This window comes from Leuresthes tenuis, unplaced genomic scaffold (assembly GCF_036924035.1).
Source record: "Leuresthes tenuis unplaced genomic scaffold, fLeuTen1.0.hap1 SCAF_8, whole genome shotgun sequence".
Taxonomy (NCBI): Eukaryota; Metazoa; Chordata; class Actinopteri; order Atheriniformes; family Atherinopsidae; genus Leuresthes; species Leuresthes tenuis.
Window position 1 is genome coordinate 8,483,535 of NW_027325362.1, and position 144,179 is coordinate 8,627,713.

Consider the following 144,179-nt stretch of genomic DNA (forward strand, 5'->3'; position numbering starts at 1 on the left):
CAGGTTCAACCCACACAATCTGCACTGTTACACTACATGCATTACAAATCTTCTCTCTCTCATTGACTAAATCAGTGGGAAACAATTAATCAGGTCCACGAGGTAAAGCTTATAAAAAGGATGGATATGCTAATAATTCATACAATGGCTAATCTGCAGCAGTAAATAAATCTTGTTTCTGTTTGATATGAATAATGCTCTTCCTCATTGCATTGCTTCCTGCAGCATAATTAATCAAATAAATTAGATAAACCTCTTTGATTAGTTTGCATTCAGTCGAGAACTCCACAGGGTCCATTTTAGCTTGACCAATATGACAACTGACTTGAGCTATACATCAGCACTGCTGCCATGAAATTGAAAATGCTATCAGTGTGTGGGGCTGCTTTACTTCAAGCTGTCAATCCTTAAAATTCCTCTGGGAGAGTTTGACTGTCTTTGATGCAGAGTTAGCCTCCCAGTTTGGCTGTCAGCTGCTGATTCATCTTCTTTAAGACCATCAGAAGAGTATACTGATCACAGTAGGTCCAGTAGCTTCCCCAACAGAAATGGGAAATGTTAAGTGGTGCCATGTGCATCTGAAAATAAGCATGTGAAATATAAGTTCTAAAATATGATATATAAATTTCAAAATATATTATAATTCCCTTTTGGGATAAATAAAATATTCTTCATATTTCATTTCATAAGCTTCCATTAGTGATGCAAAGACAGAATGCTAGAATTACATAATTGAGCCATTAACAATTCAGCCATTAACCATGGCTTCTTAATGTACTAAGTCCAATAAATACACTCACATGGTTTTAGAAGAGCAACCACAGTAACTGCACTGTACATGAGCTGAAATGTAACAGTTAAGATTTGTCCAGCCAGAAACGAGGAGAGTAAAGCTGAATACAAAAGGGTGGTTCTGTCTGCCTACTGTCAAAATACAGCTGAGGTCTACAGGAGTTTCCTCATGTCAAGTATGGTTGCACAAGTCTGTGGTAAAAGTCACTAAAGTTTCATCCCTGCATCCATTTTATGTACTTGCTTTAGTCTGTTTGGGTGATGCAGGCTGGAGCCTCAAAGCTGACAGTAGATGAGAGGCAAGGCAAACTCTTAACAGGTCACCATCACAAAGCTAACTCACTGATTACCATAAATGCCTTCATAGCTATTTGAAGATTAACAATTAACTAAACTGGACAAAAGGGACCAAACCAACCAAACCAAGAATTAGTGGTGACAAAAGGCCTACTGTTGTGTTTCCTGACACTGCCATCACCTGGGGAAAGACAGCATTTGCACACACCACAAATGCATAATCCAACTTTCAGAGTGCAGAGTGCTTTCAAAGTACAATCTACATGTGCACAAGAGGATAAAACACATTAGCACAGAAGGGATCTATGTATGGTTGAATATGGGAAACCAGAAGACTGCAGGGATACACACATCAGTGAAGCTACTGTATGTTTGCATAATGTCAGGTCATTCATAGTTCACTTTCTATTATCCAACATGTAGATCTAACATGTTTAATCAGCTGTGAATCATGCACTGAAAAAACAAGCCAGATAGATGCTGACTTGGTGTACAAGAGCACAGATGTGTATAGTTCTGCAGATTGTCAGTCAGAGGTGTCTGATCCACCTCTTTCTTCTGATGTCCACAGAATCAAAACTAAACCTTTTTTTTACAGTGATCAAAAGACTTTCTTTTATATACAGACTATGGTTACACCTACTTTATTGAATTGTCTTTTTTTTATGAAAACATTTTTTAATTGATGCGTAAATAATGTACATCCATGTTATTCAGTTTTTATTCTCACTTTGAACAAAACAAAAGTTATTCTAATTATTGTTTAACTAAAGTAAAAGTTGACAAAAAGTTCAATTTAAGTAACTTTCCACTAGAATTAATTGGCTACTCACACCAAAGCCTCACGTCTCACTATTTTGTGAGATTAGTTTTCTTTAATGAACTATCATAAAAATCAACTGAATTATCTCAGGTGGCTTTCTTATAAAGAGAAACATAACAATTCCCTTTGAGTAAGTAGTTGTTGATAGTTGGAAGAAAAGTAACTCCATCTTTCAACAGAAACTGGCTCAATGAAGGCAGGATTTTTTTCTTCTTTTTTGGCGAAAAAGGAATTAGTCAGTACTATAATTCATCATTCATACCACGTAGCACAAGTTACTCTGTCAAATGTGTAAAATATCAATATATGAAGCTGGATGAAAGCAAGGAAATGACACAGGATCAGTTTTAAGACTCATGACTTGGATCAGTGTAAAAACTGACTTATAATTTGTCATGTTGTTGCTAAAGTGGCGACATGACTCACACTCTGTGTCAGTAGCATGCGATGTGCTTGAAGCACTCTGCATCCAACCTCTCAACTCCATCTCCTCCTACTTACACCTCATTTATCATCCCTGTCAGAAGATTAACTTTTGCTCTTTCCTTAGATATATCATTTGTTGAAGAAAATGAATGAAAGATCTAATTGGGGGAATGTTGCCAACATTAAAGATCAATGGATGGGACCACAATATAACAGTTTCAAAAAGAGACAGACCTAATGCCAACCATTTGAAAACACATTTGAGAAACATTAAGGCGTTCATTTGTCCAGTCTAATTCATGTTAAATAATGCATAAGGGGAATGGTGGCATGTGTGTTTTTCTTTGAAGAACTGCTGCAGGCTTGCCTAAGAAAATGTCTATATGTTTTTGTCTGGAATATGTAAAACTCAAACAAACAAACCAACACATTTAAACTTTGTAAACTACCACACGCGAGCATCTGTTTCTAAACATTGGTAAGAGGAAAGAGGACAGGGCATTTCACTGTCCCAGTTGGTTGTACAGACAGCAGCTCTCAGCTGTTTCGCTCCTGCATCAAATATTCAGCACTCACCATTTCCACTCCTTTTGCTTGATGCTAAATCTATCACCAAGAAGCCGCATGTGAGTGTTGATACTGTTTACCTCCAAGTAGGAGTCGCCTGAGAACCTGATAACTTCTAATAGAAAACAAAATGCTAAGTGTTGCTTTGTATAAAGGGAAAAACAGCTTGCTCCTCCACACATGAGATCATCCAGAGAATGAAAATCTAGACATAATATCCAGCACATATCCTAACAAAGGTTTGCGTTCATAACAGGGAATGAGCAGTGCAAGATAAATACGTTCCATGGCCAGCTGACTTTCATGCTAGCATAGAGCCTGCAACTCATTATAAATAATGTTATTAATGAATCGCATTATTTGAAACAGAATGATCTTGTTTTACCTTTAATGCTATATATATAATGAAGGATTGAAATGATGTATATGATGTAGGATGTGTATGGTTCATTAAATGAACTTGTTTTGCCCAACAAACACCTTCAAACTAAATACTCTTAATGCACAGTGATATGAAACAGCGGCTAGCAGCAAATCCTCACAACAGAGGTGCCGACAAATGTTTGACATTTTTGGCTCCAAAAAGGACTGAAAGCATTTATCAAAACAATTGATTAAATCTCTGTTAGTGAAAACATTGATTAAACTGCTCCAGTGAGGTTTAGCTCTGTATTAGGGCTGCATTACCGCCAACAAATAGTCTACAGCCTATACAAAGAATAGCATCTTAATATTCCAGTGGTTCTTGATAGTCCAGTGGTTCTAGATTTAATTTCCGCAGATGAAAATTGCATAAAAGCTTCACTTTGTTTTTGTGCCACTTTATGGTCACCAAACTGTGCAGCTTTATTTTCCTCTCACATATCGATTCAATATCAGAAACGCCAATAATTTTGTACTAAAACACTTCTCTTCCAATTTATCCAGGACTTAAACTTTAATGCTCTGAAAGTCATTATGAACCAGTAATCAGGGTGGATAATTGTCCCTGTGGATTAGCACAAGAAGTATGCCTACTCATGCTCCTAACCGTTACAGAATATTGTTGAATCGTGTTGACTTTTTTAAAGAATTCTTTAAGGATCTTGGCAGAATTGCCTTTCTTGAATATTCATATTTTGACACAGATATTTTAATTCAACACATGTCAGTATGCAGTAATAAGCTCCCTGTCTTGCATTTAAGCCCCCCACTTTTGTCTGAAATCACCTCCAGTAATCAGAACTTACATGCTCCAGTTTATCCCGCCTGCGAAGCCAAACACTGGCTGAATAGTCCTGCTGCTGAACTGCCGTAATAATGGAACTGGCAGGAACTCCGGTGGCTGGAAAGCCAAAACCTAAACCCTGACCCCTCAGGTCATGACCACTGATTAGGCCCCGGGTCCCTCGGAGCTCCATGGCTGAGTGGTTAAAAAAGTTGCGCAGTGGTCTCTCAGGCTTGGCAAACTAATCAATTAGCTTGTTGATCTCCTTTTTTGGATGCATCTGGTAGCTTTAGCTAAACTGATAGACAGATGCCGTTTTTCTTCCAAAGCAGTTTGCTGCATGCATTCAGCTCCAGTAGGCTGTCTTCTGACAGGAAGTTGGGAATAAAACTGAGGAAAAAAATATACATTCAATTGTTGAACACACAAGATTTGAGTTTGTAACTTGGCAGTCCACAACTGCGACAACAATTAGTTTTGATTGTCATCCTTCCACCCGAACAACGGATTAAGCAGGTATAGAAAATGGATGGATGGATGGATGTCATTCTTTCCATGTTCATAAAGGATCCTGTCTTCAATACTGCAAGCATAAGGTCCACAGGCTGTAGAAAACCCTCGTCCAGCAGTGCTTTCAGAAATCAGAGCTTTTTCTTTTCATAATATTGCAGAAATCCTCAGTATTTGCTGAGCTATAGGCAGAACTGGGCTGAGCCAAGTTCCGACCTGTTAGGCTCAGCTCTCACCAGACCGGGAACTCCGACAAACACTGATTAGGACTTCCACTGATACAGGCTTCCCCAGTATGGATGTGTTTGTGTGAGGCAAAGAAGGAGAGACGAGAAGGGAGGGGTGGAGAAGCCCAGAGAAAGAGGTAGAAAGAGAGAGGGGACAGACAGAGTGGTGGTATCGCTGATGCAGCATCACAGAGGAGGGAAACAACCAGTGGAACAACCAAAGAAGAGAAGCTATTCCTATATCTCTCACTAATCACTAATCTCACTCTCACCTTACACATTCTTACTCTTTTTCTTATTTAAATATCTCCTTATAGCCATCAGTTATTTTCCTTTTGACTTCTTTTGACACTTAACTCTCTATAATGCACTCTTTTCTACCTTTAACATGTGAACTCTTATCTTCTTTCAGTCTTTTGTTGTCACACGTACAGTTCTGCTCTGCTTTATATTCAGTTGCTTCCTATCACACTCATCTCAGTACTGACAGTGTTTTTCAGAAGTTTCTCTTTCCTTTGAGTCATTACATATGTGCACACCTGACTACATTTCCACACATACCCACACAGACATCCACACCTTGGCACATCACAGCAGAGTGGTGCAGTGGGGCTGCAGTACCTCTCTTCCCTTACCTCGCCTCATCATGCCAGAGAAGCAACAGAGCTTGAAACCTTTAATTGGCTCATAACTGGCATCTTAGCAAACTCATTCTGTTCACATACAGAAACACACATTGTCTTCTCCATTCCCATTCAAAGGATATTACTTTGATTTAAAAGCAATTCTATGATTCTTACCACAACTATAATTACAAACCTAACTCTTTAATGACTTTCATCAGGGGAATTTGTCCCAAAAAAGAAAGACAGGTCCCCAGTGTGACTGCTGACTGCTAGAAAAGATTTAAGTCCCTACAACATGAGTAATAGTACTTCACACACACAAACACAGTCTTAACAACTAAATCATTAGTGGGAAGCAGCCAGTGCATCACTCACTGAAATGGAAACAATCCATTTTAATTGCATGCCTTGACTACTAGCTACTGCTTTTTAAATTTCAACAGTGGATGGCAACATTACATTATCAACACAATAAAGATAAATGCAATTGGTGTGACAATTAACAAAATAAACACAAGAGGAAGTATGACAATCAGGCCTTGCGATTGCATAGATTTTAGCTTTAGATTTTTATTGGTGGTTCTGTTAGGGAGAACATCCTTTATGTAAATTATTCAACAGTAACATAAGTATATCCTGGTATGGTGAAAATATATTCATGCTTTTACGATTTTCCACAGAGAAGGATGATATCAGATTGCCTTGAACAGTACACATTTTCTTTAGAAACTTTAGTTAACATTTGGGGTAGATTGTAGATTGTGTAACTTATAAGGAAAGACAATAAGTCAACCAACTATCCTGCAACTTAATTAATTTTTTGTTTGGTCACTGAAAAGCCTAGTAACTAATAACTGAAAAGCCCAAAATGAGATGTCAACTGGATTGAGCATTGACTTCTAGTTAAAAACTGGAAGATATGTGGTCTAAAGCTCCAGAACCAATTTTTGCTCTGCTTCTTTCAATCAGTTAAAATGGGTCTACAACGTCAATGTAAAAAACAAAAACATGAGATTTCAAAATAACTTTTCTCAGGTGTCATTAAAAAATGGCACAATATTATAATCAAATAGAATATACTTTATTCATCAAAATTCAAATATCGATAGCTATGAAGGTATTTCACTGATGGGTAAACATTTAGACTTTATATGGATGCCTTTAATGTTTCAAATGACTTGCCACATACATGGAAAAGTTTAAACATTGTGCTGCCAACAAGGGGTTTCAAAGACTAGGAAATAAGAATGGTGACAAAACGTTTTTACTACCCCCAAAGCTGTGCATCCACTCACTAAAACATAATGCGGTGGTGCTCTATGTGCCAAAAAAATGACGACATGATGGAGAAAGATTCTGGGGGTGAGCCCAGGCTGCATTTTCCTTACTCTCAATCAAAATGAATTATGAGATAATGTGAACAATTAATCAATGTGTCCGTATAGTCAAGGAAAATCTTTTGAACGTTATTTGACAGGTTGTTTGTTTTTGTTTTTCCAACTTAAAAATACTCACTGATTTCAGACGATTGATCTTCAGTTAAGAGGTTGATACACTAAGGATGACTGCATTACTCATCTTGGAGGATGCAACAGCAGATAGCCTTAACTGTCCATTGAATTGATCCTGGCTGCACTCAATATGCAATCTGAAGTAGATGCTGTGGAGTAAATCATTTGTCCCAAGATTTGACCTTTAAATGTAAAGACTCAAAAGATTAAAAGACTTTTCAAATCTGTTTTCCTTAATCTTGGACTTTCAGTCTGCAATAGCATAAACAAGTATATACCTCAAACAGTCCATACTACATACTACAGCCCTGTTCCATCTAATCCACTTATCCTGCTTTCCAGTCACATTCCTCTCTGCTAGCAGCTGTGCCAGTAGTCATCAATGGAAACACAAGCTGAATACTGAACAGCGGTTAATGAGAGAACTTTACCGAAGAGAGGCCAACTCTGGCCACAAAACCAGTGCACCTCGCTGAAAGACTTTGCGCTTGAAGGTGGGGAGAAATGCATCACAGTAATTGTTCAAACACTTTCATTTCGTTACAACAGAAGAAAAGTGATCCCCAGGTGGAGACAAAAAAGGACAATAAAGCACATACAACTCACTCAGAAAGCTTTGCTTGCTGTTTGCATCATTGCTCTCAGAACATTACAGTGTAGCACAATATCAAGGACCACAATTTATACACAGTGATGATCTTATCTATACCAAAAGAACAAAATATCCAACATGGTGCATTGCATTCATTCACAGCAGAGTACAACACAGCACAGTTATTATCATTCTGTTTAAACCACAACACTCCTGACGTACTGCTTAGAATATGCAATAATTACTCAGAGGTTTCCATGCAAGGGGGCAACAGTCGGTAATTTATTTATGTCCTCATTAATACCTCCAATATCTATTTTGGAACAAGTGGAGCACAACCCATCACATTTTGGTGTAGCTTTCTTTAACACTTATAGAAGAGAAACTAGCCTTGGAATAGTTTGTGAAGCTATTTCATGAAACTCTCACAAAAAGAGTATTTATCAATCTCAATAGGTGAATCAGTCCATATTTGGAGGCTGGAGGATGTGGCAGTGGAGTTAGGTACATGAATGTCATACAGGACACTCCGACTGGTGTCACCTCTGATGCTGTAGTTTTTACACTTCATTTGTTTCAACTTTTGCCTTAAGATAGACACCCGATCTCTCCAATGAGATAAATCTGCTTTGCCGAGCTTACCAGCTTGATAAGTCCTGCTACATTTAAAGGCGACACATATGCAGTGTAAGCTCAAAAGAAACCTCCACCCGAACATTGACTCTCAACAATGTGCTGAGAGTCTTGGGGGAAAAAAAGCTAGGTTTGTGTCCCTTAACTCAAATACAATGATTTTTACTTTTGTGCCTACATTGCTTGCCTTGGGACAAGGGTGGAAAAGGGAAATAGCCTCTTTACTCCATGAAACACATGAGTTAATTTCAAGATTGATACCTTACTGCCAGAAGCTGACAGGTACAACATCATTAAGAATCAAAAGAGCAATTATGAAATAACATGACAAAAGATATGCTGATGACAACACCACTTAAAGAGTGCTGAAGTGAAGCAATCTGGAAGCATTTGACAACCTGATGATGACCAGAAAAGCTTGTAATATTACAGTTGAGTAACAAATGCACAGCTCAATCGTCTGACCTTTAGTTGAGTATTTGGTTGCAGTTGCAATGTATCTAACAGTCATAGATGGAATATATGTGCTTGTCACTGAAACTCATATTTTACTTGTGACTGCTTGTTAAGATAATTTGCTTAACCCATTTTAAGTAAATCATCGGCTATATATGTGTTATTTTCCTGTTTTTTCTTTTTTTATTAGAAGACAGGAATAATTAATTCAATAACTTTGAGACAAAAATTCAACCAGGCTTGTTGAATAGTAGATGAGGTTTTAGTCACAAAGCTCTAAAGATGTATGCTATTTTTTATTTTGCTGAATACAAACAAGTTAATTATTATTTGCACAGCTTATTTCAAGCCTCCTGCCTTTTACGATTAACAAAACATTGCCATCCTGCTCTCTCAGCTCTGACAATACAAACATAAATCCTTCTGGCTCTGATGTTTATGGTAAATTATTATACACATTTCCCCAGTGCACATCACTGTACTGACTGCACCATAAGCCGCCATGACCTTTCCTTTACAGAGGCATCCAATGATTAGTCAGCCAAATATGCCTCAGCCAAAATCAATAACCCTGCTAAATAATCCACAGCACTGAAGCTCAGAGACACCTTACCTCCATTGCTCCTTCTTGCTCTTAAACACCTGGAGTCCAGGGCTTGTGGTTGGGCAGTGTTTCATCTCAAGCAAAGGTATGTAGGCTGTGTCACTGCAGTTTGAATAGACCATTAAATTCAGCTGTCCACATGTGCTTTGTCCTGTGACATCCCTCAATATGAAAAGGTTAATGGACTCTGTACTGCAAATTCTTATGATTAAAACTGAGTTCCAGAAGAAACTGCCAAGTAGTGTCTAAAAACGAATAATTCATCTTGGTATTAGATTAAACATTCTGAATTTATTTAAAGCAAAGACATTCACAACATAAAGTGTTCCGTCCTGCAGTTTCAGTCTTCTGTCTCTTCTTATCTCTCTGTCATTTGGGAATAATGTTCTCTGTTAAGTCTCTAATACTTCCTCACTCCATCTCTCTCAATCTCTTTCTCGCCTTCAGAGACTCCAGGCGCCACTCACTCTCACTTTCCCAGTCCCTGCAAATCACACTTGTGACCATTCATCCAGGCTCCCAGAGCATGACGAGTGAAAAGTAGTCAATGCTGTGTTCTATGTAATCAGATAAACCAGGTTTGCCATGTTTTTGCGGGGAAATGTTTGTTCTGTCTTGTTTTTAATCCTACTTTTAGCCAGTGAGATGCAGTACAAGTTTAAAAGCTCAGATTGATGAAAATATCACTGCTTCTGTGATTAACTCTTTTTTTCCTTTTCTGAAGAAACTCAAGCAAGTTGATTAGACTGATTCTTGTCTGCTTATTTTCAGCTATAAACATGTGAGTTTTTAGTTTGCAATGTACATTGAAGATCTAACGTTTGAGAGGAAATGCTCTGAAAAAATATATGAAATTTATTATGTGCACACTAACAGACATATTAGGCTGCATGGTGAGAGAACATATCATGCTGTATATACCTTCATATCAAAACACCAGGGGTGGTGGTAATGTTGACAGTGATGTAGCTCTGGAAAGAGACTTCAACATAAGTGGAGGAAAAAAGGCAAATAAGCTTTTAGAGCTGTCTTATGTCTATAATAGATTTGAAGGTCGAAACATTATTCACGCCTGAAAGATTTCTGAAAAAAATTGTCTCGTGTTCATGCATTTCATTCATGTTTATTTTAGGTAAATGAAACTTGCATTACGATTTTGAATTAAATCTAAAACCTCTGAAGTATCCATGAGTGGCCGCTAGAGGGCAGTAGCTTCATTTTCATTTCATTTTGAGGCACCACAAAAGAAGAAGACAAGAAATTTCAGAATTCTGACTGTCGATGAAAGATAAGCTATGGCAGATGACAAGGTCAGTTTTAAGCCAGAATTTCTCTTAGTCGTTAAATTTTCCATTTAGCATCTTCCTTTCAGAATTGGCTTATATGTTGTTGGCCGTTGATATTAAGATGCTTAAAATGTAGTAGCTATTCCAACTTAGCATTCCAGTGCAAGTAGTTCAACTGTAAGCTTATTTAGCATAAACTTAAGTTTACGCTACACTGATATAATCATCTGTAAAGCACAACCCGAATGACCAAACTGGTTGTTAATAGCTGAATGTTGCTAATGGTCGAATAGCAAACTAACGGTGAAACTTTTATAAGTTTGACTGCTAATGAGAAGAACATTTGTTTAGCTATATGCTGAGAGAGGTAAGTTGTACAAGAGGAAAACGGAATCCGCAGGCATTACTTATCTGGATAGTCATTTTGGACTTAAAGGAAGACACTATTACCTTCGTCAGTGTTGGGAAGAATTAAACATTCAGGTCAAGTGAGATTTTACAATTGACAAAACAAGTGTGATCAGTCAGGTCCACGAGTTAGTTTGTAGCCAATCGTACGTTTGATAAATATAGTATAAGTGATCAGCCAGGCTCTTCTAATCCAGGAAAATGTTACTCATGATGCTCTCTTGTTTTATAATACTAATAATTAACACTGTCAATATTGCGCTAGTGTTAAAAGGTTTTGGGCCTCTTCAGTATTTGTTAGTGGTAACATCAGGTTTATGACCAACAAGGTACTAAAGAATAATAATGAATTTTATGTTTGCCACTAATAGATGGCTATTTAGAAGTAACATCAAATAAAGGCTAGTAATTTTCAGGTATTCTACCAGAGGAGACTCTGCTAACCTGTTTTATCTGTCTCTGTATGTTTATGCCTATTGAGTGTAGAATCCCCTGAACCAGCTAAAGGACCTGGTGGAGCTGAAGGACCAGCTGGAGGACATTCAGAGAAGGGTGGAAGATGAGATACAAGCTGGGATTCCTCCTGTAAGGCTCATGCAGATATTGATATTCAGGTTACCTTGCCAAAAAGTTGTATGAATGATGGGAATTTGCAGATGTAGATTTGAATCCACTGAACCAAATACCAGGTCTCATCTCTCCTTTCCTTTATAGGGGGGCAGTCTGCTGGCTTCTCCTTTCCTGAAGGGTTTTCTGGCCGGGTACATCGTTGCAAGGCTTCGTAATTCTGCATTACTGGGTGTTGCAGTGGGAACGTGTACAGGAATGTATGCTGCACAAAATTACGCTATTCCCAACATTGAAAACACCATCAAGGACTACATAAAGAGCCTGAAAGATGGACGGAAATGAGAAAAATGCAGTCAAATTTGAAAGAGGATGAAAGAAACAAAGGGAAGACAGTCATTTACCAAAGAGGGCAGCAGTACAGCTGCATATGAGAACATGTATTCATTTGAAAAGTTAAAAGAAAAACAGAAAAGATAGTATCTCCCTTTCAGAATAAATTTGATAAGTAAAAGTAGAAAGCCTTGGTTAGCATAAGTTGAGAAATTTTTTTTCCTTCTTTCATAATTTGATTTCACTTGAATCGCATTCAGACAAGTTTATGCCACTTGTGCTTATCTTACAATATGAGTTTCTTGAATTGAGCACATTCATATATGAACAGGCCTGTAGTTTACACCACCCACCAAAAAAAGGTGAATATTTCTGGCAGCTATTCTGGCAGGATAGCTACACACCGAGTCAGAGGTGACGTACGGCACATAGTTGCTATTAACGGTTGAAAAGATTTTTTAATTGAATTAATTATGTCTCTCCACAACACTCAGATAAAACTTCATGACATATGTGCACTTGTAATTTTCTCAATTGCACTGTATCCATCTACTCAGGCATTGACTGTAGTTTTAACTACCCATTGTTCTAGCGTGCACCCAAATATTTAAAAAGCAAACTTAACCTTTATCTGTTTACTGTTTAGACTGTACAACTTAATACATATATTACTAATCATCTCCTAAGTCATACTTTTTCAGCTGAAAAAGAGACGAAACATTTCATGGTTGACGTTTCTTGCTGAGTATTATATGGTCACCAGACATTCTTTGCGAGTCACAAAATGCAACACACAATAGTCAGTTTCTAGTAATGTAGTGTACAGCTAATTTATTTTGGTGAATCAGGTTGGCTTAGTAAGACTCATTGTTAGGTTATCTTATTTCCTCTGGGATCTAATTATCTACTCACACAATTATATATGTACACCGATCAGCCATAACATTAAAACCACTGGCAGGTAAAGTGAGCAAAGCTTCTCATCTTGTTCCAGTGCAATTTTCCTCTGGGAAAACCTGCATCGTGACTTTGACACCTACCTAAACATTTCTGCAAATCAGTCCCGTCCCGTCCCCCCCCCCCACACACACACACACACAGCCATACAGTATGGCAGCACCACTCCCCTAGCAAGCAGCTTTCCACAGAGGGACACCACTAAGCCTTGTAAAAGGACACCTTCAGATGTTCTTGGACCAGCTCTTTTAGCAGGATGAGGTGAGCACACTCTATATTAAGCAGGTGGTCATAATGTTATGGCTGATTGATGTGGGCACATGTTCAAAATTCAAAACATTCACAACCTATTGTGGTTCTTGGAAGTTTTTAGGTGCCAGAACAACATCTGAGATGTTGAGTGTCTCTGCAGGCACAAAATCCCTTAAATTTCCTTTGAGATGACATTTAAGGAAACCTGTCATCTATTAAATTGTGTTTTAAAGTTAATCTTTGTTCAAAAGTAAGTATTTATGTCAATGTCTTTAATTTTTCAATATAGTCCATATTGTTCTCAAGAACTAGGTCATCAAAACTTCAAAATCTTTGCCAAAGCAAAATATTTATTTAAAGATGTTGTTTTATCGTTCCTGGGAATTTAAAAATGGAAATTTGTGTTTTATGTTGCATATATATATAAAGTGTGCCTACTCTGGTTTTGACTTGATGTTATCATCTCATGCCATGTGTGCAATATGCCTTTGGCTGGCAACTTCACATGCTGGAAAATAGTTCATCTTTTGCACTTTCTTTTAGGGATGTAAAGTTGTTTGTTTATTTGTGGCAAACAAATATTTTATCTAATATTTTTTCTTTTTTTTTTGCACCAGATATAGCAGAAGTTGTGTGTGAGAGGATTTCACTCCCCTTTTTGCTGTAGGGGAATCTATGTACAAAACACAAATGTAGCCATGGTAACTTCCCCAATTAGTTTAAAGTGTCGAATTTGTCATTTGGTTGTCAACAGGTTGGGTTTTTGACTGAGACTGACTGATAATACACACCTGGCAGCACACCCTGTTGTATTGTCTCTTTTATTCAGTTTTATTAGTTTTTTGTATTTATTTCCTTTTGGAATAAATAAAGTATTTTTATTACTCAAAATGGGACCACCATTTAGAAAATGACAATAATGCAGTTTTAGATGTGTGAAACTACAAATTGAGACTAAAATCAATAAGAAAGTGTTTCCCAATGGAGAAGCATAAGTAAGAACTTCTATGTAATTTCTCTGATTTAAGGATTCGCCCCCTGGTGGCCATGTGACAGAATGTAGGTTGAAGCCACTTGGCAGCATATTGGCTGCTCTACACATATCGTGTCCATGCCTCCGCACCTCACACATTGCTTATGACAACCATTTGGCCTGATACAGGTATTAGATTAATAAGCCATAGAAGAGAAACATGTCTGAGATATTTAAGGTTACGTTCATGTTTAACTGACTAAAAGGTGCATCAGGAAAATGTACTGTACGACTGGTAACTGGAACTCCTCAAAAAGAGAAAAAGTTGTGCCTATTGACAATCTCTGTATTGTTGTCATTATAATGTATGCTCTCCTTTTCTTAAAGTCCTGTCTGTTAAAGGCATGTTTTCCAAAAGCAATAACCTTACTGGAACTGGAGTTTTGTTGTGGTTTAATCATGAAAAAACCACCAAAACTGTCAGGAAAAAGGTTTATTTGGATTGTTCAAATAAATGTTGAAAATACAGTTTTTGTGTCAAGTGTCCACGTGTCATTATTTTGTCCCAATGTAGGTCAATACATTTGTGAAGGTATTTTTACTTTAAATTTAGATATTCAGAGATTTAATAAAGCAATAGTTATGTTTAAACAACACATGCACACGCACAAAAACACATCCTTAATCTTTAAAAAGCCATTTAAATACTGCTAATCAAAGTCAAATGGCTCTGCTATCTGTGTAATAGTAGTACATAAGTTGCAAAAAGTGGTAATATGATTGAGAGCCAACAAATGTTTCACATTAGATAGATAATCAGCAATGTAATAGATGCAACAAGCTTATTAATACTACTAATGATGGTGATTATAAGTTGGCAAAGTTGTTGTATGTTCTTAGAAGCTGAACTGATGTTGGTTTCAACCATCATCAGTTACCTAAAAAAGGATAAAAATGAATGGTGAATTACAATAGTAGATCAACACCTTTAAAAAAGCATTAAATAATCTGATGCAAACCTCTCAACTGAACTCGGTTATGAATTAAACTAAGTTAAAACTAGCAGAAAGAGGAGTATAATGCAAGAAAACATTGATATACAAGCAGGGGAGCGTGATGAAATGTGTTCACTCACAACAGTTTTAGGCATCATCAGCAACAGTCATTAGCAGGGCACCTACAAAGATGTTCAAAAGTCAGTGACATAACATCCTCAATTGGTACTGTAAAATAATCATTATTTCAATAACATAAATGTCTGAGTTGTTTGGTTATGCATTTAAATCCAAAAACAGTAATGGCTTCACATTATATCACATTATTCACATTATTTTCAGTTGAAAACATTTATAAGCAATTGAAATTAGGACAATAACTTTTTAACAGTAAACCTCACTGTAACTACTCACTTAAACTCTCTATTTCCTCTAAATCTGACCTCACAACCAGTTATGTTCACTCACCACTGACGGCAGATTTGCTGCAGCCGGCAGGTCCCTCGCGCAGGGATCCAGGGATCTGCTCTCCATTAGCTGTGTTCACACACCAGCACTGCCTCATGAAGCACTGCTGGGCATTGTAGAGGCCTTGTTTGTCACAGGTGGGCTGGAAACCTGGTACCTGCACAGCCTTCAGACCGACAGCCTCCTGCTGGCAGGGGGTGAGTGGGGCAGCTGGAAGAGGAGTTAAATGATCAAGTTGCAGAGAAAATGCAAGTAGACCAATGTATGGGGGGGCGGCACACAATGTAAACATAAAACTGCTGATCTCTGAGGGAAAATACAAGTGCTGTATAGGAGATATATATAGTCATAAACTCTGTTTTCCACTATGTAAATAAATAAAGAGGAATAATGCCACAGCAATATACAAACACAGCTAATACATATGCAGAACATACACTTCTTTCCTTGGGTTCCAGTTGAAGGCTCCTGCAATACAATCAGATAAAATAGACAACTGAGAAAACAAATACAGACCACTTGAATTTACAAGAATTTGACAGAACTCATTAAGACTACGTTATCATTTATTGTTTTTTGAATTTTACATATCAACAAATTCAAACGTAAGTCGATAATATTGGTTTCTATGAATCGGCTCATTAAATGGCTGGCAAGTAAGATAAAATAAAATGACAAGGTTCTGCACTAGAAAAGGATCCTTCATCCTTGTTTGGAATATGTTATGTAAATAATAAAGCTTTGATTTGAGACTCCGATAATGATAATGATATTACTATCAGCCTAAAAAAGTCCTATGTTGGACTTCTTTTACCTCCAACGATGTGAAATCAGTCATCTCAGGCAAGGCGTTCATGGGAACGTGCATCCGTGCAGGGACAGACGCAACACCTCGGGAAAAGAGAAAAAGAAACAATGAATAGTTCGGAAGTGATTTTTTTTTAAGATTCTATAAATACTGAAGAGAAAACAACATATTCAAAGCTGGTCTCACTCCTGACTCTTCACATACCTCGGACACGTCTGGACCCCTTGCTTTCACACTGCACGGGTACCCTTTGTGTCAGTTTTAAATGACTGGAGTTAATGTCTTAAAGGCACGTTTTAAACCAATCATTATCTGTCCCTCAGTTTAACCAAACAGAAACAAACATACATATTGGTTAAACATAACCAATATCAAACGGTAATTGAGAACGAAACTGGAAAAAAAAAACATCCTCATATTGCTCGCAGGAGATCTAAAGTGTCACCTCCCCCCAAACCGATTGTGGCAGATTGCGTCACACCCTGAATCAGTTTCCTCCTGTTACAAAAGGAAGTTTTCCTCCTACTCTCACCGCACGCTTGGATGGAATTGTTGGGATTCCTTTTGTAGAGTGCCCTAAAATGTTTTATTTTATTTTATTTTGAATTTGTACTATGCTAACTACTACTATACTGTACTACTGTAGCAATATTAATATTTTAATAATGATTGATGATACATTTTGATAGCCAGAACTGTCTACTGTAGACCAGAACATATCCATCCTAATGAGAACTGAATGTGGCCTCACCACCAGATCTTCCCTTTGTATACTCCATGTTCATCTCCTTGTTCTGCTCCTCCAGAGATTGGATGTCACTCCTCTGGCTCAAGAGGAAGTAGGCAGTCAACGCCTGGCCTACAATCAGCACGCTGGCCAAAAGGGTCAAACCTGCCACCTTATAGGCTCGAGAAGGGCGGGGACTAGATCACAAAAAAACGAAAGAGGTGAGAGGGATAATTATTCATGGGTGTCAGAAGAAAAACATCAGCATCCTACATCTTAACAAAACCTAAATGTATAAGATACATTATAAGCTTGACTAAGATTTGGGGAACTTCAGTGAAACCGGAACTATGTCCATGGCATGTACCGTGTACGTCACCTCTAAGTGAGTAATGACATCAGGTGTTGCCAACCAGACACCTTGGAGAAACTTACTTGTGCAACAGTTTTAAAACATCTCCACCACTGTCAGTACTCACTACTCCAGTACACCAATCTACTAGTCTGTCAATTAACTTCAACAGAAATCAAGTGTTGCTTGGCAGAGAGTGTAGACCAGTGTATAGGGTTAAGTACAGAATTGAAAAGAAAAATCAAACAGTGATTTCCAACTTGGTTTCTTGTCATTTGTACTGAACTCAATTTGTTATACAGTGACAACATGATCAATCACTGAACTGTTCACTGCAAGAAAAGTCACAGGGAACATTTGTGTTTTTATCACATAACTTGGGCTTGAATTAATTTACTTACCAAAAACAACACTTGCCCATAACCCTAACCCTCACACTGACTTCACACCATATATTAATTCTGATTTCCTACACAAGAATGTCTTGCATTTTTTACCAAAAAGGAGCAATAATCAAACTGTCTAACTGCGTAACCATACTTAAATCATAGCAAGAATAACAATATAAATTAGCACGCACTCTCACCCATACACATATACACACCAGAGTTTTTAAAATACACTCTCCGCTTACCCCTGTGCTGGTACTCCAACATTGATGGCTGTTTGCTGGCCGGGGGCTCCAATGAGAGGCTGGGTTGAGGTCTCGCTGTCTGCCATTCTCACACAAGAACAAATCCTGGAAACAAACAAAAATGGCTCTGAAATAGTTTGAACAAGGTGAATACTATCATGACAGGAGACATACAACAATAGACACAATACCTCCTATCAGAACAGGCTGCAAACTGTTTCACAGTATTAATGACTGATTTCAGTGAGGTTTAACCTTTTTCACTGATGTGAGTCAGAGGGAAGTGAAAGCACCTTACAGGGAAAACCCTCATTCACTCTTTGATCAACCAAATGACGCTCTGCTGGACTTTTAGCCAACCTGAATTTATGATTGGTTGCTCGTGATGACTCATCATCAGTTACCAGGGGCAGAGTACGGCAACATTTAGCCGTTCTTACAGATGTTATGAGACGCTCTTAATGCCTGTTCAAATATTTTCTTTTTTCTAAACTATCTCTGATTAAAGGAATATCTCAACAAACAATAACATTACAAAGAGAATAACTGGAAAACACATTGCATTTATGGAAAAAAACAGCGTTAGAAAAGAATCAATACTTTACTGATTCTGCATTTACTATGATTGGGCATCCGTTCTCAGGATGAGGTTATCCTGTTGTTACTTTTAAATCGTGTATAACTCGTCAAATTAACAGAATTTGTAAGTATTTCACCTTTGACTTGAAAGCTTCATTGTCAGTGAGCTGAAGTCTCAATACCTGCATCATGAGTTTACCAATGAACTCTCAAATCACACACTCCATTTGTACAGTATTTCTGGTCCAGTTTCTGAGGCTCACTATTTGTATCTTTTTAACATTTATTAATTCAATATAGTATTTCATGTTGATCAATTTTGGAGTGTTCAAAAAAATTAAATGATAAGCATTTTAGACAAATGTTATCTATATATTAACACATGTTATCCTGCTTTTGTGCCTACTTAATGTTTTTCTTTTTTTAGATTTGACCCATCTGAAAGCTTGGAACCCTTCTTATAAACTGGGACAAACATAACTATTAAAAACATTGTGTTAATGTTTGGTTAGGATTCTTTCGATTGGGTGCTGAGAAACAAAGCAACACGGAACTGGCTGAAGGATGTGAGAGCACAGTTGACATTCAGGGGACTTTGTAAAGAAAGTTTAGCTGTTACAGTAATTTGTATGGTATGCAAGCCTCAGTGTAAAATCTATGTTCAGGTCTGGCTGAAGTTACAGAGTTTCCTTGCTCTGATGGATAACTTGGATCATTTACAAAGGGAACAGACTGAGATTGGTTTTAAATGTTTTTTAATGATTTTTAAAACAACTACTGGGAAAGTCTCAAAGTTTTTGGAATTATCATTGTGATGCCAAAATGAAGTTGGAATTATTTTAATGCACTGTTAAATGCAAGGGGTTAAGTATCTTTTCGGTACATGCCTTCGAAGAAAGAAGCCTCAAAAGCTTTTCTTTTAGTGGTTAACTCATAAAATCTGTGTTGCTACTGTAACTTCGAAAGTTGTTGAGTATTGCATTATGTGAATATAACATAGAGAGGGATAGACTCACAAATAGACTTCAAGACGCAGCACGTGAACATAGTTTAAATGCCTATGATATGACTGAAGAGCAATTTGTGTGTTTCTGTGCTTTTTACCACATATTGTTTTCACTAAAATAATGATTTAGACTAGCTACCCTTTGATAAACATTGCTCTATTACCAGATCTAAATTTATTTTAATTTCAGTTTATATAAGTGAATAAGTGAAAAAATCAGTCCACAGCCCAAATGATACATTTTCAATTAATTTCAGTTTGATTGGTAGTTGGGAGAAAAAAAGATCTGTAAATGTTTCTACCCTCAAAGAGCACTGATAGTTTCATATAGTAGATTAAATTAAATTAGATAGAACTTTATTGATCCCTTTGGCAGTGGTCAAAGTGTTGGTCAAAAACACTCACAAGGCCTATGGAGCACAAAATTTAGCAGCCCTTCTCTTTTTATCTCAAAAATATAATATATCCCAAAGAGAGACACAAACCAATCAAACTAAAACACAATTGAGTTGTAAATGAAAAGACGTAAAAACTATTCTAATAAATGGGCAATGAAATTGAGACTACATGATCAAAAGAGAACAGAAAAAAACATTGAGAGTTACAAAGTGACCACAAAGAGGACAAATTCAATAAATGTAAAAGGACATAAAAGAGACAAAGAATGGTTACAGAGATTTAATATGACTAAAGTGAGACTCAAATGAATCGAATTGAGACCTAAAATGGCCACAGAGAGATAACTTGATCAATATGAACAACAAAATTACAGAAATGAGACACAAAATAGCTAAAAATGATTAGAAAATAAAATTTAGATAAGACACAAAATGCACAATAAAATACAAAACTTTAACATAGGAGACAAAGTTGACTGCACAAAACCACCATCAATGGCACCTTCAAGAGTGTGGGGTACTTTTATACCTTTTAGAGTGTTGGAGTCATGGACTTTTAATGAGACTATTCTGGGCGACATAGTCAGAATATTTCATAATCACTTTCATGGCTTCATTGAAATCAATTGATCTACTGTGGCTGTCTGTAATCTAGATACAGTAGGTGGCGTTGTGCACTTTGCGATGTGCCCAAAGGCGCAAGGTGGAAGAGGTTCTGGCCCTTTAAGAGTTTTGGACGCTGTGATTGGTTGAACTCGTTCTGTTGCAGGAAGCAGATATTCAGCTTCACTAATTCCATAAATTACCAGAACATATTCGGCTGTGTAAAGGTATAACTTTCTGGTTACGCTTCATGCCATGTAGGAAGGTAGCGTTTTGAATCAAAATGTCACGCTGGGGTTTTGCTAACCTTGTTAACGTCACCATGAGGCGCCAAATTTAAACTAACCCAATTTAGCTAGCTAACCCAAGCTTGGTTGTGGTAGCTAACTAAGTGTCGCAAGTTCATATGTGCTTCGTTAAGTGTGAGATTAAGTTAGTAGATATTAAATGTTCCTGCTCTTCTTTTAACTCTACTGTGAAATGACACCCAGTTACCCTAACATTGGCTAACTGGCATTTCTACAAATGAATGCTAACGCAGAATCTCAGGCAATTACAGTTATTAAGACGGTGTTAAATGAAGGGGGGTTTATCTTTACAACTTTGAGGTGACCTCAGCTAACCGAGTGGCTTTTCTAACAGATGCGAAGACTCAGAGCAACGACAGCTAAAGTAGTGAAATACAATGAAAATGATGACTCCGACCTGTAAGTATTCGTTTTACAGGAGTTGTTTTCTGCTTGATAATCACTTAATTGGTGTTCAGGGTCACATGATTAAATGGTAGTCTTTGCTCCATTTATTTTGGGAATGTCATTAACTGTTAGCCCGTAAGCTAGACCATGTAGACTAGACACTTTTATACATGAGAAAAAACCCTTGATTTAGTAGAAATGGCCCACTAGTATAGCCATTTGCTGATTTCCCACTTTATCTTTACTCTACCAACAGGTCTTTTTCTCAGACAGTGAGTAGCGATGAGGACATTGCAGAATGGAGACCGCCAGAAAAAAAGGCAAAAGTTCCCAGTAAGACTGCCAGAGTCCCAGCAGCTGGGGAGAAGAAGGCAAGTGCCAAGAGGCCTGCTAAACCAAAAGTGCCCAAAGAACCTAAAGCTCCTAAAGTGCCTAGAAATCCTAAACCAAGGGCACCACGCAAACCTACGGCAGGACGAAAGACTCAGGCTTCTGGAAGTGTAAAGGATCCTGCTGTGTCTGGGTTAACTGCAACAAAAAGGAAAATGACACATGATTATTTTGAAGAAGACAAAGGAAAAACACAGACTGATGGTCCAGATGAAAGGAACGCTGATGAAAGTGGCTCAAGTACCAGAATGAAGGCAGAGGTAAGTCTGAATACACTTTGTTATGAATGCATATACCATACACAAAAGAGACTGACAAAATACTTGATTACGATTGAATTTCAAGTTCTTGTGTTTTGTTGACATATGGCTTGCTTGATATTCTGATAAGGTACAAATCGTATCTTTAATCTCTACTTTTTTCTCTCCATTCTTTTAATCTTATTTCTTTCTGGTATAATTTCTATAGAGAGTGTCATTTATTGTGTCAGCGGCCCATCAGACAAACAGTGGGGCAGGTGAAGGGCCATCACATGCTGGATTTGGGGTAAAGAAAAAGGAAATGGCAGAGGATGATTTCACTTTTGATGAGCCTTGTCTAAAAATGCAGAAGACCACTGGTACCTGCCAGAGACAGCCTACTGCTTTACCATCAAATGAAGCACAGGCTCTGAGGAAGGAATTCAATATGAACTGGGATTTGATTGAGGTATGCTAAGGTGGTGCCATACTCTTTTCATTTCCTAGTAATAGATCTATTGGTGCTCAGGGGTCTTTCTCAACAAGTGTATATATACTGAGACCACAAGACCCTTAAGGCCTTTTCTTTTACACATGAACATCAGAGATTTTCAGGAGAAAGTGAACAATTTGGTCCAGACTTTTTCCCCAGTTGCTGTTCATATATATGTTTCACAGCAGGAATCTTTCTGCTGTAGATGCGCTCTCATGCTTGGAAATGGTAGGGAGAGGTAATCACTTTATAGAGCACAGGAAACGGGATATAATTTTGAAATTAGGCTGTGGAAATCCCTGTTTTCTTTACAATAGTTAATAATAGCAGATAAGGCTCCTTGCCGTGATAATATCAATTCCGTATGTGTTTGATCTGATTTTAACAGTAAACAAACATATTCTGTTTAAATTTTTATTGTGTTTCTAACATTGTCTTACTACCTGCTTTCATATTTCTGTTTATAGATATGCAGTTTATTTCTGTTTCTGTTCTTCCCCTCAGCTGCTTTCCACCCTGACATGTGTGGAGAAATGGGTGTGTTTGAATATAGTTGTGCTGCTTCGTGAAGAGAATACGGTGCCTTTCATAGTGCGCTATCGTAAAGACATGATTAAGGACATGGATGCCGATGCTGTCCGAGACGTCCAAATGATATATGAGGAATTATGGTAAGCAAATGTAACAGTAAATGAAAATAAATTCAATAAAAGACACAGCAACAACCACAAAAACATAAAATCTATTACACCGCTTTACCCATACTTGCTCTCATTAGCACTCATCAGAGACACATGTAAATACAGAGATTCCTGTAGTGTTCAATACTACTCACTCTTGTGAGTTAAGCAGGTTAATTTCTAGATGATATACACACTATTGTCCATTAGGTGGTGCTATTGGGCAAGCTTTGAAACCGAATACTGTTGCATGTGTTTGTGTTGCTCTGTTTATAATCCATGTTCCTTTTTGTGTCTGTTTTATGTTTTTGCCTGTGTTGCCTCAGTTCACTAGCTAAGAAGACTCAGTCTGTGATTCAAACCCTAACGAAGGATGGGGTTTTGACCACTGAGCTGGAGCAAAACCTGCGGAGCTGCCGATCAGCTGACGAACTGGATCATGTGGTCAGAATCACATTTCTTGCTCTAAAATAATATCTAACATTCATCTTTATATCAGGATGCCATTCTTGCTTGCAGCATTATTTAAAGACATCTGAGGAGCTCCTTTCTTGGGTTTTACTGGCTTCTTATTGCAGTATATTAAAAAAAAAACAAAAGCAGAATTCCATTAAAATAAATCCCAAAAGCAGTGTTTTTATATAGCAACCACCTTCGAGAGAGAGAGATGGCACCTGGAGCTACAATAATTTGGCAAATATTTGGCAACATAATGATGTACATTTCTAGAATGAAACATACATGCTGACAGCTTTTTAAAAAATTTCCAAAATGGATCTTGCTATGAAGGAAATTTGAGCCTGGAAAAGTATGGAGTTCTGAACAGTCTTGTCCTTTTGTTTTTCCTGCAGTATTCTCCCTATAAGAAAGGCAGTAAGCTGTCAAAAGCTCGCAGGGCCAAAGCACTTGGCCTTGAAGGGGCTGCGTCTGCGTTGATGAACACCCCAAACACTCTGAATTTAAGAGCATGGGTAAAACCTGGTGCTGAAGGTAAATGGTTGCACTTACAAGTAGTGGGATAAAATTAGACATTCCTCTGAAAAATGATGTTATTTTTCGACTTTTTGATAGTCACACTCACTTACAGATACTTTACATAGATGCCTGGAGAAATCACTGATGACAGTTATTAGTTGTAGAAAGATTTCAAATTGGATTGAATTATAATTTGAATAATTTGATTTGACTGCATTTAGATGGACTTGAATGTATAATTTTTACTTTCACTGCAAAGTGTCCTGAAATGATTGTGATGGAAATTGGCACTACATAAACAAGTTTAAATGAATGATAAAACACTGTATATTGAATGAATCCATTTAGTATATTTTTTAAAAATTGGAAATAAGCTTATGATTTTGATGCCAATTGAATTGAATTGAATAAAACTTTATTAATCCCCGAAGAGGAAGTTTTGTTGTTGCACTTTACGTTGTGGAAAAATAGATGAATGAATAAATGAACAATAAATGATGATGTAGAAAGTGAGACATGCATGTATTTATACACATGTACAGTCATAATCACTTTAACAATGAATTTTACTGTATTTATGGCAGAACGTCTTCATAGTACAGTATGGATCTGTGTTTACGTGTCCCAGGTCTTTCATCAGTGGAAGAAGTAGCCACAGGTGTGGAGCATATCTTGGCTGATATGATTGCTAAAGACCCTGAGACACTCACCTATGTGAAGACATTGTAAGAATCTGTCCTCATGCACATGAAATATTGGTCATTTTTTGCACATTTTCTATTGTTTCTGTTCATGAATTAATAGTGTTATGTTATTTTTGCTGCACGTGTGCTTTTGAGTTTCATTATTACTGGAATCCAAGAACCTCTTGCTCAACTCTTTTCTTCTGTGTCTTTGACAGATGTGAGAACAGCTATGTGGCCCTCCAGTCCTCTGTGTCTAAGTCGGCTCTAAAGGAAAAAGAACAAGACAAGTCTGTCCAAGGCCAGAAAAAAACAGGGGCAGAGCAAAAGAAGAACAGAGATCTAGACAAGTTCCAGCTCTACTTTGACTTTACCTGCAATATCCACCGTATCCAGCCTCATCAGGTAACAAGACGAGCTAATTCATCATTCTCAAAGATGTTAATATGTTAAAGTTAGTCAATATGCTTATGTTACCTTCATTTAACATAAAAATGTGCAAATCATTTGTGAAATACCACTGTATTCTGCTTCTTCCAAGCATGCTTCACTTTATGTTTTGGATCGCAAAACATTTTTTATAGCTGTACATTTATTCTTTTTTAGCAAGCCTAAAAGATTATTTTGTAATAATTACTGATATCTAGTTGTAAAATTGAACATGACAATCATTCCAAAAGCTGTCAACAAGCTATCCAGTGTTGCCAGATCTTTTGACGGGAAACAACCAGATCTTTGAAAACAAGCTGGGGTTCGAAATAAACCCATAAGACAAACAGTAATGATGAATCATGTGTTATGAATCACTGATTAAATAAAAATGTCCCTTACCAGTTGTTTGAACACACATGGAGCAGTCAGTGGTGGAAGAAGCATTTAGATCCTTAAAAGTATCAATTATGTAGTGTAAAAAAAAAAATAAAATTGTGCATTTCTGTTACACTTATTAGATCTCCATTGAATCTACTGATTCATTGATTCCTTGAAATTTTTAAATACATCTGCTTGTGGCTAAATCCTGTCTTTTAACCCGGTATTTGCTGTTTTTCATTCATATTTAATTTTCCCCCATGAAAAGCAGTCATGTTTTGGTGGAAGGAGAGGGCGAAGGGAACAGGACTGAAACAGATTCTGCTACAGGAGGACACAATATGCTATTTATGCCAGTTTAGACAGGGAAAATACAGATTTTTTTAATTTATTTTTTTTTTTTTTAATGAGCCCAAACAAGCTAGCCCAGTCTCCTGTGTAAAATGACCTGTGACACCAATAGACATAAATAGTTAACTTTAAAGTAATAAAAACATAACTGATTTAAGAAAGCAATAAGATGGACTGGTAACCTGTTCAGGGTGTACCCCGCCTCTCGCCCGATGAAATCCCCCCCCCCCAACCCGACCAACGGATTAAGCGTGTATAGAAAATGGATGGATGGATGGAAAGCAATAAGATACTAATGAAAACTCAGTTTTTCTGTTTTTATAACACTCTAATTTAATTTAACTTAAGTTCTTCAAACTGCATTACATTTGAAAAGCTGTCTTCATAGTCAAGCCTAAACAAAAATGTAAAACATTACATCGATTTTTCTATAATAAACAGGCGATGCCTCAGAAAACCTGATCCTTTCCCTTGTTGGGAAGACACTTCCACTGTGCTCACACTCCTGCTGCTCTCATGTAACTCATTTTAACCTCCCACTGGCAAAACTTCCTCAAACAAATTACCAGGCTCTATAATATGATTAAAGGGACACAAAGAAAATGGATATGGATGAATATACCTGAAAACAAATGCATAGGGTCTGCTGGACTATGATAAGTTATTTACACCTGTATCATGTCTTCTTAGTTGTCTAATACGCACATGTAAGCACACACACTGACAAACAAATGCACTCCATCTGTTTGTGTTTGTGTCATTTTTGTGTGCCGGCTCTGAATGCTACCCATGTCAGTCGAAGTTAGCCTTGTCTGTGCCTTCATATTTACCCCCCTGTGCCCTGCTCTGCCTCCTCTGCTCCCCCTCTGTCCCTCTAGTGACTGGTGGGTTACTCAGAGTTGGTCCCGGGCCTCATGTGTCACCACAGCTTCCATCACTCGCCGTCTCTGCCACACCACACTCTGCCCTTAAGTCATTTAATCACATACACATACATACACACACTTGGTCACACACAAGCACATCCTGCAAGTCCCCTCATTCTCTCTTTTTAACATATGTGACATGTCCCCTGCCGACATGCCATTGGATTAGGAAGGCTTGATTGACAGGCGCTCTCCTGTAGTGACAGCTACTGCTGCTGGGCCCACAGGCAGACAAATAGAGGGGGAGCGAGTGGGGGAAGTAAAGGAAGGAGAGCATGGACAGATGAGTGATGTTGAGGTGTGTCCGTCACTTATCTCCTTTGCTCTGTTCTGATCTGCCCCTTATTCCTCTTTTTCTGACTAAACACGTCGCTTTAATTCCCTCCTCACCTCCCCTTTTCCCCTCTCCTCTTCTGTGTATGCAAGGCATTTAATTTGATGACTCGCTTTTGTCATGGGGTGTTAATCCACAGGCTGCTGTGACCCTGCTAGCTGTCAGATTCCGGCTAAAATGAACCTTTTCTAGCCATGAAGTTGGCAGGGGGAGGGAGCAGGTGGGAGATGTGTTTTGACAGGAGGCATGTGTGTTAGCACACACTTACCCGTATGCTTTAGCACATTTTATCAAGCCTCAGCTCTGTTGTTTGTTAAAGGAAGAGGACAGGACAAGGAAATGATGTGTTGTCCCAAAGAACTGTTGATAAGAAACAAGGAAATGACATCCTTCAAATTAAGATTTTAGGGAAACACAGAATGGGCTGGATTAAGTTTCTAATTTACCATTTCGATACAAATGCAGTTTTAAAAAAAATCTTTATGTTGATTTGGGAGTGCTTTTTTTGATTGTGTGGTTTATAATCATGTTTGGCTTGCAGTCATTAAGGTGCTGTAGTTCTGCAAATTTTTGCCTTGATTTTACATTTGTTTTCCAATCATTAAAGATGAAAAGCTGTTAATTCTCACAATTTAAACTGAGCAGTCTCACAGTGATTGACATTACATTTTGTGAAATTTACTGCAGAGATGAAGCGCTCAAAAAAAAAAAAATCAGTTTAATGTCTAAAAGATGTTTGAACAATGCACTTATAATGTATATCCTGAAAGTATTTCAGGTTTTGGAGAACTGCAAACCCTCAATGTATGCTTTTTGTAACACAATGTCACAGGTTTATAGATTGTTTAAAGTTTGTGTACAGAAAGCTTTGCCATGTCTGAAAGCATAATGCTTAGCAAAGATTTAATTCCATCTGATTTGATTTAAGGCCGCCTTTGAAGGGTACACATTTACCTTATAGCTATTAGCAGCTGGTGCGCTCTTGAATATGACAGCATAGATTTGCTGAATATGGCAGTGGGCTATTTTTTGAGATTTGCATTGTGATCAAATGGGAGTTTAGTGCTCCAGTCTGGGGCAAGCCTGCAGAGGAGCTTGAGTAAATGGAACTGTTTAATCAATTAAACTGTTCAGTTTGATGGACAGGTGGAGGAAAACAAGTTTAACTTTAATGTCACCCACATATGACATATTTTCTGTGTGTATTTGTTTTGGTCAGAAATCCTCAAAGTTTAAAACTTTATACCATCCGTTTCCTAATATGTAGGTGCAAACAATAATTTACAATTTCTAAAGAGTTTACAGCAAAATACCTTGGACATCATAACAGCAATAAGGCCTTTTTCATCTCAAGAGTAACAATGAATACATCTGTTATGTGTTGTTGAGGTGTTTTGATCTATGTTGTTTAATCTGTTTAGTTCCCCTCTATCTTTTCTAATTAGATATTTGTAACAGAGATAATTGAGTAAATATAAAGAGATAGATCGAGACAAAATTAAAAGTATGATGTGGAAAAGATGTAAACAAAATTGCCTTTAGTTTCTACTCTTCCTTCCTTTAATCTGCAGTTGAGCAAAACATATCCATATATATTTTTTTATCTGTGATCTGAGATGTGCAGTATTGGCAGCGTTGGACCAAGCATTAAAGTAGACATTTTCTGCATCGCCATAGGAATATGTATACACTGCTTCCGAGGGAATGCAATGCATAGATAGTATCCTAATGGAATAGATATTTTCAATTGCATTATTTACATAGAGGTTAAGAAGTTTGCATAGATTATGTATTCCCTCAACGAGTGACCATAATGCTTGAATACGATCAGGAAATGAATAATTTCCAGTAAAAGACAAACATCTGAATGCAACCTCCAACCTGATTACGTTAAGTTCCTGTGTGTGTGTGTGTGTGATAATCTAGATTAATAAAGAGAACCACCTTTGTGACATTAAGAACTCTATCCTTAAGCTCAATATAACTTTCTACCCGATTTAACCTCGCTTTATAGTTCACTCCCAAGTGCATCAATGCTGCAAGTATAAACGTTGGAATGTGAGGGAATCTGCACGCAGTTTGGTTCAACTCATGAACAACCACATTTACTTCTGTAATACTTTGTGTCAACAAGGTCAAGAAGTGTGCTGTGAATACGACTGTCAGCCTGCGTGTATCTATTTGTTTATCCTTGATATGTCGGATGGATAGATGTGTTGATGACAGTATATTTCGAAAGACTGGGTGAGAGAGAGAAGGAGACAGATAGAGGATAGTCGTTGGCTGACTGCCCTCCCTTTGGGGCTGGTGAAAGGATTAAGAAGCATCGAAGAAAGACTGTCTGTTTGGTCCTGTCAGGGATTGGCTAGTACTTGGCTACCTGTCACTACTTGCTTGTCTAGCACACAAACACACTTCTCACTCTGTTATACATCACCCTTCCTCTGAGATCACACCGTCTCCCACTAGTGACCCAGCCCACAAAGAAACTGAGAGATCACTTGGATATGAGGACAGTTGCCTGCTGCCTGCTGAGAGAAAGTGAGAATAGACAGAACCATAGCACACTGTGGTTGGAGTTTTTGGGGGAATTAAACTAAAAGAAGCTGAAATAACCTATATAAGGGTATTTTAATTGTTAGAGTGCTCCATTATTTATCACGGAGGCAATAAATGGTCAAAAATTGGATCATTATTTTCAAGAAAAAAAAGATAATCCAGATATAATTTATCCAACCATCACATCACATGTTTGTGTGATTTAAGGAGATAAGCATTGGTTATTTCATTTTATTGACATCATTGTGAGGATGCTGAATGATTGTTTTATTCCGTACGTTTTTTGTCCGTTAGCTACTCCTGCATACTTTCACAGATTTCTACAATTTTGGTATCAAAACGTTCAGCTCATTCAGGAGATGTGTGCTATGACCTTTGGTGTTTCTAACTTTTATACTTTTATAAATATTTAACATTTTATGCAAATTTAAACTCTTTCTCCTCTTTTCAGCCTAACTACTTCTTCATACTTTCACCAATTTCAAATATTTTGGTCTCAAAACTCTTTCAGAAGATTCCTTTTATTCAAATAACTTTTATTCAAATTTTATGCAAATTTCAACTCTTTCTTCTCTTTTCAACGTAACTACTTCTACATACTTTAAGCTAGAGACACCATTCAAATTTTAATTGAGTCACAAGACATTCAGCTATTACCAAATGGCTCAGCTTTTTAATTTTTTGGCCCTTTCATCAAATCTTATGCTTTTCCAATAGTTTTAAATCATTCCACTATTGTTATTTCAGCTTCAAATCCCTTCAACCAAGACTGTAGCAACTGGTTTTTCAGCAATTGACAGTTTTTCTGCTTTTTTAGCATTGTCGGCTATCCCCATTCAGCTAATCAGCATTCTTTTTTTATTTTGATGATGATGCACATATTGAGTTTAAAACATATTTTCATTCCCATTTTCAGCCTATAATGCATGACAGCCATGTTAAGATAATATGTCATCACTGATTATGAAAATCACTTAAGAAAGCTTAAACACTGAACCCTGACAACATAGATTTAGTGAGGCAGCTTTGTATTTACCATTTTAATTTCACTCTTGGGCTTTCACAGATGGTCAGATAATTCAGAAAGAAGTGTTTTGCTTGCTTTCTTTGACAACAAGTTAAACTTCAGTGCTTTGATGAAGATCGGTTCAGAAATCTCATCACAGTTAGTGAGGAAGCCTCGGGTGGAAACATGCCAACAGAGGAGAAATCCAACTTTCATCTTTATTCAAGCAAACTTGCTGCATTAATCCTGGCCTCTTCCATGCCATTAGCTGTGTTTTAAAATTTTTATTTTTGTGTGTGTGTGTTGCATGTGGGTGCAGCGCATCCATGGGTGCTGCTGAGTTGTAATGGTTGTGGCACCATGTGTGGGAGTGGGTGGGGGTAGGCCTTGCGGTCTCAGTGCTGATGGTGGCATAGTGGTGGCATTTGTCAGCTTGCTTCTTCCGCTTGGGCTCCAGATTGACGTCTTGCTTCTTGGCCCTGTTCTGTGGCAGGCTAAAGGTTCCCCACTGAAAAGGTCAGACACTTACTACTGTTTGCTTAACAGCATGTAACAGTTCCTCTGAGGGAGAACCAGCACACAACACAACAGGCCTGGCCGCAGGATGTACTCCTAGGCTCATCGTTTTTTGTTGCATGTGTGTAGAGCTACAGGATTTTATTTCTGTTACTGAGTTGAGACGTTTGGAGATGAATATTCTCATAAAAATCACAACCTTTAGTTGTGACCTAAAGGTTTTTAACCTGTGATTAAAAACGTCTGCAATAAAACGGATACAAAGACAAATATTTCCTTAAAGAGTATCAAACTCACATCCCTGATAGATACCAACCATCATCACAGGTCACTGCTTTGTGTATTTAAAGTGTTGTTTCTAATATATTCTTGCTTTCAGTGCTTTTAGGGATTACAATGACTCTTGTGTACCTGTCAGTGTTTTTCACCAGCGTGGAAACGTGTGCATTTCATTCATGCATGTGCTCGTGTACAGACACTGGCTATAAACCGAGGGGAGAGTCTGAAGATTTTGACAGTGAAGGTGAACATTCTCGACAGAGTGAAGAGTGACTTCACCTCGTGGTGCATCAACAATAGGTCAGAAACATAATTATACACAAGAGCCTTCACACACTGACAAGCACCTTCTGCCATATTCATAGCATGCATCAGAAAAGTTGTCATCGGCTGAGATGTTTAATTTGGAAGGAAAAGGAAAAATGAGTATCTGTATCTGATGATAACAGATGTTTACTTTACAGTCCAATCTGTGATCAATGTTTTTTATAGATGATGTTTTATAGATGACTAAATTTAGTAGAGAGGGAAGCAGAAGCTGGAAGAATTTATAATTGATTAATTCATATTTGTGCTGTTGAAAGGCGCCCAGATCAAACAACCCAAAAAAGAAAGGATTTTTGGTGCAGAGCAATTTGTACTGCTTTGTTTTAATTGAATTTGAATGGAAATTTGTAGAATAAGAATGAATAATTATCCATTTTCTACATAAATCACCAGTAATCTTTTCTTGCATAAATGAAGAAGCTTTTTTTGTTTGTTTGTTTATTAATAAAACAACAAATGTTCAGGAAAGCACACCAAATGGCTTCAAATTTAATGGAGACAATTTCTTTTTGTTTTTTAATGTGCAGCATATTGTCTTCGGAGTGTAAAGGAGGCAGCTTGTAGAGTACTTTTGATTAATTGCATTTATCAGTAGAAATGGGGGAAAAAAACACTTTCATCCGATTGTTTTAATGCAGGTGGAAGACGAAGACAAATGCAAGAGAAGAACATAATGCAATCATCAAAAATGCAGTAGAGGACTCGTATAAAAGGCTTATTTTGCCTTTTCTCACTCGGAGCTACAGGTATTTGTTTGGTTTTAAGGTGTCGTTTAAAATGTAATATCCATGTAATCATTTACACTCACTATCTGTCCCTGTCTTTTTTTTTTTTTTTTTTTTTTTTTAAATGTTTTTATCTGTATGTAAATGTATATTTTACCAGTTCTTTTTTTTTTTCACCCTCACCATGTAACTAATATCTATGTATATCTCACCATCATCTGCTCCTCTCCTTTTTTTAGGCTTGTTTATTGACTCTTTATTGACTCCCACCTTATTGTCTCTCTTCCATCACTCTTGGCAGGACTAAGCTGACGACTGCAGCAGAGAAGGAGTCGATCGCCATGTTTGTGCGGAACCTCCGCCAGCGCTTGTTAGTGTGTCCACTCAGGGGCTGTGTCATCATGGGGGTGGACCCTGGCTTCAGACATGGCTGTAAGCTAGCAATCCTCTCTCCCACAAGTAAGTAAACTTTGTAATTATTGTAGACAATAAATATCACTCATATTTACTTTTGCATCAATGGTAGTTTGAGCTATATTGCTCAAGTTTTCACAATTGCATTTTTTTGTTGCTTCAGTATTTAATAATTAAATCAATCTTACAAGGCTGACAAGTTTGTTTCAACAGGAAAATTACATCAAGGTGTTGAATTGAAATACAAACGGGGACATTTCAAAGCACAAGATGTGATACACATGAATTGCATGTCTGTTGACAGGGGCCAGAGCTATAAACAAACCTCTGTGTAAAGATTCGGTCTGAGAGGCCACAACAAACGCATTTCACATAGAGATGCAATCATATCAAGAACCTTACTGCAACCAAAATATAAACCATCTTTTGCATGATCTCCACAAATATAAAATACTTATAAACACTGAACTGATGCAGATGTTTGTGGTCTAAAAAGTTCCCTGTGAAAAAATAAATTGATTACAGACCGGAGTATTTTACCACTGTCCCCAAAACTGGTTCAACACTGACTCCTAACTGAATCCCGTTGGTGTCATCAATAGTAAAGGCTTTCTCTCATTAAAACCACGAGACGGCCCTTGAATGTTTTTAAGTCATTCTGACCCCTGATTTGACCCCTGATGCATACACATAAAGTGTAAGTGTATGTATTTATGCATGTGTGGGTAATTAAATAAGATGAAAAAAAATAAAGTAAAACTTTTCCTTATAAAGCGAAAGACACATTTTCCCCTTTTCGATCATCATAGCAGCATGAAATCTCAAGTTAAATCGTCCATGCTCCTGTATCATGTATTTTTAGAAATAAATTGATCATTCTTCACCGCTACATTTTCTCACACTAGTTTAAAGTGTCATAAATTATTGGTGAGTGACTTTTATTCACCTGTGTTTCCTTTTCTCTGTTTTAAATCTTTTTCTGACATACACAGGGATTTATTTATAAACCTGTGGGTAATTCAAACAAAACTGAAAAATCAGATGTCTGCTGATCATATTACTTGAATAATTTAAAAACCTACTATTCTCTCTGAGAGCACACTTTGTAAGGCACCGCTAGACCTATTATTGCCACCGAGCTGTGTCTTCATGTCAAATATTGGATGCTAGTTGGCTTGATCGTGGTGAGGCGATGATGTTTGTGCACGCATATGTGTGGGCGCTTTAAATGTCTACTTTACTGTATGTCTCTGCATGTATCTCTGTGGGTGAGGCTTCACACTGTGCAGAGGGATGTCCCCCCCCTCCGGGTGGCTTGTTGTGTGGCCACAAGTCATGCTGACACAGTTACAACAGATAGATGGAAGCATATATCAGGTGTCAGGCCCAGCGTGGCGTGGTCACAGGTTTGGTCGTCCATTCCAATTTATGTTTCTCCTCTGAGGAAACAGCAAGGTGGCAGGACTTGGGTTTCTTTTGGTGGCAAAGACGGTGCAGATGGACACTTCTTTAATTATTTTTTTACTTCAGGGTATTGCTGTCTTATCAGTTTACATTGAAAAAAATAGGACCTTATTACGTATCTGTTCTGTTATCATCACAATACTTTATCCTCAACATTGTCTTTATTTTATTTCTGCTTATCTCTGCTTTCAGATCAGATTCTCCATACTGATGTTGTATACTTGCATAATTCAGGACAGCAAAAGGAAGCAGATAAACTGCGCCACCTTATGATTGAATACAGGTACTGCTGCTAAATGATTACAGTTTCAAGTATACTGTTGAGCATATACAGTATGTGTTCAGTGTCCTTCCTCTGTGGTACAAAATTCAGTAGATCAAATGTTTTTAACAAGGAAAGAGTATTATTACCATATAACATGTTTAGAGATGTATGGTTTCTCTCTTACTGTTCTTCCCTGTAACGTGTTTATACTAGCTGTACCAAGGTGGTCATCGGCAACGGGACCGCATGCCGTGAAACTGAATCCTTCTTTGCTGACCTCATCTCCAGATGCTATTTTCACCCCCTGGATGTGTCTTACTGGTAAGGTCTTAATCTATGGGGTGCAAGAATTAGACCCCAATTATTCATGAATCTGAACATGCTTACATTAAGTACCTATGGATCGCTGTCCAGAGGGTTTACTTCTATGGTATAGTTTGATATTTATGGGGTCTATGTAACTCGCTGTACAGCGTCTTAAACGGTAAATACAATAATGTAAAATCTGACAGTATAGTTTATACACTTTTTGTTAGACTAAAACACAAAATTGGGCTTTTACACTAAAAAGAAACTTGGAATGTTGGCAATGACAATAAGAACAGATAAGCCTGTGATATTTTTTCCCCGTGCACAGCATGTTGCACCACAAGCAGACACGGATCTGAAATGTTTCAGCTCAACATGTGAGACAAATTTTCAAACAAGTAACAACTCACATTGGACTGCCTCATTATGTATCAGCTTCCCACATTTGTGTGTTTGGCATTAAAATACCAGAAAACTGGGCAATTTTCAAGACCAAGAAATGATCAAACTGTTGCTGTGATGTCTCAGCTTTTCATTGGACAGCTACCAAAGTGGGACTCATTATGCACTATGTGTTAAGATTATTGAATTTTCCTGCATTTCTTTCAGTAAAAGTGTATTCCTACTGCTTGTGTACCCCCTCAATCAGGTTTCAGAAATTCTAATGTTTAAAACCTCTTCAATAAGAGCTGGAAGACTGGAATAGTCTGGAGTTTCATATGCCAAGATGTAATACCAAGACAATGTCGGAGGGTGCGACAAAGTAGACACGGAGATGAAGATGGTATCGGTTGATAAGGCGGGATGATGAATGAGACATTTTGATACAAGTACATAACGTTTAGGGAGGGAAGGATGGGAAAACAGAGGGTTAAGGAATGTGAAAGAGTAGACAACTGGCAAGAAATGTGTCAGGAGTGAGAAAACGGTACAAGATGTAGAGAGACAAATTGGAATGTGTCCCCAAGTGAATATCTATTAAAGCCATCTGGACTTTGTTTCACTTTCGTCCAATTAAAGAGACGTTTTGTGGTCCAAGTCGTTTCTGTAACCGGACTCAGTCCAAACTTCAGAATGCAACAACATAGAACCTCTGTCCAAGTATAATAACCACTGGCCTCTCTTCTCACCATCTCTTTCATTCTCTGCTGAGTTCCATGTGCGTTTGTTGACATGAGGTTAGTAGTGGGACCACAGACCTAAGTGATTCCGAGCTCTACGTTTGCGTTTTCTCTGTATCTTTAAGTTCATACACGTTAGTATGTTTCAGAGGTCAGACTTTTAGTGTGATGGCCTATATTTTTTTTCTCTAAAGTTGCGTTTTCCTTTTCAAGAACAGACCAGCCAAAGTGAGGCGTTTATTAAGTTAACGTCCACTTGATTATTTTTTTCTACAGTCCACGTCCAAACATTTTTTTCTTTTGAGTCGTCTTGAGTACCTCCAGAGCAGCTAAATTTCACATCTTGATATGTTTTTTTTCTTCTGCTGCTGTTATTGACGTCCATGCTTTTCACGAGACTTAAGAATGTTCGACTTTTGTTAGATGTGGTGCAAGCTGAATGACTTACAGCAATCATCTACATTTTTGAGAAATTAACACATATGTAAACAGTCTGATTTTGCACAGCATGGTTCATGAAAATAGAACTTTAAAAGTGCACGAACTTTGGAAAGAGCAGAAAGATGTTATTTTGACATTGGCTGTCGAAATAGGGTTGTTATCCAGATCATATCGGTCAGGAGTCATCGAGCCTCGCTTTGGTTTCTTTGGACTGTGACTGATGAAGGTTTAGAAAGAAAAGAAAGTGTAGATGTTAAAACTGAATCTGTATGTCTTTGCTTTACTTCTCTTTGACCTCCACTGTCAATCTTTTTTCTTTCTTTTTTTTGTCCCCTTTCCTTCTTCTCTTTCTTACACTGTTTTTAATTCCAAAAGCTTCTTAGAATGAAGGAACTGTGATAGTATGCGTCTGAAAACAAATCAAATGCTTCTATCAAGGGTTATTTGATTATCTTTTGTAGAACAAGCTCCATGTGTCAAATGTATTAATATGGATTTTACAGCCCCAATTCCAAATATGTTCATTTAAATTAAATGCATTGATTTGGAAATCTCCTTAATCCACATTTTATTCACAACATAGTACAAAAAAACTGAAAGTGAAGCACTTTACTACTCTTGAATTGGTACCAATACAACAAAAAAAATAAAAATCAAGGTGGAAGACCAGAAAGGGGTTCTAAAAAGAAAGAGCTGGCGAAACATGTTGCAACCAATTAGATTAATTTGCAACAAGTCAATAACATGATTGTCAAGTCGAGTCACTTTTATTTATACAGCACATTTAAAAACAACTGCAGTTGTCCAAAATGCTTCACATAAAAAATAAACCAAAAATAAACCAATAACTGAAAAATACAGTCGATACATAGAAATAATAAAAATGAAATTAAGATGAAAAACTTTAAGGGGAAGATGGAGAGGAAGAGATGCGTTTTTAGTGGGGATTTGAACTGGAGAGCGGTGGAAGCAGATCTAATATGGAGAGGTAGGTTATTCCACAGTTTAGGGGATTGAATGTTATATCGACCCCTATAATATCAACATAAGAGCACCTTAGAGAGGCAGAGGCTCAGCAATCTGCTGAAAAAATATTCTCAAGTTGTGGCGCAATCTCAGAATCATGTTCCTCAGTGTGAAATTGCAAATAGATTTCACATTTAATAATCTGCAGAACATGAATTGATCAAAAGATTCAAAGAATCAGCAGACACCTCTGTGCACAAGGAACATGGGCAGAAATCCACACTGGTTGCCCCAGATGTTCAGGATTTCAGGCAGTACTCATTAAAAACAGGGATGATTTTGCTGTGGAGATCACTGCATGGTTTAGGAATACTTCCAGAGTTTACTGTCTGTAGTGCAGTTCACCATGCTATCCACAAATGAGAGACTCCAAAAATTCAGACATGTTCTCTGGACTTATTTTAAGGAGGCCAAGTTTCATGGAGGGCTGATAAACTGTTGATGGCCATGCTTTTCACTGTCAGTCGAAGAACTCTGACCGGGTCGAGTGGGTTGACACCTGACCCACTGGAACAGCTCCCTTTCCTCATTTACACATTAATCACAGTGTGAAACATTGGTATTAACCATAGGAACACAGCGGTGTGTGTGAGGAAGTGTGGATGGCAGTGAGACATCCAAAAAGGTGAAATTTGTGTCTTTTTAAGAGCTTTATTCAGTGAGCATAATGGAGTGAGAGTGACAGCTTTGCTGTGCCGAATCTTTTTTTTTTTTTTTTTTTTTTCTTGTGCACAGAATAACTTTGAAGTGTAAAGGAATTCTACATTGTTTGCTCATTGTTGCAAAACATATTTTTATCTGATGGTTGTCTCTCGGGCTCTGTGGTCTCTCTTTATTTGTTTCTTATGAAGTGATTTCACTTTGAGCTGTTCAAAGAGAAAATCAAAATCAGATCAGAGTTTCATTTATCCTCTTCTAAACATGAAAAAGAAAAAAGCCTTGTATTTTCATTTGATTAGTGGTTTTGAAACCAAAATCAAATAACCACTAATTTTTTGTTTTCCCATTCCTGAAAAAAAAAAAATCCTATGACCAAAAATACGTAGACCTAGCTTGTTCTTTATTGTATTGTTATCAGTCAGTGTTTAACAATTATTCATTTTGGAGGTTTAATCATTAACATCCATAATTGCAGCTTAATTAAGACACAAATGCTCCCTTTTGCTGTGCTCCTGCATGTTGTTATGAAGTAAATATGAGGAGGATGAAACAACATCGTTTCTGTCATTTAAACTGTCGGACTGGCACACGTCTGCTCCGCTGCCAGTTTTGTTATGTTGACATTTAATGTGTCCTTTTATAGGGGCAGTGATGGTTTGAGGGCAGGGAAGGATAAATGATCTCAAAGACTGAAAGATGTTAATAACAATGAGGGTATATCTCCCCTGCTAACTGACCCACTGCTGACCCTGACTTACCATTACGGAAACCTCATTATCATGACAAGAATGATTTCAGTGACGGAGACGAGCAAAGCGACGTTCGACACAGCATGGGGTCTTGGTGCTTGCTGTGAATCTCCACAGTATGATTAAATGACCCACATTCTTGTGCACTTTTTCCTTTTTTTGTGTTTCAATGAGTATGAGCATTTGTCGTTATTACTCAACTAGATCTTAGTAGTTACTCATCAACAGGTGTTTAAAGTCTTTCTGGCAGCCACTGTGAGGTGGTGATGACACGCCACCACCAAACAGAGCTGCTTAAACTGAACTGAAACGGCGTTGTCTGTTTCAGTGTTTTCACAACGTAATAGACCTTTTCATCTCTACGTTACCATCCACTCTCCTTTGTTTTCCTTTCCTCCTCTATGTTGCTCTTCTGCTGCTGCTAAAAGCTTTCTTGGAAAGCTTTATGTGGCCTCAGATCTCCTCAGTATTGTATGTGTGTGAAACAGAGAGTTAGAGCTAAAGAGATTATATTTCCTATTAATTGTGTTATCTGTCCACACTTGAGAAGGGTTTATTTTGTGCAGATGTACTCTTTCAGGTGAGTAAAAGAGACATTAACACTATAAAACATGCCTTTTATTTTTATTTTAGGCAACACTGTGAGGTTTATGTGCCTGTATCTCTGTGTGTGTGGATATGCAAACACATGGGCTTGTTTAGTTAATTAAGCCTCCCTTCTGCTCCTCATTCCTCCTCCTCTGTCAGCCTTGACTGTGTAGTAGTTCATTAAAGTCCTCAGCCTCATTTACGCCGTCTGCTTCCTGTCTCCCTATGAGCCTTCATTGTGTATCCACCCCCACCCTTCGCCATCCTTTCTCCTCCACCCGTCTGTCATCTCTCTCTGTCCTTTTGCCTCAGTGCTCAGCTGGAATGACAGCCAGAAATAGCAGCCTGCAGGGCATCCTTACTTGTAGTCTGTGTGTGTGGCGGTGGGGAGGTGATATGCATGTACATACTCTTGTGGGATTATTTTGAAGAAGTTCTGCATGTTTGTATATGAGTGTGTCTGGATGTGATTAGTACAACTCAGGCCAGAAGACACGTGGCTCTTAACACTCAAGTGTGTGAAGACCACAGCTTAAAAAGACACACAGTTTAGAGTATAAATATTAGAGTTTAATTTGAGTATAAAATGTAACAAACGTTAAAATCTAGATGATGCCATGCAAATTGAATATGCTTAGTTAGCAAGAGTGTTGAAGTATCACCATGCTTTTTAACCACACATGGGGATAAGTGTTCTTTGTTGCAGCAGAGTTAAAGAAGCCTTTTCACCCTCCGTTGTGTCATCGCTGTGTGGTGTAGAGGGTGTGAACTGTTATGCAGCCTTCTCCTTTGCACAGTCGGTTACCAGGGCTCCAGAGCAGTGTCCTGCCTTCTTTATCAGTTTTATTCAGTTTCTTTGAGTCACTGACTCTGATGCTGTTGCCCCAACATATGGCCTCGAAGCAGATTGCACTCTCCACCACAGACTTTTAGAAGATATTCAACAACCTGCTGCAAACATTGAAGGGCCTTAGCTACCTCAAGAAGAAGAGTCTACTCTGTCACTTCTTGTAGACTCAGTGTTGCATTTCCAGCCCAGCACGTTGATTCTGCTTGAACGGTCTGAGGTGAAGAAAAATTCAGTGCCAGATGCTGCACTAACCTGACAGATCCTATTCTGTGTCATTGGTAATCTATGGTTTTGAATAATAGCAGTAATGCATAAATAGCATTTTGATTCTGCAGGTGAACTCGGAGGAAAAAATCATCAGTATATTGTTGGTTGATCAAAACTATATGTATGTATTTCTTTGTGTGTTGAGTACATATGTTCAGTAAATATGCATTAGTTATAATTGCTAAGGTAATGTCATCAACACATCCTCAAGACTAAGTTACAGCCTATTGGTGAGTGTGATTCTTACTTTTTGGTTCCTTGACAGGCTAGTGCAGTGTGACCTTGGCTGTCATTGTGCTTTAGTCCTGATGGAGCATGCAGACTTTGTCATAGCTCACAAAATTCAGCATTGGTCAGACAGATGCCTGGGAATATGTGCCTGTCTGTATGTGCACAGTGGAATATTTTCTTGGTAACACACAGTAGTCTTTGTCACCCTTGTTAGGTGGTAGCTCTGGATTTTTTTGTGGGGATATTATTGATGGGGAATACAAACACAAATAATGAGTCCTGATCTGTTGATGCACAAGATGGAACTGTTGTACCTTTTAGAAGATATGTCAATCTCAGGCAGATCACAGACTGTCTTTAATTCAACTTTATTATTGCCATTTCACAGCTAACATTCTTAGAGTCGGTTGGTTAACATTAATCTGAGGTTAACAAGTCTTTTTCCAGTGTAAACGTAATATCGTCTGCTGTGGGCAGCTTCTATCCATGTTTGTATTTTAGTTACAACATAAGTGATTAAGAAAAATGTGAACAGATCCACTGAGCACAGTGTATATTTTTATCATTACTTTTAGAAATGTGTCAAAGACAAAAAAAGCTGCTTATCTGCCTTGTTCTTAAGCATAACATGTCACACTCTTTTAATCATGAAGCTATCTCATACAACAGTTGGCCTTGTCGGATCCAGGGTAATTGTAGTTTTCCTCTAGCCCAAAGGGAGCCCGATCAAGCCCCAAAGTCCCTAAAGTGACAGTGTAGACGCTGATGGCGCTGGTACACACTCGCCCACTTTTGGCCAGATAATGCAGATACTCTGAGTGCTGTGCTTTGGGATACAAGAGGGGCACAGCTTACCTTTGCCTTACAGAAACATGTTTACCAAGCATGAATGTGCACGGCAGATGTTCATGGTACAAACAAAATAAACTAATTATCTCAGAAAGTCATACGTTCTAAATTGATGTCCAACGCATCTTATAAGATGCAATGTAATTGCAGGTACATGTTGTCATGGTTACAGGCTTGTCCCCTGGGACAAGTTTTGAATACACTGTACCAGAGCACTGAGGGTAACCACTCAGTGGGAAAAGATTCAATTGAAAAATAAATTAAAAACAACATAATTTACTTTCATAGTGTTGTGAGTGACTTGCGTGTTACAGGCTGCGTGTGATGGACGACAAGTTGACAGTGGCTGGCTGTAACATGCTGATGGAAGTGATATCAGAGGGCAAGAATATGTGGGGTAAGGTTAGGGAGATCTTTCGGCACTGGTGATGATACACACTTACTATGACCAGAGCTTGAGGCAAACAGAAATGACATCCATTTTTGTGACTCCCACTCCTGAAGGCAATCAGATGACCGACCCTCTTATTCTTTTTCTTTACAAACACACAATCGGATCCTTGAGGGTCACAAAGTTACCAATCAAACTACCAGCCTTTATTAAATTTCTTGAATTGAAATATCTGAAATCTTTTCTATGATTTCCTTTAGATTTTTGTCACTTGTTGTAAACTTGTTTGCAACATAAAACTGTCTTTTTCTGAGGCTGTATTTATGTGGCAAATTTAGTACGTTTTCACTCTCTCTAGTACCAGCCATTGTTCATTTTTTTCTTTTCTTTTCTTGATGGGTTCATTCTTATGAGGTGTTCAAGAGCAATCTAAGCAGCTGGGACAGAAAGGTTACTCAAATAGCCAACAGTGTCTGCCTTTACTGACATGCAGACATTTTTACAATAAGTCCTTGACTGTCTTGCCCTGTAGCTCACTCCTGTTGGGATGAGATCATTATTACTGGCTAGCTGATGGACCTGGAGGACAGTGGCGGAGACTGTATTTATGACTATATATGGGTGCGGGTATGTGTATCCCCTGTCATGCCCTGTGTCCGGGCTTTCTCCCAGGGCCAAGCTGAGACAGTGATGAACATACAGTGGCAGGACCAGTTATGACTGAGTGAGATCCAGGCACTCAGCCCTGTCTCAAGATTTGAAGGTTGGACTGAGGGAGGGACAGATTGATTTAGAGGCATGGAAAGACCTAAACCTGGCTGTGGGGTGCATCTTCATATCAAAAGGAAAATTAACCCATGGGTAAATTAAAAGGTTATGATGTTGACTTAATTCAGAATGAGTGCTTTGTGTTTAACCATATTGTAAATAAATGATTGATATTAGAAAAAAAAAATCCATACAAAAGTAGAAATGTACAATTTTCAGTACCCAGAATTCATTTAACACAGATGCCCAGTTAGGGTGTCAAAAGGTTTTGGGCAAGACTCAAAACCAAAATCTGCTAGATATGTCAGGTTTTGGAACTAAAATACAAGTACTAAAAGATGGCAAACAGAAAATAATACCTAGATGGATATATTGATTTATTCTTTCTGAACATTTTTCACATTACAAAATGTTTAGCAGAGAGAGAGAGGTGAGAGACAGAGAGAGGTGCTGCTGGGTGTGAGGTTAGGCTTGCAGAGAGAAGACTGGTCACAGAGCTTTCAGTCAGATCTAGAGGGTCTTCATCTCAGAAGAACAACTCAAGATAAAAATGTTATGTGAAAAATAACAGCTGGATGGGAACTTGAACATTTTCCAAGATTAGTTTCCAGCGGAGATGGCTTCATGGCTACGGCCCATCCAACACACATTAGAACTTGACACTCGAAATTTAGATCTGGGGACGAGGAACTGCAGACCTGCTTTTGACGGGAAAATAATAAATAAAAGGAAAAAGAAAAGGAAAAAGATTCAGTTTAAAATAATTTGATTCATATAACATGACTAGCTTGTGAACTGCTTGAAATAGGTAGCAAAACGGGTTATGGGACTTGTCACTACTTTTGTATTTCTAGTATACTCCTCCCTAGTGTTTATCTATTAAAATGGGAATGTTCACTGAAAGAAATGAAGCAGTTATGACACTTGTACCTTCCTCCTGTACTTCCTTGATTGCTTTTACTTTTTGTCTTGTTTGATGCAGAGCAAGAAACTTTTTATATATTGCTGATTCTTACTCGTACAATCATCTTGTTAAATAAAAAATAATAATAACAAATGGAAAACTATATTATAGCTTTACACAGATAAAGATGTACAACCGCTTAACAATGTTTGTAGCTTGGCATGGTTAAGTATAGGGTGTTTGGTTTGGTACTTGGCATTTGCACGTGACGGACAGTGAATATCTGCCAGTCTTAGACCTATCACCTGCATTTCTCTCCTGGGTCCCTTCGTCTTCCCCTTCCTTCACCCAAAAATTTCCTCAGGGTTACAGTGTTCCCTGACTTGCATGTGACAAACATGTGTGATGAGTCTGTGTGGCACGCAGTGTGTGTATTTGTCATTTTAGGGTGTGTATTTGTATGTCGCAGTGTATGATTTTGTGTGTGGCACAAGTGCAGGCCTTTCAAGCTACCAGATTGACATGAGTGTCTGTGAGGCTTTGCTCTTTTCAGATGTGCCTCTCGCTGGCAGTTGGATTGAATGTGTGTGTGTGTGAGCCTGCCTGCCTCCTAGCGCCTCAACAGAGACTGACGGCCCCTGACACCTGCCATTTGGACGCTTTTCTCTGTGAAAAATGTCATCGTCTTTAGACCAGACGTGTGTGTTTGTGTGTGTGTGAGCGAAAGAGAGAGTGAGTGAGAGATATGTCACAGCCCTCAATTTTTCTCCCTGAGGTCAAGCTTTGCAGCTGACTGAACAATGGACCCAAGCGCTTTGAGCAGCCAGGACAGAGAAACTTGGCTTTCTTTAAAAAAAAAAAAAAAAAAAAAATTATTTATTAATTTTTTTCCTTTTTCCTTAATTCCTTAATATAGTTGATATTTTGGGTCATTATAGCTTACATTTAGGCAGTGAAACTAGGACAGTCAAAGCATCTAGAACAAAAACAGAATTGTGGGAGAGATCATGGTGCTATGAAATAAACAAGCATTAGGTTTTTGAACAGATACAATCTCACTTTTTTTTATTCTAAACTCCAACAGATGGTGCTGTCACTTCCATGGTGATGTTTTCAGTCACTTTCACTGCAGCTTCAGCTCTTGTTGCAGAGTCTTTCTGTTATTTATCTGGTAATTAGCAAGCAGAATGCATCATCCTAAAAATGCCTCCTAAAAAAAGAAATTTTTATGACTATTTAAAGTCACAATTTTCGCATACACTAACTTTACTATTCCTTTAAACAATTTGGGAAAGCCCATATGATGATGTCATGGCCTTTGAAGCTTTTGATAGGTTAGTTGAAAAATGTTTGAGGCACACCTCAAACACATTGCTTCCGAGTGTGACATCATGGGAAAATCTAATTGTCGACCTCCACAACTCTGGTTCACGCTTGGGTACAACTCAAGATGCCACGTTCATCTGTTCAAACAATTATATGTAAGTATAAACACAATGGGAACATCCAGCCATCATACTCGTCAGGAAGGAGATGGGTTCTGTGTCCCATAGATGAACATGTTTTGGGCAGCCCCAGAACAAAAGCAAAAGACCTTGAGAAAATGCTGGCTAAAGCTGGTAACAGAGTTTCATTATCCACAGTGAAACAAGTCCTGCACCGACACGGGCTGAAAGGCCACTTGGCAAGGAAGAAGCCATTACAGTTTGCAATGCATACAGTGACAAATACCTTAATTTTTGGAGAGATGACCTGTGATCTGATGAAACTAAAATTGAACTGTTTGGCCATAATGGCCACTGTACAAATGTGTCTTCCAAACGCACGGTGATCCTAAGCATACTGCCAAATTAGTTAAGGAGGGGCTGAAGGACCACAGAGTCGGTGTTCACAAATCACAAATCCCTGATCTCAGTCCTGTAGAAAATGTTTTATCTGAACTGAAAAGGCGTGTGCGAGCAAGACAGACTACAAACCTGACTCAGTTACACCAGTTCTGTTAGAAGAAATGGGACAAAATTCCTGCAAACTATTGTGAGAAGCTTGTGGAAGGATACCCAAATCATGTAGTTTGAAGGAAATGCTTCCAAATACTTGGGAAATGTATGTAAACTTGTGACCTTGAAGAAAGTAAAAATTCTCTTAAAAATGATCTCTGTCATTATTTAGCAGAAAGAAATAAGATACAAATAATTTTGGTAATCCTAACTGACCTCAAACAAGAAAAGTTTAGTCCGGTTTAATGTCAGACAGAGAGGAAAAAAAGGTTATGCGTCTTTTTATACAGTGTATGTACACTTCTGATTTCAACGGTGTGTTTACTTTGTTGCATCTGTCTGTCAGTGTTCATGTTCCAATGGCTCTGTTCCAAACTGGAACCAAAACAGAAGGGATCCATTGTCCAAGAGGTGAGGTGGTATACACCCAAATGTTGAGTTTGACAAACCAACTACCTTTGTGTCAAGCCCTTTTCACATATATCGGTTGAAGAACAAACAAGTCATACCAGGACAGAGGTGGATCAGTTTGACATTGGTGTGTGCTTACACACATTGAGTCAGAATTTTGAAATTAGCTGAGCTATGACAGCATATTTGGTTAGTGTGATGAGTCCTATGATGCCTGCTTGCCTTCACACACTATTAGGTTTCAGTTAGCACTTCTCTTGCTTACTCCGAGGTATAACAACAAGCTCCCCTCCACACACACACACACACACACACACACACACACACACACACACACACACACACACACACACACACACACACACACACACACACACACACACACACACACACACACACACACACACACACACACACACACACACACACACACACACACACACACACACACACACACACACACACACACACACACACACACACACACACACACACACACACACACACACACACACACACACACACACACACACACGTATACGACACCAATGTGGAACAAAGGCATGTATGAAAAGGCCTTCAGATTGATTCTCTTCTTGTAGCTTCATTGTTTTCTTCTTCAGCTATATGGTCCCTTCTCTGCTTTGTATAGTGACAGGCAGCTCCCATCCATTCTACTCTCAACTCTGAGAATGAACACAGATGTACAGTAAACTAAAAAGTAAACTGTACAAATAATGGTTAAATAAAGAAACTTTATGGACCTTTGACAAGTTTCGCATTTTTACCAATTCATAAACTTTTAACAGGTGCTGAGTCTGTCATTTTTAATGAAGCTTCTTCAGATCCATATGACAAGTTTGAAGCATTCTGTTCCTTTTCCCAAGTTTACACAATTTCCAAAGTCCTAATGAAATGTCTTTTACATGTTTGAGTTGAAAAAGAAACTAAAATGGCTACAAGAAGTCTGCTTTTGTAGTCAGGGACTTGGGTAAGGTTCATCAACCCTGAGTTCTGCATTTTCTATCCCATTCTTTATTTAATGAAACATTGGAAAAAATACCAGTAGAGCTTGTTTCTTTCTTAAGTGAACTTTGTATATAGCAAAGCAAAAAAGACGGGACAAAAGAATCTTCTCTCCCACTTCCATGAAGCTGTGGTTGTGATTAAAATGGAGAGGCTGTATAATTCCACTGAGCTTGGCCTGTGACATGATTACCCTCAAAATCTGAACGGCTCACTGAATTAGATGTTTTCAGACCTGGGAAGCTTGGTTACAGAGCTCTTTAAAACTCTATAGAAATATGTTAAACAGTCTTTTAGAATTTCGATAAAGTCACATGTAAAAAATGAGCAATTGCTGGTTGACATTAGTCAATTAAGCTCTCAGTTGTACTCCACTCTTATTGTCATAGTTATTGACAATGCTTTTATGTCTTTGTATCCTCACTCTGTCTCCCTGTTTCCCCCACTTTCCACCTTTCCAACTTTTTGTGTTAGTTAGTAATATAATTGCCATTATTTTTTTCCAGCTGATCTGGTGATTTTAGTTTAATGTAGACTGAAGCTGTGTGAGCCTGGAGGCTGTAATGAGGTATCAAAGTGTGTATCCATCTCCTTCAATGTTAGGTTTCTTAAGGGGCAGCAGGGGCCAGTCACTGTGTGTGTGAGAGTGAGAGCGAAGCCCAAGGGTGTGTCTTAAACACAACCAGTAGACGAACGGGTTGGAGAGTCAGTTGATGACTTTGCCCTGGGAAGGGACAGACCTGAAGGCAGGCCTCTCTTTGTGTGTGTACATACAATTAAGAGAGCAAACAAAAGTGCAAATAAATGATAACCCTACAGGGCCAGAAGTCATTGCTTTACACTGAGGCACTGACTTTGTATCTCATAATGTGTGTGTGTGTGTGTTTGCATATCTGTCCACGCATCGGCCATCCAACCACAGACGACCTTCTGCTGTCTGCCAAGGCGATGCCCTCACTGCGTCGACAGTCATGGACGCTGTGGCGATGAGGGCTCAGAGCTGTATCCATGACAGTGCTGTTACTGAGATTCCCCAGCAGCAGGCTTGATTAAGTTAGACGTTATAGGGACTGGTGGTCAACCTTCATTTAGTCTCCCTCTTCTCCTTTGTGATTCCTCTAATTATTTATCTATCTACTCCCATCTGTCCTATCTCTTCTTGTTTCTTTCTTTTTGAAATTCCCTGGTTTATATAGATTTTTTTATTTTTTTTTAAAGCCTAACTTACATATGTATTTGCATTGGGAACGTCGGGACATTTTCTGATATGAGATTGATATGCCTTCTGCCATTTGCCTCTGTGTGTGTGTTCCTCTCTTTTTGTGCCTACATGTTTGTGTGCATTGTGTAAGAAACGGTGTGTCAGGTTATTGACCAGCTTTGCTTTGACCTCCATCAAGGTCATGTGCCAGTGCTCGTTAGCAGTGTCACTGTGGCGATATGTCAGATGTCTGCACGATGGATAGGGAGCTGACAAAAAGAACAGTGGGGGCGGAGGAATAGATAAACAGAGAAGATGGGAAGGAGAAAGGCGAAGAGGGAGGGGAGGCAAGTTAATTTAAATGTGAGTCTCATCAGAAGGCCTCTGCCACTCCTCATTAACATGATACTTATAATTGGCAAGGTTGTTGTGGCATGCTTCAGGCCTCTGGGATAGAATATACATGTGTGTGTCTGTCTACCCAACGCAGAAGGCCTTGCTTTTAGACATGGCAGAGGTGTTGTTGACCCCCTTGTCATATTGGTTAGCCCTCAGGGAACTCCCCCTTTATTCCTCCATCCTCCCTGTTTCTTCATCCACCCATGAGAACAGGAGGACTAAACAATATGACAGGTTCAGTTGTGTTATGCAAAATACTAGCAGAAATTTAAACATTATTCTGATATCGTAGATAAAATAGACAAACGCTTCATGTGCATCTGAAAGTAAGCAATGCAAAATTGAATGATTACTGTTCTTAGAAACAGAGTAAACACGAGGAGTTCCAACCAGAATTATGACACTAACAACAACAATGCTGTGATGCAGTTACATTCAATGGTTTTTAGTGAAGAAAATTCATGCACACACTGCCAAATAGCAGTACACACCAGTGACCTCTAGATGGCAGTAGTATCTCATAAATTGCAAGACAGAGGTCTGCAGACAGATGCCATGTAAACAATCACACAAACAAGTAAATCATATTGCTGTTTATTTAAGTGTTTGTCATTTAAGTTTGAAAAGATGGCTGTTCTCTAAACTATAAATCTTGAGATTTGACTAAGGATCTATATTTACCAAAGGTTTGAACCATGCTGTGTGGGTAATGATCTCTATCAGCTCTATGACTCACCAAATTACCTGTTCGGAACAAATGTAGTATTGAGTTTTGGTTTATTTTTTTGGGCACACGTGGTGTTTTACACCTGTTGTCAAGTGTCTGAAGGCACTGAAAGATTCTAATTGTGATGATAACTTTGAGTTTACTTGTCATGTTTCATGTAGGGTGGTGCGGCGTGCGTGGCGTGGTGAAAGTTAGGACCCGGATGCAGATGTTTCAAAAGTAAAACTTGATTTATTTAAACGCAGAACAACAAAAAGTCGCGGCTGAGCCGGAATACAAATAAACCTAAACTATGGCAAAACAAAAAAACTGACTATGACGAAACGAAACCTGACAGTGACTATGAAAAACATGGGAACAAACATGATCATGACATGACCAAACCCAACGTGACATGAGTAGCTGTAACTTCAGTGACGGTGCCTGGGCAAGAATGACTGTGAGAATCTCTTTTGCCACCTGTGCAGCCTGTTTTTCATCAGCTCCTCCTGCAACGGCCAACTTGTGTTTTATTTCCTTCTTCTAAACATCTCGCAGCCATCAAGTCATCTTCATCTTTGTCCTTGGTCTCTTTTTCTTTGTTTCCCAGTATAACCAATGAAGCAGGAGCATCCATCTACAGTGTGAGCCCAGAGGCAGTCAAAGAGATGCCAGACTTGGACCCCAACCTTAGGAGTGCAGGTACGTAAAACAGCCTCACCATTGGACGTTTTATCCATGAGCTGCGTGATTTTTAAAAGTATTTATTTTTGTCATGCTGTTTATTTATAAGGTCGCTGGTATAGGGGAAAACATTATATGATAGGGCCACAATTCATGATTATTTGATCAAATAAGCGGTTTCGTAGAACATTTTTTGGGATTAAAACATCTATCCAAAGCCACAAAACTTAAAAGCTTGTTGCATTTTTCTTTAGTTGACTATCACATCAGTTCCTAAATCAATGGAGGGATTAATGGGTTAATTATTTCAGCTGTCCTTGTGTATTTCTCCTCCACCTTAGAATGCATGCCTAGTTATTTCTAATGATTTTAGACTTTAAGACTATGGATCTTGTTTTCACATTTAGATTGCATTGAGACACGAAAAAAAGAGTTTCATCATGTACTTTTATCATGAGACATGATTCGTTTTTCCTCACTCACTCACTAATTGCTGTGTAAACAGACAGAAATAAATGCCTCAGATGTAATATTTATTTTATATCTAACAACCTATTATGCTGTCACATTATGATGTCACATCAATCATTTTCTGGCACTGTGATAGGCTTCTCTTATGTCTCTCCTTTGCCACTCTCTCTAATTGAGCAAAATAATAATAACAAAAAACAAATAGATAATATTGAATTTTGGAGAGGAAATGTTTCCAACAGACTTCCTGTATAAAAACCATAAATCAAGTAAGCTGGGATTGTTCCTCACTGGGTTCCTGTGGTCAGCAGCACTGAGAGCCATATTTATACCTTTAACTAAAGCCATACAAAATCCACAGCATTCGATGGGTCAAGAAGAAGGAGGTGGTGTTTACCCATGTCTGTCTGTTTTTGTCTTTTGAAGGCATATCTTCTTCTCTCTGTCCGTTTGAGTGGCATTGCAGTATTGTATGTAAGAAATTTTGAGTTGCAGGCACCTTATATTGACAGATCAGGGACACCTAGTGGGGATCAGGAATATTCAAGCTATCCATGGGTACTGTTTTTCATATTTTTATGTGCTCTTTATCTATTCTATCAAAGACGGTTATCTCTAACTGGTTTCAGGTGTAACACCTGAGCCATGCTGAATCTCCTAAAAAAGGTTTTTTGTTGGTTTGTTTTGTTTTAGATTAAACAAAAAGTTCACCAACACATTTGCTGTCTCACCAGAAGTCACATTCTTCCAGTTTTCCTGAGCACTGGACCTTCATCTCTCATATCATACCCCTTTAATTCCCATTTGTTTAGTACTGTATTTGGCTCATAAACTTTTAATGAATGCTGGAGAGTTATATTGGACTCTATTTACAAATCAACTTTTCATAGAGAGAATCGGGCAGAAATTCAGAGCCGCATGATAGACGGAAAGAGCATTTGAGAGTTCTGGTGGTGTCTTGAGCAAGGCTAGGGTTGAAACTTCATCCCTGTCTAAATATTATCTCAGGCAGCAGCCTCCTGCCGCAGTCAGAGGAGAGAGAAGAGCCATTGATTCCAGACATACTCCCCCTTTTACATCCCATCCTTCTCTTTCTCTTTGTCTTTTTCACCTCAGAGATATAAATCTGACACATCTCCCGAAGAATTCAGCATTCACTGCAGCCTTTGAAATTCAAACGTCCGTGCATCCAAAACAGCGACAAGCAGTAGAATATGAGGGACAAACTATATCCAGTATTTATTTTTTTTTATTGATCATGTTGGGTTTTTGTAAGTGTTCAGCATTTTGTTCAACTTTTGATCCCAAATAAAAATACAAACTGTCAAGTAATGCCTCAGAATGGACAACTGGGCTTTACAGTTTCCAAACTACAGTTTCCTTACTTTGAAGAAAACATTAGATGTCTCCGTTATTCTCACCTTTGGTAGAGTTGGTTGGTGATGCCGTGTATGTGTGTATTGTGGTGTTTGAAATGTGTCTTTTTGCCTCTAGGCTTTACTAATATAATCATAGAAAAGACATGTTTTATCTTCCCTGGCAAGCCGATGCCTTAAAACTACCCTACTATGGTTGATACAGACTGTGTGTGTTATTTGTGTTTTACATTTCCAGTAGGCAGAAGTCTGGATAGTAAAGGGATTTTAAGGTTCATGGCTCCAGTATTGAGAGCTAAATGACAGGTGCAGAGACGAAGAGAAGTTGAATGCTAACCCTAATTATTATTGGGGGTGGAGGAATGACAATTAGGTTTGCCCTGCCCTCAGGCCAGTGAGGTAATTTTGAGACAATTTGCATATTCAGTAATTATAAATAACAGAGATTTGCATATTCAATAACTGAGACAAACTGCAAGTTTATGACGGACACAAATCATAGGATCCCATGAGACCGCGGATCTCACATATGTTTCCTCTGTTTGTTTGTGTGCATGCTGACAGTGTCCATCGGCAGACGTGTCCAAGATCCACTGGCTGAGCTTGTGAAGATTGACCCAAAACACCTTGGTATTGGCACATATCAGGTAAGGGTAACATTTACTCATATAACACATTTTTCTGTTTCTTATTGCCTTCAGTTAGTCAGAAGAGTCTCTTAAGGAGGATCTTTGGAAAGTTTTGTCAAGATAAGACCACAATGCCACATCATAGCTTTATAAAAAGCCTCTTCTTTGTTTAGATAATTATGCCTTTTACATATTCTTTTTAATTATATTCAGTAAACATGCTCTGCAATGAATTTAGTCATTGCAGAGTTTAGATTTAACTTTTTATTTTGGCAAAACCAAAAAAGAGAACAAATGGGACTGGATTAATAAGGGAAGTATGAGCAAAGGATGGAAGGTATGACAAGATGTATAAAAAAACATAAAACACGTTAAAGAAAGAGGCAAGCAGAGAAGAAGATAAACTTGGTTGAGGGCTGTGTCAACAGATGAGGTTAAGGATGACTAATTCAGTTAATGGAGATCAGGCATGACGTATGCTGGGTCATTTGTTTTTGCTTGTGTGATCGCTGTCCTTTTCTGTTCAGTATGTGTTGCAGTGTGTGTGTAGATAAAAGCAGTTAAGTCAGTCTTGTCCATTGTGTATATGTCATTATATGTTATAGTCCAGATAAACAGCATGTCAGTGTGTCTACGGTTTGCATCAACTTTGAATTTTGAGTCGACAAAAGAAGGATTTAGAGTGACAAGTGAATATGGATAAATGATCAGGCTATGCATGATATAAGCAGTTCTGAGTAATGATGGCAGTGAAAGCATATATGTGATACTGCTTTTAAAGAGTTGTATTTATAAGGTATTTTCCAGATTTGACTGTAGGAGGTTACGGAGAGGTTTTAAAGTGCAGGACATGTGTTGTGTTCTCACAAGTGTAATTCTCAGATGCAGTGTTAAATTGGTAGAATTCCTGTTCCTGAGGATGTGAAGCTCATTTGATAATTGAGCGATGACGCAGGAGAAGGCAGAGTAATGGTGACTGAGGAGTTGATTCATATATGAAAAGCAGCAAATTATCCAATTTCCATTAGTAGAAACTTTATGCTTGAACTTTGGCTTAATAAACGGTGATTAACCACAATTTTGACATTAATCTAATTAATAACTTATCAGACTGACAAATAGTTTTAGCTGTAGCAAAATCATACATCTTGTGGAACGAAAGGAAAGCTTTTCTCAGCAATACTGAGTAAGCAAGCAAAGAGCCTCGGTTTATAACCACTTTCAATGAGAGGCAGAGGAGAAGAAAAAAGGCGTTAAAAAGGACAGCAGATGGTGACTAACTTCAAAGGAAAAAGAATGGGGGGGGAAGATTTAATTGTAAGGGGAAAATGAATATTTGAGAGTGAAAGGACCTGGTCAAATAGTTTTTTGTGTGTGCGAGATACTGGGTGTGTTAGGTAACAGGCTCTTGTCTCTCATCACACTCTGCCTGGCTCTCTGGGGTGCCCAAGGTTCTGCACCTCTCACTCTCAGATCATGTGACTAGGTCAACAAATGATAATATAACAGAGTAAATAAACTCTTGGTGCTGACAGATATGAGATGGGACATCATTTTGACCTGCGTGTGAGCTCACACAAACACACTCTCATGCACGCTTTCCTCCCTGTCCTCTCTCAGAGGTAATGGCCAAATGCGTATGTGCTTGAATGCGTGTGTATACATTTGAATTAGTGTTAGCATGAATGTGTATGTGTGAGAAAAGGGCACTCATGCATATGTGTTCTTTTGTGTAATTCATGGCATTTTGAGCTTTCTGAAAGTTTATTGCCATTAGACCCAAAAAGCACAAGGCAGATGTAACTCTAGACAGCTGGCACAGCATGCTCCCTCTTTCGCTTTCCCTCTGCTGACCCAGTGAGTGACAGCTCTGAGAGAAAGGCGGAAATGAGCTGAGGGCTAAAAAAGTGAGGCCCATTAAAATCAGATTGGACCTAAGTATTGGTGTGGGAACAATGTTTTCACTACAGCACCGCTGGCTGACAAGTTTTGCTGCATTTTGCGAAATACATCTTAAAATATGGAGCCAACGGTTCTCTTTTCTTTAATGTGAGTTTGTAAAGTGCAATGCATTTAAAATACTCACTTTACATTGTTCCAGTTCAGGACACCTAAATAGACAAGAATTACAGGAGTCGTGTGTATTATAATAATTAGTGACTCAATAGGAGTGGCCTTTTCAGCAAGTTCATGTCAGTCAGCTCTTTATATTACTTCGGTCTGTTAACAGCTGGGTAATCCCCAGGGCCATGAAACTAACTGCTACTGGAAAATACACACACAGACATACACTGCTGTGTAAGAAAATAATGCCTGCCAGCCGGATATTAAAGAAACTGTCACTCTTCCCCTCACCGCTTTGAGCCGTTCTCCTTCCCTTAGTCCAGTCTTTTGCAGGGATTTTCCTGACCCTGTCCCAATGACAGCACTTCATCTCCCATACGCTCAGGTCAGGTTTTCTACGTTCAAGTAGGAGAACATGTGCATATATACTAACTGTAGGGATACACAGATCATTCAGCTGGTGGCCTGAATCAGAGACCAGAAGATGAGGAGAGAAATAAGGATTTTAAGGAAAATTAAATATGTGTGAAACTTTGTGAGGACTTTTCAAACTGAGCAAGCCCAAAAAGCTAAAATGAAAGCTAATGGGAGCACACAGCCAGCCACAAGTCAGCAGAGGCTGCTGAAGTCTGCGATTTTTGTTGTTGAGTATAGTTGTTTGTGAAATTTGATACGTAACCTGAGCCAAAAATAAACAATTCAGAGTAGAATATAGTTATTGGATGTTTTTGCTAAGCACACAATCTGCTGAAAACTAGTCCCAAAGCAGCAATCAAGTTTATTGATATTTGACATTTGTAGCTAATGTAGATGTTCTGAATACTCTGAACTGAATTTTCAGTTCATGCAAATATTTCAAAAATGAATTTGTTCACTATAAAGAAAATCAAAATAATGTCAGTGCTTTAAAATAATTAGAATCAGACCAAAAATGATAATGGGTACATTTCTATCTGTACATCTTATTGTACAACACAGCATTAAAATTTTAATTAGGAAATCTTAAGTTTGGTTCAGTTGACTGAAAATTTGTCCAAAAGCCATAAAGCGAAAGTAATGACAGACCTGAGGTTTGCCAAGGAACCTGGGCTTTCTGACTGACCATCACGAGTTTATTTCAGTCTAATATGGTCAGAAGAAAAACACAATCTTTCAGCAGATTTGGACTTACTTAAAAGTGACTGAATATGAGGTTTCGCCTCCAGCTAGTGCAAGTGACGTCACTCATCCTCAGTGAGTCAACTGATGTTATTCTGTATATGAGTGCCCTATCTTTCACTCTTGAATGGTAGTGCCTAGAGGGGAGACAGGAGCAGACAGAGCAGAGGGAAAGAAGAAGAGTGAGAAATGGATGCTTAACAGTGACTGATAGTTCCTGCTTTGACTTTTTGAAGCGTGGGAAAAAAACAGGCTCTTTCAGACCTTATCGGTGGTAGAAGCTGCCAAACTACACTTGGAATGATTTTGATTATTTCCTTGAGATTTGTCACAGCATGTTTTCAAGTGGTTTTGAATTTAGTGATGTTGTGAGAATAATTAAACTTGTATATTTGCTTTTGTAATGGATTTACGAAGCCATATGCTTACCCTTGAAAAAAAAGCTAAATGTTGGCAGTAAGGAATAAACAAGCGTTTTTGGGTGTTTGGAATGATGATTTGAAAATGGATCATACATTAGGAAACGATGACAAGGAAAGGTATTATCTGGCTTTTAAACCACAAAAGAATTACAACATACTGACACAAATTTTTATCCAGATATTCAAAGCCCATTTTATTTTAAGTAAATATACAGTTTTAGTCCATTGTGACTTTTGCTGTTGGCTGTTCTTTTTTGCAGACTTCCTTGTAGGATGTGTGTGCTGATATGCACATTGTTAAATAGTTAATTACTAGTCATAAGTCAACAGCTGAAATATGATATGACAGCAAGGAGATGGTTTTATGATTTCAAACACCTGTCATAAATGGCAGTATTTCAACTTCCTGCATTGCAGTCACTCACGCAGATTTACATGCATACAGAAGCACACTCAGCTTGAGATGCATGCTGGGAATAGTATACTGTGTTTTCAGGAGGAAGTATTCAGAGTACCTTCAAGGGGTTTTCATACAAGGTGAACATGACCGTCTGATAACCTTAGAGACCTGGCTCACCCAATCACAGATTACCTGAGAATGAAAGACGTGAGGTAATACTTTCATGGCATTGTCACTCAAACACACACACACACACTTGTGTAGTAAGTGATTGTGATTGGGTATAAAAAAATCACACCACAGAGAGGCAGAGTTTCTCTGAAGTAAAGATGGGTAGAAGTTCTGCAGTCTCCAAAAATGCTATGACAACAAATTGTATAGAAATGTCAGAAGACTGAAAACGACTGAATATTCCATTATATTCACCATTTAATATCTTCAAAAGATTTGAAGAATCTGGAACTATCTTTGTGCACAAGAGGTAGGGCTGAAAAACAATATTGGATGCCTGCTGTCTGTGGGGCCTTAGGCACACTGCATAAAAAAACAGGCCTGATTCTGTTATGGAAATCACTGCCTGGGCTCAGGAGCACTTTCAGAAATCACTGTGTGAACACAATTCACTGTGCCGTCTGCAGCTGCAGATAAAAGCTCTATCACTAAAAGGAGAAGCCATCCAGATATACCGCTTTTACTGTGTGTGTTCTCCAGTTTAAAGTAGTTTTTGATAAATGACTTACTTTTAATTTTGTGTAGATTTAAAAATTTTAAGAAGTAAGTATTCAAATACTAGAATTGGAAATGTGATACCTACCAACCAAATAAACATTGTGATATTCATTGCTGAATATCCAGATTCAGGTGCAATCTAACTGTTTATTCCTCAACATTTGTACTTTTATGTGAACTTGTCATTATCTTTAAATCTCCAACACAGGTTTATATTTTTCAGTATCCTGGCAAACAACTTGATCTCTGCTTTAGACAGTGACAAAGTACACAGTTTTGCGTCACTTAAAGTCTGATCTAAGCCACAGCCTAAAGCTGTTATTTATTTGTATTAACTGATCCCTGGTGTTACAGTTGAATGATAGTACGGTTATTAGTTTCTAAACCCACATCTAATCATCTACATTCACATCACCCAGCCAAAACAAGTTCCTTGTGTCCCCAGGTAAGAGGCAGTGAAGAGAGCATGAAAGACATTTGATTCTACACTTTGAAATCATCTTACGGCTAACCTTCTATCTTTTACTTACCTCAGGCTCTTTGCACACGCAGCCATTATGGCTCCAGCTTGGTTCCATTTGCTGAGCTCTTATTGACAAGATTAATATTTTTTTAGGCTGCTGTCAGACTTGAGACTTATCTCATCATCGTCAGTCACCACCTCAACTTTTGCCAGTTGCTTCTTCCCCCTTTTTTAATCTTTTTTAAATCGCTTTTTGACTCTTGCTCTTTGCTCCCTTGTAATTGGTCGTTTTAGGTCATGTACATGCTTTATGTTAGGTTCACAAAAAAGGTTTTTTTTTCAAATTTTCAGTGAATAACTAAGAATGTGCAAAGCTTGTTTTATTTTCTGTCTTTCTCTTTGTATTTTTCACCACTCTCTTTTTACCTCTCATTTTGATTGACATGTGGTAACTCAGCAGTGTTTAAGTACTGCTGGTGCAGACAGAAGCACTGTTCATGGGTATTGGTTGGCTGACTTTAGCTGGTTTACGGCCAGTCCAAACATGACCTTCACACATAGGGATCCAGTCCATTGGATCTGGATGAGTTTGAGGTTTGGGGTCTGACAGTTGGGACTAAGGAATGAGGGAGTGGAAGTGATTTCTAAAATGGTAGAAACAGGTCCATTTTAACTTATCTATTTCAATATCTCTGCCCTCAAACCACCTTGTAATTCTAATACAAACACTAAAATAATGTAAAAACAATAATCTAAAGGCAAAGGCAGTAGGGAACTATAAAGAATGTGTAGTAGAGCTTCACTTTATAGGCGACCATCATGTTGGGTAAAAAAGCCAAAAAGGAGTGCTCAGTCATGGTGACAAATGAAAAGTTTTGAAAAGAATTCTGGACCTTTTGGGTTTTTCTGTTGAAACTGATAATTTCTTCTCTGTGTGTTCTTTTTTGTTTCCTTATTAGTATTATTTCTGGTGTAATCACTGACCTTGTTGGGGCCAACAAGGTCAGTGATTGGATAGGGTTAGGGCTGGATAGGGTTCTGCTGGATTGGGTTCTGCTGGATAGGGTTAGGGCTGGATAGGGTTCTGCTGGATAGGGTTAGGGCTAAGGAATGCATTATGGTTTGTTTGATAAGTCATGATATGGTAATAGTGAAGGTTAGGGACTTCTGTCTAGCTGTACAACGCCCTAATAAGGATAGCTGTACAAAATGATGTGTGTGTACTTGTTTTTTGTACAAAAACTCAAACAAAACTCAAACACTAAGTCATGGGGACTTCCTCTGAATGTTGGGACAGAAATTTTGTCTGCATGGTTTCAAAGTAATTTTTGTTGGTCAAGACTTTGCTTTAAGGCCAATATATATTTGAATGATATATGTTTTAGACATAGTATAACCTACAGATTTAGTAAATTTAAGGGTTGTTCAAGTTTGCATTTTAAACTTTTGTAACTTAAAATAAGATCTATGTATTGAGTAGAATGCATTAAAAAAAAAACAAGCTTTGAAATTTGTGTTGATTCTATTGTGGAAAGAGGTTTATCACCTATAGGCACACATTCACATTTTCTCCTCTTTTACTGTTACCTGTTTCAGAATGACTACAGTTTTAGTTGAGTTTTCCCACGCTAATTAAACAGTTATGTACAGAAGTGCATATCCACCTCTGTATGCGCACTTACAATACCTAAGATGCTCTCTTGCAGCTCCCACCTCTCTAAGGTTTCAATAAGAATGTGAGAACACATTCATTGGGATTTTACTGCAGGTTACAACTCACACTGCTGCACACACTTCCACCTTTCTCATGTGAAAACATTCTTTTCTGGTGTGACATTTCAGGTGATTTCCTCTTCATCCTCTCTAACTCTCTTCTCTTTCTATATTGACTCACCAGAAGTCTTAAATCTTTCACTCCTAGCTATATTGGAACGTGCTCTTGTTTGGAAAGTTATTTTTACTATCTTCAAAATGCCTCTGGCTGTTGCACAGCAGCATTTTCACAAAGAACCAGACACTTGAGTATCAGACACCAGTCACTGAAGGTCTCGCTGGAGATGCTGCACTGTTCCTAAAATGCTATTTAACTCTTTTTTGTCTTTCTTAGCACCTTTGCGGAAAGAAAATATGAATTGGTTCAAATTAAAGACAGTAAGTAATTACAGCTATGCCTTTTCAAAAGGAAATTAAACCAGTGCAGCAATTGTAAACACTTTCTGGATCAGTATCCACATCAATTTGAACAAAATAGGAATTTTAAAGAGAATCTTTTAAAATCAGAAGCAGTTCTTTCTCATTAAAAAAGAATTTAAATGTTATTCATTAATTTCATTATTCATTCATTCATTCATTCATTATATACAGTTCAGCCTGCATCACTGCACCAAAAGTGCTACTGTAGACCAATCACTCATATGTCAGTTATTTACTCTTCACTATAGACTGGCTTATGTTAAAGGTAATTCATAGTAGTAGTATGTAGGTTACAATATAGATATGACTAGTTCAGTGGATGGCTGTAGTCTCCACTGGCTGGACAATAATGGTACAGTCCAACAGTGAGCACTAAACACACCAGTTGAGTGTTAGAGTTAGAGTTAGAGAGTACAACTTGTGTACAGCACTGCAAAGCATGAAATGAACCCTAGGTCTTTTATTAACAAAACTGACTGTAACTACCATTGTGGGTCCTGGGTCACAATACCATTTATGTTTAATCTGTTCAGTATATCAGCATTGTGTACATTATTGTTTTACCATTACCATTGGTACAGGATGAATAGATATGTTTTGATCAAAACCATTTAGGCTTTGCTTTCTTTTATTTAGTTTTATCAATTGTCTTAAATTCTATAATTAATTTACTGAAAAAAGGACTCTTTGCAGACTGTTACATAATGAAATGAAAGGCCACATGGATGCTCAGTTTGACAGAGTAAAGAGGAAAATGTGTTCAGAATCTATCAAAAAGATATTTAATGCAACTGTAATAACAAAGTCAGTACCTTTTTGTTATATTGGTTTCCCTTAACTAAAAGATCAATGCATTTAAAAGAAGGAATTTTTAAAGTTCCTGCAAGTTTACCACAGAAAAATATACACAATATCTTCAATCCATTAATATATACCCCATCCCAACATTTTAGATATTGATGAAAAAATATAAACATGTGACAATCATGTCCTTCAGATTGTAATAAAGAACTACTAACCACTATTAAAATGATAGATAAACACATAATTTATAATAAAGGATTGTATAAAAGTACATTGGTACTGAAGCAGTGACTGTTTAAACAAAATATAAGGAGTCGCGTCTTCTCTCTCTCTGATGCCTCTGTCTTCCCTCTCTGTTCTCGTCTGTCTTGCTGTCCTGTTGCTGCTGACAGAGAGAGGTGTGTGTGCTGGCTGGTGTTGTTGTTATCTGTTTACAAGCCTGTGTTTGTTCAGAGCTTGATCGTGTTACAGGACTACTCATGCTAGTCTTGGTCACATTCATGCACATGACACACAAACCCTTGCACGTACACTCACAGATACAACAGTAGTCCAGTTTAGAGTGTCAGCTAATCCTTAAGGCAGTTGCTGAGGCATCAGTCTCCAGCTGGACTTCTTGAAATCTGGCAACGTCCCACAACCAAGGGCTTCATTTTGTTTCGGCACAACTGCAAGACCTCATAGAATTTCTTAAATCTATTTGGGTGTTCTGTTTTGATCAGTTTGATTTTGGTATCCTTTTATGTCCCTTTCCTATCCTTTCCTTTCCTCTTTCCTTTTATTTCCCTTTTCTTTGGCCGCCTTGCGTCTTGTTAAAAAAAAAAAGACTCCAGTCTTTTTGGAAAATATGTCCCGATTAAAAGATGATTGGCTGCTGTTTGAGAGGTGTGAATGTTAATTTGGAGGATCCAAACTTACAGAGAGCCAACTTAAACATTCTCAGCTCTCTTTTTTCCTTTGTGCTCCCTCTGTCTGTCAGCCCTCATTCTCAGATTCTTTCGCTAACTCTCATTTGCTGCCCTACTCATCAATCAAAGCAGTCTTTGCTTACTGTGTTTTATTGTTGACGTGTTCATTTCTTTCAGAATTACATTTTCACAATCCCCTTTGGGTGCCTGTACCTACACAGACCAATTGTTAGTATATATAAAAAATAGAAAAAAGATAAATGTGCAGCATGGAACATATTTAAACCCTGCTATGAAATTTATTTGGTAGAAATGTTGCAGCATTGTGGCAGCAAAAAAATCAGCACCACTGTATTTAGACATTTTCTTTTTTAATATTATCCTAAACCATTCAAATGCTCTAATAGCACTTAGTCATCATTTTCTTTTGAGTGTATGTGTGTATGCAAAAACATTTGTGTGTTTGTTAATTGTTTTATCTTATTTATTTTTCTAAGCATGATGTGTCAGCCGGGGCTCTGAAGGCAGCGCTGGACGGAGTGGTGCAGGAATGTGTGAGCTTTGTGGGGGTGGACATTAACATCTGCTCTGAGATGCTGATGAGGTAGCTGACACAGAAAGATGAATGCTGCACTGTACTGTGTGAGACTTAAAGTGCTAAAAACACTGTTGCCACGAATAGTATCATAGTTTTTATCAATGACTTCATAACAGCACTGCTTCCTCTCAGCATACTTAGAGCTTTTTAAGGTGCTTTTTAAGGAGTTTTGTTATAAGCACTTTGGAGAATGTGCCACAGTTTTTCTGTAGATTTAAGTCATCTCACTTACTTCAGACTCTGAATAGCAGAAGTGCACAAAACTTTAGCACAGCAGTGTTCAAGCAGGTGTATCTTTGCACACCCGTTCTCCTGTCCTGCACCCTTACAGACACACATAACAATTCTGAAAAAGAGATGAAGCAGGGCTCAGACCTCTGACATACTTTCCCTTTGCAGTCACAACATGGCAAAGCTTCATTCACACTCATGCACAGACGTGTGATTGATGCACGCACACACACAATACTGTCTGCCAGCTTTCTGTTTAGACTAATGCTTCACACCCTGGCTCCACTGGCCAGGCTGAGTGGAATCAACAGAGAGGATTAGGCAAGGTTACACACACTCACACACACACACACACAATTACACAAGCAGACAGAGAAACATTTCTGTACATGACCGAATCACAGGTTGAATGTTGTATTACACAAACATTTGTTCCAACTTTAAAAGTATGTATACAGGCCTCAAAAGCACAGGAAGTGCACAAATTTGATACAAAAGACACTTTTGCTGTTGACACAAAAGTTATGAAATGAACTGGCATGGACTGTAAGGCAAGCATCAGGTCATCTGTTTACCTGTCTGCTCTGCAAAAGAGCTTTTTCCATCCCTGCCACCATTTATGCTACACTCACAGACACATTAAGCACACACAGACGTGTTGATGACTGAGGTATTATATGGAGTGTTGACACAGCAGTGTGTTTTAGAATGAGTCACTCACTGTGGGCATTAACATGGTCGACCTAATTGAGTTTCAAATCACCTCTCTTCTTTGCTTGGCCAAAACTGGCCAAATATACACAGTGAATATTGGCTCATGCCTGTTTCTTGTGTTTCCAATTCTGGTATAAAAGATCACAGTCATATAATCTGATGTGTTTGTTTGTATGTTATCAAACACTTAGTTATTATTAAAGGTACTGCATTAATTCATTTTGAAACTGAATTTGAGTTTTCCCAAAGTTGTCCTGTTTCATTGTGTTTGCAACGAGTGCAGAAGAAAGACCTCAAAATTAAACACTGATTAGTCCATTAGTTTTCAGAAATGATCTAAATAAGTCGATGTTGTGAGGTATTCTCTTCATTTCGGTGTTGTGTTATCTCCAAGGCATGTAGCGGGCCTGAATGCGGGCCAGGCTCGGAATATTGCAGAGTGGAGAGAGCAGAATGGTCCCTTCAACAACAGGGAGCAACTCAAACTGGTCAAAGGCATGGGGCCCAAGACCTACCAACAGTGTGCTGGCTTCATCAGAATCAACCCTCAAACCTTACTCAGGTACACATGTGCATGCATGTTGGATGCTAATATGTAAACGTGCACGGGCAAAAACATTTCAGTCAGACATACGGTAGTTTCAGGGTGTTTTTGTACTAATTTCTCACTTACTAAGAAACTTGATCTTTAGAAATTTGCTTGTAGGGTTCAAACCATTAAGAATGACATTTTATGTTTGGTGGGCTGTTATGCAATGGTGTTAAAATGTGTATATAGGGCAAAGACAGGCCAATTTTGCATATAGTGTAAACAAAACTGATTAATCACGTTTACATATGGCTGAAATAACGTTTGCTTACATGGCAGATTTAGATACAAGTATTTGAGAAATATCAACCCTTGGATGATAAAGTTCTTTATTTTTTTTTTTTGTCAAACAGTGTCAAACCCACATCTCAGCCTGTACCGACTGTGCCAGAGAGACCAGCAGCTAAGAGGGGCAAGGGAAAGACGAGTGTGAACATACCAACAGCATTAAATCCTCTGGACCAAACCTGTATACACCCAGAGTCCTACCATGTAGCACAGAGGTACAGTACACACAAACATGCAAACACACACTCTCACACTTGTACATCAGCCTATCCCACTGGCTAAATCATGTTCAGGCTAAGATGGAGTTGATTTTGACACCATCTCATATGGGGTTGGTTATAGTGGTGGAGGACTCTGATTTGATTTACGCAGACATGGGATACAAGAGAGGAGGCATTCGCTTTGTATGTGTGTGCGGTGGTATGTGTGTGTGTGTGTGTCCGTCCTTGTGTGAGAAATGATTGTTAACACTGCTGATGCTGATATCAAAAGCACATTGAACATCTGCCCCAGAATTCTGTGTGTGTGTAGTTGTGTGTAGATCCTCTGTCCTACAGCTGTAGTCACTCAACTGTGTTTAGTCTACATAAGTTCTGACACTCGTGGCTTTAAGCATTGCTCCACTCATGTTGATGTGCCTTTAATAGCCTGAGTACATGTGTGTGGGATAATGTGTCTCTGTGCACACACATGCAGATAGATTGATGTTGCTTTATGGAACTGGTTTTCCTCGTCTTTCCCATTTCAGCTCAGTGGCTAAGTGTAATTGTGGATTTATGCTTTTGTGTGTTCAATATGGTAGACTGCATTGACCAGAAATAATAGAGCACAAAAGTACCAATCCCATCCTCTTTCATACAATTTATTTGCCATTCTTTATTTTAATTGATTTATTTTGCTTTATACACCTTTTTTCCTCACCACACAGCATAAGGAAGATATTTTAAACCTAGAATGATCATAGGGAGGCTTAATTTAAGTTTGTGTTGAATTAGTCTATAGAAATCTGAATGCAATTAAGATACAGATATGGGATACAAGAGTATGAAATTTAACTAGGGGAAGAGAAAATTAAAGTTGAATGTTTGCCTCATTTTACTCGTGTAAGTAGGACCACTGTAGTGCTTTTTCCGCATTTCACAACCAGATACCACACACATTAGCAAAGTTTATTTCCGCTATCAACATTTTGTCCACTAACTGTTGCTGTCTCATACCTGCTGTAAAAATCCCAGAACACCAAACATGCTGTCATGTCCAGTTAGTTTTAGGTTCCTGCTTTGAATCTTGGCTCAGCAAGTGTAGAGTTTGCATATTTTCTGGATGCTCCGGCTTCCTCCCACAGTCCAAAAACATGAATCAGGTTAATTGATGATTCTAAATTGACCATTGGAGTGTGTGTGTGTGTGTGTGTGTGTGTGTGTGTGTGTGTGCATGGTTGTTTGTCTTGTCCTGTGTGGCTTTGTGATGGACAAACTAACCCCCGACGATTGGATTAGGTGGGTATAGAAAATGGGTGTATGTTACATCTCACCTTCCTGAAGATGTGGGGTTCAGTGATTATTAAGTGCAAGAAAAAGGTGTAGCTTTGATGGAAAGGAAAATGGATAATCTTCAACTGAGCTTTAGATGAGTACCTGATGTGTCTGCAGAATAGATAATTGTATTTCCTGAATATGTATTTGGCCAATTTGGCTGTCTCCTCTGAAAAACCTGTACTGTGATAACTGTGATAGAAGTATTTTCTTAATTTGCTTTAAAATCTCAATGAATGTTATTTATAAAACATGTTTTTGATTTAGAAGAATAGGCTTGATGTGGAGGATTGTTCCTTAGTGCTGCATTAGTTTGAGATTTTAGTGTGTTTTTTTTAAATTTTTTGTTCATGTTCAGCTTTTACTTAATTTTGACAAATAATCTGATTTGATATTGCATTGAAATTCTTTATAAAACACTCCAGTTACCTTAAAACCTTATATAAAAACACTCAGATTGGAGGGATTGTTCAAAGTGAATGCAATTCCGAGATGTCTCACGGATCTTTATGCATCCTCACCTACAACTGATTGAAATAGCAGGTTTGGAGGGAGGATTGTGAGGGAACGCTGTGTGCATGTGTTTAAGCGTGCATGTGTGTTGTGTCTTTATGGTGTATAAGGAATATCATGTTCATCACATTGATGGAACTGGATCCTCCATTACTGCTCACAGCCCACACATCAACCCTCTTTTTGAAACCATATACGCACACATTCAAAAAGCAGAAACACAAACGTACAGACATGATTGCTTCTTCTTGTTTCAGAAAATGTGGGAGCTCTTTGTGAAAAGGGGAACTTTTCTGTGTCGGATGGTAGTTTTTAACTGTAGAAGATCAACTCTTTAGGAATGTTTCACATAAAAACATCAGTAAAGCATGCTTTTTTAAAACAGATGAGTCAATTCCAATGTTCCAGTAGTATGAGTAGTAATCTGGTCTGAGTCAAAGGGGTTCGACTCTGAAGGATATTTCTCTGATAAGTTACAGTCCGGGCCCAATATTTCTATAACACAAGACAGAGTGGGTCCTTTCTGTGGGCCTGGATAAAATCTATATTACAGCCCACCCAATCCCACATTCACACATAGACACACTGCATACACATGCACAGTGGTGGCAGTAATTATATAAGTATGAGCTGAGAGTGTTGGAGGCCTCTGGACCCCTGGTACCCCTTAAATACTTCTCTGAAACACACATCTCTGAAAAATGAGATGGGGAGCACAAATATACTTGGGCCCACCATCTCTCTTCTACGTTCCTCTTCTCTCAAGCCTTGAATATTTGTTGCCACTCAAGTTTAGGAGATTACCCCAAATTTTATTTGCAAACTGATGATGTGCTCATAAGTTTACAGTTTGATTGGTTTTGAATAACAATTGTCAAAAGCTTGTTTTTTCCATTTACCACTAAGATATGTATTACAGTAACTGTCTGTAAATTGTTAAGATATATTGGACTAAAGTTGCATTCCTAAGATGAACAAAATGTGCGCTGCCATCTTGAAAAATATTTTTCAGTTTTCTTTCCCTGACTGGATTCCGACCAGGAGAGAAATACGGTATGTCTTAGACGGCTAAGCCATTAGACACAACCATTTCTTTCCCTGGAAAGAGATACAAGGTTGGAAAGAGAAGAAGCTTAGGGAGGCACAGGAGAGAAGACCTCAGTGTTAGACAGACATCCATTTTGTTCCAAAGGTGTCGTTTCCTCACCACTGAGCCATTTTTGGCACATAAAAGGCTACTATTTTGTACCGATCTAGCTTACTGGCTTTGAGGGATTGATTCCGCTCGTCTCCTTTTTCTGGAAAGTGATTTTGATGGTGAAGCCTGTAAAGGAACAGTTGTCTCATACAGAAGTTTGTACACAAGCTGTTTCGGGTTACATCAGCACGGCCCCTACTCCTGCCAAATGAGCATTTCTGGGCAGCATTGTACATGAATCAACTTTGTGCGTGTGTGTCCACCTGTTGTGTCCATCATGGGATGGACAGCTGCGAAGTCTGTTTGGCGTCAGGCTACAAGTGAGCGACATCCATTATGGCCGCTACCCAACTGGTCCACATATGAACATATGCATAGAGGAAAATGCATTCACATCTATCGCCAGCTGGGAACAGTGTCTGCTGTAAATTATATGTACAGTGTGCACAGCACACAGACGGACACACACATCTCATTTTTCCATTTCCCCTTTGGCTTCTAGGCAAGTTTGTTACTCTGTCTGTTTAAATTTTAGACCAGTTAATTAGTCTGGATTTATATTTCAAGCCCACTAAGTTTGTAACAGTGCAATCTGACTGCCTGTCTGGACATTATAGGGTGAGACATCAGGCTAGAAAAAACGTAGCCATGTGTGGTTGGCAGACGTGCCGTCCAATCGTAGCACACAGGGAGTGTCATGAGACAAGGTGTCAGGGCGTTTACAGCCCGTTGTGGATGGACCTGATTTACTACGGTGTAAATTAGATATGTGTTATAAAACGGAAAACTCCGCCTTGGCAGCTGATGACTGCTGCCAACCTCCTTTCCCCTAACTTTACCTCCATTAGTTTATAGTGTGCTGCTGTTTCTTGTCAGTTCAAACATCATTCTTTATAATTTCCCCACGTCCAGTTTTTCAAGTTGGGAAATATTTTGCCACAAGGCAGTTATTTAATAAGTTAAAGCCACTTTACGGTGAGTCACTTAGGTTTAAAAGTATTGTTCAGAGGTTCAAAGATGATACTAAAACATATTCAGCATTTTGTTTATGAGGACTGATAAAGGCAGTTTTGTGCAACAGTTTATCTTATTTCTTTGTTTATTGCCTTGGAAATTGATGCAGTGATTTATTTAAAGTTGTGCAAACATAAGGGGAAATGTTTTCACAATTTGATTTTGAAAGACTATATTTGGTTTTTAACTTCTTCAACAGTCTTTTAGTGGAAATGTAATGTAATGTCATGTAATTTCTTGAAGTACTCTCCATTAATAGCTCTCCAGGCTTCTTTAAGGACATTGAAAGCTTTCTACACTGTGCAGCATTTCACATATATTTTGTTCATGTACCTCCTGTCCAGATTTCTGTCCATTGTGGGTGGGAGTGTGGAACAAATAGGAAGCTGGGGCCTGAAACAATGTGTGGAGAGCAAGGTTAAAACAAGCAGTATCGAGGAACTCGCCCGTTCTGTGGACACCACACCCGAGACCCTCAGCCTCATCGTTGATGGCCTCACGCAGCCCCCAGGGTTTGACATACGACAAAGTAAGATTCTCGCTATTCATAGTTGCACAAACAATTCAGCTTTCTTAACAGTGATTATAAAATATCATGATAGACTGCAAACACAAGGAGCAAAAATACAGTAAATACTGACAAAAATCACAAAGGGAAACAAATTCAGCATATTTTAACATGTAAAGTCAGATTGTATGCATTTTTCTTTAAAACACTTCATAATTGATTCATTTAGATTAAAGTTAACAACATCCAGCAAATGAAAATGTACAAATTTAGTTAATCTAAATGCAAACATGAGTTTTCATGAGTTCTAACCTTATTTTTTCATATTTTCTTTTTTAAAAATCTCATAATTGAAAAAAAACCAGTCAGTTCTTTGAATCGCACAAAAGCTCACAGACTGCAGCTATCTGCAATCTAACAGTCACAGTAACCTCTGCTCGTCTCTCATCTTTCCCTCATAATGTTCTTTATAGGTCCCTACTGACTAACAGAAAATCAAACTTGTATTTGCCCCGCTCTTTGACTGGTTTGCTTGTTACGACACACTGACTTTTCTTGCCTTGACTATAATCAGCATGTCTTGGCAGTGTAACTTGATAGGATCTGACAGTGCTGTGGCTTCCTCCCTGTAGCCCAACAATACAGGCAGTATGTTTCTGACATGCTGTGATGGGTCCAGCAGACTGTGTTGTTGGACAGCAAACACAAATGCACCAAGAACTGTTTTTCTCCTTAATCTTAAGCTTCGGAGTTTGAGCACATATAAACAACCCGAGTTTTAGTTTTGCTGGAACTCATATTTATTTCTTTAAGAAAAATCAGTCACATTTGTCTCTTTTTTTTCTTTCTTTTATCTTGTCTTTAACACATCTCATATCTAATTTACCCAGATTATAGATTTCAGTTTGCCAACAATAGACACATGATGTTATATGGGAGAGCCTGAATTCACAGGATTGTACTGGTTTAACTTCAGACTTAACCAAAGTAAGAAACATTTTTCGCCCAAGATATAATTGCTATTAATTTGAGCTCAGTGCTATGTTCACTTAGTCTGGTAACATAATATTAACATTTAGGATAAGTGAAATCACTTTGCCTTGCAGTGGCAAAACAAACACAGAAGTGGAGATCTCAGCTGATGAACTTGGCTTTAGGGAGTATTTTTACAGTCAATGCCTGATATATATATATATATTTTTCTGCTGTCAGACTGGTCAGTTAAAGGCAGAATCATTCCATTGCCTTATTATCAGACTCTCCTCTTTCATACAGTTTCATCTAACCCAGAAGGAAAAAGTCAAGCCTGTGTAGCCAGTTAGCGCTGGCCAACTCTTCTTAAAATTAAGGAACGCAGCTTCAAAGTTCATTCTCAGGTTGGCCCTATTCGGTTGCACTAAACTTCACTTGGCCTTCTAGCCAGTGCTCAGCTGAGTAAACAGATGGGCTGAAGCTACCGCATGAAATCAGTGCTGTGGGGAGGATAATTGGACCAGACTATTTCCTGGAGCACAAGCCTTCCTTGTTTGTGTTAATGGTACAGAAAGGGGAAAAAAAAAGATCTTATGCACAGGCGGCGTGGAAACTCAGGGTGAATAGAATACTGAGAAATGTGGAAGTGCTGCACGTAGACAAAAGTGTTAAATTACTGCTTGTAATGTAATATCTGTTTTGTCATTTTCTGCCCCACCCCCTTATTTTTCTACATCCCCTATTCCCTTCCCACCTCCAAAACATTTTCACCGGCTGCCATCTCATCTGATGTCATTTCTCCCACAAAACTTCCATCTTGCCACCTTAAATTTTAAACTTTGTCTCTCTTGATCCCCAGATTTTGGGCAGGCGGACTTTAAGCGGGGCATTGTTTCGATGAGTGATCTGCGGGTGGGTGCAGTGCTGACTGGCCGGGTGGACAACACAACTCTCTTTGGAGCTTTTGTAGATGTCGGTGTTGGCCGGTCAGGCCTTATCCATAAGAGCAACATCACTCTTGACAAGCTGCCTGTCAGCCAGCGCCATCGCAACCTGGCTCTGGGACCTGGGGAGCGGGTGGAGGTCCGAGTCCTTAATGTTGACATTCAGAGAGGACGAATTGGGCTGGATCTGATCAGGGTCTTGCAATAAATTCAGTCCATTGCTACGAATGATATTATATAATACTATGTTCTATAGCCGGGTTTGACTTGGTAAATTACACACAAAGCAATTTGAGGGACAAATTGCTTCCTGATGTTTAAAGTGAGTTTGAGCACAAACTGATCTGTTTCTTACTGTACAAGCAGAGCAAAGACAGTCGATCTAACAGGAAAACTTTTTTTTATTTCAATTGTCCTTTATTTTGCAGTCACAATAACACACAGCAAATGTTACGATTATTTGTGTGCTGCTGCAGTTTTTAAATTGCATCCAAAAATTGGTCAAATCCAACTGAAATATAATTTAAACAATATTATTGAGTTGTATTTAACATGGAACTGAACACCTGATTTAAGGAAAAACCTCTTATTATTGACACTTTACCTGCATTACTGATGTCTTCATACCTGTGCTTATATCATTTATCTTTATAAATCTGAACAGCATTCACAGAGTTTGTATTCACACAGGTTTTGTTCTGTGCTGCTCTGAACTTCTTGTGTCACGATTTTGCATCTTCTATCTTCCGTTTTTTTTCTGTTGTTTACTGACTCACCATGTACCATAAACAGGTTTGAAATGAAATTTCATGTTCAGGTGAGGTCCTAAAAATGAAAGTTTTCACATAAACTTTGCTCTTTTTCAAAGCTCTTTGTGCACTTTCCCCCCAGAGTTGCAGGGGCATGAATCAGTATGGTAAAGAAGGAAGCTGTTACGAGACAAAGACGGTGATAGTGTAGTAGAAGAAGGTGGAAGGTTTTCTGTTTCCCAGACAGCAAAGCCTGAAGGCTTTTTAGGCACAGTTCCAGACACAATTATCCCATGACACACACACACACTAATCAGCTGCTTCAAAATTAATCCCAGACTCCCCGTCCACATTATCTAATTTGTTTGTTTTTATGAAACCGGAATAAATAAAAAATACACAAAATATGGTTCTGGGACAGCCTGAGGTCCCTTGTGCTAAACATTATACTGAATACAGATTACCTAATCACTGTTAGTGCTGCTGCCTGACTTTCTCCCTTTGGGCCAACAAATGGAATATATTCTATACACACAAACACAAAGACCCGTTCAATCAAGATTAATCAGAAAGGGCAGTTTGCTTACTGATGATCTGAGAACGCTCAAGACATATACAGTTTAGGTTCTTCTCCATTGTCTTTTTACATGCAGTCGTCTTTCAGATCAGAGAGTCTTACATCATCTGATTTTAACTGCTCTCGTCAGTTTGTTATCTTTTGTTTGCTTTGATAAGCTTGGCAGACTCTCTTGTTTTAATGTTTCCAGTGTTTTTGTTTTGAGGAATGTGTGCACTTGTCCAAGAAGACACAGCTTCCCTCAGCACCATTCCTGCTTCACCCGCCTTTAATTTTCCTCCCTCCAGTAAACGTGAGCCCACAGATGGGACAGGCAATCTGGCAGCCTGCTACCGCTGCCCCTCTGAGTTTTTGTCAAACACGGTCCAGTGATGAGCTTGTGATAAGAAACAGAGTATCTGCGGGAGAAGTTGTGTAGTTCTCTGTTGTATTCGGCTACATTTGGCTCACAGCTGTTGTGTTACAACGTGAATTCAAGAGTGCCTTGAGGTCTTGGTTAAGTGTTTAGAAAAATTGATGGTAAGCAAGCTATTAGATTGACACCACTATTTAATTTGTGATATGTGTTGGCTGTTTAATCTTTCTAAAGACCAGGGCTGTTAAAACCATATTGCAAAGATAATCCTCTGAAGCAAGACTTTGTGTCGTTGTCTTTTGTTCAAGATCCAACAAAAGAGACAAAGGTAGGAACAAAATCATTTTACCTTTTTTTTTTTTTTTTTTTTTTTATCACACATGAGCAGAGAGAATAGTTCTCACAGCAAGTGAATGCATCCTGAAAAAGCACAAATTGAGTCTAGAATATAGGTTTTATATTCTCCTCTAAGGTGGAGAATATTAAACAGATTTATATCTGTTATACCTGAGAAATAACAGATTTCTCAGACCACCTGTCAATAAATATTTGAGGTATGAAGGGCTGTGTTCAACCAATAAAGGCTGCAGTGCTGACTGGTGTAAAAGTTAAAGAAAAGTTTGGTTCGTTAGAAAAAAAACGGGAAAAAATTAAAATATTTAGTTGTCATTACTGATCACGACATGGCTTTTAATAATCATGGGAACACACAAAATGACATCAAATAAGTTGCATGAATGTCCAGTAGTAATGTGTCAGAGGGAAGGATGGCTGAGTGTGTATTCTGGTATGATTAACATATTTATACCTTAAAGGTAAACTTCACTAAATGATTTGGTGACCAAAATGACCACCAAAATATTTATTTTTCATTGAAGGTACAATATTTGAATATTTGACCAGATGTAACAAAGGCAAAAAGTTGAGGCTGTGGATATTGACTATTTTGGCAAAATCACGTCTCTGCTTAAGCAGGCGAGTACATGCCACAAAAAATACAGTATATTTCTTTACTGATCTACTGATCTTTACTGATTTTCCTTTATTTTGTAAAACTTCCAAAGCTGTGCTAGTTATGATAAATGCCTTCAATACTGTAGTTTTTTGCATTTAGAGAAGCTGCTGGCTAGGTTTGAAGTGGGGTAGTGTTATATATGCAGTCACATTCTCTATTGCTTTGGTGCTTTCTCATCTACTTTATTTTCTGTAACACCATGCCACGCTGTGACAGCAAAGGTTAGTGCCTGTTCGCTGTGTCTCAGCTGACCTCAGAACTAAGTGAGTATTAGTATCTCTGTGGAGACGCATTTCTTTATAGGTAAGTCCTTTGTTTCTGTTTAAAATCTAAACCTAGCTCTTCTCTCCCCTCGCAAATACTTAATGATAATACTTGCATCTCAAATAAATCAGACAATAACGTGGTCCCAGTTGTTTCTGCTTCAGATCCAGTAGTCAAAAATACATCCAATTCCCCAGCAGTCTTTACATTGAGACCTGTAAACCAGTCTGAGGTTTCTGAAAGCACTTTGTCACCTTGACCCTATGAAGCCCAAAGACGAAGATGACCTTGACCCATATCTCCTGCACCTGAGTGCTCGCTCAATTGCTGCTCCCTTACATTAATTTTTAATCTGACATTCTCATCGGGTATAATCCCACCTGTGTGGAAAGCTGCTCAGGTTGTTCCTTTATTTAAAGGTGGTGATACCAATACCTTCGATAATTATCGACCAATATCAAAGCTGTTGTTTGGCCAAAATTTTAGGACACTTTGTAAATCTTCAACTGCGGGCCTTCTTGGAATCAAACAGTATCCTTCAACCAGAACAGTCAGGTTTCAGACCGGGTCATAGTACTACGACAGCTACTCCACATGTTGTTAATAACGTCGTAAATGGATTGGACTCTCACCAGCATTGGGCAGCTCTTTTCATTGACCTGTCAAAAGCCTTCAACACTGTGGACCACAATATCCTAGTAAACAACCTCTCGTCCATTGGCCTCAACAGCCCTCTCTCAACTGGTTCTCCAACTATCTCACTGGGAGAACGCAAGTAGTTCTGCAGATGGAGTTAGATCCAACTCTCTTGTATTGCACAAGGGTGTTCCACAAGGGTCCATTCTCGGCCCTCTCTTATTTTCTCTCTACGTTAATAACATTGTCCCCTCCTTCCCAACCTGCAACATTCATTATTATGCAGATGATACTATTTTATAAAGCATTGCTCCTACTCTTAATTCAGCTGTTGATAACTTACAATCTGCCTTCAACCATTTCCAATTGTCTCTTATTGCACATAAACTTGTATTGAACTCTGGAAAAACTAAATGTATGTTGTTCACAAGGTTCAACGAAAATAACTCCTGTCTTAGCAATCACACCTTACGTGGACAACTCATTGAAACTGTCAATACTTACAAATACTTTGCATTTGGCTGGACTCCAAGCTCTCTTTTCGTACTCATGTTGATCATCTCATCAAGAAACTCAGGCCTAGAATTGTTTTTTTTTTTTTTTATAGAAACAAGTCTTGCCTTTCAACTCTTAATAAGAAAACTATTGCACATCCCTCTGTCTGTTCTTGATTTCATTGATGTAATTTATATGCACGCTTCAGCCTCAATACTGAAGATGCCATTTTCCATAGTGTCTTGCGTTTTATCACGGGGATCCATATTCAACACATCACTGCACTTTATACAGCAAAGTAGGTTGGCCATCCCTCACCGCCCGCAGAGAACAGAACTATCTAATATTCATGTATAAAGCACTACTTGGAACACTCCCTCCATATCTGACTTCACTTTTAAACTTCCGCTCTACAGGTCTCCTCACCCGCTCTCAGTCCCATATCAGACTCCACCTTCCTTACACAAATACAGAATTAGGTAAAACAGCCTTCTCCTTTTATGCCCCATACCGATGGAATAAATTACAGGATTCACTGAATATTGACAGACTCATCTCACTTGGTGCTTTTAAAAGTAAACTTCATACCACAGTATTGGGTGTTCAGACCTGTTCTTGTTTCAATTAGTCTGTTTCCCATCATGTGTCTATATTTTTATTTTATTGTTTTTACCTTGTCGTATTCACTGTATTGTATTACTGTATAATTTTAGTTTTTGTTTGTTACAGGGCATCCTTGAAAAAGAGAGCCCGCTCTCAATGGACCCTCTCTGTCAAAATAAAGGACATTTATGTGTTGTAACCTTTGTGCAGATGGTATTTATACACCTTTTCCTTATTTTCACTGTTTATTGCTTTGATCTGTGATGCATAATGTTTTCCACTTCCCGATTACACTCTGCTGCCATGCTGGATTTGTTGGCTCCTGCTGTCTCAGTGTTTGAGCTTCAACATGGAAAATGAAAAGATTAATATTAAAATGCCAAGAGAAGTTGGAATTAGTCAGCAAGTCCGGTAAGGTTTCCCTCAGAAGATTTTCTTTTAGAAATAATTTATCAAATATGAATATGTGTATATCTGTTCATAATACCCTTCACAACAATCCTGGATCATATGTGAGCATTACCCAATTATTAAAACAAAAATTATTAATTAAATCAACTTCTAAGTTGAATATACCAAACATAAATCTGATTTAAGTTGTTTATGGGATCTTTAAGCTTTTCTGTTTTATACAGTTTAAACAGTTTTATAAAAAGTGCATCAGTACAACATTCACACCTTTGATAATTCATATTCTAAAATGAAATATATGAACACAAAAGTGGTAAAAGGTTGAGGGCATCTGAGAGGAGTTAGTATTACTTGTTCTGATCTCATTTGTTAAAGCTAAAAGCAAACCACTGTCAAATTTAAAAAACAACACTCCCCCAAATTCTTATTTTCCAGTGTTCTGTGACACATACTGTAAAATTCCAGCTAGCCAGAGAGGTGAGAAGTTTGGCTTTTGACATCCCCGGTGAAAAACAGGAGTAAAGTATAGACAGGACTGCAGAGGAGAGATGGATGAATAGAGGTAGGAGAAAGAGGGATGGAATGAGACAGGAAATGAAAGGCTTTCTCCGGTTTCACTCCCTGTGACCTCATCAGTGTGATCATGGGTTTTATGAGCTTTCCCTCTCGACGCCCACACACCACCTCACACGTGCCAGGACACACACATACAGTCACACACACTTCAGGCCCTATATTTCATTCTCTGGCATAGAGAAACACACAGTACATGTGTTTTTGTCTCTATGTCTGTTCCTTTTCTCACACTCTTTCTGTCAACCTTTCACATAGTTTATCACACTAGGATGTTCCAAAAAGACTGACATTTGCTCGGGATCCCTAATGCAAATACTGACAGATGGAAGAAAATATGTCCTTATTATTGATTGCATTAGCCTTTGCAAAGAAAAGGGGCTTATTTTGATAATAAAAAACGTGGTAATATCCTACATCATAAGCTTTCTAAGCGCACAAACCAGATGAAACACAACAGGAGTTCCTGTAGGAAGTTGATGTGGCTTTTTGCATTACATCCCACCAACAGAGCTTATAAAGGCTTCCCGAGGGGGCTTGAAGATAAATTGCAGTGAATGAGCAAGCATCTGTTTAGTAGCTTGTAGCTTTCTTCTTTGGGGACAATCAAAGCTCCTCTCTTTTAAAACATCTCTCATGTGATTGTATGTGTTCTCTTCTTCTTTTAGCTTCCTTTTGGCCATGTAGCTTAAAATTCCCAACTTCACCACCACCATTTGTTTTAATCTGTATTAAGTTGTCTTGGAGTTGAAATGTCAGGGACGTAAACCAGTTAATTGATTGTGTAGAGAGCAGTGATTTTTAACCTGGTTAAGTGTTCAGATTCCACAGTCTTACTCACAGAATATTGGAAGTTATACGCTTTGCTTGTCTTGAATCACTACAGCGTGTAGAAACTTTTCTATAAAGAGTTGACAGACATGCAAAGTTTCAGAAGGATTTTTAGTTAAATAACATGGAAAAAGGTTTTCAGTTGCCTGATGTCAAATTGCCAGCATAACAGCGTAAAGGACTGGGACAGTTGGGGAGAGGCAGTTCATATTAGAACTTTGCTGCAAGCTTCATGAATTCACGAATAAAATTAAGAACCAAACTGTTTACAGCAGAGAATAACCAAAGTTCAACTAATGCAGACTTAAATGAAAACCAGCGCAGAAGTGTCTGGTAGCGATTAGCCACAATGTTGAAATAATTTTGCTAAAATTATATAGGTATTTTTCCTTTGTCAGGTTTGCTGTTCATTAGCCTGTTTTACTCAATTTTGTTGAATTGATTTACCAACAGACCCTTAATTTCTAGTGTAGTTTGTTTTTATATTTCCAGTGAAAGGGAAGATTTGCTCTCTAAATAATTTCCGATTTGAATGCATTTTATTTACAACTTTAGCATCAAGTAGAGGTTGTACCACACAGCTTGTTTGTTTGGTATTATATTGATGATGTTTTGTACATTAACCATAAACTCCAATCTCCATCCTCGTTCCCATATTAGTTAGCTTGTGGCTACAATCAGCAAAAGGTAACATCATTCGTCTGGTTTTCATTAAGCTCCAGTGCAAATTAGTAGAGTATGTTTTTGCCTATACAGCCTGTGGGAGTAACACATTTTGATATTCTTTTAGAGTTAGAGCTTTTTGTACAGCTATAAAAATAAATGTATTTTTTGAATGCTTGTGGAAATTAGATGAAACATTAGTTAATCAGAACCAGTCTAACTTTCTGATTCTATAACCACAAGGATTCTGCGTGGAACTTTCTTGAATATTAAAATCTGTATACCTTGGTGCGTTGAAACCAGTGACACACTTTTTACGTGCGATAACATTAAACCACGGATTCTGGTGGCACCATATATACGAAGGACAGCATGGATCGGTGTATGGAAAATCCTGATTAAAGAAGAAACTCTTTAATGTGGACTGGTTAAACAAACAACAAAAGGTTGTGAAATGCATTGTAATTTTGTGTTATAAACAGGTTGATTTCAGGCTGACTAATTATAATGCTGTTTAGGCATACCAAATCCTCTGAGAAGTTGTGTAAACTTAACTCAAATAAATATGCTTACTTTGACTGAAGCTGACCTTTGAAGTCAGAATCAAAAAGTACACAACTTTAGTTGAAATCCTGTCACTCACAAACATACACTAAGATGAATAGTAAGTTAAACACAGATACATCGCTATATACACAGCTCCCTCCTGAGTAGCACAGTAGGATCCTTTCACGGACAACAAGGCCTCTTCCTGTTCCCGGGTCATAACCACAGTTGGTGCTTATAATGATTGACAGCCAAATGTTTAGGTTAGCCTGTTGCCTTTTGGGATTTGCAATAGGCAAAGCCTTTATAATAGATGTATATATGGCACTGGCAAGCTCTATCGCATGCTGAGACTTACACTTTTAAAACATTCAGAAAAACACAAATGAGCATAGTGTCCAGGCCTCACCCCTCCATCTTTACCATTGTCACACAGATATGCTGACAGTCTCATTGATGTATCTCATGTCCCTCACACGGGAAACACAGTCCATAGCAATCTTGTGTCAGGAGAGGAAGGACGTGGGACCATAGGAGGACTTTATTTGCTGTTTAGGTATTAAATATCCTGGAAAACTCAGTCCCACTCAAAACCCACTCCCTTTGATATTCATCCAGTTGCATAAAAAAAAGCATGGTTGGTGTAAAATTTTCTCCTGGATGGTGTCCCCATAATTGGACAACCAGGAGCAAGTCGGCCAAGGGGGTATGCGGATAGAGGTGGAAGAAGGCTTTTGGGGGTTGGAAAGTCAGTCAGAGCTGTTAAAAAAGATTAGCCATCAGAAGAGATGATGAATGGGAGATTTTTGCTGTGAATACATAGGGTCACAGAAGTACATAGGAGACCAACAATGAAGGGGAAGACCCACCTTAATGACAGCAGCATGGTTTTAGAGGGATAAACAGATTGCTGGTTGTGCAGACTGAACCTTGGAGGTTGGTAAACTAAATTAAAAAGTTCAGGGACAGGAAGGATACTAGCCCAGATACCTATGCAGTCTGAAACCAACCTGTCAGCATACAGATGTTTCTTAGGCTGAAGGTCTACAATTATGAGTGACAGGAAGTCAGCTAGGAGGCCTGAGTGGAGCTGCATGGAAGCTTGATGGAGATGTCAGCAGACTCTGGGACACGAGAGCCATTTTCAAGTTCAGCAGCAGACGAGGAGCTCTCCAAATAGATTGGACAAAAATCCCATTAACTGAGAGAAAGTCTCTTCATTGATCAGTTCAGACTTAAGAGTAGTGAAGCCATTGCTTGTCTCTGAATCTGGAGTTGGATAGATGTAAAGCTACAAAAAAGACTTACTACTGTGTTATAAACACAGGAATGAGGTTTGTGTTTGCCTACTGTTGAACTGCCCAGGGTGTGGAGTGGATGTATGTACAAGCTAGATAGCGTTAACTCACTTATGGAACCCAGAGTGACCTTAGTTGACTGGCATTTTCTTGCCCTGAAATAAACTCTAAATCAAGAGGGAATTCAGCCTAACTAGAAGCAGATTTGACTGGCACAACAACTACAAGGGTCACAGATTGGGTGCTTTTGGAGCCAGCCAAAAGTGGTCATGTGAGGAACTAGAGGTTTTTGCACTTTCAAATAGTAATTTTGTGGTTAGTACATGCTATTACCTTCCGGTTCAACGTGAAGACCTGAATGCTGGTACAGTGCAAAGAAAAGTTAACTTTAAGAAAAAAATCAAAGGCCATATCACCTTCATACTACATGTCTACAAAACAACAATGCACTGCTCATACAAGTACATGTATATCTGTGACATTTGAATTGTGGTCATTTGTAATCAGTAGGGCTTCAGGCTATTAAGTTGCCATGTCCCACCTGCTAATGTATGAAAGATCTACTAGCATCTTCAGCCTGTGTAAACTCCTCAGGGCAAACACAGGGTTAGCTAGATGTGGCACTTGTTTGTTTAGCTGTGTGTTTCAGCATGCTACTAATACCAGGACTTATTAGTGCTGTCAGTAGCAGTAACACACATGGGAGCTATTTCCTTGACAGAGATTACACATGGATTTAGGCTACCAAAGTAGTGCTTCCTGGTCATGGATTTAACCTAGAATTAAAATCTTAAGGATGCGGTGCACATTTTAGAAAACATACATAATTAATCCTGTGAAAGTGATTTACACTAACTGTCTAAGATGCCCCTGAATTATTTTCTGAAAATCCTGAGGGATAATTTATGCTAAATTGAACTGCTCTTCACATCTCTTAAAGTTAATGTTTTTGCAGTTTTGTCACATGCATGTTCCTGCCATAGGTTCATGGAGAGAAGAGCAATTTTGATTTGATTTTGAAAAGGGAGTTGTTGCTGTTATGACCCGATCCAACAATACAGCAGGATCAAGTTTACCTTGAAGGGTTAAGCACAAGATTCTCAAATGTGTTCATAGATTTTTATTAGATTGATAATTAGAGCCTATGCATATACTGCGAACAGTTGCAGTGCCACTGATATGAACATTCACTTGTGATATAAACCTAAATTACCCCTGGATATTAGGTTCATATGGTCTCGTACTCTAAAGCAACTGTAAGAATTCATCAGGGTTTCCAAAACATTGTTTGAAACCTTCACATTTCAGAGATCGAGTGCAGTAGAGCACAATTACCTGTTAGCACAATTAATTTTTTTACAGTTTGATACCTGCAAAATCACTCCCCTCAAACTATAGCACATAGCACATAACTCATAACAGACCACAAAAAACTTAGCCAGCAGTCCAGACATGTATTACATGGTGAATGATTACTTTGCACACAATTGCTGGATTTCGTAGTATTTTTTATTTTATTATTTTTCATAAACCCCACAGATCTATGTAGATAAGCATAACTTAACACTCTGCATGAGTTGTTCACAACAAATACCTTTTCACCCCAAAAAGCACAATTTGCAGATATGGCTGATTAGGTAAATGATGAGCTCTGTGAGGTTAGTTATACTTACTTTTATCATCCAAAGTAGTCTTTTTTTTTTTGGTAAAATTTGAACCAAAGTAAAGTAAATTGTCTTGGTTATGATTCATAGTGTACCACATTCTACAAATATGGAGCAAAAACTGTGGTGGGTCTTTTTTCTAAAGCTTGGAATGATGACTGTATTTGAATCCTGAATGAGCTGAATACATCTGGCAATATCTTTAACTTGTACATAGCAGCCGAATCATAAGTTTTTCTAAGAGGTACAAAGCAGTTGTGTATTTTCAGAGAGCATAAGGCTCCTTCAAGACAAACAACTGAAGAGTCATTTGCAAAAACAATAAACCACAAAGAGCTCCTCTAGCTGTTTTTCCCTGAGGCTATTTCCAGTTGTTTTTGTTTATTTCTTCCAATTCTGGTTTCTGTGTAATGGTGGAGAAATATTGAACAATCTAGTTTCCCTCAGAGGAAAAATGGCGTTGTTGGATGAATCCAGAGAGTAGAGATTTACAGAAAGTCTTCTCTCTAATAAATAGTTTGAATAGTTCAGCAAAGAAAATGTAAGACTATTTTCAGAATTTCAGCTGAGACTGCTCTTGGTGAATAAAATCACTTATCTGCCATCTTATTGAGCAAATCCCACAGTGTTTCCCAACCAAGTGTGCACTAGAGTATGATGCACATCATATCAGACGCCAGGTGTGATCAAAAAGGGATTTTAAAAAAGAAACAAAAATACTGAATGCTAACAATTAGTTTTTTTTCTCATGTTAGTAGAAAAATCTTTTCTTTCCATTAAAAATGTTCCTAATCAATTATTGGAGTTTCCTAAAGAATTTTTGAGGCTTATAATTTGCTCTTCAACCACTTTTAATGTCTACATACTAATCTGATACAGTGCTTATGTCCTTTTTTCTTGTCATTTCTCATGATGGCTAAGTCACTGAGGTTGACCAGCTCAGGACAATATTACAAGCACATAGAAAGATATAAAAAAAAATTAATAACAATATTACATTTCGTTCAGTACAGTCGATGTAGCGTCTTGTTGTCTCCTACTTTGCCATGACCAGACAGGGAGGAGCCCAGAAAGTTGCTGCCACTTGCTAAAACTTTAAAAAAAAATAAAAATGATCACAAACAATGACGATCGTGTCAGGTGTTGAGTGAAAATAGATAAAAGTATACCTCCTCATACATGTTGGTTATATTTGGTCACTTGCTTGCTGCTTACTTCCTGAACAAATTCTTATTTTTTTAGAAATTCTATTTGTCTTTAATGTTTTCTATTGTCAACCAGAAACAACATAAATCTGGTCCACGTAAAGCCGTGTTGCAGATTGATTTTTTTTTTTTTTTAATTTAAAGTTTAACTCAGATATAAATCTTGTTGTCGAAGACTATGTAAATTTTGACTTTTGTTGGTTCATTGTGCTCCGTAGATAAGAAAAAATAAGTGGTTTTAAAATTTGAAAAAAGAAAAGAGCGCCTTCCAACTCACTCACATGTGGAATTATTCCAGTGAAACCTGAGAAGGTAATTAAACATAATGAAGATCTATGCAGAACCGAATAGTCTGTGAGGGCTGGAGAGAGAGACAGGAAGAGCCTGAACCAGTCAGCGAAAGAGAGGTGTAGATTCAGAAATTGTCTTGTTGGAGTGTGTATTTGTATGTGTGTGTCTACCTCTGCTGCCTGTGGAAAAACCCGATGGTTTGGTGTGGTTTCCTGGGAATACACTTCCTCTCTGTTCCATCTGTTCCACCACACATCACCCAATCAATCGCTAACCTGATACTCATGCCGTTCCTCCAGCCAGCCAATTGTAGGAGGCATAGGTGGTCATGTGATACTCCAGAGACAGTTGGCAGCCCATTTGTAATGTACAGTTAACTGTATAATGGTATTTCTGCTCCACTGGAAACCACTAGAGTTTCTGTGTGTGAGTGTGCGCTTGTCTGTAATGATCAATCCACTCTTGCATTCTTCAGGGGTGCTCTGATATTCTTTGACAATTCACAGTATATGTGTGTGTTTGTGTTTGCACACTGGCTCGATCACATTACATTTCTGTACACTGAAGGTGCACCATAAATTAGAGCTGCCTATCTTATTTGCAGATCAAGTATGGTTGCAACTTGCAACTGTCTTTGGGAGACAGTATTTGCATATTTTAGTTAGGAGGTTTCAGGTTTTCCATATAGTTGTCACTAGAAATTGAAAAAGACCCTCACATCTGAGTTGATATGAATAGTAATTTTTATATTCCTAGCAGGGTAAATTAGCTTGTGGTTGTTTTTACTGTTTATAATTTCAGACTAACTCCAACTACTTTTGTCATTTTATCTCATGTGCATATAGATCCAGTTTTATTTGTATAAATGATGCACAGATCTTGCATCTGAGTGTTTTCAATCAAGAGTTTGGCCACACTTACTGTTGGAATTGCTGTTTCACCAACTGTTTTCAAAGAAAACAATCTTTGGTAAGGGTGTAATAGTGTGATCCATTCTTAACGGTTTTCTAACGGTCTCAGTGACAGTTGCCACTCAGGCTGCCACTCTGGATGGTTGTTATGTTCTTTGAAAAGCAGGACTGTGTCATAGGGAAAATATTGTGGTGAAGAGGTTGTTTGACGCAGAGGAGGAAATGGAGACATAAGAGGAAGGTAAATTAGGTAAAATGGAGTGGAAGGTATTCAGGGGGAGAAATGAGGAATAAATGGTGTAATAAGAGAATATAGTCTTTCACTTGATTCAGCTCAAATGTAAGAAATCTTACTGACAAGGTATTGCACTGTTTTCAAGATTTTGTACAGTGGACATTGCAAGAATTTAAATGAAAAACACCGTCTTTACTGCTGACACAACCCTAGATTTTAACGTCACTTTTTTCAGTCCATCAGAAGCTTCTCAGCTCAGCCGTGAACTGTGTCTAAAATGATCCCCTTTTACTATTTTCTCCATGCTCCATGCTTCTCGATGCTCCATTTCATGCTCTGTATGTGGAGTCCTCAAAACCTCTACAACATAATGTAGAAAGCCTCCATAGCACCTACGATTTTCTGGGAAAGAAAAAAAAACAAAGCTGCAAAAATGACAGGCATGTGACACTTGATGTCTGTGCAAAATAATGATATATCTACTGCTTCAGGTTTCTGTTGAATACAGAGTGAAATATTAAGCATATTTCTGAGAAAAATGATAAGAGTACATGGTTAGTGGACATCAGTCTATACTATAAAGTTATATTCTGTGATTCATATCTAATCATGGCCACGATGTGACAAATATGCAAAGGTTTCTTTTAACTGGGTTTTTTTTTTATTATCATAAGTTTTTGCTCTGTAAGGGAATTTATGGTAAGAGATGAAGGGCTGGGAATCAGGTGTGGTCAGAACCTCGTCAGCAAGCACAATTTTACACTTGTCTCAGCTGTGGTTTCAACAGCCTTAAAAATCTGTTGCTTGTGGAAGTATATTGTCATTGTACCTCAAACCATCCAGTCGCTGCCAAAAATATACCTCTTTTTGTGTGCATTTTAAGTACTGGCACTTAAGCCCAGATGCCACTGGAATTCACAGGGCATATTGAGTTCATTTCAGTCGAGCATCAACCAATGTTCTCTTAGAAATGAAAATGATTGTTTACACAGGTATTGTGTGTTTGTGTGTGTGAGGACGCGGGGTAATAGATTTTCTCACTAGTGGTATTTCTGATGGTTGGTGAAGAGGGAAGAGAGATGGCTGAAAAGAGAGTGATGAAGGAGAAGCAGTTTTAGCCATCATACTCTTTCTCCTGAGCCTCTTTGTGTATTGTGGTCAGTTCATCATGAGCCAAGTGGGGAAGAGGAGGTAGAGCGTGTGTGTATGTGTGTGTCAGTGTGCATGCATACAAATGTCTTGGTCTTTGCAAGGGTTTTTGGTAATGTTTCTCTCTGTGTGTCTGCATGTGTGGTACTGCTGACGGAGAACAGATTAGAGGGGGCAAGCCAGACACGTTAAGGTTGCCAGAATCCTTCGCACACAATCCAACAGCATCATTATTAATACTTTTGTGAGAGGACAATCTGATGTGGGGCCAGTTCAGACCCACCACTACATATAAATCTACCCCAGAAGTCTCTGCTTCTGTCCAGCCAGTTGGAATGTAGTGTTGGATGAACTGAAACAAGCAGAGAAATCCAACCAGTGTCATCTCCTTGTCGCTCATTTGTTCTGGCCTACAGTTTGTTCCCAATTTTGGCATCAGTGTAATTTTTTTTGTCCAGTCCATCTGTCAGTTATTTATGTCAGAATTTGAGTTCATGTATGAATACTGATGCATTTCAACAGATTACATTTGGGTAATAATAGTTAGATGCTCAGGTGGAGGTGAAGCTGTAGCATCAACAGATTTATCTTTAAGCAACCTCAGTGAGGGCTTTGTTTTAATGATCAATGTAAATGATGGTCAGAAACTGTAAAGTGGAAATGATAATGAAATTTAGGTTTATGTCAATTGCAATACATAAGCCTGAAGCAGTCTTCCATTTGTACCCAGAAGGCAGAGTATAATAATGAAAAGAATGAACAAAAGAAAGACACATGTGGCAAAGCAAAATGTTCCAAACTGGTTGACTTCTTCTTAAAAACATGATCACAGTCTATGCCTTCATAAGATAATATTAACAAAATTGTCTGGAACAGTCAATGGGTTTGTGTCAAAACAGATGAAAATGATATCGCATGTCACGTCTCAGCATTGCACAACACTGAGTTAAAATTAGTTGATTGGGATTTGTAAGCCATTGTATTTGTAAGTGGGGAAAAAAAGTTATTTGTTGTGAAAGAGTTAGTAAATCAGGGGCCATATTCAAGAAAATTCTAAAAATCCTCTCAGAGAGCTAGATTTGAGTCCAAGCTTCAAGGTGATTCAGGAACGAACAATCTAAGAGCAACTCTGAGCTTTGAAAAGACAAAAACTCTTCTCTTAGTGAGGAGGCGGGGCTGACCTTTTGCATATACAATACTTTGAAGCACAGGAATGGAAATTTTAAGCCTAGATTTTGACATAACAGGCTTATTTTTCATTATTTTACCCTAATCACTAACACAATACACAAATATTTGTTGCTATATTTTATTAACATGCTTTGCCTCGTTAATTTTGTAGGTAATGTCTTTGATACTAACGGACTTTAGTGTTTTGTACTCTGTTGATCATGCTGCTTACAGAAGGTTGTCACAGAACAAAATCATCACTACTGCATATAATAATTTTTCCAGTTGCGTAATATCTTAACATTACTTGGATAGCTTAGTGGTAAGAATGCCGCCTTTCATGTGGGTGACTATGTCTTAACATCATGATGGTGATGTGGGTGTTGAATCCTGATCCCCCCGCATGCAAGGTACTACCTCCAGTAGGGGTCCTTAGGCAAGACCCCCTTACGCTACCTGCCTACTTGGGATATAAAAGCGTCTGCTAAATGCATAAAACATAAAACATAAAATCAATCACAAATCAATGCTGGCAGCCATTGTTTTTAAGACTAAGCTCAAAACTTATGAATAAACTTATATTTAACTCCCTGAACCTTTTGTGCACTACCATTTTTGTTACTATGCTAATTTTTTTTTTTTTTTTAATTTTTTTATCACATTTTGATTAGTCTGTTTTGTTTTGTAGCTGATTATGTAAAAATGTTCCTGTTATCTGCAAATTGCTTTTACAAGTGTGAATATGCAGCTCTGGCACTACCACCCTTTTGCACTTCCAGGAATCTTGGAATCCTGGAATGAGGTAATATGTTGCTCTGTCTTAGAAGCTGGCAATTGTACAGCATGATCACACAGCCACACTTCAGCTTATTAGGTTGGTAGTGCAGTAACAGTGAGCTCAAACTTGGCCGGTGTTAGTTGTGATTGATAGTATGCACAGTATCTGGAGTAGGGGTTCATAATATTTACCCGGATACCGTAGGAAATGAATGGTTTGAAGTCGGCCGTTTCATTTTACACATTTTTCAGAGCTCGTTTTTTGGCACTTTCATTTAAATGGCTTAGAACATTATCCCTGTCGCTCTTTGTTTCATTTGCTCGTAGTTCATTCTATGTGCATTTACCAGAGTTAACCAGAGTTATAGAGACTAACTGACTGGCTAAAACAAAGTGACAAACACACTGTCACGCTCTCAGCCCAGGCTTCTCTACCCAAAAAAAACAGCTCTTCTTACCTTCTTGTTCATATTCAATCCAAGTGTACTAAATCCAACCACTCCCGTCTCCTCTTTCTCGCCTTCTCACATACACACTGCACAAGTTAAATAATAATACAAATAATAATAAAAAATAATAAAAGTACAGTCTATTTATAGGTAAGCAAATAATTTATCAGATCTAATTGCTCAGTTTAAGGAGTCTGATTAAGAAGTTTGCATGGCAATATCCCAAAGCTAGTTCTGTCAAACTTGCTTTTCTGCTATTTCCTTGAGAAAGCTATTTTTACTCATTAAACATGTAGTTGCAGTAGTGTTGATGCATCGCAGAGCTAAACTGAATCATGGTGGCACAAGGTCTGTTAGCATTTTCATTTTTCTCAAAAAATATCTTTCAAATGATAAAATCTGAATCAAAGACCAGATATTGGTGTTCTGGTCCTTAAAGGCTGTACCGTCAACATTAAGATTATCTTTGTCCAGTGGGTTGTGTGGATGTTAAAAAGGAAGGAAACTCATGTTCTTATGAGACCTGCAAAGGAGCCTATGGCAATAAGAAATAATATGTGGTCATGTGTTAAACACAGTGTTTTTGTGTTGTATCTGTATGAACATCCTGGTGCTTTTCAGTAGCATTTGTGACTGCAGTCTTAGTAACTCACACCTTGTCATATATACGTATCACTTTAAAGACGGAACAAGTCCGTACTACTGTAGTCACGTTCACAGACAGACAGGATTCACAGAGTTTTATGTGGTAGTAAGGCTGCGGATATGTCCTCAGGCAAAGTGAAAGATCGCTTTTTGTCATTTTGAATGTATTTTTTACTGATTTCTTTTTTTCTTTTTTTTTTCCACTTTCTGAATAAAGTTGACTCATCCTGCTTTTGAGGGAGAACACTAACTTTAAGTCCAATGAAACCAATGGGTCCAATGGGTAAATTCTAATGAGGCCATTTTATAAGGCCATTCTGGGTTTTTTTTTTTTTTTTTACAGGAAATTCCAGGTTTGATAAGCTGTTTTTTGTGTACAGATGTTAGTTTGGTTAACTGCTGCTCTTCCATGCTGTCAGAGGGTGTATAAATTATTGTACTGAGCTAGAGGAGATGTGGCTGTGGACTGATGATCTGCAGCCACCTGAGGCTGTGAGATTTTATACTGCCTCATGCTGATTTGCCTTTTCACCTGGGAAAGGAAGCTTCGCTGTAATAGAAAACCCACTACCTTAGGCTCCACATTCACCTTCACATTTTAACACTCTTAAATATACAGTCTGGCCCTCCCAATATGTCATTTTGATTGATTTCTGTGTTGTCGTTAGCTTGTCTTTGTGAGCGTTTATCTTATGATACATTGTGTATGTCAGCCCATGCACACACCATTGTGTAGGCATGCAGTTAATGCTAATTTTCTGCAGAAAATTCCAAGTTTACTGTGTGTTGTGTATTTATATCATTCAACATTTGTGCAAATTTTTGCTTTTATGTGTTTCTTTGCTAAATTTTTGCATGTGCTTTTGAATGTGTGTGCGCAGTGCTGTCAGGTGGCAGAGAGTTGAGGTGTATTACGAATAAGTGAGGGAGAGGAGGCGAAGGAAGGAGATGAATGAGTGGGAAACTTGAGATGGTCAGACCTCACCTGGAGGCAGCGCTGGCTGCCTTGAGGCCATGAGCTGCCACTCACAGAAGGAATAGGCACAATGTTCCCAGGCCCTTTTGCTCAGGTGAGACCGAGATGATGAGTGCAAAAGGGAAGTAGAAAGACAAACAGAGTAATGTTTATGTACACATACTTCAGCAAGATCTGATATTATATCCATTGTCCTGTTTAGATTTGTGATCCACATTCATCCTCTGCTGTCTATATGTTTATTCACTATATAATCAAATTGTTCACCCGTATTTGCGGGTCAGGGAGGATTTTACATTACCTCTCAAATATTCTTTAACCTAGTGGTGGGAGTTTATATCAAAATGAATGTGGGTGTTTTTTATGATTAATAACATTGGCTATGTCTCTGTAGAGCTACAGTGGTGCACATATTTTCACGCCCTGAAAGACATACAACTTTCTGCATTAATGTGGAAGTTCTGGCATACTCATGACTTTATGTATGTGTGTCAGTGTGTATTTTTGTGAGGGGATTCCCAGAACTGTGGTGACTTGGTCATTTCACCTCATGTGGGAGGTTATCCCAAGACCGTTTCTGCTCAAATTGCTCCCCCCTGTGCTAATTTACATGCTATGTTTGTCCATATAATGCATTAAATTTCCATTGTGACTTTTTTACTTCCATTCCATTCCATTTTTTACTTCCATTCCATTACCAAAAATGTCATCTTTCCAGCACTAAATTGAACTGAAAACTTCATATCCCAGAATAAGATCAGTAGCATAGTACAAAATACTGCCTATTAACAAATAAACTGTGATAGGTTATTGTAGATTCCATATCAAGAATAATATCTGAATAACTCTTCCTTTAGTTCTTTCATTGTTCAACCATCATTTTGTTGATAACTATGTATAAAACTGTGGTATGGTCAGTCGGAAATGACTCAAAGTACCCCATGTGGGACTGCATCATGTATGTATTTCACAAGTTATGCCTTATCAGTGTTTTATTTAGGGTTTAATTTCACTGCCCCTTTGCCTCATGCTGACTGTTGTTAGAGCAACGAAACTTGACCCACTCACAGTAGGTGTTTGCTTCTCATGTTTTTTTTTCACAAAAGAGGCATGTGTATCCCTCCATCCTGACACCATGTGTGTCTTTTATTGTCTGCAGCATAGAGTTGTAGAGATGAGGCAGTTAAACTGAAGATCAGATCAGCAGCTATTGGTAAATCTTGATTATTTTAATGCATGTTATTTAAAATTGTTTGTAAATTTAAGTTTTTGATCAACTGTCTCTAATTCTTCTTACTAGCACCTTTGTTGTTTTTAGGTTTTGAAGGTTTAATTTTACCATTAAGTGTAGAAATTTACCGGGGTATTGAGGGCATAGAGGGTGGCAATTCACACACAGTGTGCCTAGAAGTGAGCTACCAGGAAGAACAGAAAAGTATAGATTTTATTGATGTTGGGATTAGGGTTAGGATTGACATCGGTGCACACACACAGTTGGCAGCTATCCACCACAGACAACGCATTTCACTGTCTGCTTCTGCTGATAGTTGAGTAGCTTCATTGGAAGAAGTGCCTTTTTCCAGGTGAGTGCTTCCCAGCTTGAGATTAGGATCATGCAGGGGTTGCAAAATCAGCCTTAAGGGTCATAAGATGTTATAACAGATAGTGAGGAAGAAAAAGTTTATGCATTTGCTTTAAAAAAAAAACAACAAAAAATACGCATATCCTAAAAATCCATTGAGTTCTGTTTTTTTTCTGGTGAGCTGAATAAGAAGAAGCTATGCTTTGAATGGATACAGTTGAAGCCTTGGTGGTCCCATTGAGAATTTGTCCTGCAGCCCAGACTGTCTGTAGCAGTGTCATGCTTTACATTTTAATGTGTGAAAGACCACACTAATGTGTATCTGTTACTTGAACGAGGTTGTGATCATACATGGGTGACTTTATGTGTGTGCTCAGTGCACATGCGTGTGCACTTGAATGCACAGACGACAGCTGACTCGGTATAATGAATGAAGTGCTGAATGCATATCTCTCCAGGGTCTCCCTAATGGAGGCACTGTGGGGAAATAAAGTCCACACACGCCCACATGCACACACACTCATCTCTCCCAGCAAATAACACACACGCCCACATGCACAAATATCCCTCTCATCTAGGCTCTCTTTCCTCTCCTCTCCCTCACAAGACATTCCTCTTCTCCCCAGCGAGGGAACCATTATTCGGGTAGTTCTTTCTACTCACTCCCCAGGTTCTTTCACTTGGCCCTTGCTCACTTAGCGCCTTCCTGATCCCAGCTCTTCTCTCTGGGCCTCTATAGGGCTTGGTTGTGGGAGGCCCAGAAATTGGACTCTTTTACCCCCAAACAGAAGGCCTTTGATGGGGATGGGCCAAGGGAATGAAGCCCTGACCAAAGTAAGAGACCCAACTGTTCTCAGCTTTCACAGGGGGACTTCCAGAAGTCTCAGCGGACACATGGATCATGGGGGAACTAGATTCAAGTGTTGACCAAATATGCGATCTCGTGCCCTCTCCCTTTTGATTAATACTTCAGCAGGTTTATACGCATTTTTCTAACAGATGAAGGAACCATCATAAAAGGCCGTGGGTAGAATGAAGAACACAAGATGTGGTGTGAAGACATATTTAAACCCACTCAAAGGTTGTTTTTTTTAGTTCCTCAGTGGCAAATATCATTTTCCCACAACTTCATTCTTTGAAGACTGAAAGTCTCTTACATGTTACACATAGTGTTGAATACAAAGGGTATTGTTTCCTTTTTGTGGGTGTGTGTCAACTTTCCTGTAAAGGTGTTAGGACAGGACTGTCCTGGCACATCCTCCTGTTCTTGTTGGGTGAACTCTGTGTGACTCTGCTGAGTATATCAATATTCAAGTAGCAGACACACTCACACAAATACCACCTGACTAAAAACAGACAGGAAGTAGATCACTGGAATGACAGAAAACCACAGCAGTAAGGAAATGAGACAGTGTGTCTGCGTGCAGGGAGTGTATTTAGTACAGAGCATCATTGTGTGCATGTGACCATACAAGCTCCCATCACATTTAGGTATTTTGTAAGTCTGTATGTGAAAATGAGGCAAACATTGTAAGCCACAGAAATTGACAGATGCAATCCTACCAGTTTCCCTCCAATTAACTGCCGTGAACTGCCCATTTCTTATACAGCGTCTCAGTTAACGTGACAAAAGAAGCTTGTGTATTTGTGTAAGTACTGAGGCACGTTTTTTAGGTAGTCCTACCGGTTTGCCTCAAATTTACTAGCATGAACTGCGCATCTCTTAGATATTGTGACTCAGTTAAAGTGACAAAGGAAGATTGACTCTGCCCATTCACACCTGTAAAAAAAAAAAAAAAGAATAAAAAAGTAACACCAACCACTTTTATTTTTAAGTGTCTGAAGATAGTAGAAATCTTTAAACCATCTGGAAGGTTACAGCTTCAGCTTTTATGATTATAGAGGCCCATATTGTTTTTAAGATATTTTTTTGAATAAAATGGTTATTCCTGTGTCTCGAAAATGATGCAATGCTCATATCTTCTCAGGCTTGAAAGGGAACACACATATTTCGCATCGGGTCATGTTGCATGAGTTACCATCAGGGTGCAAGGTCCACAAACATGCCAACAAGAACTAACAGAGTACACATATAATATACTGTCAGTCTTTAGAGGATGCAATCAAATGAGCACAATAGATCCACAAGTGCAAGAAAATATTTTATCTTATTTTGGAAAGGTTTATGAAACCATTTATGTAGGATAAGTCAATGAAAAATGGTTGTAAATAAAAACTGAGACTTCCACGCATAACAGACTTATTTTCACAATGACCAAAGACAAGCTTCATTAAATTCCAATTAGTTTGTTAGCATATATTTACAATCTCAATATAGCGTATAGTGTAGAATAGATTTGTGAGCAACAATATATCTCATACACAGTTGCCAACCAATTTTATGCTCATTTTGAAAAATATTGCTTCTTTGCCATTGCGTTATCATACTTCAGTGTGTTGAACTGTGCTGACAAAGAAACTGCTAATTGTAAACAAATCAAGTCTGAACAAGCCAACTACCATCTATAAGAATGTGAACATGAGATTTTACTGGTGGACAGCAGGTGATCACTGAGGCACAGTAAAAAGGTACATGTGATGCTGATGATGTTAGCTGAATATAAAATCTGATGGCATCTCTCCTTGGAGTGGAAGATTTATCAATTTAATACACCCTTGCAAGACTAATATCAAGCATTCTGACACAGAGAGCACAATGTAGCATGTTGGCCTTCATGTTCAAGTGATTTATTTATTTATTTATTTATTTTTAATCTCTTGCAGCCATTTTGCCACTGTGTCCAGCTGTTAACACATCTAATCTGTGCTGGCTTAAACTACTTTATCGTCCACTTAAACACACACATATGCAGCTGGTCTTGACGGGTTCACTCACCCTAAAAGGTTGATCAACATCAACACAGACACACACATCTGCAGAAACAGAGAGATGGAAATGCCCTGCAGTGCAGGAGCAGCTTATTATAAAGGAGCATTTTCTACATACCAGTCATGTCACCTAAAACTTGCTGTTTACCGTTCAGTGCTGTGGGAGCTGTCGATCCACCCACTCACCGTGTGTGTGTTAGTGTGTGTGTAAACTGTCGATAGGCTCATCTAATGTGACTCTTAAGGCCTCGAGTGAACGTGTCAAGACCTTACTCGGCTGTGCGTTTGTGTGTGTATTTCTGGTTTTGGAGGTTTAGGCTCACAGTGACAGGTTGTCAAGTTATCCTGGAGCTTCTGCTGAGCTTACTGTTGATATTATCAGTGAGGGGCCACACGGTGGCTGTTGATAAAAGAGAAAATGAGAGTTTTAAAGAAAACCTGCAATGTTATAAATTTGCAAAGGTTAACTTGCACTAAATTGAACCATTGAACAATATGAACATTAGCAAGTACTCCTTCAAAAGGACTAATATCTTTTAATGGATGCTTGTTTTATCTGTATCCGAACACAAAAAATTAAATATGGTTAAATTACTTCCAATTGAACCATGAAGAGAGTTTTGCAGTGCGATGGTACAATAGATTAATTAATTATATTTGTATATTTGTAGCAGACAGACTGGAGACAGACAGACTGGAGTATAACCAAGATGGAAGTGACAGTATAAAGGATGCAGATGAGCAAAATGTGCATTGCAGAAGTCAGGAAATATAATGTTTCAGAGTCAAATTCACATGTTCCATGACACTGCATCTGAGTTCAAGACCTCTGAACCTGGCCTCAAGGAAGTGAGCTGCACCTGTTTCAAAGTGGGGACTTAACCTCCCCTTGTGAAGAGCTGTTTCTACCTATTCATTTGGCGAAGACACTGTGAAAAACCATGTTGTCACTGTATACTAATACTAACTAATAATGTTAAGGAAAACATATATATTCTCATTTACAGCTCAGGTACAACCTCTCCTGTCTGTCTGATCAACAGCAGCGAGCAGCAGAAACACTGAATCCTGGTGACATGAAAGATATTGTACATAGTTTTTTAAAGTTGACGAGAACTATACTTGTTACTTTGAGTAAAAAGTCATATTTTCTACGTTAAAAGTGGAAAGTGAGTTTAACACAACTGCAGTGCACTTTGTCAGGCTAATATGAGTGGCCGCGATGACCTGTTGTAGTAGAAAACTCTGACCTCGTGCATTAAACCTCACTTAATGCACCATCCATCTTGTGTGCATGACAAATATTAAACACGTAGAGTGGCTCTCTCCATTACTTATGGGTTTGTGTAGTTAAGTCATGGGGAAGATAAATGTCTGAATACCAGACTGCCATTGCTTTAACAGATTGTTAGAGTTATTAATACTTCCCTAATCCAGTCTGAGAACGGTCCGTATCTGCCTACCAACTGATCTTTTTTATGTCATATTAATCAACACATCATCACAGTACCTGGTGAACCACTGTTACAGTAAGACTTTTCCAGAAAGACACTTTTACTCATTACACTTTGATGGGTTTGTTGTTCCAATATTTGTTTCTATTTTTGCTTTAATGTACACTGGAGAATGGCCATATTACTGTCATGAAAGGCACTGCAGGACAAAGACAGAAAAAGTATGGAAAGCATTGGTTTTAAATGCTGTGTTGTGAAAAGTTTGAGGGTAAATATTTGCAAAATGGAGGCTCCGACTTATTTTTTAATACATAAGCAGACAATGGCGTTTCGACCAATCCTGTCAAAGCAGTGAAAACGGCAGTGAATTCATGTTAGGCAAAGGTAAAAACAAGTAAAATAAATACTCGTGTTTTTTTCCCAGAAGGCAATCACTAAAGATACAAAAGTCTAAGGAGTAACGCTGAAATTGCTTAATTTCTCCTCAATCCTATAATACAGATGCAATTTGTTGCTAGATAGTGAGTGTACTTTATTTAAGATGGTTGCTGTATCAAATCTAACTTCTAGATATCAGCAAATGTTACATTATGTTTTCTTAAGATTTGTGGTTCAAGTCCCTTCTGTTCGGCAAAATTGTTTCCGTGGCATAACTTTGACACGCTCCAAGCAGGCTGTGTGTCGAAGCTCCAGAGAAGCCACGGCTCTACTCTTTAGTTAGGTACTTTTCAGCCACTCTTGTTTATGTTCTTCTGCCTTTTCATCATTTAATTATGCAAATTGCGTTATGTTCTGATACCTGATACTTTGTATACAGGTTTTATGAACAATCAATACTTGCACTTGTATGTGCGTTCCTGCCTTTTCAGTTGTCTCAGAGCAGGTGTGAAAAACAAAGAGGTGATTGAGAGGTGAAACACTGCAATAGGCTGAGAAACTGAGGATCAGTGGAAGTTGATGTTCCTGCGCCCCAGGGCACTGTTGTTGCTTGAGTATCTGTGTATGTGTGTGTGTGTGTGTGTGTGTGTACATGTGTTTGTAGGTGTGTGTGCCCAGGGCAGAGTATTAGTAACAGGATATGGCTGCAGTAGAAAGCTGGAAACTTGTACCTCCTTATCTAGAGGGCAAGTGAGTCTGTGTGTGTCGTTTTTCTCATACATACCTGATCACGACGATAACACTCACCCTTGTGTGTGTGTGAGAAGTCTCGGCTTTCTGTAAAGTCCCCTGATACAGCACATGGCTCACAGGCAGGGCAAGACAGAGATTATAAGTGCACTTTTTACACAAGAATGTTTTACAATGAAAATAAAAAAAACCCAGCCCTGGACCTTAAATTAATGAGGCAATTAAATTATCATCAGCATTTTCTATCTTGAAATCATGCACATCAGTTCCATTATTAAAGCCGGATTACATTGAAAATCTCACATTTTGAAATGGAATAACGTGATTGGTTGTATACAGAGATGCATGTACAACATTGTTCTATAAAGGACAGATGTGGAAAGATGTGTCTGCAAAGCACATTCACTGATGTATGATATCTGTACAGTGCAGCTATCAATCATTTCTTAACTATCATAAAGCCGTTAAAAAAGGGCTCAGATGTGTTTACATTTTTGGGAGGCATACAAAGTGAATTAACTGTTAAACACATCTGTAACATTTAAGATGCATTTTAAATCACAAGAATAAAAAGGACACTAGTCAGCAGACAATATAACATTTTACTGATCTGATCTATGGAAAACAAAAAAAATGATTTAATTTGTATTCATTTCTGATCATACACCATCATTCAATAAACATTAAGAGCAGGCAGAGTAACATTCAGCAAAAGCTCTCAGTCTGATTCAGTCTGATGACGTTCAAAGTGGCTCAAAGTCAGGTCCTCGAGGGCTGCTGTCCTGCAGGTTTGAGATATTTCCCTGCTCCAACACACCTGATTCAGATCAATGCCTCTTTAGCTGGTTTGTGCAGAATGTAACAATCTTTTGAAGAGATCCATTTAATCTGAATAAGCTGTGTTGAAGCAGGGAAACATCTTAAAACCTACAGGACAACGTCCCCCGATGACCAGAGTTTGAAATCCCTGGCCTAAAGAAAACAGTTTTGGCTCTTGTGTGCACATTTCTTTTCTACAAAAACAAGTAAAGAAAGAACCTTGTCTTGTTAAATAGCTGTCCAGTCCAAGAGGGTTCCAGTTTCTCTTAATGGCAAACCCAACCATAACCTCTCCAATGAATGAAACACTTTTTAGACTCTATTTAATGTTCATTTTGGCAAGGAATAATTTTTTTAAAATTCTGTTCTCCACCAGAACACTGCATGTTGACTGGTGTGAGGTTCTGAGGCTATGATAAAAGAATGGGAAAGTTCTGGCCCTGTTGGTTCTGGAGGCTGACTACTTAAGAATTGCACTGAGTTTATAAAGATTCTGGTAACTTTATTCCCTTTTATCTTCATTTTGTTACCCCAACTCCACTGGTTTCCTGTTCCTCGCAAGAATGCTTTTCCAAAATAAGTAAAGATACAAAATCCCTCGATGAAGGCCTGCGGTTTCTTCCACCTTTATAATAAAATCATTTAAGAAGATAGAGCACTTTGGAACACAGCTCAAGCAAATGTGTAATTTGCCTGTATTACAGACAGGTGTGGTAAAGATGTAAAGAGATTTAACATGGTGCTGTCACACCTTAAGATTACAAAGACTTTAGTGCGACAGTTTTTAACGAGTTCTTAGCTTTTAACTGTGTCCGGCTTGTTCGCTGGAAGGTTAAAAGTGACTCCGATGTTGATCCTGGCCTGATTTTCTGAGAGATCATTTTTAATATTATGGTTAATACTAAGTGATTAAATTATTTGAGGGCCAGTATGATCTGTCCGATGATTTTTGGTTTTATTTTTTGTGCTCCACTGGATTCTTTTGCCTCTTTGGTGTGCTGCACCGGCATGTGCCAAAGCCAATATGAAAGCCAACTTCAACTTTTTTCTTTCTTCAACTTCATAATAGCCTCTTTCTCTCTCTCTCTCTCTCTCTCTCTCTCTCTCTCTCACACGCACACACACTCTCACACACACACACTCACACACACACACACTGCTTTCTATTAATTGGACTGCAATTTAACATATGAATGTTGTGTGTAGAGCAATCTGACATATGAGCTTCACTTTCAATGCAGCAGAAGTCTGAAGTGCTGCAGTCAGACACACAAGCTGTGGGTTATACTGGCTTTTGATCAGCTGTTCAGAGGAATCCAACAGATTGGGTTATTGAATAAACAATTAAAAGCACTGTTCATACATTCCTCCTCCAGGGTTTCACCCACAATAATTAGCTGCAACACCTGAACTTTTTCACAGTGTCTGAGCTAAATAAACATGAGAAAGCTGCAGCTGCAGTTTCATGCTCTCTCAGACCATATTTCATTACTCTCAACTGTGTTCACCCCCCGCCATTTTCCTTGACACAATGCAGCATGTTTTTTCGCTTAATATAAATTGTTGTGGTTAAACAAAAATGATGAGAGGAAACTGGACCTTAAGGAGAACTTACAGAGTATTGTGTGGTGTTGTAGGTTCTTATCTGATGAACAGCATTTACTTTTTTCTCAACTGAAGTTAAAGAAAATATTTTTTTCTTATTTAGACAATTATATTGTTATAAAAATGTATAGTGCACTCATTTTGCTGCTTCCAGACACCGCTGCTATATTTCACAAAACCTCTACCAGCTTGGAATGCTAATGTGAACTGTTGCGGTGATATGTTCTATGAGGACTTTGGTGATACTCTTCACTTGATACACTAATGTCTAATCATGAAAAGTACCATAGGTGAGTCTGAGTGAAGCCTGAGAAACATCAATGGAAAAGTGACTAATGTTGGACTTACTGAGTTCATTGCTTTAACAGATTGATGAAGCCATTCATTTCTGAATCGGAGTCAGTCTTGGTTGATCCCAGCTTCTTTATAAGTAACTGTTGGTGATTTTTATTTTGTATAGTCTGTCTGATGGCAGCCTGGTTACTGCTGGCAGTTCACAATTTGCCATTCAGGAATAATAACTACATCCTGTAACAAGCTCAAACCCCATGGCACCTCTTCTCTCCTTTAAACTTCCCATATCAAAATCCTCCATCCCTCCCACACACCCATTTCCTCTGCCATCACTTCCTCCTCCTCTACTTTGTGTTTTTAGGGAGTTTTAGGTTCTGTCTGTTTTTTCTGTGTCTTCCTGAAAAGGTAAGATGATCCATCATCTGTTTTTCCTCTGAACAATGGCGGGGGAACTTTAGGCTGGTATAGAACTAGAGAAGGGGAGGACAGTCACACACTGTCCCCTCCAGTGAAGGAAATACAAGGAAAGTGATCAAGCGACATTGACTGTGGTGCATATGTCTCAACTCAGGCTAAACTGTCTTAAGTCATCAGTCTGAGCTATATAATTCCTCTTTAACATCCCCTAATTTCCTGCTGCTTTACATATTTTATTTCCTGTTCCTATTTACTTATGTGCGTACTCTTCTTTATTTTAATGAGCTTTCATTCATTAACAGGATCAGGTCAACATTCAATTTTGACTTTTCTTATTAATTTTAATTTTTTCTTTAATAACTCGTCACAGCTTGGCTATATAGTCAGATAATGTATCACTAAGTAATTGAATGCAACAGTTTAAACAACTGACATGCAAAGTGACTTACTGATTGTTTGGTTACAACATATTATTCTGCTGGGATCCCATGGGTAATTGAAATATGACATTTTTTTCAATCCTGTTATTCAAAGAACTTATGAACTCATATGTCACAGATAGACTTTTTGAAAAATATTTCTTTCAAATATCCATAATAATATAAGAATTCCAAAAGTTAATTATTTTGAATTTACCAACAATAAAAGACACAATAGACAAACTAGAAGTATTCCAGTAAATCAATTTAAAACCTAAAGTGTCTCTTTCAAATTTCCCGCACTCTTTTCTGCAGAAACTTCTTGAGAAGTGGCTGTTGGACTGACACAACTTTGGCTATTTGCTACTCATAGAATGAGCTCCCAGAGTAACGCTGACCAAAGCATAAACTTTCCTGCTTTTAGCGAACATTTGCAACTAATTCTAGAGTGACTTCAATGTGTGATAAATCATGTTGACTGCAAAGCCTACTTTGCATATTTCACTGTTTGTTTCTGTTCTATCGAGGATATAGTTGAGCTGTGTGTTGTCATAACCACTTTTACCATAACATTTTAAGATAGCAATCTGACTGAGTCAGAACTAGTAACATATCGCACAAGTGTAATCTGCTGCAGTCGCTTTGATCAACAGCCTCAAACAAATAATTAGCTGTTCAGAGGAACTCTGAAGGCTGCATTGATAAACACATAAAAGCACAATTCAAATGTTACTACTTCATATTTTTCCAGAAGCTAATTATTAGCAGCATGGGGTAAAAAATGGGCGTCTCTCAGCGTCTGAGCCAGTTAAACAAGAGAAATGTATTGGAGCTGTAGGTGAAGCATCTGCTCTCTGTTTGAATATTATCAATATATCAAACTGCCCCCCCATTTTGTTTAACACAGTGCTTTATACTTAGCTTCATTTTAATTTTTACTGCAAAATTGCATCATGTTATAAGAAAGGTCACTCTAGAAGAGCTTACAGAGTGTTTTGTGGTTGTGCAGCTTCTGACAATCTTACAAACAGCACTGTCTGTGGAGCAGAAGGTGAAATAAATTCAATTTTCTGTTGAGCTGAAAGCAGCTATGCTGTAACTGAAGTGCATGTGAATCCTCTGAGTAAAGCACTTACTTTTCCATAAGTTTAAACAGTAACATTTTCACCTGCTTCCATCCACCGTTGTTTTGTTTAACACAAACTTTGCAGGCTTATATCCATTGTTTCAGCAGTAGAATATCATGTTGTGAGAAAGCTTTGATTCTATAAAGACTATAACATTGTACCAAACTTTATCCATTGTTCTATGTTGCACAAATTGTAAATATCGTGTCCACACAAATGTGTATTACTTTCACAATCATATCTGAATGAAGTGTAAGAAACAACAGAAAAGTGAGTTATTTCTGAATGAACGAATGCCATCGCTTTAACAGCTTGATGAAGTCATTCATGTTATGCATGCCATGTGTGAAAAGGGTTTTTGTAAACTGACAGCCCATGGTTACTAAAGTACCTTTAAGGCCTTAATAAAAAAACATACTTTCAGTCCCTAAACCTAACCATTGTCTTTAATTCTTAAACCTGTCCAAGTAGTTTTGTAGTTCAGTTTTTCTGTATGCTGCACTTTAAATAAGGTTGGCAATATATAAAAGATATTCATGATATCAATACTGAACCTTATAGAACTTCCTCACAAGTGCCTAAAACTTTTCTGCTGTATTTCATCGCTTAGATAAATGGTCAATGAATGGATTCTGTAGCTTAGTGTAATCTCACTTCATAGCGATTGCCCAAATTTAGTTCACATATCCAGATGCTCTTCAGCAGCCATGAATTCATCTCAGTCACTCTTTGTGGTGTCACAAAATCTCTTTTCAATCTCTCAGTCACCATTGGACATACAGCATTTTATAGAGGGCTCAACTCAAATCCTTTTCAAGAGTTAGAAATGCTTGCAGTCTGCTTTCATGTGGCAAGGGCAGAAATTCAGAGGGATGAGAAGGGCCTTAAGGTAGACAGCATGATGTGACTCAACTTGTACAGTGAAAGAGACTTGAACCCTCTGTGGAAATCATCTGCTCTGTCTTTTAGCCAGTCTGTCTACCTGGCTCGTGTTAATAATGCTCTGTCTGCAGCCTGCCTGATTTACTATGTATCTCGTGATCATACTCGCTCTTTGTTATACTCATTCTCAACTTGATGAGAATTCTAAATGTCTGCATATGTTCTTTTAGGTCACTTATAGCCAGATGTTGAGAATCCCCATCCTTCCTCTACTGAGAATTATTTAAATTATTTGATTTTGAGCCTCTAACTTAACTTTTCTTTCTTTCTTTCTTTCTTTCTTTCTTTCTTTCTTTCTTTCTTTCTTTCTTTCTTTCTTTCTTTCTTTCTTTCTTTCTTTCTTTCTTTCTTTCTTTCTTTCTTTCTTTCTTTCTTTCTTTCTTTCTTTCTTTCTTTCTTTCTTTCTTTCTTTCTTTCTTTCTTTCTTTCTTTCTTTCTTTCTTTCTTTCTTTCTTTCTTTCTTTCTTTCTCTCTTTCTCTCTTTCTCTCTTTCTCTCTTTCTCTCTCTTTCTCTCTTTCTCTCTTTCTCTCTTTCCCCCCTTCCATCAGACTAAAATGTCATCTTGCCTTGATGGTCTATTGATCATCAGAATTCATCCTCCCCCTCTCCCCAGATATAGGTGCTACCTGATATGGGTATCAGGTCATCGACAGTTGTGTCAGACAGAGTCGTGAGTCATGCTTCTATTCTGAAGGCTTGCCTCATAAACATGTGCCATATTGGGTTTCTGAACAAACAAACTTTGGACCAGCAGAAAATCCATTAGCTATATCGATAAACACAGACACGCATGAATGCCTACATGCAACACACACACACAATGAAATACAGACAGCGGCAGACATGCCCTTAAAGACAAGAATGCACAAAGTGAGCAGACACATATCAGGCATTACAAAAAATTAGGAAATGCATTAAAAGGTAAAACTAGCATTAACATGCATGCATTTTAATGTAATTTCATTAGCTTTGTCAGTAAACACTGATAAGACTAAATAAACTACTGTTTCTTACATGCCAAGACTGCAGCCAATATCTTGTATCTGTGTGTGCATAGCCTAACAAAGTTTAACTATACCAACATGATATGCTTAAGCATACAAACACACTTAAGCTTAGTGGTAAATGCAGTTATCATGATGTTTGACATCTATGAAAGGGTGAGTCAAAAACACTATCAAAAGAGGAGGGAGAGTATGAGGACAAAGTCTGTGATTATGATGAACATTTGTGTTTTCCACACTATGTGCAAAGTGCAAATTTCTGTTTTTTCTTGTTCACCACAACTTTGTTTTCCCCTCATTTTCTCTCCAGAGTTCAGAAATTCGTGCCTGGAAATACTGAGCTTGGACTTCAGAGGGAATGACAGCAGAATGAGGGCTTTTGCATAAATTCCACTCTTAATACATGGGCTGGCATGCATTCTGACTGGCTGTGGACACACACCGCCACAGATACAAATGCACACAGACATACAGCATGAATGTATCCATGCGGTTACCACAGCTGGGGAAAATTGCTATTAAGGTTTCAGAGCCTGTCAGAGTGCGTTAACCCATCGATGAGGTTAGTCAAAATGCAGGCTTTTCCTTGTCCATGATCTCAGAAATATTAGAGATAGTTAATTGTGATAATAAACATCAAGGACATGGATTTATTCATAAATTTTTTTTATATACTGCCCATTTACTTACTGTGTCACACATCACAGGTTGCTGGTACGTTTATAAGATTGGTGTAGATGTTAAGAAGAGAACTCACATTTCAAAGAGGAGGAATAGAAAGACTAGATCTCAACTATGCTGCAAGATTGATACAAATCTTGTATTTCAAACTAAGGAGAACTTCTCTTGACCTTTTGGAGACAATCTAAATTATCGGTATATGGAACTTGCATCAAACGTATTGTATTTGCGCAAGAAAAATGTCAGAAAATATTTTACAAGAGAGAGACATGCTGGTTTGCAGAATTGCTAATTTTTCAATGACTTTGCATTTTTTGCTCCAGGAGGATGAATATATTTTGCGCTGTATTCATTGCAGCAACTGGAGCATGGACGTGAGCACATTGTTTTTTTAGTATTCATAGACTAGGATTTCAGCACCTGCAATGAAGAATTTAAGAAGGTGTTACGGTTATATTGTAAAGGCTGTTTTTCCAGCTCAGTCTTCAAATATGTTGATACATATTCATGTGAGACAGTTTTTTACTTCTAAAAATTCCACCATCACAGATTTTGCTCCAGTGATACCCTCCTGCAAAAACCAACATATCAAGTATAAGTTATTGTAAAAATTTTAATTGTAAATGTAAAAAGTATTTTATTGGGGTTGTCTTTTAGGTATACATGTGTTATGAGTTAAAATATTTATTAAGTTCTGGAGAAATGTTTCCACTCAAGGGACAAGGCAGAAAACCAATACTGAACAGGCATGATCTTCAGGCCCTCAGGCAGCACTCCATTAAAAACAGAGCCAATTTTGTAGTGGAAATCTCTGCTTGGGTTTAGGAACACTTCTGAAAACCAATGTTAAGGAGCACAGTTTGTCGCTCAAACCACAAATAGAATTTAAAGCTCTAACATGCAAAGAAAATAATGATTTAAAAAGCCAGCATTCGTGATGGTATGGGGTCGTATCAGAGCATATGGCATGGTAACTTGGAAATTTGTAAGAGCATCATTAATACTGAATGATGTTCAGTATATAAAGGTTTTCCTGGCAAACGGTGCCACATCACATTCTGCATGTGTTACTATAAAATGGCTTTATATAAAAACTTTTGCTGCTAAAATGGCCTGCTTGCTGTCTAGACCTGTTGTCCAGTACAAACATATGGCACAATATGAAACAAAACAGACAAAAATGTGATCCTAGGTACTGAAATTTTATATCAAGCATGAATGGGAAAACAGGAAACTTTCATTTCTACTCTCTAGTTCCCAAATACTCACAAAGTATTGTTAAAAAAGAAATTGATGCGACGCAGAGGTAAACATGCCCCTGTCTCAACTTTGTTTAAACATGTTTCATCATCTGGTATGCCAAGATTAAATGAACTATCAATATTCAGTTGGAGGTTGTACAGTAACAGTCAAGAGGCAGTGCCTCCCATACTATTGAATAATCTCTCATTCTGAGGAAGGGAATTCTAACTCTGCTGTTATGGCTGCAGATAATTATGTATTCTTCACCAGATTGCTGCAGGATGAACAGGCTGTGGCTGGGTGAGTTCACCTTTAGTATCCTTTTGGCTTTATAGAATCACCTCACTGATATCTCTCATGTCTGATAGAGCTGTTTTAATCATTGCAGCAAAGCCTTCTTGTCTTTGGTTGTGCACATCCCACGTCAGATTGTGGTGTTTCCAGTTAGATGCCCTCTATTGCTTTCTAACAAGAACTTAGGTTGGGCTGTAATCTGTGAGCTTTCCCTGTGATAATGGAGATGTGAGAAGGCCATAACAGGTCATGAAGCTGGGATTCTCCTTGAATCTGTTGGCCCTGGGATGTAATTCGACCCTGCAGCTATGCTTATACTGATTCTCAGCACTTCTCTTCTAATACTTTGTGTGGATACAGATAATGGCTGGTCACATAAAGACATTATTAGCTACTTCTTTGAACTAAAGATAGGGTTTAAAGGATTAGCAAATTGGATTCTGATTTTATTTAAATATTAAATGGTGTCCCACACACACTGGGTTGTTAACTAGAAAAGCATGTAAGAGTGTGAGTAGGATTTTGACCTTTTTGATGGATCTTGCTTTAGAGGCAAATTTGCATCAGTGATAGAATCCACAGATTCAACACATTGTTATGTGAAAGCAATGTGAAGTATATTTTCTGAATCATGTGCATGTCATATGTTCAAGTGCTCAGACCTATTTTTCTCCAACAAAAAACCGAGGCTTTGCCATGGGACATAGGAGACTTAAGGCAGTTGCATCATCCCTTTTTGACAAATGTCCTGTCAACATGAGGCATGATGGGACCTTTCCACAGTCACCCAAATAAAGCTGCAGTGTCCTCTCTCTCTGCCACCAGTGGTTGCAATTACAGAGAGTTAGCACCTCGTCACATGCATTCTCTAAGACATATTAGCACAGGCGTCTCCAACCTATCAAGTTTCAAACCACACACACAAGCAAACACATTCACTCGTGTATAGGCAAACATGCGTACCCGGCAACCCAATATGATCCTTCTCCCACCCTAACACAATTTTTTCAAAAGGCTTCTCAACAAGAAGTGCTTGGTATAAAAATATCAGTTGAATCATTTAGGCTGGGGATTCTGATTGGCTGAAAACAAGGACATGTGATGGGTGTCAGCCAATAGGGGGAATGGAGGACAATCAGGATTAAATTACCTGCATCTTTGCTGCTCTCTGTGAGTTGTTTGTGGTATTTATATCAGCAGTGAAAGTGTCAGTGCAAGAAGGTCAGAACTTTGGTAAACACTGGTGCATGCAGGATCAACGGCACGCTTTGTTCAATGGGTGTTCAGTAGTGCATGAGTGTGACTCAACATGAGCACAATGACATGTAGTCAGGATTAAATTTCTTTATTTTAACAGAATGAAAATTTGTGACCCAACATCCTTTTCTCCACATCCTCCTTCAACCAGCTGCCTGTCTGCCTGGACCTGAAATCAAGAATACTTTTTTGCTTTTTCCAAAGCAAATCCAAATAAAGCAGAAAGGAAAATCAAAGACCTGGGTAGGCGATAAGTGCATATTTTCTCAATGCTGTAACACAGGCTGCTGACCGATGTGAGGTCATGCTCTTTCAGCAGCATTTATGGGGGATTTCTTTTGGGACAAAAAAAGATTCATCACATTGAAGTTGCTGAAGCCCCAGTTTTGCCCTATTGTCCTTAATTTATTGTCATCATATCCCTGTTTCACAAACTCTTTCTCTTGTTTTGTGAAAACAATAGACGATTATGTCCTCATGGTTCGTCACTCTCAAGATGTCTTTTTTTTTTCTTGTATATTTTACTCTTGCAACATTAATGTACATAATGTTTTGACCTGAATAATTGTTAAAGGTCCCTTACTGGATTTAGGATTAAAACTCCTATCTCAGCAGATCAAAGTGCTACTAGTGAGTTTAGGGCTATGGATTAGTTGAGAATTGAGAAATGATCAAGTGTTTGTTGGTGTGGTTTGAAAATCTGGAAGTTATTTTGTAAAACTCAAGGAGACGCTAAGATATGTGATCCTTCTGACACTCACATAAAATATGCTTACACTGTGCATTGTAATGTACAGCTCCGTCCAATATAATGTTAACAGTAGATTGTCCTCATTGAGTTGTCAAACCCTTTGACCTCGCTTGGCTTTGGCTTTGACAGGACAGCAAAAAGAAATCTTGTCCCGTATCTGCAGAATGTGACAGCTGACTGTAAAACCACCAATCGTGACATTCTATAGGTGTTATCTGTCCACATTCCTACCTGTAGGTGCCTACTCTACTCTGTCTTTTAGCAGACTGTTATCAATTTATGTGAACAGAGCGAACCTCATACTGAAGTGGCTACTTTAACAAAACTACATGGTTACAGTAAGGAAAAATCGGGGGTTTGGGATTAAAATGCATTCTTTCACTATCCTGTCAGTACATTAAAGCATGCTATCTTGTTGAATGCATTGGTGACCACTATTTATCAAGATCAGCAAATGCCCCTTGTCTACTCAGGAAATTGATTAAATCCAGCATCACAAACAGCATCTTGTGCACGGATCTCTGACTAGAAGAACTTTAAAGGAAACATTAAATGTGAATTTAATTTATGTGAATACGTTGGTGTACAATCTGAGTCATTCAGATCATTATGACCCTAAGTGCTTGAATAAAAGGAATCTGAGTCTTTTCTTGGTTCTTGAAGACGTTTCATCTCTCATCCAAAAGGTTTCTTCAGACATAAGCTGCACAACACTGTATGCAGTCCAGTGCACTTCATATAGCCTGAAACAAAAGACAGTTCTATAACTGCCCTCAAACTGTAACCTCAGTTAAAAGTGAGACCCGTCAGAGGATGACTGAATAGAAAAATAAGATCAAACAGGATTGGTGGGAGGATTTCACATGGGTAGATGTAGAAACAGACAGCCAGAGTGAGAGACAGAGTGGGTGGACGATAGGCTCCCAAAGGAGACTCTCCATTCAGATCTCAGACTCAGCTTCTTAACTCAGCATGACCATATACAAACTCTCAGACAATCCCTGAAGACGCACTCAAACACTGACTGCAGGGCTACAAGTTCAGAGGCTTGTCTTATAGTTTCTCCTCTGAGTCCTTTAAAATCTGAAGATGACAATTACGGTAAATTTGATTAACAGAGTGAGTTGGATGGCTATCTGGGCTGTTTTTTTTTTTTTTTTTTTTCTTTCTTTTTTTTAAATGGAGGGTCAGTGTATCATGTTTCACTAGCTGTCATTTATATTGCCATGGGAAGGGCGGGGGAGTCCCTTTACTGGCCTAAAGCAGACTTCAAACAAAGCCCAGAAGAAAAAGAGACAAAAGCCAAAGAGAGAAGGAGTGAAAGAAAGAAACAACTGTACAAATGAATAACCAGGCAGAGACAATTTAACAAGAGATGTGGGAACATTTTCCCAGTCAGCTAGAGTTGGGTTTCATTTTGGCAGCTCAGTGTGAACAGCCTTTACTTTTCCAAGGCCATCACGTTGTACAATTGCTACTATATTAGAAAGATAAAACCTCAAACTGCCTGCGCCTGCATATGGATACTGTCATGAAATCACTGCGACCATGAAACAGCCAGACAAATAGTCTGGAAATCAGACTCAAGTTTTTGAACAGGGGATAGAAAAAAGTGTAGATCTGGGCTGAAACTCTGAATAGAGAAACACTCCAGTGAATTTCACTTTCCAAAATCAGAGACACGTGCATGACTGTGCATATACACGTTGATATAACCACATGCAGGACAAAAGAAATCAGTGTGACACTTTTGTGACAAGAGTTGCCCTGGTTGTTTCCTTGTCAATTTGATTGGGCTGATTTGATTTTACAAGTCTTCTGAACAAACCCAACTGCTTTATTGAGACCATTTCTTATACCTCACACATTGCATAAACAGCCTTCATTATTATAGATATAATACTTTCCTAAAAGAAGTCAAAGGAAGTATGACATTATATTGCAGCTTGTTCAAACAAGGATAATTCTCTGGCCATTAAGAAAGAAAGCAAGCAAGGAAGACTACAAAAAAGGCTGAGTTATATTTCTACTTACTTCAACGTTCAACTGGCTGGTGCACTGAGTGTTATCAGCCTAAACAAATCTAGGGCCATGGAGCAATCCATGGCCCTAATGCAGTCCAAGGGAACGCTAGATTTATTTTTCTTTCAAGGATACAAATGGTTTTGTAATAAAATTCCGGCACAGGCTTTTGGGCTTAATGGCTACCTCTTGACAAGTGTAAATGAATGGCCAGCAAGGGAGCAAGAAGGGTGGGTGGGAGGGGTGGGGGTGGAGAACAAGAGTAGTAGTGGTAGCTGCGAGAAACAAGGTTTGAGATGAAACACACTGTTCTCACCTCTGACACACATACATGAGTCTGCAAACTATTTCACAGCGCAAAGTATTCCCTTCATTGTACAGTGAGACTTTTTCATTAATCTGCACAGCTAATGCACTCAGCTATGAGTGTGTGTGTTGAAATAGGCTGTTGTTGGAGTGTGTTGTGGTCTGGCATTGGTGTTTGATGGAAATGTGCTGAATTGGAGCTGTGAGGAAGTGCAGCTGTTGAACAAAATGGTCTCACCAATGACATACAGTTGTGTGTGTGTGTGTCCGCAGTTCTTTTTACTTTTCCAGCTCTCCACTTAAAAAGCAACCGCTATTTTTCAATACTTAGCTTTTACAGGTGTCTTTGTGTGTGTTAAAGTGCATGAGTGATTGTGTGTGAGGTAAAGTTAACTGTACTGTATCTGTCCCCGGTGAGTTTGATTGAAATCAAATATGTTCTATCAGGCAGTGTTTACATGACCTTAGCTCAAATGAACCAGTTCATTTCAAATCCATCCAATCCATTCCCTGTGATAGATTAATCCTATCCAAAAAAACTGACCTTAAACCAGCACAGACACCTTCACATCTTATACCTTTGGAAGATAAAGACCTGATGTGGCATTGCTTATTTCAGTTACAGTTTATTCATTTAAATTTGTTGTGGTATAATGTGCCAGTGTAAAATGATCAGTACTGGCTTAAGAAGCACTTAAGAGGCTTGTGTAATAGTGTGAGTGTGTGTGAGGAGTATATAATCCCCCTCTGATATGACAAGCATGATTCTTTTTTTTAAATATGTAAATCGCTTCAAGTCTAATGTGAGGCTGATAATCAGCAAGTCATGGACATGTTTTTGATGTCTTTTGTCATGAAGAAATCTCCAAGTATGTACACCTCACACATACAGATAGATGTACACATTTTGTCACTCATTATTTCCTCCTCATCTCTCCACTGCTCTCCTCTTAACTTACCATAATCTTTCCCTTACTCCATCTCCTCCCCTCTTCTCTCTGGAACAAATTTCTTGCCCACTAGCCGGTCTGTTTCAATGATTTTTGAGATGGTCACAAGCTGAACTTGCCATGTAAACACCCGCAGGTCACATCTATTTAAAAATAAACCTTGTAAACACAACTGTAAGGAGTGGATAGAGGGGGGGTAGGGTCACTTTAGACTTGCTCTGAAATTTAATTAAATTTGTTAGGCAAAAGCTGGTTTTAGAGTACAGACATGTTGCCTAGAAAAATAAACTGACTGTAGCTAATTTAATTCAGTGCTGCACCTCAATAATTTCTCATTAGAGAGATTTGGAAATATGGCTGCAGTTACACACACTTGTACATACACAAACAAACACACGTCAGCTGCAGCAAAGTGAGCATGGTTTGTGATTTTGGAGGAACACAAATACACACGGCTCTAAATGGCTAATGTCAATGTCAGCATGAAGTGTAAAGAAAAATCTGTCAGTAACGCACACACACAGGCTCGCGCACAGGAAAAATAGACTCCTCGCTGTCATGCCTTTTAATGTCCAGCCAAGGGACACACTGCAAAAACCCGTAGCTGACATTTCCAGTATGTTATGAAGAAAGAGAGCAAAAAAAGCATAATAAATAGTGGGATTGACATCATGTGTCTGCTTTGGAGCACCAACATGAAAAAAATGCAGAGGGACTGATCCAGGAAGAGCTGAGAGAGGCAGGACAGGACAAAATGGTTTATTTTTACTTACATTTTTGACTTCAAGATATAAGAGATATTCGCACACCAATAGTGACAGTTTTGTGATTTGTCAGAACACTTTAAGTCATCATGGTGCCAGATAAGGCCTCTAACCTTTATTTGACACTGCTTGGCTTTGGTGACCAGGAACTGAAATAAATTCAATGAAGTCAATTAGCAGCATGTTTCAACAACACCCTATATGCACTGAAATTTCAACTTGATATAGGATTTCAGCTTCTTCTCTTGCTGTATTCTTAATATGCAAATGGTCTGGATTGTAGGCAAGTAAGTTTAGCACATAGACTCCTTTACTATGGAGCCTTGTGCACAAATTTACATTGTTTAGCATTGTCTTGCTGCATTAAGTGAGGCGTTCTCTTAAACTGAAATGGCCTGCATGGCTGCACATTTTGCTCCAAAATCTGTTATATTGTTAAGGACTGTATGGACAGACAGAGAGTACAGACAGTGGAGTAACAATAGAGAAGTGGATTGCGCCTCAATCTGACTGAGATCAAATTTAAAATGAAATTAATTGGTGGAATGGTTCATTTGAAGTTAGTCAAGCTCTACATCTGTGCTGCCTATTTACCTATACCTATCTGGCAATCAGCCATTTACAACTGACAGGTGAAGTGAAAATTCCAATTTTCCATTTGTTACTGAATGCATCATCAGTACAGGCCAACTGCCATTATAAATACAAAACATCAGTGATATATTGCCCATATAAACAAAAGGTCTTAATGTTATTCGCCAACAGGTAAATTCTCAGGGAGTTTATGGAGCTAATTTACTGCAGAAGAATTATGTTGTGAGTTCTCAATTTTGTCATTAACCAGCTAGCTCATTTTACATTCTTTGGTGTAAATTCTAACAACTTAAGCCAATTTAACACATGACTTGTGACAAAATCCAGCTGTCCATGGTTGAACTATAGATAAGTGAATTGTAAGTGCTTAAAAAATAAGTTAAAGATGGCATTTAGTCTTAGCTTTGAGGCTATTTACTAGATGCTCTCTCATACTGTAATAATGAGATTCTAGGGTTGAGTACTATAGATCTGAGAAGAGCCATATCCTGAGGAAGTGAAGGGGCGCAGTGGAGTTGAGTGGGTCAATCCATATCTCTTAAATGATCCGCTTGAATAGAGGTGTAAATTAATTGATGAAATATGGGCGGTGCTGTACTGTCTTCTTGTGTTATTTAGACCAAAGCATGTCGCAGATATTTCATTAACTCTCCATAAAATTTCACTTTTAGCTTGTGAGCATCGGAACTGGAACACAAAGCATTAAAAAGAAATTGGCCTGGTGTTAAGAATCATGTTTTCTTTTACATCATGTGGATGACCAGGTTCATGCATATTGTACGGCAGACATAACACCAAGATGCACTATAGGAAGAAGGCAAACTAGCGGGGGCATTGTGATGCTTTTGACTGTGTTCTGCTACCCTGGGTTCGATCATTCATGTGGTATTACTTTGAAAAGTACCACCTACCTAAACATTATTGTTCACAAAAGACACCCAATCAAGGAAACGGAATTACCTGATGGCAGTGGCCTTTTTCAGCAGGATAATGTGCTCTACTTGACTGCAAAAAATGTTCTAAGAACAGTAAAGAACAGTAAAATACCTCACGTTCAACATTTTAATGTTCTAATTTGAATAAGTATTATTTATCAATTTGTATATTTTTTTCTGGTTCCTAGATTTTACCATTCACCATGATTTGATCATAACCAGGACTCTCCTTATTCTGTCTTCACTAATCAAAATGTGTGTGTGTGTGTGTGTACATCTCTATAATTCCACTGAAATGTAACAGGTTCCGCTTCTCACATTGTTTCCTGGTGTGTTTGTGTGTCAGTGTGTTTGATAGACAAAACAAGAGAAAGCAAAGGAGGGAGGAGGGAGAAGAGAAAGAGGGGAAGTGTTGAAAGATTCAGAACAGCCATCCAAAGCCCTGAATGTTTATTTTTCCTAATTATGCATATGAGTTGTAACATGATCTTCTGTGCTGTGGGAATGCCACAAAACTAATTATGGTGTAACTGCAATCCTAATTAGCCCATAAAGTCACCCATACTGTCATACACATGAGCACACACATGCAGCGAAAACTGTTTTATTGTAAATTGCTAAAAGGCTATTATTGTTGCCGTTTCACGCACACACACACACACACATACACAGGGAGCTGCTTCATTTACAGTTTACTGTTTAAACCCTGGTTGTGGTATTTGGTGTGGTTGTTAACGTTAGACTGTAAAGCTCATGGCTGCTGTTTGAGTACATAAAGAAACTGGGAGCTCCTGTAAGCCACATTATGTGGACATCTGATACACAAGTGTCTAGACGATTGTGTTTTTTCCTTTCTTTGGTTGTCCTTAAATAACTCGTTATCATTTATGTTTGACAAAGTTAAAGAAATCAAAATGAGACTTGAAGTTTTTTTGTTTTTTTTTATCATTTAAAGATGACACACTTATTTTGAGTTGTTTAGCCAAGCCATTGTTTAAATTGAAGTCATATCAACTACCCTCACAGTCAAACTGGTTTAAGTTTACTGTCCTGCAGCTCACATTTCTGTTTGAAATAATTCATTGAAAGATGCCTCTTCTCAAATGCTGATGAATTTTCCAAAAAGGTTTAATTAAAACTTGATTTACCATCAGATAATCGTATACGCAATCGTATGTGATTTTTCCCTCTGCTTTGTGTGAGACGCGCTCCACTTGAGAATTTCAGACCTCACTATGTGTCACAATATCCTCACTGCTCCTGTTCCAGACATGGGTCCAGTGTAAACCAGGCATGACAGATACTCTATACTCTGGTGTAGGGTTGCTGACTTGGTCTGAGCTACACTCTAATGCTCAAATCACTGGTAAACCATAAGCAGACTGGTGTGTGCCTTGATTTCCACCAGCATCATCATCACTAGTTCTTTTGAAATATTTTTGGGAGTGGTTTCAGCTGTGTCGTCATTAGAAACTACATCTGTTTGGAATGCTGTAAATGATCTAACAGTGCACTTATGTTTTACTGTATATAATCTGCAGGTAATGTGATTTGAAAACACAAAAAAATCTTAAAAGTTTTAATAGCTGTTGAATTGAACAATTTAGTATTTTCAAAGCAATATAATGTGATGTAATTGCCTTGTTGCAGAAACTTATTTCAGCAAATTTCCTGTGTTATGAGTGCAGACAATTGTTTGTGCTTTTAAATCAAGATAGGCTCAGGTTTCAGGGCATTATCCACCATAAACTTTAATTAAATGTTTACAAGAGGTGGTCGATTCACTTCGGCTAAGAGCATTTTTTTTAACAAATCTAATTCATTTGAGTGGATTATCTTCATCAGTTGTTATCCTGTCTTAAGACCCAACGCATGTAAAGAAATATAGCACCATACGGTTTGCAGAAAGACAGATTGGGTTAGATTAGAGGCAAGTCATTCAGAAAAGGGCACAAGGTGTGTAATTCTATCCAAACCCCAGCTCTCAGCCTCAATTTAACCAAAAACGCTGCAGGCAAAAGACCCTTCGTGCATAACCCAAAGTCTGTAAAAGAATAACTAAAGCAAAACACCTTAAGCCTCTTTCAAACAAATTTTCCCGAATCAAAGTGGCACTTATGAATAATTGCGTTGGCTGTTTTTAGGTTGGTATAAGAAGAAAAACAACAATTAACAGTGAAAGTTTTCTCCCTTTTTTACCTCTCAACCTCCTCCTTGCATGCAGTTTTGTCAGCGTGTGTGCCCTGATAGCTTGGGGAAGTATCTATTTACTTAGTGATTAGGACAATTTGACTGTCGCAGGCAAGTAAATTCAAACCATTCACTCTGGTAGATTGGCCCAGACAACATCATCAAGCCACAATGTGAAATAAAGACTCGCATACATGGACACATACACAGGCTTAACCCCACTCGTCGTAACAAGCCCCTCATCTGGATTTCTGTCTGCCTGTCTTTTTTTCTTCACGCTACCTTCAAACTTAAATAAACCTTCACATATAATTACAGCCAATTCTGTATATTTTCACGTCCATTTCCTTGAAACACTCAAAACTATAGGCCTCTGAGAGCACAGCAAGTGTGTGTGTCTTGATGAGCGAACAGCACACACATGCGGCTCAACTCAGGAAATATGTGAAAGAGCGTCTTTTATTGATTCAGAGGTAAAAAGGTAAGAGCAACATAATTCATTCTGTCCTTCACTCATGCAGAAGAAGCCATGTATTTGGTCTGTGCAGAGTCCTGTTCATCTGATCTGCTGTTGCCATGCAGCGATGAAAACATTATCAGAGTCAATATTATGAGTGTGAAAAAGGTCCTCTTACATAGAATGTGGTATTGTGGTCACATCTTGATGTCTAAAGTGCGCTAAGTGCCAGACCTGGTGAAAGGGAGACAGTGAAAATTCAAGTTGCACACTCAATCCTGAATGTAGTTTGGCGCCACCTGTGACCTTCTTACCCTAAACACACACACACACACACACACACACACACACACGCACACTTGGTAACGCATACATGAGTAAATATGGCCTTAAATCACTTTGCTGTTTGGTTAAGTTTATTTAAATCGACATTTTCAAGAATTTATTTCTGTTTCTCCATTACAGGAAACATGGAACACTCCAATGTGTATATGCCTGCAGAGCTTAATTTAGTAAAACTATCATTTGGTTAATCATGATTAGTCACTAATCCTACAAAAACCTATGCAGTATTTCTTTCCAGCAATAATTAGGGTATCAATTATTAATTTATTATAACCACTGTAGAGCTGTCATACACTATGTTGCTATTTTTGCTACTTTCTAATATATTTAAAATAGTGGTACAGATCAACTAAAGACCCGGGAAAACTCTTACATTCATACATTACATTCATTACAGTCTTACAATTTACAGTCATATAAACATTTTGCAAAGAAAAATAACAGAATCAGCATAATCAGTGCATTTGCTGATTTTGCAGGGTATGTCTGTCAGTCTCTAAGCTTGTTAGAGGTTAAAATGTCCAACTAAAATAATTTTTAGGCCATTTTCTGGCGTGTCTAGGACTTGTTGCACAGGCTCAGAACAGATATAGATTGTTTTATTTAGCCAGGAAAGGTTTAAAATGCATATATATACTTTAGTCAGACTGAAATTGTACAAAATTAAGCGTGTCCAAATCTGGTTAACACCCAAAGATAATGTGGTTCTGGTTTGATTATCTGTTGCATGTTTACTCTCAAGTGGGTTCAAATGGGGCGAGGTGCTCTGTACATCCTTCCGTCTTTTTTTTTTTCAACAATTAAGCAATAAATGTATATTATTCTAATCTAATTTCCAGTAAGGCAACTCTCCTTCTCATATTTAGCTGTTTCTTTTGTCAGACAATTAAACGTGTTGGGAAAAAAATAACGGAAAATCAGTCGATTATCACTGCGTGTCAACATGTGGTCACTTAAAGCATCTCCAGACTGTCGTTCTGAAAGCCTGATTTTATAACCACAGCATCATCTCACGAAATCACCATTCAAGTAACTTAAGGACTATGTCTGTGCAATGAATTCAGCAATAAATGTATGTTTGACGATTGCCCCAGTGCATGTAAACAGGTACAGCGATGGTAGTCCAGTCGAACTGTAACTGTAGTTCGACTCAGCTGTGCGTGTAACCATGCTGACTGAGATTAAGAATCTATTTTCTCAGAATATCATGACAGACAGCAGCACAGTTACATTCATCCAAACATAGAACACCTGCATAAGATTTACATGAAATATTAACCGTGCAGAATTGTAGAATAACATAAAGCCTTTACTGATGACTTACATCTCCAGTATTTTTCTTCTTGCAATTTTTGTACTGCTCAATTTAGTCTTTGCAATGCAAAGTTTTTAAACACATTTTTTCCCTTAATTTTTAGTTTACATGCTTTGGTAAGTAATTCAGTAGCAGTATTTATACAGTACCAAAGTCAGTAGTGGATTTAAATTAAAAAATAGACAATATTTCAAGTAACCTCTTTGAAACTTGTTTCTGAGAGTTACAGCGTTTAGGCAGTTTTGTGGGTTAGGACCACACCATCTGATTTTGTTTTATAGATTATTTATGCTGTTAGTTAAGACTGGATTATCGAAAAAGTCCCTCTTAAATACTCTGACTTTTCTGACTGGAACTTGAAACTTGGCTGGAAAAATGGTCACTTTTCCAACGTAAGTTTCTCCATCAGTTTGTCCACACAAAATGCCATATTAAAATGGGAGGAGTTTCAGATGATGCTGTAGATTACCAGTAGGGGGCAAAGGGGATCATATTTGGTGACCTCTGGCCTTGCATAGAACACCAAAGACAGTTGCAGAACAACCTGAAAAAATGTGGTAAATTGTTTCAAGGAAACGTCCTCCTCTTTCTCTAAACTAGTTTGTCTCCATCTTTTTTGGCAACTGATAATGACAGTTGATTGGCAGACTGATTCACCGACAGTGAATGTGTACTTGTGAGTAGCGTGTATGTTTGTGCCGTGTACATGTTTTGTGCATGTGCAGCTCGGTGTTAGAGTGAAGTAGAGAGGGATCTGGACAGTGTTCCAAATTGTCAGAGAGGGATGTTAGTAATTACCAATTCTCCAAACACTACTTTGCTCTATTTAAACATATTACATGCCTCTCACAGTCACCCGAGGCCACTCCCTTTGCACTACAACCTGTGAAACACACACACACACACACACACACACACACACACACACACACACACACACACACACACACACACACACACACACACATACATACATCGAACTATTGAGAGAGAATGAACTCCACATAGCAACTGCAAGCTGCCTGCAATTAACCAATCATCATCATCATACAAGTGAGAACTACACATGTACATGCAGACGCACACTGCCTACCTCAGACTCAGATCCTCACTGAGAGTTAATTTATACCAGAGTTGTTTTTGTTTAACTTTCAGTTCATTCTCTGGAGAGTAATCTGGTTTGTAAGCCCTGTAAAGCCGCTGATCAAATCTAAACAGTCTGTAGACTGTCCTCAACATATTTCAATATTGATCAATGCCAGGAAATATGGCAAAACCACATTTGTCAGTTTTATTCTAATAAACAGTATGTTATTTTGTAATTTCATAAGAATTAATTCTGTTATTGATCATAATTTTCATAGAACTTTTAAATGGTCTTTGCTACTTGAGTGTCTGGGTCTTTATATATTTTTCAATTTAGATATGTGTAAGATAAGGCAATGTGTCCATAGCACATTTGTGAAACTGAATGTGTCCATTATGTACCATACAGGCTTAGTGCACACACACACATACGCACACACACACACAGTAAGAGAAACAAGGGCAGTAAATATGTAAAAAATTCCAAAGATGCTGTTGGCATCCTGAACAGGAAGTTGCTTCTGAGATGTTTTTGGATGTGTGTGAGTTCATGTCTGTAACATACCGTCCTAAAAAAATGGTGAAAGGCAACTGTGTTGGATGCACAAGTTTCAAAGCTTGAAAAGGAAAAGTTAAGTTTAGAAAAAATTATCTTATGGTTGAGGTCTGTTTTGAAAAAGTTTTGAATTTCTCTCTGTTTCAGTCTTTATGTTTAGTTTACAATTGCATGAAGTAACTGAATACAGTCGTATCAATTTGAAGAAATGACAGTTTTCTGAAAATCAGAATCCAGCTATTTTGTGTAAATATTGTAATTATAACATTGCATTTAACTTTTTATGCCTTTCTTTTCTGTCACACCATGTGAAGCCAAATCCAATGTGTGTAAATATTAATGGACTTCGGTTCATGATAAATACTTTTTTTTTTTTATCTTTACACATATATGTAGAGTGGATTAAATTTTCATGGGAAGCTAAAAATATCATTAGGACAGGGGCAACAAGAAGACATAATCCTGAAAAAAGTTACAAGTTACATTTCAAGTTGTACATACTCAGACCGACAGATACATCATTTGTTTAAATCACTTCACATACCATTTGGCATAAATGCTGGCAGACAAGCTGATCTGTATTACCTTAAAATGTTGCTCATGTATCATCACCTCCAGAGTGACAGGATGCAACAGCTGGAGGTTGGAATGAGAGAGCTGACTGGCTGATTGATAGGCAGCCTGCATGCTAATGTGTTAGGCCAGAATGGAAGGGAATGTGTGTCATGCAAGGTGAAGGCCAAAAGGCAGACACTGTGCTTCACTGCGCTGTCCTGCCCACGGCTCTGTCAACTGATCTATCAGCAAAAGAAGGGGGAGCAAGGATGATTAGCTTAAGACGGCTTGAGGGCTTCATTACAATATCACAACAAACAATTATCATGTCTCAGAAGGAGTGGAAACGCAAGTGCATGTGTGCCAATGCACACAATAGTGGCCTCGCAAGCAATGATTTTATGGTTTTATTGTACCACAAGCCTGATTAAACTTTGGGAAAAATTCAAACCCAAACTGTATAATTATAAACCTTATTCTTTTGCTACTATTTTCCCCATGTACACAAACTTTAAAACAAAGAGCATACTTGTCAAAATGGTATAAAACAGCTGAGAGGTTTCCTGGTCTTAACCTCTAGATCCTGCTGTTTCTTTGTCTCTGGGGAAAATCTGTGAACTCTGTATAGCTCATTAAAGCTGTGAATTTTATTGTTAGTGATAAAATGAATTCATAATCCTAAACTCTGTTTTAAATTACTTCAATATTTACTTTTTATTAGATCAAAATTACTGACACAGGAAAAAAGAAAAGCTTATTCAGGTTAGGGTCACGAGAAAAACAAAAAAAGAAGCCATGATAAAAATAATATAAAGAAAACATATCTGTTGAATTATCATTGATAAAATATTTTACGCTTATATATGTTTGTCAGGGTGCTTGTATGTCCATTTGAAAGTAAAGTCAAATACACTGTTGAAGAATTGAATTTGGAAGAATGAGGCACCCTGGTTAGCAGGCTGTGGTGCACAGACAAAGAGCTGGTGTTGGGTTGCATTGCAGCGGCCTTTGCTCAATACTCACTATGTGCACTCTCACACACTCGCATATATAAACACATACACAGGCACACATGCATGCACTGCAGTAACCTTTTGTTCAGTCCTCAAGCAAAGGTTGTGCCCCACACACCACTTGTCTCATTTGCGGGAGCCAGACCAGAACAAGTCATTCAGAAATCTTTGTAGCTGATACAAACCTTAATGAATTTTTTTTGTTGAGGTAAAACTGAGGGAGAACTTTTTTCTTACACAAAATATGTCTGATTACTGTCTGATTTTCACACAAAAACAAATTAGAATTCAACCCATAATGAATACGTAGGAAGATTTTTCTAGTTCCTGCTGCAAAGCTCTGAAATACTGCTCTGAACGTGTGAGAGCACACAAATTCTCCAACTGTAAAAATGAAAGAACACCTTTTACTGCACCCCTCAGTTTAGTAATGACATATAATCACCAGGATTGATAGCACACAGAATAAATTTGTACCATCATCAATGTACTAATTATCCACCTGAAGAACAGCAGCCCAAATGTAGTAAAGGTTAGTAACACATTCATTAGTCTTGAACAATGTCCAGAGCTCTTGTCAACCTCATGATTAATGACCCTCTCGCTTAGACAATATTGCTTTAACATGATTTCTAATAGAGCAACTTGAACTGCCACCAACACACAGAACAATTTGAAGAGGAATCTTTGGATAAAACACAGCACATCGACACTTATGCTACATAAACTAAACTGCAGTGGATAAAGCACAGATGCAGGTGGACCAGCTTAGGGGGTGCTCAATTATTGTCTAATATCTCTGCTGTTTTTGTTCCCCATGTGACTGACTTTTTTGAGACACGTGTTTTTCATCCACCGTTGGTAGTAATTTCTTTCTTTTTCTTTTTTTTTTTGGGTGGTAGTCCATGAGAGGGATTATTCCATTATTAGGCCTAGATGCATATTGCCTTCTGTTTGCATTTACAACTGAATGTTTGGTTTTGAGAGATTAAATTAGACAAAATTGACAGATGATAAAACAGACAAATGTAGATACTAGTCTGACAAAATTTGAAGTATCCTCGTGACTAAAGATTGTTTCATGCTGTAAAATCCATACATTTTGTATATCTGCGTCATCCAATTCAGGTTTACGGGGGGGCTGGAGCCCATCCCAGCACATGTTGTAAAATTAAGTTGGTTTTTTTCCAGTTGGTTCTGATATCAACACCAACCTCTGACCACACACGCTATTAGTGGGCCTGCTTAACTGTATCTACTGCCCAAACAGTGGAAATCCTTAGACTGCATCTGACAGAAACTCTTGCCAGCTTTTATGGACACTGATGCAGAATCTCTGACTGGGTTTCAGCTGTAGTGAATTAACAGTGACAGAGTTTCGAGACTGAACAGGCCTCATTCAACTTAGGATATCATCTGGTATAACTTTCTGCATGTGTAAATTCCAGCTGATTTTTTTTAATATCATGAGTTTATTTTTTCTCATTATTTTAGATTTATATTAGTGTTAGAGTTGATGTGCATCTCTCTGTGTATGTATTTGCTATAAAGCGGCTGTGATTTATGTGTGAGTGGCTGTGTGATCCTCAGCACAGTGCATGGTGTTAAAGGTGTTTGTTGGGGGGCTCAGCAGGAACTGCAGCAGGCGGTCTTAATTCAATTTAAAGCTCTGTGTTTTGACAGGAGTTAAGAGTTAGCTGGAGTGGCATGAAGGCTCAGCAGTCTGCACCAAAAAGATCAGAATTGCACACTTAAATGTGTGCCGCCTCAGACAAACAATCAATTTTGCAACTGAGAGTACCCCCATTTTGTCATTTATAGCTATTTCTCAAATAAATTCTTCACCCAAGAAGGGTTTAATTTAAGTGCCTATTTATTTTTTCATTGTGTTATCTGTGTTAGTTTCATAAATGTGCTGGGATCTAATACTGCATAATTTGATCCAGAGGAATAGATTTAAATAATTGGTAAATACTTGTTCAGCTAATAACTGCCTTAAGGTGTGAGCAGCGGCATTGTCCACTGTAAAATGCTGACTATAAATGTCAATAAAAGTCCCACAAATTAATAAACTCAAATAAAACGGCCACTCTCTCTGTCTATCCTAATTACACTTATACTGGTTGAGGCTTGTGCTCTCATCTTTGGGTGGCTCACACACCCATCTTGTGTTCGTGTATGGAAACGTGGAACTCCCTGGAGACAGAAAGCAATATGTCTGAGATTTGCATAGAGCTGTGAAAAAATTTCTAATTTTGCATATTAACAGTCACTCTCCCAGAAGGGGATTATGTATGTACCTAGCTTCAAGGAAAGATGAGAATGGTTTGCACAATGTGCAACACTGACTTTATGTGTTGACATATCGGGAGAAATCCGGGTGCTGCTTTAAGTTGTACCGTGTTTGCGGTCAGATTGTACATGTGGTGGCTGGACCCTGTTTCAATAGAGTCGGTTATATGTATTTTAGTGTATTTATGTTGCTGAATGACAAACAGTGACACAACAGGGAGCAAGATAGATGGAGCGAGGGATGTAATCATGGTATCCTGGTAGGCAGGTAGGTAGGTTATGAGTCCTATCTGTTTCACATCTTCCTTTCCAATCGTCTGGTTTCCTGCCATTGATCAGAACAACCCACCACCTCCCCTTCTTCTCTTCCCTCTCTCCGCTGATGGACAGAGAAACCTGATCGCCAAGCAAGGAGGGAGGTGGAGGGGCGACAGCACAGGAGGAAGGAGAAGAAAAGGGTAAAGGCATCAGTGCCGTCTGCAGTCTCCTCTGTCAACCATGTAGAGAACCCTGCAAAGAGCCACATCATAAATGGAGTATCTTATTCTTCCCTAATCTAATTTCTCCATTCCTCTTGGCTTTACTGTAAAATGAAAAGATCATCTAACTCCATGTGTGTGTAGTGGAGACAGAGAGGGAGACGACAGAGTCAGGGAGATCGTTAGTAGAGAAGTGAGATTGAGAAGTAGAGAGTGTTTTTCCGTGGAACAGATGTTAGAGGAGTGTCACTCACATTCACATGGAACCCCGTTTGCCGTAGCACCCTCAGAGCCATAACACAACCTCCCACCGTCCTCCAACACACAAATCTACACTCACACACATCCACATGCTGGGATTTTGAGTGGCAGTTGCGCTGTTGCACTCGCCTGCAGAGGGAGGTCATCACCTCGTCCATCTGTTCCTGATTGGCCCCCGACGTGGAAGGCAGTCGCCTTACAAAGTCCAGTCCCTTGAGCGTGAAAAATTGGGTAGAAATCAGTGTTTGAATTTTTCTCTTTTGAGGCAGATGAAATTCTCTAAATTTCTTATAAATGTATAACATCAGAGTAGAGAAACCAAGCCATTGATTAGGGGTAAAAAAACAAACTGTCCTGCGCAGTGAGGAAGACTGCTGCTGTGCAGAGAAGAGCGTCTTAAATCACCCTTTGAAGAAGTGCTCTGCCTTCTGGGTCTACAATAGATACAAGGTAAAGATGAAAAGTAATGTGCTGTAATTTAGCAAGAATCCAGCCAATGACAGAACATATCTATAAACAAAATAATGGTGAAGATATTCAGCGCGCATTTTAAAGCTGCACTTCATTTGATGTTGTATTTTGCAACGTAATTCCAGCATGGGTGGAGGATTTTTAAACTTTTCAGAACTCTTGCTGCACACCCAAATTTCTAGCAGATGTAATATACATTAAATAATCTAAAGGAAAAATGAGGTTGTGAAAATTCAAAATTGTATATATATATATATATATATATATATATATATATATATATATATAATTTAGAATTTTATATATATATATGATGATGTTTCTATCAACTTCTCAGTAAGTATCGTTTGATCTTTCAACATGAGTCAGTGGCTGTTGAGTTTACGTGACAAGTATTCATTCTTAACACTCTTTTTCATCTTCAGCTTCCCTTTCTGAATAGGGAATTTTATAAAATGAAAATTCAAACAGAGGGCTCTATTATATATTGCAGAAGTATTTTTGACTGTTTCCTCATGATGAATTATAGCAAGTAATAAGAAACTGTAATCTGAGAATCGTGGCGTGTTTGTTTCTACTTGAGCCACAAAAAGTCATAGAGTGCTGGTGGAGTTTAATGGGCTCACGTTACTCCAAAGTTTAATAAATAAAACTAGCCACAAGAGTCTACATTATTAGTTACCATAAATAAATTTTTTATTTTTGTTATTGTTTTGAATATGAAGATATTCAATGATTCAAATGAATGAAATGAAATGAAAATGAATCACTTTCATAGAACTTTATTATTACATTATTTGAGGGATAATTTTTCCACATTTTTCTCTCTCATTTTCATTTCTCTCTTACAATTCAAGTCAGACTGTCAATACTGCAATCTGATAGGACCACACAATCTGATCCCTAAACCCCTGTAGGCTCCTACCTCCACTGTCACAGCCTCACCACAAATGATTCGCCTCCAGTCTCCACAGCACAATCATTGAAAAGGGAGGGGGGGGAAAGGGAAACTAGGAAAGAGCAGACATGTTGATGAGGTTAAATTAAGCATGGCATTGCCTTGTTCCAGTATCAGAGCTGCTGCTGGCAGGAGTTTTAGAGATAAGGACTGAGCTGCGCTGTCCGGGTTAAACGGTTGAGTGAATCTAACACGGTGCTGGCTGCTGTAACAAAACAAACTCAACCGGACAAGTTTTTGTTAAAGGCAAAGCTTTTAGTTTACTGAAGTTTGCATGTACTGTAACTTGTAAATTCTGTCAGTACCAATTGATACATTAATGCTATTTCAAGCCAGAGATTATGGCAAATGTCTCCACCTTTGTAACATTTTCCACATCAGAGAAAGAATCTGAAGGTGTACTGAAAGAGTGATGTAACAGTGAAAATTAAGAGTGTGTAGCTTGTCCTCAACACATCTGTATTAGCTTTACTTTTTTGTTAGTATTCTAGAAGTTCAGCATTTCATAATTTAATTTCATTATTCACAAGCAGCAGAACTATTTTTTTCATTTCAGTTACATATTTAAAGCACAGCAGTGGCGGGAAAAGGGAAAGAAAAACCTGAAAACAAGTCAGTGTAAGTGTTTATCTGGAGAGGAAATCTCCCACAGATGTGTATGCATTCATCAAACTGACCGATCACCTTTGCTTGACTGTACTTCTTGCTGTGTTGCCATTGTCTTTCTGCTCTCAGAGCTGGGAAATGCAGACCCATACAAGCTTTTGGGGGGATTAATGTAAGCTATAAGGAGAAACAGGCTGATAGAGGGAGAGGACAGGGTAAAGTGGTGGGAGGTGAGTGGTTGTTCAGCAGATGAAATGGGCTCCATGCTGTAAATCCAAGCAGGATGGGAGGATGGAGAAGATGAGCCGAGGATTGCCTGTTTCCCCTGATATAAATGACTGTATAGTAAATGATCGCCAAGCCTCACACCATATGCAAGTGTGCGTCTGAGCATATGGTATCTGTAAAAGACAAGATACGCACATATTTCAATGACGGCAACGAGAAAAAAGAAAGTTGTAAACCAAATAAGTAGTAAACTATCTTGTTTTACGTCTCCTGTATTAGGAGTAGAACTAAGAGGAAAAAAAAGTAGTTTCACCTGTTGGTTTTTCTTCTCCATAAATTTGCCTGAAAAGAAAATAGTTCAAAAAGCTGCCGCTGTATGATTTAGCAGTGAAAGCAAAAGCACTGCTGAGGACACTGATAGGAGTCAGTCTGAAGAGACTCTTGTTGGTGAGCCAAGACACAAAAAACATTTAGTAAAAAACATTACTAAAGCATATAAGCATATTTGCCTGAAGCATTTTATGCTACCTCCTTTCTAGTTTATTCCCACTATGCTGAGCTAATAAAGTCAGAAAATTAATTTATTCTCAGTCACCAAAGCAGTTTTTAATAAGAGGCAAATACCCAGTTATTGCCAGCGGTGTCCTTACCACCTCAGAGACCCACAGATCTACCCTAATGGCATTATGCTGTCTCACTAATAGTTATTAGCATTAAAAACTCTCATGCAATAAATGTGGTGTTGCTATTTGTAGATCTTGAAATACATACATCCATTAAATGTAGAAAAATGTGAGAAACACAAAGTTTCACACCCTTACAAACGTTAACCAGTGCAAAGTCAGAAGTGTATTTCTGTTTAACTAGAAGATGATTTATTTTAGCTAAATCTAATTTGTTTCAAATTAAACCCTTAACCCTCGCCCATGTATTAACTGCTGTTATAAATGGATTATAGTGTGTTAAGGCACTTACGCTGTGTTGGTTACTGGTGGAAAAGAAGGAAATTTTCTGTGTAAATAAATGATTTAATACATTGAAACCTTTCCCTTAATTTACCCCAAGAAACTTCACAAAAAAACCAAGGTTATGCGAAGGAAATGAGATGATTTCATTTTCCGTGCCTTGAGAGAAAAAAACAGCAGCTGTCGTATTTGTAGGAGTTAATAAATGTCTTGGCCAGAAATTGAAGTTTATGCCTATGACCGGTGTACACACCCTGAGTGAGCCTGCTGTATGGCGGCACAGAATATACTGTGCTCACTGTATTCTCTCTGCGTGTAAACACCACACATAGACTGAAAACTCTGCTGACTGCAAAGCAAGCTGCTTCTTCTTTATCTATTACTTATTGTTTCATTTGTAATGAAACTGGGTTGACAAGAGGCAAAAAATACCTTTTGCATTTGTACAATATAGACCGCTTTCAGTTCATTAATTGTAACAAATTCATGTTTTATTTACTCATTAACGATTAACAACACCTTATTTAAACCAATGAAGCTGTTCTTCAATGAGTAAAATTTGGCTACAGTAGATGGTGCAGATGTTACTTACAATACTTACAAAATTACAATATTGAAATTTTCTAAATATGTCAGAACTACACATTCCTCCTGACTTTTCTCTATGGAAACACTGAAATAATTAATCTAATAGATACAGCCTGTAATAAATCAGTATTTATTTATAGAAGACCCCTTTAAGAGCTCTGGAGTGTGCATCACTCAGACCCATAGGTCCGCGCTCCCTGCACCCTCTCTGCACTAATACTGTGCTAATGCATTGAATGAGGGACTTGTTTTTATTAGCCAGTGTCCCACTGTTTGGATAATCTCTCGATTTACCAAAGCCCCTCGTTGACAGCCCTTCTCGTTGAGCCTGCTCCTCTACAGGTGTCCAAACACTGGCTAATGGAGCCAATGCAATCTTTGGGCGAGGAGATGTATCTGTTTGATGAATCTATTTTGTCAATGCAAGAGTTTTTCACTGCTGGGCTGCATGTAAGCTAATTCATCAATCAAAAAGCCCTGGCAACTCTCATCCTGGGCTTTTATGCACCAACCCACAAGGACACCATATTAAAAAGAATAGGAATATCAAAATAAGTGCTAAATAAGGCTCTCGGATGCTTGGGGCAAGTTGCTCCTTCATGCCAGCTGTCTGGCAATCAATGCATGTCAAATACAATAAGGCATCAACCATACTCTGTGGATGAGTACCATGTCATGAGACATTCTGTCCAAAGCTTATTGTAAGCGAATCAATGCGCATTTTGCAGGACGTTCAATGCAAAAAGCGCTGATGACACATCTGTGTGTTTTCCATTATTTCAGTCACTCTTAACAAAGATGCATTTGCAGTTTTTCAGTCACACAAAAGTGAAATTATAAATGGAGACAAAGAAAAAAATCTTTCTAAAATGACTCGTTCAACATTCAATTAAGTTTTGAAGCAGTTCTATGTAAAGTCCACATTTTTAATACCACAATAGTTCATAATCAATTAAATGTCTTCTTGTTGAGAGTTCTAATAACATGCACCGGTTATCAATCTGCAATGGTCTAGTAAGCCCTGAGTAGGTGTTAATAACTAAAAAGGGAAATGCAGGGAAAAACTTAAATACTCAGAAAAGTTGCTGTGCTTAAAAGTATCACTTGCTTGATTACTGTTGCCTCTTGTGATGTGTGAGAAGCTGCAAAGTGAGGGAAAGCAGCAAGAGAGCTGTTTAAGTGATGGTTAACCATTTCAGCCCCTTGGAATGGTTGATAAGTTCACACCCAGCAGGCCAGGGTGACGATGGGATGGGCCTTAATTTAGACAGCCATAAACACAGCAAGCCGACTCTAATCCTGAGAGGCTCCTTTGTGTACCTCATGCTGCACAAACTGTTTTGATGAATCCCCTGACCCCTGACCCTCTGATGATGGATTGGTGCTCTGAGGGGAAATGTAACCAGAGGCAGAAGATTGCTTGGCCATCCTGTTTTGGAAGTGAAATGGACTATTGCTTCATCATCTTTTCTTTTGTCTTTATATATTTACTTTCAGTGTACTGTGGGAGGCAGCTTGCGGAGGAGCGCATCATTACAATGTAGAAGGGAAAATGTCCAAACTACTTTTCCACCGCATCATACAAACAGTCACACAGGACTACACTGATCATCAATCATAAATCTTTTAACAGGACAGTCTTCAGAATGTAACTTTAAAACTTTATCTGATAAACAATTTTATGTTATTATAAGCTCATAATTGAATCAGTTACATGGAATTGCATTGAATGATTAAAATGGAAAGTGAAAATTAGATTTTTCTTTTCAACACCGAATATCAACGTGATGTTCGTTTAAAAGTGTAATTATACATCCATTTAGATAATAAGGAGGTACAGTTTAAACTTAGTGAACTCACATGGAAATCGACACAGGGACATCCACCCACACACAGGTCATGTCTCTTTACACAGAGCCTGCTTGTAAGAGAGCCGCGTTTGTGAACCTGACAGTGGAAAATCTGAGCCGCTGCCTCCGTTTGGTTTCGGCATTTTGATTTGTTTGACATGGGAGAAAATTATAACAGCAGGGGGAAAGAAATATGAAAATATGACTGGTAATACTTTCAAAACACAGATATTTTCCTTTCTGTCTTTGCAGAATCCATAGTGGTCTGTCTTGTGAATGAATGTGTGTGTGTGTGTGTGTGTGTGTGTGTGTGTACGTGTGTGTGTGTGTGTGTGTGAGAGTGGGTGGGTGGGCGTGTACATGTTGCAATTCTGCAACAATGAATCATCTTTACTGATGACATTGTACGTTAATCGTTTGTCTACATTTTGCAGGTTTGTTTCCATATCTCAAGGGTTTCTCGTGGTCGCTTCAAAGTTTCTTTGATTTGAGCCGTAATCTCCATAATCGTAATCTTTCATTCATTCATTTATTTATTTATCCAGTGCGCTTTATTGCTTTGATTCTGGGAGCCTGGGGTTATTTTGTTTTAATGAACGCCTTATACTTCTCCTTTGTTAGAGACAGTAACTGAACTTTTCAGAGTAAACTTTTTCATTGGAGATGATGGTTGAGTTGAGGAGAGCAAACACAGACAGTACTCTGATTATTCATAAATTTGGCGCATTCATATGACCAACGGAGTAACCTTGGAGCAAATTACACCACAAAGACGAGAGACTCCACTGTGTCAGTGTCAAAGCATCTTTACGTATTGATTTCAATCCATATTCTGTAATTGTTTTGATTTCTAAACACTATTACTTTTGACTTTTAGGAAACAAGCCTCATCTAGCCAAAAATACCCTTTTTTGTTTTTACTGCTGTCAACTTTGTGACCTTTCAGCTTCTTCCCTACCAAAGTCCTCCTTCTGCCACCGCTTAAACATAGCCAAACCTGGAAACCAGAATTATGATATATCTTTATAATAATAATAATGATAATAATAATAACTGACATAACACTATAAGTTTGTGCACCAGAATATCGATAACAATGTGAACACTACTTACAGTAACATGAGAAAAGCTCTGGTTTAGCTGTGTTTGTATTTGAATCCAGACTAATAACTCATCAGCTCCTATGTGTGCACTTCAGCTACTGTGCACGTAACATCTAACATCCCCAGAGAGTGTTAAGATACCGTCCCCATCAAAGAACCAGAGATGCTGTCTAATTGGCTCTCAGCACTAACACTACAGCTACCTCAAAATGTAACTGTCACCATGTTATTTGCTGAGTTAAAACTTATGTTCCAAACGTTAGTCATGTTTTGACACAAAACCGTCTAATGATTTATTTATTACATGTTTTCGGTGGAAATATGAGCACATGAATAATGAATGAACCCTTGTCTTGTCATAGAAACCTGGTGGTGTTTCTCCTACAGTACGGTTCACACACGTTCTTAGTAGACACAGTCTTTATTGGATAAGGCAGTGCTAGCTAATATATCAGACAAGCCTGCAGAGCAGCAAGTCACAGAGATTAAATGACTGTTCAATGTTTGGGTTGAGAGTGCTGGCCATCGCTCTGATGCCAGAAATGAACCTAAATCAAAAAACAGACACAGAAAACACTGATGCTATTGTGCAGCGTGTGCAAACTCAGTGAAGCCGTTAATGTGGTGGAGAAAGGCGGTAAGGAGAGAGGAGGAAGGCTGATGCGGAACAGAGGAGAGTGAGAAGTGGGGCAAAGAAGAAATTAAACAAAGACGGTGTGAAATAAATGCAAGAAAGGCATAGAAGGACACAAAGGATAGATGATGGACCAGACAAAAAATGAAAGAGGAAGAAAGTGAGTGAAAGAGAGAGAGTTTTGGGAGAATCGATGCAGTGCCTCTCCGCTGGGACAAAGCTAACAGTGCAGCCGACCTTGGATCTCAGGTGTCCAGTCGATGGCTGATGCATTAGGCTGCTGATACCCGCCGCTTTGGGTTCAAACACACATTTTCTTAATACAACATGAGCCCATTTCCCCCCTTCATTAATCATGTAACCTGATTATGGCTCGAGGTCTGGCCTGTACTGAACCCTGCTCCGCTCGCCGCCTTTCATTTTGTCAGGCGCACACATGGGAGAATATACTTGTGCCTTCATGCAGCAATATTAGCCCGTGATTTTCCATCGGCTCAAAGGGGGATGTTTCCGTGCAGTCAAGCTACAGCTCATAATTGCAGCGTATCTATAGCACACTCACGTATACAGGACTTTTGAAAAATTATATTATTAGAAAAATATTTATTTAACTCCATCCGTACCAGTAGTCTTCAGTAAACTTTCATCAAACTTTGACTTTAAATTACTATTTAAGATATAGAAGAATATGTCACGTAGTTGAAAAAGTGTGGCTCAGAGATATGGTTTCAATCAGTTTTGATCAATTTCTCACAATCAAAATTGTGGGAGATAAATAAGCAGAATGATAAAATTAGAGGCAACAGCACAGCTGTTGCAGTTTCTTTGCATAAGTTTAGCAAAATTTTAGACAAGAGTGTACAAGACAGGCTGGAGACAGAATTATTAGAAATGAAATGAATACTGCTCTCGTTTTTATCAACAGAAGGTCCCATCATTTGCTCAGGCTTATTTCCATGAAGTGAACTTTTTTGTTTCCGGATTATCTCACACCTGCCTGAAGCACACCCTAAATAAATACCCTAAATATTTGCAAAATGTCCACTATCTTTATTCTGGCTTTATTCTTCTTTATGCTCCTTTAAACTGCTTCTTTCTGCCACAATCTGCCACACACAGATACAGAGATTATTAGTTTATCAGGTCCTGATTTCTCCTAATCAGTATCACAATTTTCTTTGGATGGGACTATATATATATGTACATACACAGACAAGCAAATACTTTATTGAAGTTGCTAAAGAGAGCGTACTGAACCCTGACTTGACGATTTAAGATGAGTGGACGCTTCAGATGTTCTTCTATGTGGCTTTTACCTGAGTTGTTGGAACTCTTGTACGGTATGTCTACTTGAACTTCATTTGACTTTGACTTGTTTATAGACGCATATAAATGAGCAAACATGCACATATGCCACTTATGTTTGCACACACACGCTTACAGAGTTACCTCTGTATATCTGCCAGCCCGCAGTATATAAGGTTGAATTTGTGTTAACTGACACGTCTTTTGCTTGCAGACCCTATTTGCAGGATTTTGGGACTCATTTAGATATAATAAAGTAATTGAGACGCATAAGTTATCCCCTGTCATTAAAATCCTTCCCAATCAGTTGAGTTTATTAGAGTCAGCATTAATTATGTGAAGTGTTTCTTCTACTTTATTACCACATGCACTAATGAGATAAATGTTTGCTGTGTGAAGGACGGCATCATTTAATTCTTCCATGCGTCTGTCTTTCAGGTGCACATATGACAACACTTTCAATAATTTCATCATTTGTATATCAGATATCTTTTAGCGAGAGAAAATAAGTTAATTTAGAGTGAGAAGGCTGGAGCAGTGTGGCTGTTTGATTCAATTAATTGTTTTTACTGATTTATTGAAATTTAACAGTATTTACAGTAACACTCAACAGAATAAAACTAGCACATTTTTATCACATTTATTTAAATGCTTTAAAATTATCAATAAAAAGTTACTGTTGTTTAAGCATTTAAGTGGTTTGTTTTAATTTCACTGAGTGACTTTTAAATTAATTCTTTACTTAGACATTATCCAATGAGAGTGCACATTTAAGTTTGTGTTTGATGGAATTTAAGGTATACTAAGTGGATATGGTTTAAAAAAAATTGTTTTTTCATCTTCTTTGCTGCAGAGTAATTTGATATACATCTGAGTCATTTTTTCCTTGAGATCAAGCTAAACAAAATGTTATTTGTACAGTGTAAGCTGTCTTTTCGAGAAACCTTACCCCGTGTCTTGTGGCCGTTTCTTTGATTTTCCCTAGACGGAAATAGGAAATACACAGTTCCCAGTTTGCCATCAAATCCATCTGCAGTGTTTGACAAAATGAGAGACTGCAGTCAGTCACAGTACAAAAGAGTAACTAATTTACAGACTGAGGGATGTTTTTATTCCAGCTCTTGACATATTGAGACTTGGTTGGAAGCCTTTGATTTTAACGCACTGGCTTCCCCTTAGTCATAATTTTTCAATATGCAAACTTTAACCTAGACTAGAATCTTAATCCTAAACTAGGACTCTATATACTTACTCACTTCATGTTTGGAGCCAAAAAGGGGTATTGGAAACATAAAATCTGGTACTGCTGACCAACTGACTCATTATTTTATGAGAGGTGGTCTGTATAGTGGCTCTGATACTTGGACCAAGATAACATACAACATGAGTTGACAACAGTCAAAAATGAGTGTTTTTAAGAAGTTGGCCCAAGTTAGATTCGCTCTGCGTTAGGGAACATCCTGCATGGGGTATATTATTGAACTTGCAGTTTCCTTTAGATTGAAAAAAACTTCCTGTTAGGTTTAAGAAAATCAGAGTTTGAATTAAATATACTGTAAACAGCAAACTTCTCCACTCTGCACTGAACCTCTCCTTCATTTTCGCTGTGACCGTGGTGATAAGTCCTGCACAGTAATGATACCAGCAGAGGGCATTTGGCAATGATCTTATGACAATAATTTCGGATGTCGAGGAACCTTGGGCTTTCCTGCATGTTGAGAAATGACATTAGAGATGTATCCTGTATGTTACTCTAAGGGCTCCAGATCAAGCATCCCATTATGACAAGCTGGCAGTGAGAAGGGGTTATGTGTATTCCTGGGAACTGCTGAAGTGGGGAAAAGTTGTACCATGTTGTACCTGCCTAGTTAAAAATAGGCCTGAGGGTTTTGTAAGTCAGTGGCAATATCTGGTTTGTCAGGTACGTAACTAAATTGGTTTGAGCCCTATCTGAACAAAACTTTTCTAAAGTTGTATTCAGATTTGAATTTGCTGAGTTTTGATATTAAAACATCTTGGTAGGTTTAGATATTAAAAACTACATGGTTGGGGTTGTTCACTACAGAAACATTGCCATCTCACAATATTTGAATCTTTATTGTGACACCACTATGTTCTTGTGCTGTTGAAAAATACAGTTACTCACTCTGGATTGAGACTAAGCTAATGCATTTACTTTGTCAGTTTTGCTTTCAGGTAAACATTATATTTGGATCGATTTACATACATAAACATTAAACTAGTTGCCTATCCGACAACATTTTACCTGGCAAGTTATTCCTGTAACAGAACTTTTCATACTGCTCAGGGACCACATTTTAGAAGGCATATAGGTCATAGGCATTTAGAATTTCTCAAGTATGATTTCATATTTCTTCATATTTCTGTGTTAACCATCTTGTTTGAAAAGCTTTTCAAATTTCACCAACAGCAGAAGTAACAGGCTGTTTCAACCAATGTCACATCACAGAGAGCTTTGCCAGGAACGGAGCAATAAAAGCACACTGTTTCTACGTGTGTATATATGTGCGTGTGTACGCTAAGAAACTTGGAGGACCTCATCAGATCTGGGTTTACATGCCTGACACACTGTCACGGATACCCCCGCTGCGTCCGTCACTCAGCACATACACACACACATAACATACAAACACACTCTCAGATGTGTACGCGTGAATGTGAACATCACCAGCAAAAACACAAAACCATTAATCAGAAACATTATTGGACTCAAACCTCTGAAAGTTAGTTTAATTTTATAGCAGTTCTATTTTTGCTACCTTTAATGAGAAAATGTGTATCTCTTTTAGAGGAATGCATAGCTTAAATCCACTGATTGTGATTACCGTAGTGATTTGACTTGTTTACAGTTTGTTTTTAGCTGAAGTATTCCCATGCAGATGATTTAATTTGTTCTTTGTTCCTTTTATTTGATAAACATGTTCATTACAAGTACAAATGAATCACACATTACATGTTTAAATACAAGTTCTAGAGTTTGTCATATTGTCCACATTGTTGAAAAAATCTTAGAAAATATAAAACACAAACAAATAAGTGCTTACATCAGTCACTATATCTTTGAAATGTCTAAGCTTGAGGTTGTTTTACTAATTATGACCCACCTCGATAATAACTTTGCTGCTGGTTTACTTGAATTATATTCATAGTGATCATACACAGAACAAGTATCATTTTAAGGACATGTTTTACCACATTAGGTGCAGAAACTTCAATTGATTTGAATCTTTTTGTTATTTAGTTTGTATCTTATTCTGTTGACACATTTTCAGTTAATTTGTACCCATAGATTAATAGTTTATGCACAAAAGCAGAACAGCGGAGCAGCCTTTTACCCAAACTCCACGGTAAAACTCTGGGCTCCTCCCTGAAAACATTTTTTTCATTTTTGAGATATATCTAAAACATTTTACAGTGTGGTAGTTTTTACATGCATTTTTATTTCTCTCAGATCAAGTATAAAATCATCCATTAAGTGGAGCCTGCTAAATGGCCTATATTCTTCCTCTCCCTGTCATCTCCATGTCTGGTGGCCTAAGCCATACTATTCTTGCTTTAGGTAAAGTTGATTTCTTTTTTTATACATTCTGTGTCTTTTATCTAACAAACATGCACACGTGAAAAGAACTAAAACATCACAATACATTTATCACTAAATCGTCTGCATTAAATGTAGAAGAAAATGACTCAGTTACTAAACACATCACAACTTAAAACTACATTTGATCCACATTTTAAAATGATTAAATGTGTCACATTAGCAAGTCACTTCTTCTATCACCTTTGTGTTATCTCAAAAATCTTTTTTTCATCATTCTAACTTAGAACTGTAAATGCTTTCCTTTTCTCATGACCCGATAATTGATATGTGTGTTATTTTTGTGCTCTTGTTTTGCGAAGAGTGTTGGATCATTATCAGTACCCGAAGCTGAGGGCATTCCACAGAATTCCCATAAATTTACAGAAGGTATGTTCTCTGTCATTTTCACGCTTCCTGTTGATCTCACATGAGGGGATTGTATATCAGCTCATAGGAAAGGCATTGTATTCTGTGTGGTTTCTTCCTGAACTTGAGACTCATATATCACATCGCTTGATTGAAAGTTACGCATTCAAAGAGAACTAGAGGAGACATGCATATTGATAAGCCATCTTAATTGGATGGAACTTGTATGTGAAATTTTTTTTTATTAGAGATACTAAAAACCTAAAATATCATGCAGAATGTAAAATAACTTTAAGTAAAGCATTTGTAAGATGAACTTTTACTTAAAACACCATGGCTCTTACTCACTTCAACATAACCACATACAGGGTCCCATGCAGAAAGAAACTGATGAAATATGTTTCTTCATTAAACCAGCATGATTTATAAGCCCTTTTCAAGCACAACACAAAGTGCTTAACAAATAAAACCAAGATCTAAATGACAAAAGAGTGGAATAGAACTCAATTTAAAAGATCAAAACCCCTCAAGCAGCTTGCAAATAGCAGTACAATATCAGCATAAGTACATTAAAGCAAAAAGTAAAACACACACACAAAAAGGGGCTAAAAGAACAAGTAGTGTACAAAAGGTCAGTTTGTTCAACATAAGCTCTTTCAAAGACATATGTTTTAAGCTTAAAAGCAGAGAGGATATATGTGTCCTGCAGCCAAACAGGGAGTGGGTTCCAAAGGAGAGGAATTTCTAAATGAAAAGCTCTTCTTCCCATTATAGTCCAACAATTCTTGGTACAACAAGCTGGTCTTCATTTTAAGAACAAAGAGTTCTTATGGGTGATAGGGAACAATAAGATGTTTAAGATCTGTCAGAGCTTGTCCATTAAGGGCTTTGTACATGATAAGAAGCATTTCAAATAATCTTTTAAGATTTTGCAGGGAGAAAATGTAGAGAGGCCATTTGCAGCATCAGTCAGGACTCTGGCTACAATATTTTTGATCAACTGAAAGATTTTTAGCGAATTATTTGGACACACGGCTAAAATACGATTGTAGTAGTCTAGTCCTAATGTGATGACTGCATAAATATGGAGTCACTGACTATGAAGGGCTGCTCTAGATGCCTATTTAATATGTGATTTAAAAGACAACTCCTTGTCAGATTGACTCCAAGCCTCCTCACAGTTGCACTGGAAATCAAGGTAATGTTAAAAGCCACAGTGACATTATGGTTGGATAGTGAATCTCTGAGGGTTTTGGGTCAGTTCGTGTTATTTAAATCCACTGGCATGTAAGCAGCAGACTGTGCTACATGCTTGGTGGACTAACCTTGAGCCTTCGACTAATGAGCCCCAGTGGTCTCCAGATCAATAAAGTGTTAAGTGGCGCTTAGAAAATAACACTGTGGTGTTAAGTTGGTCTGTCAAGCATATAGTCCACAACACTTCAACTGAAGAGCTGCCATCTTGTTAACATAGATTTACTCATCACCAGCTTCAGATGGACTAAAGGTCTCACCCAAGGATCTACACACTGAAACAAAGACAGAAATAACAACTTAGAAACACATAAACGAATGCATATCCATGCACAAATCTGAACCTTTCACTGAACGGTAAATAATGGAACTTGTGATTTAACACCAAAAGAGGTGGCCCGTAACACTGGTGTGATTTTACATGCTATTCTTGGCCTAAAACAATACTTGCTTTGGACACAAATGGTTAGACTGACTCGTCAGTGCATTACAGTGTGTCACATAAATTCAAGAAAACAACAAAGTAGAAAAAGTGCAGAATAGAAACCACTGTGTTTTATTGACTGAATTGGACCTCCTCTCCCACCTTTACCACTGCCAACTCCATCCTTCCTGAGCGTCTCCCACCCACAGCCTAACAACACGCGCACACACACACACAACCAAACTTTAAGGGCGAGCTAGCGAATTCCTGAGGGCTATCAGGTTTCGAGTTGCCTTGGCGACCAAGCATGGAGGCAGATCCATTAATCATTGAGAACAGTTCACTCCAGAGTGGAGGTCAGACTGATTGCTGTGGATAGAGTATCATCCCAAAACACACATGCATGCACACACACACACGCACACACACACACACACACATCCGTGCACGCACATGCACGCTAACACACATACAGAAAACATGGACCCTTCATTTGAATGAGAAAAGATCTTTCTTTCTTTCCACCATCCTAATTTTTCTTTTAAGATGCATAAATACAAATATACAAATACAGTGGGGTGAAAACACAACCTGATATACTGTACAGAGCATATATCTTTACATTAGCACTTAGATATTTTATCATCACCTTCTCTCTTCTACTGAAAGAGCCAACAAACACATACACACAAAACAATCACTCCCTCCAGTGTTGTCTAGGCATCAGGACGACCATGGTGGTGTCATGTGACGTGGCTGTGTGGAGCCGAGTGGATTAAGAGATTGGAGGTCCGCATTTATTTTTCAGAGACTCGGCTGAAACACTAGACCTGCACAGGTGTCTAGGAAAACTGAGAGAGCAAAATGGAAAGAAAGGGAGGCTGAGAGGTGAGGGAAGACAAAGACAGACAGGAGCAGAAAGAGACAGAGGGACAAGTTATATGACAAAGCGATGAATTTCCTCACATTGAATATAATGTTTTTGTGTTCATGTCAGAATTTCTTATTTTATATTACTGCTTCTATTGCTACAAGGGAAAAAATGCTGCATTTGCCACTGGCTATTAAAACACAGTATTGAGATGCATAGCATTCTGGTATGCCAATTTGCAGTTAATGATGACAGTTGTGAGAAGAATGGTATGAAAATACGGACACAACATTACAAAACTACTGACAGATAAAGTGATTAACATAGATCATTTATGTAGAGGGAACCTACTGATGGCAGCAGGCTTCCCCAATAGTGACTTGTGACTTGACAAAGAACCCAAACTAACCCAAAAACTACTGGATTCACTCGAAGAAGCCAAATCATTGATGCCTCACCTTGCAGATGTGACGCACGGGAGTATATGCTGCACTAGAACCAGGTGCCTGAGTCCAGGTGCCTGATAACACCGTACACACCCAAAAGTCCAGTGTATACAAGGTGGCCTACAGAATGTCTTGTTTCATGGTTTTAATGTAGTATCCAATATACTGAGAAGCTGAAACCACAGACCAGCCTTTCCAAGCATTATTATTATACTTATTATACTTATACTTATTATTATACTGACCCTCAAATTATTGACAATGGAATACTGTAGCTAGGATCCTGTGTGTTTCTTCAAATCTTCAGTAATAATTCATATCAGGAAGGAAATTAGTGGAAATGAGCTGGTAACAGACGGAGGACTTAAGGTGGTGCTATATAAATAAAATTGACTTGAATTTATTTTAATTAAGGTTTGGATAGTAGGAAGCGGTTATTAGAAACCCAAAGGTCAAAGGGTCTGTCGACAACCACTTTATTTTCTTGTAGCTGATAACTAAGTAAGATAAACTCTTCACAGACAGAACATCATAACATGTTCTTCATAGTTCTTTGTGAAGCTGGAATAAAGATCTTGATTCTTTTATCTTTTCAAAACTGAGATCACAATTTACATTGTGATACAGTTGTTTTTGAAAACATGATCTGGGAGCTAAACTGGGATTGTTTCATGATGAATAGTGTTGGGTTGCTTAGCTTTTTGTTGTTGATGGGAGTTTTACAGACTTTCAGCTGACACAGCTGTCTCGGTCACCTAACAGTTCAGCAGTTGATTCTTTTGGTTGAACATATATTAACCCAGACTAGGGGTGAGGTATTACAAAATCAAAACCAATGCTGTGATCAGTTGCTTTTTAAACTAGATTGACCAACAACTGTGGGATGCAGTAAAAGGAGGGACAAATGGCAGATTGTACTCTTTATAATGCTTTGTACATTCATCCAGATATTTCACCTTAAAAAACAATACAATCAATGGTCTGCAGAGCTCTAACCTGCATGAAATTCTCCACCTAAGAATATAACAGGTACTTTCACAGTGTCCAACATTAAAGTTTTGCTCACCTGCCAGTGGCTACCTGCCAACATTTCCTTTCAATGTCCATAAAAATACATCATCCATTATTTGACTAGCAATTACTTCTAGTTTTTAGTATGGATAGTCAACTTTACTTATTAGCCGTTACTTATTAGAAAACATAGCCGTGTAAATTCAAATTGTTCACTGGTCACCTTGTAGCTGAGTCCAATTCATTTACCTGCCAAATCTAAAATACACCTGCTGTTTTTGACCCACTGATCAAAATATGTAAAAAGTGGGAAATTAAATTTAGAAATAGATGACAAACCACTGCAGCTTTAACCTTTTCCTTTCTTTATGTTGTCAACTTATTGATTGTAAAAAAGGAGGAATAAAATGAACACATTTGGATTTGCAAGGCAAGTCAATTTTATTTGTATAGCGCATTTCATACACAAGTGCAACTCAATGTGCTTTACATAGCAGGAACAAGCTGAACAAAGAGTCAGCAAAAGTAACTTACCAGTTGCCTCTGCCACAGATTTATTGTGCTGAACAATCTCCATTACGTGCTAACTAGCACCAGATACATTTCCAAAACGACGGGCATCAGTTGGCCACAGATGGTCAGAGATGGCCAGTACATGACCGCACAGTACACAGACCTCATGCTATTTTATTCACATGCTCACACACAAGCACATGCATGTCTATCTCTAATGCACTTTGTCCACTGAGATTTATGGCGTCCTGGGAAACTTGATGTAGACGACCACAAATCAGCGTGACTATGAAACAGAGAGCAACATGAACATTTCCATACGCACACGTGCACATGCACACACCAAATGTAAGCACATTTGGGTCACACACAGAGACCCGGGCATGGCCATGACTCATGTGAGCACATATACACATGCAAATCCACACAAAGTCACACAGACACATGCACATGCACACATGAAATATAGGTAAAGCCACTGCGCCACTGAACCGGCTCCCAAAGGTGCCCACTAAATTTACTGGCCCCTCCAGCTACTTCAAAAGGCCTCCATAAGTTAGAGGCCAGGCGATTTTATTGTTTCATGGAAGAAAGGAGGGTGAAAAAAGAAGCAAAGGAGAGTGGAGGAGTAAAAGATAGATGTACTGGGAAAAAATTAAATCCCCCTCTGTCTCAGACAATTAAAATTCCTCTGTTTCTGAAGCACGTGCACACACATCTATACATTACAAGTGTAGGCACACCCTTTTATAAATACACGGCTAAAAAAAAGTCACTGTAAAGATGTGTTTAGTCCATCTTTAATCTCCTGTGGGTAAGAACTTTTGTGCAACCTAGAGTCTGCTGAGTGACTGGTGTTTTTGTAATCTAAATTGTATTCATGGCCTCAACAACAGATTTTCAATTTGGTCTTTCTTCATCCATCCTTTCACGTCTCTCATGTTCTGTTTATCAGTGTTTGAACCACCCTGTGAGTTGCAATTAGTGTAGCTAGTTAAAGCTAATGATGTAGACACCCCTCTCCTCTAGGTTTTAAGGCAGTGAGCTGGTAGCTCAACTTGTTAATGTCCACTCCAATAATCACACTTTCCCTCTGGCACTGAACTAATGATAAGCAAAGGTGATATGGGGTTGTTTGTTCCTGTCATAAGCCCCATTTAATGGACAGCAGTTAAGACAGAGATTTGTAACTTTGTCTCTCAGACTAGTTTAATGTCTGTCTTCACCATCGTTAATTCAAAAGGTAAATTGTTTGCTGGTGATTTGTGTTTCTTTTATTTGTGCTGCTGACAAGTCTCACTTTGTGTGTGTTTTGTACTTCTTCGTCAAATGGTTCTTGTCCTGCTACATTATCTGTAATCAAATACTTTTTCACCTCAGCCTTTCAGGTAAATGGTAAACCCCCAACACACACACAGACAGGGATGGGTTAGATGAGACTTTGTATTTAGCAAACTGAACTTCCTGACAGGTGGTCAACCAAATGTTATCTTATTGACCTGTGTTCTTGTACATCCACATGTAACACACACAAACCATTTTGGTAAGTGTACAGATGTGATCAGGATAAGGATTTACTGACTAAATAAAGCTGTACAAGCTGTTGGCTTAGATCATTTTGAGTTTATTTATTGTTTCTCCCATCTCTTATTTGTTATATCAATTACAATGACTAAGGCCAAAATCTCAACGTCCAAATGATGTTCTCACATTTAGCATATCCACAAACCATTTATTCATGTTTACATGTACAATATATCTTTGTATATATATATCTTGACTACACATTATTTTGTGCACACTGCAGCCCACCAAGTCAGAAAAACCCAGATGGGTTGAGGGATCAAATTCTTAATTAAAAATTAAAGACAGTGTGGTGCGTATTATGCTATGTTACACACACACTTTCTCCTATATGTTAGTTTTGTACCCAATTTTGGTAAAACTTGGGTCCAATTTCCAGAGCGAGTTGATAAAGTCCAGACATCCAACTCTCCCTACACGCAAATTTGTCTTTGCATGGATGGAAATAGAGATGAGGACCATTCATGTGAGGTGCATACTTATTCTATGCAATTAACCTTTAATTAAGCAGGCAGCAGCAGAGGTGAGGCAGCAGAAAGCCTCAACAGAACAATATCTTGTCTGTTCATTTTCTGGAGTGTTACAGCCCTGGAGTCTCAACCTGAGTCACTGGCTGATGGTTGATAGATAATTCTGGCTTGGAGCATATTAGAATTAGAGAATAATTCCTCTATTTTATGTGCTGTACATACCCCTTTTTGACCTGAGAGCACTGTTCCGCTTGGCTTGCCACTAATTCCGTAGTAATTAGCACAAATCATGACAGCAGCCAGCAACAGCTTATACCATGTAACTTAAAATCAAAATGACAGTCTGCACAGTTTCATTCATGATATTGTATAACTTTTAGGTCTTTCTTTGGTCTTTCTGTTCTACAGTTTTCTGCAATAACTCTGTGATGAAACATGTGTCCTGCTGGGTTTTAACATTTTTCTAACAAAGGTTTTTTTAGATTAGAAATTTGCAGAATCTGGAACCAAAGATGAGATTTTACAAGAGGTTTTCTGGTTTCCATTTCCTATCAGTTCATAGTCATATAGATATATACTACACACATAGCCAGAGAGCCAGTGAACAATGTATTCTCTCAGCACTCAGCAGCAATGATTTAACTTTTGATTTAATCTGACAGGATTGTGTCTGTTAGAGATAATGTTAAACTATTTCATCTCACAGTCGATACAACTATACTGATATGATTTTAGAAAGTGATGAAATGGCTGATGTAAACTCTCATTTACTTATTTCTCTCCCACTGACCTTACTGAGTTCATGTTAACAATCAACTATTCTAAATCAGATCTCTAGAACGCTTATTCTTAATCTGATCAATCTATTTCTATCAACAAGCTATGTGCCAAGTTAAATGAAATCAAACTATTGCTTAAAAAGCCCACTCTTTATCCTGATTTTTTTTTAGCTAATTACAAACCTATACCCAACCTTACTTTTATCTCTGGAATATTTTTTTCAAAAAGAGGTTTTAAAACAACTAACTGCACATTTATAGTAATAATAGTCTGCATGATGAGTTTCAGTCAGTTTTTTCAGTACAGCAATGTACTGAAACAGCATCAGTTAGAGTTACAAATGACCCTTTGTTGCTTCAGACAATGGCCTAGTCTTTGTTTTTGTCCTGTTAGATCTCAGTTCTGTTAGATCTATATTGTTCTCTTTATATTTTCCAACTTTGAGCATGTATCATTCCGAAACATAACATATGGTTCCATTGTTATGCTGATGACACCCAGCTCTATTTATTTATAGCCTCATTCATATCAGCCTTTTCAAGCTAGGACTCATGCACCCTCTTTGTGCATTATGTCATGTGTGAAGTTAC

The 144,179-nt window shown here is 38.2% G+C and overlaps 3 protein-coding genes across 3 annotated transcripts; 2 read left to right on the forward strand and 1 right to left on the reverse strand.

The window, feature by feature from the left end:
- Positions 1-10,510: 10,510 nt before the first annotated feature.
- On the forward strand, positions 10,511-14,723 carry LOC140312846 (SLC35A4 upstream open reading frame protein-like). The gene is made up of 3 exons (XM_072390688.1): positions 10,511-10,581; positions 11,452-11,550; positions 11,680-14,723. The coding sequence occupies exons 1-3, from the start codon at positions 10,567-10,569 to the stop codon at positions 11,875-11,877; spliced, it is 312 nt and encodes a 103-aa protein (XP_072246789.1). The 5' UTR covers positions 10,511-10,566; the 3' UTR covers positions 11,878-14,723.
- On the reverse strand, positions 14,526-18,330 carry cd74b (CD74 molecule, major histocompatibility complex, class II invariant chain b). Its single transcript, XM_072390687.1, has 8 exons — positions 18,223-18,330; positions 18,032-18,136; positions 17,070-17,242; positions 16,325-16,401; positions 15,948-15,978; positions 15,511-15,720; positions 15,186-15,224; positions 14,526-14,985 (listed from the first exon to the last, which is right to left on the reverse strand). The coding sequence occupies exons 2-7, from the start codon at positions 18,115-18,117 to the stop codon at positions 15,190-15,192; spliced, it is 612 nt and encodes a 203-aa protein (XP_072246788.1). The 5' UTR covers positions 18,118-18,136; positions 18,223-18,330; the 3' UTR covers positions 14,526-14,985; positions 15,186-15,189.
- Positions 18,331-20,782: 2,452 nt separating this feature from the next.
- Positions 20,783-72,470, forward strand: srbd1 (S1 RNA binding domain 1). The gene is made up of 21 exons (XM_072390689.1): positions 20,783-20,844; positions 21,260-21,324; positions 21,569-21,962; positions 22,171-22,410; positions 22,939-23,105; positions 23,441-23,558; positions 23,966-24,104; positions 24,718-24,814; positions 24,991-25,177; positions 31,750-31,853; positions 32,519-32,626; positions 32,907-33,064; positions 34,676-34,766; positions 34,962-35,069; positions 50,253-50,344; positions 52,738-52,820; positions 62,441-62,547; positions 63,881-64,048; positions 64,429-64,578; positions 68,968-69,152; positions 70,963-72,470. Exons 2-21 carry the CDS (start codon positions 21,260-21,262, stop codon positions 71,253-71,255), a joined length of 3,054 nt encoding a protein of 1,017 aa, XP_072246790.1. The 5' UTR covers positions 20,783-20,844; the 3' UTR covers positions 71,256-72,470.
- Positions 72,471-144,179: the final 71,709 nt, after the last annotated feature.

Coding starts and splice junctions, on each gene's coding strand:
- LOC140312846 (XM_072390688.1), top strand. Junction 11,551..11,679: donor TACAAGCTGGGATTCCTCCT/GTAAGGCTCATG, acceptor TTTCCTTTATAG/GGGGGCAGTCTGCTGGCTTC.
- srbd1 (XM_072390689.1), top strand. CDS start 21,260: ATGCGAAGACTCAGAGCAACGACAGCTAAAGTAGTGAAATACAATGAA. Junction 24,105..24,717: donor GGTAAAACCTGGTGCTGAAG/GTAAATGGTTGC, acceptor TACGTGTCCCAG/GTCTTTCATCAGTGGAAGAA. Junction 34,767..34,961: donor CACCTTATGATTGAATACAG/GTACTGCTGCTA, acceptor TGTTTATACTAG/CTGTACCAAGGTGGTCATCG.
- cd74b (XM_072390687.1), bottom strand. CDS start 18,117: ATGGCAGACAGCGAGACCTCAACCCAGCCTCTCATTGGAGCCCCCGGC. Junction 17,243..18,031: donor GTTGGAGTACCAGCACAGGG/GTAAGCGGAGAG, acceptor TTTGTGATCTAG/TCCCCGCCCTTCTCGAGCCT. Junction 16,402..17,069: donor TACAAAGGGAAGATCTGGTG/GTGAGGCCACAT, acceptor TCTTTTCCCGAG/GTGTTGCGTCTGTCCCTGCA.